The sequence below is a fragment of the Xenopus laevis genome, chromosome 1L (genome assembly GCF_017654675.1).
Source record: "Xenopus laevis strain J_2021 chromosome 1L, Xenopus_laevis_v10.1, whole genome shotgun sequence".
In the NCBI taxonomy this organism is placed as follows: domain Eukaryota; kingdom Metazoa; phylum Chordata; class Amphibia; order Anura; family Pipidae; genus Xenopus; species Xenopus laevis.
In genome coordinates this window covers 228,820,620-228,942,515 of record NC_054371.1, presented here as the reverse complement: position 1 = coordinate 228,942,515, position 121,896 = coordinate 228,820,620, and the positions used below count along the sequence as shown (strand labels likewise).

At 42.9% G+C, this 121,896-nt stretch overlaps 3 protein-coding genes across 7 annotated transcripts; 2 read left to right on the top strand and 1 right to left on the bottom strand.

Annotated features, from left to right (window-relative positions):
• The first annotated feature begins 3,074 nt into the window (after nt 1-3,074).
• Nucleotides 3,075-17,765, top strand: ubap1.L (ubiquitin associated protein 1 L homeolog). 3 transcript variants are annotated; one of them, XM_041581421.1, is made up of 7 exons: nt 3,075-3,270; nt 5,955-5,995; nt 7,759-7,883; nt 8,901-9,755; nt 13,411-13,617; nt 15,087-15,188; nt 16,792-17,753. In XM_041581421.1, the coding sequence occupies exons 2-7, from the start codon at nt 5,962-5,964 to the stop codon at nt 16,930-16,932; spliced, it is 1,464 nt and encodes a 487-aa protein (XP_041437355.1). In that variant the 5' UTR covers nt 3,075-3,270; nt 5,955-5,961; the 3' UTR covers nt 16,933-17,753.
• Nucleotides 17,766-21,398: 3,633 nt separating this feature from the next.
• kif24.L (kinesin family member 24 L homeolog) lies at nt 21,399-49,458 on the bottom strand. 3 transcript variants are annotated; one of them, XM_018267218.2, is made up of 14 exons: nt 49,308-49,458; nt 39,597-40,224; nt 37,884-38,073; nt 35,611-35,708; nt 33,345-33,560; nt 32,677-32,764; nt 31,933-32,054; nt 31,147-31,252; nt 30,929-31,000; nt 29,693-29,802; nt 26,489-28,621; nt 24,386-24,479; nt 23,056-23,231; nt 21,399-21,805 (listed from the first exon to the last, which is right to left on the bottom strand). In XM_018267218.2, the coding sequence occupies exons 2-13, from the start codon at nt 40,175-40,177 to the stop codon at nt 23,094-23,096; spliced, it is 3,948 nt and encodes a 1,315-aa protein (XP_018122707.1). In that variant the 5' UTR covers nt 40,178-40,224; nt 49,308-49,458; the 3' UTR covers nt 21,399-21,805; nt 23,056-23,093. The 3 variants fall into 3 exon arrangements, with proteins under 3 accessions (XP_018122707.1, XP_018122718.1, XP_018122728.1); XM_018267229.2 differs by lacking the exon at nt 21,399-21,805 and having other exon boundaries at nt 22,691-23,231; nt 39,597-40,201; nt 49,308-49,443; XM_018267239.2 differs by lacking the exon at nt 21,399-21,805 and having other exon boundaries at nt 22,691-23,231; nt 39,597-40,198; nt 49,308-49,434.
• A 107-nt stretch (nt 49,459-49,565) lies between these two features.
• On the top strand, nt 49,566-59,779 carry nudt2.S (nudix hydrolase 2 S homeolog). The gene is given in 3 exon segments (NM_001098713.1): nt 49,566-49,609; nt 57,352-57,503; nt 59,076-59,779. Coding segments are annotated over 2 exon segments (465 nt in total). The 5' UTR covers nt 49,566-49,609; nt 57,352-57,370; the 3' UTR covers nt 59,408-59,779.
• Nucleotides 59,780-121,896: the final 62,117 nt, after the last annotated feature.

The following is a 121,896-nucleotide window of genomic DNA, read 5'->3' as shown; positions in this document are numbered from 1 at the left end:
CCAGCAGGTGGCGCTGTTGTAACAAAATTCATTCACATTAACAGTACATGTATCGCTTAATATCTTGCAATTAAACAAAAAGAAATAATAATGTACATTGCAAAAGTGCCTAGAATAGCCCCCTCATCAATTTTACTTTCACTTATTTTAAAAGTTTACTTATCTTTTAAGTCCCACCCATGGTAGAACTGAGTATAATATTGAAACAAATAAATAGAAACCTGCTGGACTCTATCAATACAGCAGAACGTTTGCATCCTCTTAGCAATTGAGTAGAAGCGCCTGCAGGTACTGGGCTCTGGCTTCCCTGCTCAGCTGGTTGTTACAGTAAAAGCACAAAATTAAAATATAAATCATTTTCTAACACATTTTCTCAATTTTGAAATTGCATTTTATGCAACCGGTTAAATGTCACCTCATCATTTACAGTTGAATTGTGTATAAATAAGTGTATGAAATCCAGGGGGACGGCCCAAATGTTTGACAGCAAATGGAGGGCCTGAAACTAAATGTTTGAAGAGCACAGAGCCATGTCATACAAATAGTATATTCAGCCTGACTGTGACTTATTCTGCAGCCTTTTGTTACAGGTATCAGTTACAAGATTTCTATCACTGGACAATTCTGCATATGTTGCCACTATATAAATAATATATAGATATAAGATGCAAATAAATGACTGAACGTATGCACACCTACCAACATTTGAAAAAAAACTGGCAGTAAAATGTTTGACCACACCCACTTTTAAGCCACACCCAGATACAAAAAATACACCCTTTTTACATGATTGGAATGACAGACACTCTATAACACCCATATTTCATCACATATTGTGGACCCAATGGCAGACACAATGGTGGCCCCTAACCATTCCACACCCCCACCCCCTCTTCTCCAAGCAGCCATGCTTTATATAGTAATGTGAGTCTCCTCTAAAGACACCATGATGGGCTGGCAAGGACATTGGACATTTAAAGGAGAAGGAAAGGTTACAACTAAGTAAACTTTATCAGAATGGTCTATATAAATACACCAGTAAACTCTCAAAGTAATGCTGCTCTGAGTCCTCTGTCAAAAGAAACAGCACATTTCTTTCCTTCTATTGTGTACTCATGGGCTTCTGTATCAGACTTCCTGTTTTCAGCTTAAACCTCCAGGGCTTGGGCTTGAGCATGCTCAGTTTGCTTCTCTTCCCCCTCCCTCCTCCCCTCCCTGCTGTAATCTGAGCTCAGAGCTATGAGACAGTAGGGAGAGACTCAGGCAGGAAGTGATGTCACGACAAGCTAATATGGCAGCTGCTATCCTAAACAAACAGAGAGAGCTTCTAGAGCTGTTTACTCAGGTATGGTAAAACATCCTGCAGAATAAATATAGTGTTATAGCTTGCACTATTGTGGCTAATCTATTATAAATAAACTGCTTTGGTAGCTTTCCTTCTCCTTTAAATATTAAATAACAAGGTGCTTTGGCAATAAACAGGATTACTTGGCGTTGCCTTTGCCCAGCTCTCCTATAGACCGGCTGAACCTTGACTTCTCAACCCCACAGCCTGTTCTGTGCAACTGTCAGTCTTGCACAGTCACTGATCCTTTTCATCAGGCAGTCGCGTGAGCTGACATCATTAGGCAGAAGGAGAGTCTGGGAATAACAATTAACACGAGTCACTGTGACCCCCACCCCGCGTGTCTTTCTATAAAACCCTCTCGTTTCCTGTATTCGGGGACACACAGACACCACTTATACATAGCAAAGTATTCACATGAATATTTCAGTGGGGCTACTGCGTATTTAAAGGGTGAGTACGTTATATTCACAAGCTCAGAACAATAGAGGAGCGACTAAGCCTGCCCTACCTACGTGCCTACAGCTCAAACGCTGATCCAATAGACATTCATTGCACATTTCTACTGGTTTTATAGCGATGTGTAAACTGCGTCCGTCTGACCCTGCCTATTCCTGCCACTGTCAGTTCTGACTTCTGAAGGCAGCTGTTTTACAGACCGGGCCCAGACTGGCAATCTGTGAATTGTAGCAAATGGCAGAGGGGCTGCTATTAATTGCCATGGACACAGGCAACGTGGGACTGGGCTTGCAGCCTCAGGGGCCCCCCACACCATCCCCCGGGCCCCCAAGCCACAAAGTCCTCTCTGCACTCCCCGAAATGCATGTGTGTGCCTCAGAGATCAGAGAGGCAGTGCAGGGAGCGGGTCTGGACTGAGAATTAAAATAGGCCCTGGCATTTCTGGTACACAGTAGCCCAATCAGCCCACACAGAGGCCCAAAGAGCCCCCACCAGCCCACTAAATACTGACTTTCTATTGCACCTTATAGCAGCCCCTCTGGCATTTGCCAGAACCCACAGATTGCCAGTCCGGGCCTGGCAGGGAGCGGGTCTGTGCCGGCGGGGCCCAAAAGAGCCAGGACTAGGGTTGCCTACAAATTTACCGCCATCTATATTGCCAATAAATTTGTAATACCGGCAGCTGGGTGGCAACCCTAGCCAGGGCTCATCAGATCTATTATACAGAAATCAGTTATCCAGAAAGCTCTGAAATACAGCAATGCTCATTTAGAAAAACGATTTCTATATATGAGATTATAAATGAGATTATAAATGATTGTCCCTATCACATTCATTATGGACATCTTTATCTTTCTGTATGTTCTGACTGTGAGTTCAGTTCAATATTTAGTTCGTGTTATTTGAAACATGAGCCTGGTTTCTAGGGTAATCATTCCTTAGCAACCAGACAGCAGGTGCAATGTGAGCAGACAAGTGAGTTCATTGCAAATAATGACTCAACTGAGGCAACTGTGTGTCACTATAGAGATGTGTGTGGAACAGTAATGGAGATAATGTCAGGGAAAACTCCACTTTAATGAGGGGATTCTGGATAATTAGCAAAGAGCAAATGATAATTCAGGGGAAGGCCAGTGGGAATCACGTGAGCAGAATGATTGGGGTAAAGACACTGAGTATAATGTGACTGAGGAGATTAGTTGTAACGAGGAGGAACTGCTGCCCAAATGGGTCCCCTCAGCAGACAACAACACTCTGTCAAGGTAGAGCTGTTAGGCCCCGCCCAACTGAAATGACGCACTAGCGTCCTGTGTCAGCGTGAAGTAGGCGGAGCCGGAGACCCGGAAGCAAAGTGTTTGTACCCAGGCGTCTGTGAAGACTTAAGCTGAGGGCGGAAAACCCCCGCCACCGGCGAACCGAAGGAGACAGACGCTGCACAGGGGCCTTCGGAAAAGTTCTTACTCATTGTGAGTGTCGTTTATTTACTCCTGTCATCCGCTGGGACGTGTTTAGCCCCTCGCACCCCTCCCTGTAGTGGTGAATGGTTTGGCCCAGTGTCACTGGCTGCGGCTTCTTCCCATTCCCCTGGGATTAGTAACAGTGAGTTATTGTGAGGTGCCTCGAGCCTCCCAGCTGGGGAACGCTCTCACTGTCTTCTGGGAGTTCTAGTTCAGTTATTTGTCTCACCAGCAACTGGGACGTCACCATCATCATGTGTAGTCTGGTGAGCGGAGAGACGCAGCACTGGCGTCATTACTCAACAGCCAATCATATACTGCCTCCTGATATCACTGCTCCTGTCTGCCAGGAGCCTTAGATTGTAAGCTCACTGGGGCAGGGACTGGTGAGAATGTGATAGGGACCTTAGATTGTAAGCTCACTGGGACAGGGACTGGTGGGGATGTGATAGGGACCTTAGATTGTAAACTCACTGGGGCAGGGACTAGTGGGAATGTGATAGGGACCTTAGATTGTAAGCTCACTGGGGCAGGGACTGATGGGAATGTGATAGGGAGATTAGATTGTAAGCTCAGTGGGGCAGGAACTGATGGGAATGTGATAGGGACCTTAGATTGTAAGCTCACTGGGGCAGGGACTGATGAGAATGTGATAGGGACCTTAGATTGTAAACTCACTGGGGCAGGAACTGATGGGAATGTGATAGGGACCTTAGATTGTAAACTCACTGGGGCAGGGACTGATAGGAATGTGATAGGGACCTTAGATTGTAAGCTCACTGGGGCAGGGACTGGTGGGGATGTGATAGGGACCTTAGATTGTAAGCTCACTGGGGCAGGGACTGGTGGGGATGTGATAGGGGCCTCAGTGTGAGGGAGGGGTGTGTGGGTGCCATTGGGTGCTGGTATTTGGCTGTGCAGAAGGGAAGGTGCTGTTTGATTTGGCAGAGGCCTGTGAGGAAGGCGCCTGTACTTTATATATTGTCAGAGAAAGAAAGTGAAATGTCACTAGTGACTCCCAGTAAGAGCCGATAATTGGGAGGAGGAGTGTAGGTGCCAGTGAGAGGGAAGGTTACACCGGGGAGTAGTTACTGGGTGACTAGTTGTGTCTGTGATATAAAGAGGAATCAATAGGGGAGTGATCTGAGCCAGTTACAGGGAGAGGAGCCCTAAGGGCAGAGGTTATGGGGGGGGGGGTAGTTAGAAGACGTAGGATTGCTGGGGGGGGTATAGTGTGAGGGAAACCAGTATCTGAGGCTGGAGAGGTGAGGGGTGAGTGAGGCATCGGGTCTCTTGTGTTTAGTACATACGCCTGACAGACTCACAGTCAAGGGATTTTCATGTAGAATATGATGTCAGACGTCTCATGTTCTGCTTTACTTGCCCTTTACAACACACTTACTTCACTGGGGGCTGCAGATATCACTGGAAGAACTGAAATACAATAAAAAATCATTTGCAAATCTGACCCAGAATCAATTTTGGCCACTGGCAGTTGTGACTTGTTTCCCCAAAGACTCTCCCCCCGTGACGTGTATGTGACGCGCAGGACTTATTGTAGGTGTAACACGACTACTGTACTTATGGCTCGTACATAGGCTTGTTACCTGGCCACTGTTTTACTGGCTCATCCCAATGTTATTAATAGGGAATAAAGATAAATATATAGGAAGGTCAGTGATCCCAATGTTATTAATAGGGAATAAAGATAAATATATAGGAAGGTCAGTGATCCCAATGTTATTAATAGGGAATAAAGATAAATATATAGGAAGGTCAGTGATCCCAATGTTATTAATAGGGAATAAAGATAAATATATAGGAAGGTCAGTGATCCCAATGTTATTAATAGGGAATAAAGATAAATATATAGGAAGGTCAGTGATCCCAATGTTATTAATAGGGAATAAAGATAAATATATAGGAAGGTCAGTGATCCCAATGTTATTAATAGGGAATAAAGAGAAATATATAGGAAGGCCAGTGTTTTTTTCCAGAAAAGGTGGCAACCCTACTCGTAGCCCCAACAAACTGACAAGACATTAGTGAATCCCCCCCATACAATCTGTGTATATGTGACACATGTATGTGCTTTGTATTAATCTGGGGATTCTGATTGGTCCATCAGCTTCAGGGCCATTAAGGCCGTCACCTCCCAGTCCAGACTTTGACTCATTGGGCTCAGTCCAGGCCAACTGGCCTCACCCACTTCTTTCCTCCACTCCTTTAGCTGTTTGGTCTCTATTACAGGACTGTGTGAAACAGTTTAATAGAAACTTGTCAAACAGACTCGCTCTATTCTGTGACACGTGAGACTGAGGAGCAGCTGATCCATTGGGTCTCACTGTTTCACTTCTCACCCGAAATGCTGCTAAATTCACACTGTTCTCTCCCGGGAGTCCTTATCTGTGTGACTAGTCATTAGCTAAATGTCATGTTCCCTGGCAAGTCTGGACTGAGCTTCACACAGAGGCCCAAACAGAAACCCCAAAATAGTCGACGGCATCTTACAGCAGCCCCTCCGGCATTTGCCAGAACCTAGAGATTCTTGGCCAGAGCCCAGTGCCCGTAGCTACAGACTTTCCTTTTAGTGAATAAGAAGTACAAGAGGAGAAGTTGTGCTGGGAGGGGAGCGTCTGCATTACATGTTCTGTACCAGCCCAGTGATTATATTTTCTCTTTCTTTCTTCCAGACTCTAAATGGCTTCTAGGCAGTCGACTTCAGACTTGCCCGGTATGTATATTGCCACTTTCTGTGCCCAGTGACTCAGCTGTGGAGCCTTTGGACTGGTTTTGTTTGCCCACGTCTGGCAGCATTAATAGATTCCTGCATTAGCCGGGGAGATGCCAGGGACTGATAATTATGATCTATCCGGGCACATACACTCCTGGTGAAGATGAGTGCGCCGGTCTGGAATACCTTAAAAGACCAGTAACATCATATAATGGTTTTAAAACATTCGTTAGTATACATTGAAAAAAACCCCACCAAGATAAAAAACTTTAAAATCATAAAGTCTTTAATAAGAAATAAGTTACTGAAACTCTGCTTGTGCTTCTCTTCAGAAAAGGCGATATCGATCCATCGTGCGGCGCTCGATTTCTCCTCCCTGCCTTCCTTGTAGGAGATAGCCAGGGAGGAGAAATCGAGCGCCGAACGATGGATCATCGACCTGTTGCAAGCGGGGTTTCGGTAAGGTATTTCTTAATAAAGACTTTGTGATTTTAAAGTTTAATTTGTCTTGTGTTTTTTTTTTTTTCATTGTATACCAATGAATTTTTTTTTTTTTTTTAAATTTGATGTTACTGGTCATTTAAAGTGATAGTAAAAAACTACTTTTTAAAATATGAATATACATTAAAAGTTACCTATAGGTCATGTTGATTGTCTTTTGCTGAGAGGTTTGTTTATCTAAGTAATTGTCAGTTGAAATTCCTAAACCTGACTTTTGCCAACCTGACTGTCACATCTCAGCCTGGCAGTTAGAGATTCTATTGCTAACGGACTCCTGCTGCACAAATATGGCAGCCCCCTCATACAGGAACATGGGGCATCAGATGTATAATGTAAAAGCTTTCATCAAATACTTTATGGCAAAGTCATAACTGAGGGTCATTTTTCAACACTGGGCAAATTTGCCCATGGGCAGTAACCCATGGCAACCAATCCAATTGCTGCACTTATTGTTCTACTTGAAGCTGGCTTTAAAAAGCTAATCACTGATTGGTTACTATAGGTAACTGCCCATGGGCAAATTTGCCCAGTGTTGATAAATGAGCCCCAGTATCTCTTTAATGAGGTATTGATGCAATATTGACCTGGCTCAATTACGATTAGTCTTAATTTATCGGAGGGTTTGTTTGAAAATAAATATATATATCTATATGTGCTTTGTCTCTTGAGATTGCTGGGTAAGCATGAAACGCGTTAGGCTCCATGTGGGGTACTTGATGTGTATTTTAATATGATACAATAAATATAGTTTTATAACAGCATTAACATAGAGAAAAAACATTTGGGCCTTGTTACCCCACGACCTGAAGTCTGGGCAGTGCCCCCCGTCCCATCAAACAGTAAGGGCCTGTATTGGGTGTTAGTAAATGCCCCTGGGCAGATGTAGTGCCTTTTATTATAATAGGGGAGAAGTGGCTGTACTGCTGGATAAATATATTTTATAAATAACAAAATGTAATGTGCGGGTTCCATATACACAGGGGCCAGTGGAAGGGATGAACTTGATGAACTATTAAATGAACTCGGCACCTATATGAAATAACTTCACGGGATCCATGGGTGTCACACAGACTAAACACAAACTGGGGCACATTTATTATCATATTATCATAGCAACTTGTCAGATCTTGGCTTGTGTAGGGGAACTGTTCCAATCTAATCGCTGATTGGTTGCTATGGGTGACATCACTGGTGATGATTGTCTTCAGTGTTAAATACTCCCTGTAGGGGGAGCTGATGACTTTCTGCTTGTTACATTTTAGGACCCTTTAGTTATTTAGAAGACGTCCCCTTTAAGATCGGAGAGAAGTTCCGGGTGCCGGATAAAGTTGGGCTGCCGATTGGCTTCTGTGTGCCGGATATTTCCCAGCTTGTAAAGGAAACTCAGGTGGGTATTGTTTTCATTCAGACAGTAACAATTGTACTTTATGATTTACACTGTGAGTTTAACTTAAAATCTTCTATATGAGGTTTTGTGCTTCTGTACCAGCCCAAGGCAACCACAGCCCTTTAGCAGTAAAGATCTGTGTCTCCAAAGATGCCCCAGTAGCTCCCCATCTTCTTTTCTGCTGATGGGGCGCTGCCAATTGTGTAGAGAGATGGGGGGCCATTGGGTAGAGAGAGATGGGGGGCCATTGGGTAGAGAGAGATGGGGGGCCATTGGGTAGAGAGAGATGGGGGGCCATTGGGTAGAGAGATGGGGGGCCATTGGGTAGAGAGATGGGGGGCCATTGGGTAGAGAGATGGGGGGCCATTGGGTAGAGAGATGGGGGGCCATTGGGTAGAGAGATGGGGGGCCATTGGGTAGAGAGATGGGGGGCCATTGGGTAGAGAGATGGGGGGCCATTGGGTAGAGAGATGGGGGGCCATTGGGTAGAGAGATGGGGGGCCATTGGGTAGAGAGATGGGGGGCCATTGGGTAGAGAGATGGGGGGCCATTGGGTAGAGAGATGGGGGGCCATTGGGTAACGAGGTGGGGGGCCATTGGGTAACGAGGTGGGGGGCCATTGCGTAACGAGGTGGGGGGCCATTGCGTAGAGAGAAGGGGGGCCATTGCGTAGAGAGATGGGGGGGCCATTGCGTAGAGAGATGGGGGACCATTGCGTAGAGAGATGGGGGACCATTGCGTAGAGAGATGGGGGGGACTGGCCATTGCATTTTACAGATATTTACCATGATGGGGGGCAGAATGAAGGCTGTGAATGGGAAGGTGTGGGAAGTGTTGCAGAGTTGCTAAATCTTCATGTATCTGTACAATAATTACTGCAGGATCATCACACCCCCAGCTGATATATTTGGCCAGAGAGTTGCCGGGTTTAGTTGCAATTGGTCATAGACTTGTTCCCTTTATTACTGACAGTCCTCACTTTGCTTCTCACTAATGTGTTGCCCTGTCCGTGCGCAGTATGATTTCTTGCTGGAGAAGAAGAGCATCCGGTGGGCAGAAGAAATGAAAGAGATGAAGGAGGCGGAGCTGAAGGCCAGAGCAGTTCTTTCCCAGGATAATGTGGAAGCAGCAGCCGGCGGCAAGAACAAAAGTGCCACTTCGGCAATTAACTCCTTCCTTGCCACCCTGCAGCACAATAACATCCTCACCCCGACTCCAGCCAGCGACAATGCCATCAAGTATCCAGTCACGAGCCCCCCTGATCTCAAAGCAGACTTCAACCCTGCGGACTTTGAATGTGAAGAGGATCCGTTTAATAAACTGGAGTTAAAAACCATCGACGATAAAGAGGAACTAAAGAACATTCTGAATATTCACATCAGGCCCGTGCCAGCGAGTGATCTCTCCAACGAGGGATTTAACCCCTCAGACAAAGAGGAGGAGGTCTCTGCTCCCCTTAAAGCAGAAGACTTGGACCTTAAGCTCCTCCCCAAGCCCAATGGTTTGATCACTTTGCCACATCTAGAAAACTGTGAACTTATTCCCACGTCTTCCAAAGTGTCCCTCGCCCCTATCAGCACAGTCAGCAATATCAAGTCCCTCTCCTTCCCCAAATTAGACTCTGATGACGGGGAGCAGAACAGAGTGAAATTCACCGGCACTTCTTATCTACCCAACGGCACCTTCCTCCATTCCCTCTCTGCTGGCTCTCCCCATAAACCCAGTGAAATCAATGGACACCATATGCCTGGCCACTCTTCCTTACATGCTGACAGTTTGGCACAGACTGCCATGTCTCCCCCCTCAGCCACACAAATACTGCCAACGGGCACTGAGGAAAAACCACGGACGTCTCCAAATAATGACACGAAGGTAAGAACAAGTGGATTCTGTCATGATTTTATGGTGTCGTTTTTATTTCTAAATGACACTGCAAATAATTCACTGTACAATATAAAATTCTATTCCTGAGCGAGCAAGTGTATTTAGTTGTAATATTGGTGTGTAGGTGCATCTCAGGTCATTTTGCCTGGTCATGTGATTTCAGAAAGAGCCAGCACTTTAGGATGGAACTGCTTTCTGGCAGGCTGTTGTTTCTCCTGCGCAATGTAACTGAATGTGTCTCAGTGGGACCTGGATTTTACTATTGAGTGTTGTTCTTAGATCTACCAGGCAGCTGTTATCTTGTTAGGGAGCTGCTATCTGGTTACCTTCCCATTGTTCTGTCGTTAGGCTGCTGGGGGAGGGGGTGATATCACTCACTTGCAGTACAGCAGTAAAGAGTGATTGAAGTTTATCAGAGCACAAGTCACATGACTTGGGGCAGCTGGGAAATTGACAATATGTCTAGCCCCATGTCAGATTTCAAAATTGAATATAAAAAAATCTGTTTGCTCTTTTGAGAAATGGATTTCAGTGCAGAATTCGGCTGGAGCAGCACTATTAACTGATGTGTTTTGAGGAAAAAATGTTTTCCTATGATAGTATCCCTTTAAATTCCCCTCACTGGAGGCCCTACAACGTCCAAACTCCAGATGGGGGTGAGAATAGGGGTTTCTGAAGAATACTGAGCGCTGTGTCCCCCGGCTGGAGAATGGAGAAGGCCATATTGGGGGCACTGGGGCACATGCACGGGCACACCAAACCATTGCCCCAGGGCAGGTATTTTTTCATAAATAATAAAACAATATTTTGGTGATATGTGCCCTAAGTCTCCCATTTTATTTAAAGGAGAAAGTTAGGGAGGTACTTAAGAAACCAGCACCCCAAGGTTTTTCCTTGCGCATGAGGCATATTATCTTTTATTTGCTGCAAGTTTTTCTCTTTGTTTGGCTTAAAGGGGTGGTTCACCTTTATGTTAACTTTTAGTAGGTTATAGATTCTAAGCAATTTTTCAATTGGTCTTCATTATTTATTATTTTTTTAAATGTTTATTATCTTTCCTCTTCTTCTGACTCTTCCCAGCGAGTCACTGGCCCCATCTTAAAAAATGCTCTGTAAGGCTACAAATGTATTGTTATTGTTACTTTTTATTCCTCCTCTTTCTATTCCGGCCTCTCCTATTCATATTCCAGTCTCTTATTCAAATCAGTGCATGGTTGCTAGGGGAATTTGGACCCTAGCAACCAGATGGCTGAAATTGCAAACTGGAGAGCTGCTGAATAAAAAGCTAAATAACACAAAAACCACAAATAATAAAAAATGAAAACCAATTGTAAATTGTCTCAGAATATCCCTCTCTACATTATACTAAACATTAACGCGAAGACAAACAACCCCTTTAAGCAGAACATTTGCTTTCATCACGTTTCTCGAAAATGCCAAGGTCTATTGCTCTGTCTCTTGGGGATGTCTCCCAGCAGAAATAAAAAGGGTTCCGCAGCTTTATTATCTGCCTATGCACAATACACAGGCCAACATGGGGCATCAGCATAACAAATACCATTCTGTTCCTATAAAGGGTAACTAAACCCTGCATTAGATTTTATTTGTGGCAAGAAAGTTTTCTAGATGCTCTAGGGAGATCATTTTGAAAACGGGTGCAGATGGCGCCCCACAATGACGCATTACCTCTGTGCAGATGAGTATTTGATCTAAGCTGCATATTTTTTATGAAGAACAATAAAGCCTACATTTTAAACTTTTTACTAGCAATGCACCGAATCCACTATTTTTGATTCGGCCGAATCGTTCGCAAAAGATTCGACCGAACAGAATCCGAATCCTAATTTGCATAAGCAAATCAGGGGTGGGAAGGGGAAAACATTTTTTACTTCCTTGTTTTGTGACAAAAAGTCACGCGATTTCCCTCCCGCCCCTAAGATTCGGATTCGGTTCGGCCAGGCAGAAGGATTCGGCTGAATCCAAATCTTGCTGAAAAAGGCCGAATCCTGGATTCTGCGCATCTCTAATTTTTACAACTATGGTGTGTGACTGCTGGAATCTATATGAATTAGTGGATTGACTCGTCACATATGAGTTAACGCACCCAATTGACTTTCCAATACAAGCGAGTGTGCATTACGGATGTTACACTGATATATATATATATATAATGTAGCAAATGGACCCACACGCCTTGTATTGTGAATAAAACGTGTCTTTATTTCCAATGCAATTCAACCGTAAGAAAAGGCCCTAATGTGGGCCGGTCCATTTGCTACATTATAGGATAGATTTGACCTACGCACCCAAATTAGTTTATGATCAGGTAAGATCTATATATATATAATCTGAATCAGCAGATATTTTCATTTTCTGGTATTCTAGGCTGCCCCTATGTTGTGACCCTCCCCCTCAACTGATTTCGGATCTGACCCACCAGCCCTTTTAGCCTGGGGCAAAGCACTTGTGCCGAGTGGGGAGAACTGGGAGCCAAAAGGAGGAGGGTGGCCAATACCTGAAAGCTGACAATACACAAGTACTGCAGATACTCATAGCCTTAAAGGAGCAGTTACACAACAAATTCTTGTGGCATACTATTACTTAAAGGAGAAGGAAAGGCTAAAACTAAGTAAACTTTATCAGAAAGGTCTATAGAAATACACCAGTAACCCCTCAAAGTAATGCTGCTCTGAGTCCTCTATTAAAGGAGACATATTGTGTAAAAAATAAGAATGTACCAGTACATTATACTCATTTAGATATAGAAGAATTGTGCTTAAAAAAGTAGTGTTTCAGGCTGATTTATTGAATATTTCTGCAAAAACCCTAATAATCCCTCCCTTCTCTTCCTGCTCCCTGAATTCCCAGGCTGTGCACTCAGCTCACTGCGGAACCAATCAGCAGCTAGCAGGACCTGATAGGGAACTGAAGTCTGTCTGTGCTTGTGTGCCTGCAGGGCTGTGATTGGCTGTCCCCCTCCTACTGTGCTTCTGGCAGGGACACGCCCACTCCTCATTTGAAACACAGACAGGGACCAGAGAAGATCTATAGGGAGGTCCAATAAAGGGGCTATTTTTAAAGATAATATTAATTTTAGCACCATGTAAAAGCAACAGAATATTTCTCATAATTGCCTACAAAATCCTTTATAACTCCTTTAAAAGAAACAGCACATTTCTTTCCTTCTATTGTGTACTCATGGGCTTCTGTACCAGACTTCCTGTTTTCAGCTTAAACCTCCAGGGCTTGGGCTTGAGCATGCTCAGTTTGCTCCTCTCTCTCTCCCCCCATCCCTGCTGTAATCTGAGCCCAGAGCTATGAGTGAGCAGGGAGAGACTCTGTCAGGAAGTGATGTCACAGCAAGATAAAATGGCAACTCCTATCCTAAATAATCAGAGAGAGTTTCTAGAGCTGTTTACTCAGGTATGGTAAAACATTCTACAGAATAAATTATAGTTATATCTTGTACTATTGTGGTTAATCTATTGGCTAAAAAACGGCTTTGGTAGCTTTTCTTCTCCTTTAATGTCCTGTACATATCAGGATGTGTAACTCTCCTGTCATGATCATTATCCCCTTAAACCTTTTACAAGTTGATTCATGTGTCCGATATTCATTGCCGACGTCTTTCTGTCTCATTTACCAGCAGATAACAACTCCGCACGTGACCGTATTGAAAGTGCCCAACAGCATCGCGTGTAGCAAGCGTGTGGGGTCGCCGGGCTACGAGGAGCTGCTGCAGGCGCTTTCGGGCAGCGAGAGGCAGTGCGTGGAGACCATTGTGGGTATGGGATACTCATACGAGGGAGTAATGAGAGCGATGCAGAAGCAGGGACAGAACGTGGAGCAGGTATGGACTCAGTCCTCATTGATGGTTGGGATTTAGTTATTAGGGGTTTCAGCTCGTTGTTTACATTTCTCCATCAGTTACTGGTGATTTAGTCTACAGGACATTTCTTCCTGATCTATTTTTATTTCTAAATATAGGTGGAAGCCACCAAAATATCCCCATTATTGTAAGAGAACTAAACCCTAAAAATGAATATGGTTAAAAATGTCCTATTTTATATAGTGAACTTATTGCACGAGGCTAAAGTTTGAGCTTGTCAATAGCAGCAATGATCCAGGACTTCAAACTTGTCACAGGGGGTCACCATCTTGGAAAGTGTCTGTGACACTCACATGCTCAGTGGGCTCTGATTGGCTGTTGAGAAGCTAAGCTTAGGGCTCGTCACTAATTATCCAGCAGAAAATGAGCTTCCCTGGCTGTAATATAAGCTGATGCTACAGGTTTGCTGATTATTCAATTCTGATGCTAATTGCACTGGTTTCTGTGCTGCCATGTAGTAATTATGTGTATTAATTACTAATCAGCCTTATATTGTGACATTTCTATTCTATGTGTACTGTATATTGTGAGTGGCTCCCTAAGCTCAGTAAGTGACAGCAGCACAGAGCATGTGCAGTGAATCAGCAGAAAAGAAGATGGGGAGCTACTGGGGCATCTTTGGAGACACAGATCTTTACTGCTAAAGGGCTGTGGTTGCCTTGGGCTGGTACAGAAGCACAAAACATCATGTACAACATTTCTAGCTACTTCTTTAGTTAGACTTTAGTTCTCCTTTAATATCAATTGTGGTTGAGAAATTCCTCCAAGATGTCATTGCACCCAGCAGGTTCCAGCAAGAGTATGTAATAATCACAATTATGGGCCACAGACCAGTCAGTATCATTAGTAAAGCTGCTAAGTCATCCAAGCTGCTCACACAGGATAGAGACCTTTGTGGGTCCATTTTGTTAGACCCTCACCCGACCCATACCCAAGACCGGCAAGTTTCACCCACTAAACTGCTACCCAACCCTACCCCCAATAGCATAACTTATATAGACAGGCGCAGGAAAACGGAAGAAACCTTCTGGGACCACAGCGGAGGATGGGGGGGACCACAGGGGAGGGTGGGAGGGGCCACCGGGAGGGTGGGTGGGACCACAGGGGAGGGTGGGAGGGACCGGAGGGTGGAAGGGACCACAGGGGAGGGACCGGAGGGTGGAAGGGACCACAGGGGAGGGTACCCAGCCATGTAATCTGCAGACTGCCGACACGTTCAGAGAATCAGGGACTTTTTTCCTGGAACCCAAAAACTTTGTGGGTACCAGACCCAGTGCAGGACTCTAACACAGGGCATTAATGGCTTTTAAGTGGAGGTTAGGCTCACATTTGGTCCCAGCTATATCTCTGCTAACCCTTTGTACCACTTGTTCTCTGTGTGTTCTCTGTGTGTTCTATGTATGTTCTATGTGTGTTCTCTGTATGTACAGGTGCTGGAGTATCTGTTCATCCAGGCACAGCTCTGTGAGAAGGGATTTGATCCGGCCCTGGTGGAAGAAGCAATGGAAATGTATCAGTGTTCAGAGGAGAAGGTGAGTATTTGGGGCCAGTAAATAGCAGAGGAATTGCCCTCTCTCACTAGTATCTGCTTCTGTAGCTTCCACCTCTCTAAAAGCACAAGTAGAACCCACTATAAAGAGATGGTCTGTATAGGTGTCCCATTGATACCGTCTGAGCGGCCGTACACAATCTGCCTTTCTTCTTTTCTAATCACGGGGACACACAGCTCTAACACCTGGAATACTAACAAGTGAAAGGGGGGCTGCGGCTCCATACAGATCCCTGGCTGAAGCGAATCCTACACTTTATTAAAGGGGTGCTTCACCTTTAAATAAACTTTCAGTAAGATATAGAGTAGTCAATTCTAAGCAACTTTTCAATTGGTCTTCAACGATATTGCATAAAACAGCTCATATATGAAACGCTGCTTCATGTAAATAAACTATTTTCATAATAATATACTTTTTTAGTAGTATGTGCCATTGGGTAATCATAAATAGAAAACTGCCATTTTAAAAAAAATAAGGGCCTCCCCCTGGGATCGTAGGATTCACGGTGCACACAAACAAAGCATACGTTAGGTCACATGAGCCAATTAACAGACACAGTTGTGTCTTTTGCTTCCACACTTCTTCCTGTTACAGTTAGAGCTGCAGTATTTCTGGTCAGGTGATCTCTTCCTGTTACAGTTAAAGCTGCAGTATTTCTGGTCAGGTGATCTCTTCCTGTTACAGTTAGAGCTGCAGTATTTCTGGTCAGGTGATCTCTTCCTGTTACAGTTAGAGCTGCAGTATTTCTGGTCAGGTGATCTCGTCCTGTTACAGTTAGAGCTGCAGTATTTCTGGTCAGGTGATCTCTTCCTGTTACAGTTAGAGCTGTAGTATTTCTGGTCAGGTGATCTCTTCCTGTTACAGTTAGAGCTGTAGTATTTCTGGGCAGGTGATCTCGTCCTGTTACAGTTAGAGCTGCAGTATTTCTGGTCAGGTGATCTCTTCCTGTTACAGTTAGAGCTGCAGTATTTCTGGTCAGGTGATCTCTTCCTGTTACAGTTAGAGCTGCAGTATTTCTGGTCAGGTGATCTCTTCCTGTTACAGTTAGAGCTGCAGTATTTCTGGTCAGGTGATCTCTTCCTGTTACAGTTGGAGCTGTAGTATTTCTGGGCAGGTGATCTCGTCCTGTTACAGTTAGAGTTGCAGTATTTCTGGTCAGGTGATCTCTTCCTGTTACAGTTAGAGCTGCAGTATTTCTGGTCAGGTGATCTCTTCCTGTTACAGTTAGAGCTGCAGTATTTCTGGGCAGGTGATCTCTTCCTGTTACAGTTAGAGCTGCAGTATTTCTGGTCAGGTGATCTCTTCCTGTTACAGTTAGAGCTGCAGTATTTCTGGGCAGCACACAGACCATCACTAAATGGTGGATCAAGGCAAGAGATGTAAAAGGGCAAGATTTACTTAGATTCCAGTTTGATAAGATTTTTTAATATGCCAATTAATTTGATATAAACTATCTGTTGCTTAAGTATTCATTTTGGGGATATACTTTTCCTTTAATTGAAAGGGGAACAACCCTTTAACCGCCCCAGAAACCCCATTGGAGCAGGTTATTCTGACTGACCCTAATAATTTTCTTTTTTTGCAGACAACGGAATTCCTCCAGTTAATGAGCAAGTTCAAGGAGATGGGGTTTGAGCAGAAGGACATTAAAGAGGTTCTCTTGTTACATAACAACGACCAGGACAAAGCCCTGGAGGAGTTAATGGCCCGGGCCGGGGCCAGTTGAACCCCCAGGGGCAGAACATTCCACATTAGGGATATGAGGAATGCTATTGGATATTTACCTGGAAACCAGGTCTGTCTGAGCAAATCCACAAGCCCCGCCCATTGAGGAACATGAGCGTATGATACATAAACCCCTCCCAATGAAGCGCCAGCAGGAAAATTCATAGAAGTGCCCTTTTGTCTCCAAACTGTCAGGCTGGGCAGAGAGGGGGTTCATTTTTGGAACGTTTCCTGTTTTGCTTTGCAGTGGATTATAGGACACCACAAGCTGGAAGCCTCAAGGGCCTATCGAGTGAAGCTGCTTTTTGTGCTTGTGCCGGAACACTGGCCTCTCTGATGGGGCAATGGATTGTTCTTTAGGTATTAGTGCTACACTGGTTATATAGAGTCACACAGCTCTACCCTCCTCTTTATTTGCTTCCCAATATCCTGTTACTCAAGGGGGTAACATCATGGGCACTGGGAAAGCTTGGGGGGGGGGGCTTTTTGGAGCCTTTAAATATTTGCTAAGTTATTTGTTAAAGAGCTTTATCTGTTCTCTACATTATACCGACGCCCCTTTATTTAAGGAGATCTCCAAATAAATATGTATTGGCCTTTTGCCTAAACCTGTCCGGCCAATCACATTTGTCCAAGCACTTTTCTTTTTGCCACAGTGTTTTTACTATTTCTCCCTGTTACTCCGAGGGGGGTCTCTAATCTTGTATTCCATTGGATGGTTGTTTCCTCTAGTAGCAGAGAGTGTAATATGTTGTACATTGGTGTAAATCCCAATTCTTTTCATTTGCCTACGGCAGGTACTAATAAACCGCTTCAACTTTCTTTCTCTTGTAATTCCGCGGGAAGTGTCACAGGTGTATTTCATTGCTTCCCCAGTCCCTTGCTTTAAAGGAGAAGTCAACCCCTAAGTGCAAAAATCCCTCCTCCCCCCGGCCTACCTGCCCCCCCAGGCAAATGCCCCTAAATTGTTATTTACCCCTCCATTCAGGTGCTCTCCTGCTGAGTTCACAGCAGCCATGTTCTCCCGAGCGCTCTTCTTCCTGGATTCAGCAGCGTTTTCTGACGCGTGCGCAGTAGGAGGCATTTGCCGGAGCGGATCTACTGCGAATGCACCAAAAGGCACGGAGTTCCCAAAAAAAGAAATCGAAAACTTTGTGACTTTCAGGCACAAAACGCAGTTGGAGGCGTTTGCCGGTACGGAGCTACTACGTATGCGCCCGAAAGTCATGAAGTTTCCGATTTATATAAGATCGTGGTGGGTAGATGGGAATTCTTCTGGGATTGGGGCTACCAGGAGAAAATCTGGTAGTCCAGTCTCATATTGGTCTTGTGACCCACATCTAGAGCTGCAAAAAAGTAACCGCAACAAATGACGACATCCCTATTTATATGTTAGTAAGAGTCAAAACTGACAGTTTAGCCCTGTACATTTGCACAACTAGAATGCTTTGCTCTACGGGCCTAGTATAAGCCACACCCACACAGGTGCGACAGCAAATACAGGTATGGGATCCGTTATCCAGAAAGATCACCGCCTCCCGTAAACTCGGTTATCTGAATATTCCGAATTTTTAAAAATGATTTCCTTTTTCTGTGTAATAATAATAATAAACAGTATCTTGTACTTGATCCCAACTAAGATAATTAATTCTTATTGGAAGCAAAACCAGCCTATTGGGTTTATTTAATGATTTTCTAGTAGACTTAAGGCATGAAGATCCAAATTACAGAAAGGTCCCTTTATTAGGAAAGGCCCAAGTCCCGAGCATCCTGGATAACAGGTCCAATATTTATTTGACCTTGTGCTTAAAGGGGTTGTTCACATTTAAATTAACTGTCAGTATTATGTAGGGAGGGATATTCGGAGACAATTTGCAATTGGTTTTCATTTTTTATTATTTGTGGTTTTTTTACTTATTTAGCTTTTTATTCAGCAGCTCTCCAGTTTCAGCCATCTGGTTGCTAGGGTCCAAATTCCCCTAGCAACATGCAGGGATTTGAATAAGAGACAGGAATATGAATAGGAGAGGACTGAATAGAAAGATAAGGAATAAAAAGTAACAACAATACATTTGTAGCCTTACAGAGTATTTGTTTTTAGATGGGGTCAGTGACCCTCATTTGAAGGCTGGAAAGAGTTCTGAATAATTAGAAAACTATAAAAAATAAATTATTATTAACATGTATTTATAGAGCGCCAGCATATTGCATAATGAAGACCAATTGACTAGATGCTTAGCATTGGCCATTCTATTACATGCTAAAAGTTAATTTAAAGGAAAACTACCCCTTTAATGGGAAATAAATGCTGTCTCTGAGTATTTCTCTTAATATTCCATTTATTGGTCTGATAATGGTGCGTAAAGCTTGTGAGGAGGGAACATTCCCTGCAGAGTTGCATTGACACAACTACATGCTGCCATACTGCTTGTCCCAGCTGATAGACTGCCAAGGACAAAGAAACCCCGATGACCCGGACAGAGAGTGGCTCATCCAATACAATCATCATGGCAGCTCCCATTTACTCTTGAATGCAGGTTTGCAGAGGATGAGCCTTCTGTGCGGCAAATTAGCCGACTTCATATAAAATGGAAAAACAAAGAAATTCAGTTGCCATTGTTTAGGTGCATCTTGTCCTCCTCATACACGAGTCCCATGAAAGGCACAAATGTAACTAAAGGTTTAATTATCCTTTAAAGCAAGTAAATGTGACATTAATGAGGGGGCTATTCTAAACACTTTTGTAATGTACATTTATAATTTCTTTTAATTCCAAGATATTAAGGGATACATGTACTGTTAATATGAATGAATTGTGTTACAACAGCGCCACCTGCTGGTCATTTTCCCACCAGTCTGACCAGCAAGTAGTCAAGGAAGTTGTCAGGAGAAAGAAAGAGGCTGATGTTCTTCTGCTTAGGAATAAAATTAGAAACCTTTCTCACATCTTTCCTAAGCAGAAGAACATCAGCCTCTTTCTTTCTCCTGACAACTTCCTTGAAGTTTTACCTTATTTATTACTAAAATAACTCGAAAAAATGCGGATCGAGAATAAATTCGGATTGTTCGACTTTTTTAGACGAACGAACCCAAGTTTCTCGAGTTTGACGCCTGAAACGCTAGAATATTTTGGATTATCGCTGAAAACCCATCATAAATCATGAGAAATTGGGACAGGGACTTCTGCCATTTCCTTATACGTGAACTCGGCAGGTCTTGAGTATTTTTGGATTCTAACTTTTGAGCACCTATGGGGGATAAGAAATCTCGAAATATTTTAGTTTTTTTTTTTCCCATGAAAATAACCCCCTAGGACACTGGGCAACCGAGATGCAGCAAAGTAAAAGCTTTGAGTTAATTTACAGAAATTTCCATAAAATCCTTATATAGTAGACAGACAGGATTTATCTGTCACTGAATGTAAAGTTTGCTCTAGTTTGGAAAGTAGTGTCTTTTGTGATGTGTATAAGGCCGACCTCTCTATAAAACTCCCATATTGGCTATTGAGGTTTTATAGAGAGTTGGATCTTTCCAAACCACTTTAGTCTTATGCACAGATTAAATATGGTTCTTATAGATTACTTTATTTTATGAAATATGTCGTTTTTGGATATTTATAGAGACAAGAAGTGGAAAAAAGATGATGCCTTCAGATTGTTTACCCTTTAAGCACAGAGTATATTTAATTTATTTTAAGCCCTCCAATATTAGTCAGTTGGTATGTGATCAATTTCTCTGATGTATTTGCCCTTCTGTTTATAAATGTTTGTTAATAATGAGGGAGCCCAGGCGTTTCCCCTGTGATACTCACAACACAAATAGAGACGACATGCCCCAGGCTTATTCATCGGCCATGACTGGTGCATGAGTGGCGCCAACTGGGGGGGGGGGGGGGTCAGCTAGAGTGAGATATTGACCATAGTGATTTAAAAGCCCAGTGAGGGTGAGATTAGGGTCTGACACTGGAATTAATGATGGACCTCCAAAAGGTAGCTTCAACCAAAAATCTCTAAACTACTGCCTAGAGATCTACCTCTGCTTTTCTCCATCTCACCCCCCCTGCCCTTCTCCATCTCATTCTTGTTCCCCCCCTTGTACCTCCGCCCTTCTCCATCCCCCCACCTCTGCCCATCTCATTCCCCCTTTTCCATTTTTTTCCCCCTATACCTCCGCCCTTCTCCATCTTGTATCCCCCCCCTCCGCCCTTCTCCATCTTGTATCCCCCCTCTGCCTCCGCCCTTCTCCATCTCGTCCCCCCTCTACCTCTGCCCTTCTCCATCCCCCCCACCTCTGCCCATCTTGTACCCCCTCTACCTCCGCCCTTCTCCATCTCTTCCCCCCCCCCACCTCCATCTCATTCTCTCCTCTGCCTCTGCCCATCTCCATGTAACTGCCCCAGTGGCAGACAGAACAGTACAATGGGGAGTTTGTTTAGACCTTGTGTTTAGGAGACACTTTCCAAACCCAGACAGGAGATGACTTTTATTTGTATCAAATAAACACATTACTTGTCATCTGGATACTGTGATTGTTTATCAAACAGGGTGAATGCATTTGGAGGGGTGATATAAAGGGGGAAAAAAACTATTAAAAAAAAAACCATCAATAAATTAAGAGTATAAATAAAAGTCCAAATGATGACAGGTTGCCCTTATGTTACAGTGCAAGCCGGCACAGACACTTCTCCCATTAAAGCCACTTATTGTCCCTGAAATGTTTTGTCTGCCCAAAATAGATGCGACCAGAAATCTCCCGAGCAGTTGCTGAACTGAAACTCCCAGCATCCCCCAGCCAATTTTTGTTCCTTGGATTGGGTTCCAAATTTCCTGTGATGCTTCTGGCCCTCTCATTTAAAATGTATTGGGGCTCCAACCCTTTTAACAAAAAATGTAAAAAATAAATGCACTATTAACATCACGTTATTCTAATGAGCTGGTAAGAGAACAACACTGGCTGTGTGTAATTGTATCGCTGACACACCAACTGCCAAATCTCTCAGGCTTTTCTGCACAAAACTATTAGATTCACTCACTTACAGGTTAGAAAACAAAACAAAGATCTGATTGGTTGCTGGTGATATTTGTCTCTAATGTTAATAAACAGGCTCCAATCTGTGCAAAATGTGTAATTCATTTGACTTGAATCTGTTCTATGCACCTGCTAGTACTACATGTACCCAGAGGAACTACCATCGTTTATTTGCATCCTCTGTATACAGGCCACAGCAATAGCACACAGGGCAATAGAAACGGATTTGCAAATACCATTAAAGGAGAACTAAACCCTAAAAATTAATGTGGCTCAAAATGTCCTATTTTATATAGTGAACTTATTGCACGAGGCTAAAGTTTGAGCTTGTCAATAGCAGCAATGATCCAGGACTTCAAACTTGTCACAGGGGGTCACCATCTTGGAAAGTGTCTGTGACACTCACATGCTCAGTGGGCTCTGATTGGCTGTTGAGAAGCTAAGCTTAGGGCTCGTCACTAATTATCCAGCAGAAAATCACCTTCCCTGGCTGTAATATAAGCTGATGCTACAGGTTTGCTGATTATTCAATTCTGATGCTAATTGCACTGGTTTCTGTGCTGCCATGTAGTAATTATGTGTATTAATGACTAATCAGCCTTATATTGTGACATTTCTATTCTATGTGTACTGTATATTGTGAGTGGCTCCCTAAGCTCAGTAAGTGACAGCAGCACAGAGCATGTGCAGTGAATCAGCAGAAAAGAAGATGGGGAGCTACTGGGGCATCTTTGGAGACACAGATCTTTACTGCTAAAGGGCTGTGGTTGCCTTGGGCTGGTACAGAAGCACAAATCATCATGTACAACATTTCTAGCCTATTTCTTTAGTTAGGCTTTACTTCTCCTTTAAAGTTTACAGAGGGGCAATTGTGAGGATTCTTGGAGATCACACAGGCAGTAAAATAGTCTCTATTGCACCATGTGCCAGACAGTTCCTACAGGGGGATACGTCTGCAGCCGTAGATTTATGGGATCTGTATAAAGAAACTGTTGCACAACTCATGGCTGGGGCTGACGGGAGTTTTCAGCTCAGGGACAGCTGCTCGGCTGGGTTTTATATCCCCGACTGATCAAACCTATTATAGAAGATTTACCCTGCAGTTTGGCTTCTCTGATGGAAATAAGACCATTTTCAGGCAAAGGCTTTGTCCCTGGGCTCCTCGGCCATTGAATACGCCAGGAATAAGTGCAGCTGAGCCTGCATACTCTGGATACATTTAGACTTGACACTTAGTATTTCATCCAGTTTGCTCACGTATTCTTTGAAATCCTATAAAACAGGAAGAAACAGAAGAGGATTCATTGATGACGGAACTGACTACAAGTAACATCTTGTGCTTTACAAACACTGCTACAGTTTCTATGAATCAGCTGCTGTGAAGTCCTGGGGGGCAATAGGGCATGGGCCGGAGCAGATAAAGCTAAAGAAAAAAACAAAAACAGCTATGATTGATACGGGGTGTAAATGGCCATAGTTAATTATAAGTGGTCGTACTCAGTACACTCCCCTCTACAGCAGAATGGAAGCTCCAGAAAATCTCCGTATTAAAGGGGTTGTTCACCTTTAAATTAACTTTTAGTATGATGTAAAGAGTGAGAGATATATTTGTGGTTATTGAGTTATTTAGCTTTTTATTCAGCAGCTCTCCAGTTTGCAATTCCAGCCATCTGGTTGCTAGGGTCCAAATTCCCCTAGCAACCATGCATTGATTTGAATAAGAGACTGGAATATGAATAGGAGAGGCCTGAATAGAAAGATGAGGAATAAAAAGTAACAATAACAATACATTTGTAGCCTTACAGAGCATTGGTTTTTTTTTTAGATGGGGTCAGTGACCCCTAATTGAAAGCTGGAATATGAATAGGAGAGGCCTGAATAGAAAGATAGGTCATAAGAAAGTAGGGATGCACCGAATCCACTATTTTGGATCCCTACTCAAAAGGTTCAGCCGAATACCAAACTGAATCCTAATTTGCATATGCATTTGCATTTACTTCCTTGTTTTGTGACGGTCACACGATTTCCCTCCCCGACCCTAATTTGTATATGCAAATTAGGATTCTAATCCGAATCCTGCTGAAAAAGGCCGAATCCCGAACCGAATCCTGGATTTGGCGTATCCCTATAAGAAAGTAGCAATAACCATACATTTGTAGCCTTACAGAGTATTTGTTTCTTTAGATGGGGTCAGTGACCCCCATTTGAAATCTGCAAAGAGTCAGAAAAAGACAAATAATTAAAAAAAAAAAAAAAAACAATAAAAAAGACCAATTGACTTAATAAATTTAATTTCATTCCCTTGATAGCAAAGACAGCACAGGCGATGTCATGATATTTCTAATAATGGAATATAAAGTAACTTGAAGAATATGGATTGTGATGCTGCGGGAAAATACAGACGAGAGATTTTAATTGGTACTTACAGAAGCGTTTATCTGACTCAGTAGCACCTCCTCCCTGGAACACAAATCCGCTATTTCATTCAGCTGCTCCCGATGGGCTTGGATAACCAATTGCCTGAAGAAATAGACATTAGTTAATAAATTCTTTTTTTTTTTTTTTTTCTTTTCTTAGTTTAAGTGGAACATAGTTAAAAAAGAAAATCTCAGTTTGCCATTAACATTAATTTTCTATTTATACCAGGTTCTGAGATATTGGCATTTTGAGCCAATGGGCTGTTATTAAAAGTCTAAATTTCTCAAAATCTCAGAATCAACTAAAACATAACATGAATGTAAAATGCAAAAGTGCTCAGAGAAGAACCCTGACTATTCTTTAGGTCAATTTGGTTTTTTGGGGGTTTACATTCGGTCATGATTTTTATGGTATAGATTTTATTACTAAATTACACTGTACATTGCAAAAAAAAAAAAAATTATATATATATATATATATATATATATATAATACAATACAATACACAAAAGCCATGAATATCTTGTAAATGATATCCTTATAAACGGTGAGTTCTGATGTCATCAGTTATAAACGGTGAGTTCTGATGTCATTTCAGTCACATGACTCATTGAAATTTGTGTATTATAATAAATAAAGTACCCCCAGTTGTAAAATATGAGGATATTAGAAGTTACCTCGGAGTTCCATGACCTGTATAAAAAAACTCGGCCTTCGGCCTCGTGTTTTTATATGGTCATAAAACTCCTCGTTAACTTATAATATCCATATATTTTACAAGAGGGGGTACTTTATTCACTATATATATATATATATATACATATATATATACATATACATATATGTGTATATATATATATATATGTGTATATATATATATATATATATATATATGTGTATATATATATATATATGTGTGTATATATATATATATATGTGTATATATATATATGTGTATATATATATATATATATATATATATATATATATATATATGTGTATATATATATATATATATATATATATATATATATATATATGTATATATGTATATGTATATGTATATGTATATGTATATGTATATGTATATGTATATGTATATGTATATGTATATGTATATGTATATGTATATGTATATGTATATGTATATGTATATGTATATATATATATATATATATATATATATATATATATATATATATATATATATATATATATATATATATATATATATATTACCAGTTAATATTTTATTCTTAAACCAAGAAATGCGTTTTTTTAAGTTGTAATATCTGTGCCATCTCAGGTCATTGTGTCTGATCCTGAGCTTTCAGAAAGAGTCAGCACTGCACAATGGAACTGCTCTCAGATAAGCTATGGTTTCTTCTACACCTCCCATAACTGGAGGAGTCACAGTTGGACATGGATTTCTACTCCAATATCTACCATTAGGTGAGAGGGAGCAGTTGTTATCTGGTTACCTACTTATTGCTCTATTTATAGGCGGCTGGCAGGAAGGGAGGGGGGTGATATCACTCAAACTTGCAGCACAGTAGTAAAGAGAGACTGAAGTTGATCAGAGTACAAGTCACATGACTGAGGGCACTGGAGAGACTCAGACCATGTCAAACCCCATGACAAATTTGAAAAATCTTTTTGCACTTTTACAAAAAAACGGATTTCAGTGCAGGATTCTGCTGGACGGGTGCTTTTAACTGATGCATTTTTTTTAAAACAATTACAGAAAACAGTGGCACAATGGGGTTATTTTGGGCACCTACAACTTTCAGCAGCTGAAGAGGTGGATCCTCCGCTGACTTCTATGTCACCTGCATGAAGGCCCTTAGGAATGTGATTGTCAGGGGATTGTGGCTTGGAAAGAAGAATATTCAGCCAACTGCTATAAAAGTAAATGGGCAGAGAGTAGACCAGAATCATCCAGAAAGCCTGATTGTCAGTTCCCTAAATACAAGATGGGGTCTACTTGTCCCCAACCATTTACTATTCTTTTTGTGTTACAATGTCCATCTGAATCAGTAAAGGAAAAACTCCTAGAAACCTATTGTACGCTAGATGTTTACTAGAGACTACAACTCCTATGAAATACTTACTGAGCTCTTTCCTGGGCTCTTGGCTTTTGGCCATGACCTTCTGTGGGACTTGTCTGGCTGCTTAAAGTGGTTGAGTTTTTAGGGCCTTTTGGTGTGTCCGTGTGTACGCAGTTAGGTGGTGGTTCTTTTTTGATGCCTCCTTGGTCACAGAGACACTGAAGGAGTTTGGCTTTCAGACACACCAGTTCATCGTCTCTTAAAGGTAACCGGAATGTTTCCTTAAAGCTTGGGGACTCCCTGTTACCGTTTAAAGGCAAGTCATTAGAATCTGTTGTATTCTTGTCAGACAGACTCTCATTCTCAGTTTTGTTCACATTTCCAACATCTTTCATAGCATCAGTGGTCTCCTCTGTATCTGCATCATACAACTGGCTGCCAGATTGTCCACTAGACTTTAGCAAAATATCTAAGGAAGTATCTGTTAAATCAGAGGTCTCATTTTGCTTTCCCCTGGGTGATAGATTTGCATTTCCGGAGACTTTAACACACCATCTAGAAGAAGAGGGACAATACGAGTGAGAACCGGACCCTGGAAACCACCCTTTATCTCCACAAGGAGTATTTATGGCCTTATTATATTGGATACATTTGTTGGCCATCCCTGATTTATGACCACATGGATCATCACTGGGTAATTTGCCTTTATTTGGTTGTGCATCTGCTGACCAGCCTTCATTAAGGCTCAAACTCTTTGCAATATCTGCTGATTTATCAGATAATTCTCGAGGCACCAAACAGGGATCAGACCCAAAGGACCAATTATCTTGCAGAAGAGAAACAGTGAGTGGTGCCATGACACCAGAGACTGAATCTGATGATATGCTGATGCATCCTTCGCTAGAGTCTTTTGCTTTGATGTGTACAGAATGTTCTTTTAAGGATGTGGAATTGTTTAGAGAGAGACCTATCGCTTTATCAAGACTAAGGTTGTGCTGGGAATTGTTTTGTTTGCCCAAAGGGGTTCCCAGATCCTCCTGAGAAGAATATGGCTTTTCTGGAGAATCAATGGTTATATTTAGAATACCATTAGAATCCATTTGTGGGCTCCAGCTAGTTGCCTCTGTGTGTTTTCTCTCCTGTGTATAACTAGAGTTGATTCCATGTCTCCAGCCAACACCTTGGTCAAACAGCTGGGAGTCTTTATCATTAAAGTGTAAGCCTTTTTTCACTTCCGAGGACTTGTCTAATTCTGGCGAATCTTGATGGAGATAAAATGAAATTCTTTCCCCGAATTCAACTTTATTTCTTCCTTTTTTATGGTTTGAAGAATAGGAAAATGAATCTTCACTAAAATCACTGTCATCGAGATCTTCTAGAGGCGACATTTGTGACTGAGAGCAAGAGGAATGACCATGGCCAACGTTGGAGGTCACTTTTATTGCTTGGGCCTTATACTGAGCAAAGATCTTTTCTAATGGCTGGTACTGCAGTTTCTGTTGGAAAATCGGTGGCTGTTGAAACTGCTTGTGGTAAGAACGCAGGTGCTGCTCTCTTTCTTTCTGTTGTGGGTGCATGCCTGCCCAAGCTAATTTAACATTCCCAATTGGTCTGGGACCTTCATCTTGAAGCCCATCGGACAATGTTCTGTAATCGTCATCTGAAAACAATGAAGGCCGCGGGACAATTTCCTTTTGCACGGGCTGAACTGCTTGTATTATCTGGACTTTTGGAGGTTTCTGGATGCCAATGTTTTCCCGCTTTATATTCTTCGTGTCACATGCTGTCTCTATCTTACTGATAGGATGGCTTTGGAAGACAGGGTATAAACCATCTGTTAGCTTCCCATTCCGCTTCTTAACAATGGCTCCAGATCTTAAGGTTCCTTTAACTGGTGTAGTATGATTGAGCCCTGCATCTCTTGTGTTTTCCTTCACTGTGCTGGTCTTGCTACAATTTTTTGGAGTGGATGAGAGGGGAATAATGGTGGGGTGGAAGACAGATGGGCAGGATTTCGATTTTGCTTGGTGCGAGGCAGCGATATGCTGCTGTCCCAGTTTCACCTTCTTTGGAGAGATTTTGTCTCCAGACCCAGCAGGTGCATTCTGTACACGCTTTGGAGAGACACATGCAGCTGGTCGGCCATGGGCAGATTGAGATGTGGTGCATTTCATTCCTCTTTTTAGTTCTTTCACCCTAATATAATACATGTGACATAAGCAAATTAGAACACTATACAGAGTCAACATTAAAATTTAATTTGTATTTAAAACTGCTTAGATCTATGCATAATTATATCATTTTCATCAGAGATACAATTAGCGAGAGAGAGAGAGAGAGAGAGAGAGAGAGAGAGAGAGAGAGAGAGAGAGAGAGAGAGAGAGAGAGAGAGAGAGAGAGAGAGAGAGAGAGAGAGAGAGAGAGAGAGAGAGAGAGAGAGAGAGAGAGAGACCAAAACATGAAAGTGGAGAGACACACACTGCTATTTCGGGAGATTAGTTGCCATGGACAGATCGATTCTTCTTCGGGCGACTAATCTCCCCGAACCGCCTTCCCACCGGTGATTAGAATGTAAATCGCCGGCGGGATGGTACTCAGAACGTTCCATTCTCCGAAGTTGCCTAACGAGGTTTTTACATTCTAGCCGGCGGAAAGGCAGTTCGGTGAGATTAGTCGCCCGAAGAAGAAGCAATTTGTCGCTGGATGACTAATCTCCCGAAACAGCAGCATGTGTCTCTGCCCTAAGATATGGCCCTCCACTTTTAATGAGGTTGGTTACATGACTGTGGGATAGAACGCTAACATACAATGGTCCATTTTACAGCATTTTACATATATTTTAAAGGGGGACTATCACAAAAATGAAAATGTAATATAAAGCTTTATCACTTGCATCATTTATGAAATAATCAAGTTTATCTTCACTATTCCTCTCTCAGCATCTGTTTCTCTTCATTCTGTCTTCATGCAGCCCCCCTATAAGATATATTGGATCTAACTGTCAGTGAATATCTGACACCCAACTGCTGCATGAAGAGAGAATGAAGAGAAACAGATGCTGAGAGAGGAATAGTGAAGATAAACGTGACTATTTCAGAAACTGTACAGAATATTTAACGGATTGTATTTAGAAAGTTTCTTGTTTCAGTATGCTGAAGCTTATATTTCATTTTTGCGATAGTTCCCCTTTAAAGATAAAAGTGCATCAACACATGAGAAGCATGAACAGTATGGCAAGTCTGGTTCTCCATATGAGCTTGTACATACCTGTCTGCATAACGCAATGTGTTGAGAGTGTGCTCTGTAGCTATGTGACTGGGAGACACATTAGCGATCATACAGGTCTTAGAGTTTCCGATAAAAGAGTCCTTTAATACCTATAGAAAATAAACTGCCATCAAGTTTCAGTGCTAGAGCTTTAATCCGCATAACTAGGAGTACCTAAATAGATTTTAAATTGTTTTATACAAGCTACAGCCACAATTAGCACTCCCACCAGCCACCTTAAAGGAAAAGTTAAACCTAGCACTAATATTTAGCATGATGTAGACTAGGCTGTCCAAACAGAAGTCAGATTTAACCCTCCCAAATGATTTTTTTATGTCTCATGGGGTTCAACAGTTTATTTCATAAAACATCACAATACTGCATAGGTGCATACGTCATCAGACCACTACATGTGTGGATAGAAAGAATGATCTTGACATTCAGAGGAAGGCTACAGAATGAGTCACAACCTTACATAGCAAAAGCTTTCAAACGGGCTTTCAGATCAAGGCTCATGGCAGCCTGCATAAGGGACGTCATAAAAATCGAGCACGGAAAGAAAAACGGCAAAGTTGATTATTCTGTAGACGCAAAGTTGCATTTAGGCTAACTTCCCCTTTAAAGGGATTTGGTCATGATTTTTATGATGTAGTTTTTCTCTATAAATTACTCTGTTTACATTGCAAATAATTCCAACCCAACAAGTGTATTTTTTGTTTTAATATTGGTGTGTAGGTGCATCTCAGGTCATTTTGCCTGGTCATGTGCTTTCAGAAAGAGCCAGCACTTTAGGATGGAACTGCTTTCTGGCAGGCTGTTGTTTCTCCTACTCAATGTAACTGTGGGACCTGGATTTTACTAGAATGGTGTTCTTAGATCTACCAGGCAGCTGTTATTTTGCGTTAGGGAGCTGCTATCTGGTTACCTTCAGATTGTTCTGTTAGGCTGCTGGGGGGAAAGAGAGGGGGGGTGATATCACTCCAACTTGCAGTACAGCAGTAAAGAGTGACTGAAGTTTATCAGAGCACAAGTCACATAACTGGGGGCACCTGGGAAACTGGTAATATGTCTAGCCCCATGTCAGATTTCAAAATTAAATATAAAAAAAAATCTGTTTGCTCTTTTGAGAAACAGATTTCAGTGCAGATTTTGAAATTTTTTTTTTCCCATGTCAGTATCCCTTTAAACTGTGGCTCCATTGAGGATAACACATAGCACAGGTAGATCAGTACTTACCTGAGTCAGTTTACTCTGTCGGAAAGGAGTATGAGCTTGTTCCTGATCCAGGGCCCGGATGCATTCTTTCAGCTAAAGAGCAATGGGAAATATAAAGCAGTAACAATAGTGTCATTAATAATCAGCTTATGACTGGGAGCATTTAAAGAAGAATGTGTAGAACATAGTCAGGAAAGCACCAATAAACATCATCATTATCAGAGAAGTTAAGAACTCACTGCAAGTAGACTTTGGTTGATTTCTGCACCTTCCAGTTTGGTTTGTTTATCAGATTCTCTGGCATCCGAGGCTCTCTCACTACCAGCCAGGTCAATAAAGGATATTCTAGTGGCACGGAAACAAAAGGGTACAGTGGTGACTTTATTTGTGTTTAATTAGTGGCCTGTTATCTCTTTAGGGTTACCCTTGCACTTATCCACACTGCACTTTGGGTCACTATATGGGGGAATCAGGACTTCAGGTTATCTATACAGATTTATGCAATGATTGGTACAGTATGTTCTGTATGGCTGTTTTGTGTGCTGAAGGGTCCATAGCAGATCTACGTAGAGGTTATTCCTAGCGATGGTAGATAGTGCCTGTTGGATGTGAGGCAACTATGTCTAATGTTTCTGGATGCTTTGTCCTTTCGGTTTTCTTTCAGGCTCAACAGACGTTTTGTGAATTACCCCAGTATGAAAATGCAACTTGTATTTGAAAATGGCCACAAGTCAGTTGACATGCCAAAACGGTGTGGCTTTTTCACTATTGCTACCAACATGTCATGGAGGTTTTTTTGGGAAGGGGGGGCTGTGACTAAACATCCCAAAATCCATTTGTACTATATGCCTAAGCCCTAAGGGATAGATAAAATGGTGATCTGTATTGGTTACTATTTTGATCAGAGGGAAGACAATGACATTGTCATGGTTTGCTATGGTCTCAACCAGTATTTGTGGATGTTCTCGCAATCACGATGTAAGGAAAAGGCAGCCACCATATACATGATCCAATTAAATTCTCACCGTCCAAGCTTTCGGTTCTTGGAATTCTTCATTTGAATCTGAATTACGGCATGAGAGCGAGAAGAGTCAGAGTTCACCCCCGAGGCACCAGTACTGCGCTCTCTTGAGCCTTTCAGAATCATCTGCGTATAAAGAGGAAACATGCACCATGAACGAGTATAGGAGGAAAGCTGCTTTGATGTATTTGTTGCATATTACAACATTATATTTTTAAACAGCAGGGCTGAAGTAAGGGAAGTGGAGCACCTGATATGCCCCCATTAAGGGTATGTGTGGAAATCACATAACATCCAAATGTTGTCAACAATAGAGGGCTGCAGGATGGACATTGCAGATTAATATATCAAAAATATCTAACACTTTTTTAGACCTGTACACCTACCAACACCCACATTTGCTTCTTTGCAACTTGTCCAAGATCAGCATTTTCTACAGGTACCCAGCCTGCTTCCTCCAAATATATCTGTACCTAAAGCCTACCAGACAGCAGGGCTCCTGCTACAACTTGTACAGGTATTCTCCTATGTATGGGTCAACCGGAGCATCCAACTTCTTTTTTCGATTGACAAGGTTATTAAAAACCTGCTGTAAGGGAAGAGAACTCCCATTTGTAGCTTTTTTTTTTAACAAAATTATCTTGATATTCAGCAAAAGCACAGTAGCACCAACGATTCTGCTCAGGCAGCCTTCTAACTTTGCAATATCTTTGCACTGATCACCTTGTTATATAGAACAAACACTTACCTCTAATAATAATTCTACACTACGGACTTGAACTTCACGAAGGCCAACAATCTGCACAACATGTTTGCCATCTTCTCTTGCATACAATCTGTGGGAAAATGTAATTTTAGAAAAATGCTATAACATTTTTTGTTTCCCTTTAACAACCAAAAATACAGCTAAAGAGTTCAGCTGTACTACAGGTTTTGATTTAGATACATTGTTCATATTTTGTGTGTTCCCTTCACATGAAACATACACAGAATTTTAATCATCTATATGGTAACTCCTTTTATTCTGTACTTTTTCTGGTAACTCCTTTTTTTATGTATGTGCTAGCACAGTCCATTCCTATGTTTCAGGTGGAAGCACAAAAGGGTAAAAGCAGGGTGAAGCGTTTTATTCCTCATGCATGGTTAGACCTTCCTTCAACAGTGATTCTTTAGACTCCAAGGAGAGGAAAGGAACACATACTCTATGTGCCTGGTGTAAAATGAGGCATATAGTATCTTCAGTTATAACCATATTTATTGACCATGCTTTCTACATAGCTGTAGATTGGCACTTAAAAAAGAAAAGAAATATCTTTTATGTAATGTCACTGGCCCTTTAATAGCAATAGCTTGAATTTGTTACATTGAATTTATGGAATGCCCTAAACAACGGACATCTGCAAATGTTGCCATTACCTTTTCCTGTCATTTAGCAAGTCGTAAAGCTGCCCACAATAGATTTCATAGAAACTGATCCACACATTGCAGTCACTTTTAAGCTGAACCGTTTCCAGTTGCTGAAAGATGTCTTTTGCTGCCAGGGCATAGAGACCAGGGTTCTTCTGGGTTCCAATCATGGTGTGGGTTTTCCCAGCTCCGGTTTGTCCGTATGCAAAACAGGTGGCATTTCCTCTGCAAAAAAGGTATAAAAAAAATAAAAAAAGTAGAACATTCACACTTAAGGCCCCCATACACGGGCCGATAAAAGCTGCCGACTCATTAGACCGTGTGTGGGGCCATCTGTTGGGCTTTTTCGATCGATATCCAGCCTAAAGTTGACCAGCTCTCGATCAGGCAGGTTAAAAAATCCCGTTGCATCTCGCGTGTATGCAGTCCTGCGATCCGACTGCCCATATAGGATGCATTATGATTCAATCGTTGGGCCCTAGGGCCCATGATCGGATCAGCCCGATATCATCCATTTCAATGTGGGTGATATCAATGGCCACCTTAAGGGGTTATTTACTAAATTCCAAATTTATGTCATATTTTATTGAAGAAAAAAAAAAACCCCAACCAAACTCCCATGCTTGATTTGACCTTATTTATTTATAAAATAACCTGAATTAATAAGATTGCAAAAAAACTTGATAAAATCGAGTGAAAACTCAAATTGCTTTAAGTTTTTGCCAAAATGGTCAGATTTTTGGGCTAAACCAAGCACAGACTACAAGAACATAAAACTGGCATAGTGACCTCTGTGGTGTTTATACAAATGGCCTGTAGATGTCACTGTGCTCAGACATACTGTGCATACTTCCTGGACAGCTTAAAAGTGAAAGTAAAAGTTATTGTTGTGTAATGGCTGCATGACTCTGCTAATAAACCACTGTTATACTCTACTCTACTCATCCTCGGCTACCCAAAAATATAATTGGCGACAGGATGTCTCTTCTACCTCTGCAGCAGCCTGCACCTTTTCTTCCAAACCCTGGTGAGCCTACCAAACCTTTTACTGCTTGGATCCGTATGTTTGAAAACTATATTATTGCTGCTGACCAAGGGGAGATTTCTGCTGCTAGAAAGCTTTACTTATTCACTGCCTGGGAGCAGAGGGACAGCGTATATTCTATACATTACCATTACCCGATGAGACTTATGAAACTGCACTTACTGCTGTAAAGAACTTTTTCATGCCAAGAGTAAATGTGGTTGCTGAAAGATATAAATTCTGTCAACGTGGACAATGTAATGGCGAATCCACAGAACAATTTGTAGCAGCTTTGAGAGAGCTGGTTGTTACCTGTGAGTTTGGGAATCTAACAGGTGAAATGCTAAGAGACCAAATAGTGGAAAAAACAAACTCACCACTCCTTAGAGAGAGACTGCTCCTAGAGCAAGATTTAACCCTTGCAAAGGTTATTACAGTTGCTAGCCAAATTGAAACAGCAGTGGCAGAGGCTAAAACTCTCAGTCAGGGAACTGCTGGGAATGTACAGACTGTGAATTCAGCACTGTGGCCTAATAATGCACAGTCACAGGCAAAATACAGTGCTAAGGAAAGGGATTCACCTACACTGCAAAACCATACAGCAAATACAAATAGAAAAGGTGGCCACACGGGCAGAGAAAAGCTGCTGACAGACAAAGTCAGTGTATGGGGCCCTCTGATTGGCTTCTGTGATCAATATTTGGCCAAAAATCTGCCAGATTTCAATCAGGCAGGCTTAAAATTCCCATTAGATTGGGAAAATCCACCTCTTAAGGTGGCCATAGACGCAAAGATCCGCTCGTTTGGTAACATCGCTAAACGAGCAGATTTTCCCCGATATGCCATTAACGAGCATGGCTATATCGGGGATAATCTGATTGTTCGGCCATATGGCCAAACAATCCGATTACGATGTGCCATGGGCTCCGGCGGGATCGGTCGGGTCAAAATCAAACCTGACCGATCGACCGATCTCAGCCTGACTAAAGATGTCGGCACACGACACACACGATCAGAAAATCGTACGAATCCTCGATTCATACGATAGGATCTGTGTGTCTATGGCCACCTTTAAGTATTGGGTTTGTCACTCTGCTCTTGTAGGCAATGACCTATAATGAAATCCCAACAGCCAGAGGGATAAGTGTACAGAATATATATATATATATATATATTAAAATATATGGAAGTAGGTCTGTCATTCAACTATAGAAAATGCACAAGCAAGATAAAAATAATTCATGCCCCTACCCGTTAAACACGTGCTGAATGAGTGGGTAGGCAGTCCTTATATAGACGTCCTGATTGGTGAATGTTTCGCTAAAGACTTCGTCAAAATAAAATACGTGCTGCAAAAGTAAATGTCACACATGGGCAAAATCAGAATGCAAACAAAGGACATGTGAAATGGGAAAAAGAACAGAACACGCATACACAAAAAAAAAAAAATCACTCCCCAAAATAGGTTTATGTAGAGACAGGTAAATAAAGCACTGAATACTGCGGCTGCATTTTGCACTGCATCCCAGTGCTGCATTTTGCACTGCGTCCCAGTGCTGCATTTTGCACTGCGTCCCAGTGCTGCATTTTGCACTGCGTCCCAGTGCTGCATTTTGCACTGCGTCCCAGTGCTGCATTTTGCACTGCGTCCCAGTGATGCATTTTGCACTGCGTCCCAGTGATGCATTTGATGAAAAGGAACAGACCAGTTCCAGCCTGGTCACATGATGCTGCGTGTGCATGAGACTGTATTAGAGTATGGCTCTGCTTCAATTTAGGGGAAATTGTGCATAGGAGAAAGAGGCTACTCATATTATATATAAAAATATTTATATTTAGCAATAGATTTTCCATAGGGGCCATACCTGCTTTTGAGAACCCAGAGTATTTGGAACTATTTTTATTCCTGTACCTGAAGGGAATTAAATCTGTAATTTTGGTTTCCCTGCCCAATGAAAATACCAAAGGCTGGTTCTGTGGCTTTTCTCTCTCATCTCTACTATTATATTATTATATGTAAGCAGGGACACAGAAAACACAGGGGAATTGGAAGTGTTCTCAAGTACAGGTATGGAATCTGTTATCTAAAAACCCATTATCCATAAAATCCTGAATTACGGGAAGGCTTTCTATCAGACTCCATTATAAGCAAATAATTTTAAATGATTTCCTTGTACTTGATCCCAACTAAGATATAATTAATCCTTATTGGGGGCAAAACAGTCCTATTGGGGTTATTTAATGTTTAAATAATTTTTTAGTAAATTTAAATGTATGGTGATCCGAATTACGGAAAGCCCCCTTATTGAGAAAACCACAGGTCCCGAGCATTCTGCATAACAGGTCCCATACCTGTACCTGATACAGATACTGCACCTGGGCCTACATGCATAACAGGACTGTGGCATGGGGATGGAATAATATCATCACCTATTAAAGGGGTGGTTCACCTTCAAGTTAACTTTTGGTTAGGGATGCACCGAATCCACTTTTTTGAATTCGGTTGAACCCTTTATGAAAGATTCGGCCGAATACTGAACCCGAACCATAGTTTACATATGCAAATTAGGGGTGGGAAGGGGAAAATTTTTTTACTTCCTTGTTTCGTGATAAAAAGTCACGCGATTTCCCTCCCCTAATTTACATATGCAGATTAGGATTCGGTTCGGCCAGGCAGAAGGTTTCGGCTGAATCGTGCTGAAAAAGGCCAAATCCTGGCCGAATCTTCGATTTGGTGCATCCCTACTTTTGGTATGATATAGAATGACCACGTCTAAGCAACTTTTCAATTGGTCTTCACTATTTCTTTTTTATAGATTTAGCATGAATTACCTTCTTCATCTGACTCTCTCCAGCTTTCAAATGGGGGTCACAAACAAATGCTCTGTATTGCCATTTTTTCTTACTCATCTTTCTATTCAGGCCTCTCCTATTCATGTTCCAGTCTCTTATTCAAATCAATGCATTGTTACTGGGGGAATTTGGACCCTAGCAACCAGATGGCTGAAACTGCAAACTGGAGAGCTGCTGAATAAAAAGCTAAATGACTAAAAAAACACAAATAATAATACAAAATTAAAACCAATTGCAAATGTTCCCAGAATATCCCTCTCTACATCATACTAAGAGTTAATTTAAAGGTGAATAACCCCTTTAATGTGTTATTTATAGTATGACACATAGCAGGTTGCTTTTGGTTGATGACTTTGCACCCCCTAACCTGGACATTTTTCTGTAGACGCTCATGGCCATTGCAATGGTTTGTTGGAGAGGGGAAAACCAACTTGGAGTGATTTACTTTTGCTTTGACAATATAGAGGCAACATATAACGTATGATTTCAAGAGTTTAGTAAGCTGCATTTTTTTTTTAAGCTTGTAAAAAAAAACTTAAATAAATCCCACCTAACTCCAGAATATGCAGTCCTGATGATGTCACTGCAGAAATATCAAACCTTGTCAGTTAAAATGTGCCACTATCCAAACATATCACGATACTCATATAATGACACTGCTTATATTGTACCTGAAGAAGATATTCTTTAAGGTTGACGGCTTCCTTTCTCTCATATATTGTTATAGATTCTTTATCTTCTGTTGAGACAACATTAACTTCCCCTCGACGCTCTTCACGGGAACTCAGAGGACGTTTGCGGACGCACACGCGAATTCGGTCGGTTTCTGTCCAAGGTCCCTTTTTCTCTGTAGGTTCCAGCCTGTAGGATAAAGAGACACGTGTTCCATCAAAAACAATAAAGTACAGCGACTTTCCAAAACTAGGCTATGCTACTTGCCTTTAATTGCCTTCAGCTCATTTTCCTTTCAACAGAATTTTCTGCACTTACCGTACATTAAATTATACAGGTATAGGACCCGTAATCAAGAATGCTTGGGACCTTGGGGTTTTCCGGATAACAGATCTTTCTGTAGTTTGGAGCTTTTTAACTTAAAGGGATACTGTCATGGGGAAAAAAGTTTTTTTCCAAATGCATCAGTTAATAGTGCTGCTCCAGCAGGTGGCTGCACTGAAATCCATTTCTCAAAAGAGCAAACAGAATTTTTTATATTTTATTTTGAAATCTGACATATTGTCAGTTTCCGAGCTGCCCCCAGTCATGTGACGTGTGCTCTGATAAATTTGCAGTACACTTAAGAGTTTGAGTAATATCAACCCCCCCCCCCGAGCAGCAGAACAATTGGAAGGTAACCAGATAACAGCTCCCTGGTAAATATAAGAACAGATAAAGTCCAAAAAAATCCTCTATAGTCATGCTGTATCCCACAAGTTAAATGGGAGGGTTTGTTTGAAAATGTATATATATCATATGTAAAAGGGGCGTGTTTGCTCTCGGAGATGGCCTATGACTAAGTGCTGGGTAAGCATGAAACGCGTTAGGCTCCATGTGGGGTAATGTTGTATTTTAGATGTTTCAATAAATATACTTTTAATACAGCATGACTATAGAGGATTTTTTGGACTTTATATGTATTAACTCTGTTTGGTCACTAGAGGTCTCTGTCATGCTTTTTGTAATTAAGATTTTTTCAGACCCTATAGCCAATATATCCTTTTTGACCAGATATAAGAACAGCACTCAATAGTAAAAATCCAGGTCCCACTGAGACACAGTTACATTGAGTAGGAGAAACAACAGCCTGTCAGAAAGCAGTGCCATCCTAAAGTGCTGGCTCTTTCTGAAATCACATGACCAGGCAAAATGAGCTGAGATGCACCTACACACCAATATTACAACTACAGTAAATACACTTGTTGGTTCAGGAATTAAATTTTATATTGTAGAGTGAATCATTTGCAATATAAAAAGCGTAGTTTATAAATAAAAACTACATCATTAAAATCATGACAGAATCCCGTTAAGTCTATTAAAAAAATATAAAATAAACCCTATAGGCTGGGTTTGCTTTCATTCAGAATTAATTATTTCTTAGTTGGAATCAAGTACAAGGTACTGCTTTATTATTACAGTGAAAAAGGAATTTTTAAAAAATTTGGATTATTTAATTATAATGGAGTCTATGGGAGACGTTTTTTAGTTAATTCTGAGCTTTCTGGATAACGGATCCGATACCTGTACAGTAAAGGACAATGAGCTAAGCAATTTGTCTGCCCCCCCCCATTCGTCTAATTCAGAACTAATTAACACTTGACTAGATTGAGGACTCCACAAGTTAACATGGATATAAACATCCCAAGATCTGACCACCAGTTGTCTCTCACCTTGTGCAAGTCTGAGGAACGCCATAGTTGTAGCCCAAAACATGAGCTACTCTGTGGATAACGGGGATGTCCCCATCACTGAGGTCTGGTGCTGATCCTCTGTGTAGAGGTGTTTTAGTGTTCTGTTTCTTTGCACTGCCCGTGGGGCCAGCCTCTGTGCCACTGCTATTGATATTTCTACAGTAACGTGGATCTGCAGGAGAGGCCATACTAACAGAGTCCCCAGGGTTATTCACAGAATGCTTATGAGAAAAGTCATGCAAGTGAGACTGTGCCTCTATGGAGGCATCAAACTGTAGCTGTCTCCTAGCACCTGATCCATCGTATGGGAGCTGGGGGTAGACACAACCAGGCTGTAGTGGGGTCCTCTCTTTCTTCTCTTCTTGCGCCACACTCTGTATGACCTGGATGAGCTGAAAAAGACGCTTGCGATCCTCCATCCTTTCAACCCCCAGCCTGGAGTAATCCTTCATGGTGATCTGCGCAAGCTCGTCTATTTTTTGGAGGCCAACAGCTGCAAAATGGGGATAGTACTGCTGCAGATCTGCCTCACAAAGGCACTCAAAGAGGCACAAGGGCATTTTCTTTTCTTTTTATAAAATCTACTTGTTACTTCAGCAGGAATATCCTGAAAAAAAGAGATAATGATACAACTAGAACATAGTGCCAATGTGTGTTGTATGAAGCAGGTGAAAGTGGAAACACTATACCAGAGCTAGCCAAAATTTAAGAGCCTCAAAGCAGGTGCTTATTTTTGAATTCAAGGCTTGGAGGCAAGTTTTTGTTGCATTAAAACCAGGTGTCCTGCCAAATAGAGTCTCCTGTAGGCTACCAGTCCACATAGGGGCAACCAACAAGCCAATCACCAGTTTCAATTTTTTCATGCTTTGAATGTGACTCATGAGTAAAAATGGTTGGGGACCTCTGACTTAAGGTATAAAGATCCAAGTTACGGAAAGATTAATTATCCAGGAAACCAAAGGTCCCATATGGCTCCTCTGCCTCGCCACTCTGCCAATCCCTGCACTGGCTTCCATTACCTTTCAGAATAATATTCAAACTAATGACCCGGACATTCAATGCACTTCATAACTCTGCCTCAACCTACATCTCTGAACTCATCTCAAAATACTCACCCAACCGCTTACTACTCTCCTCTACTGACCTGCTCCTCAACTCTTCTCTCATTATCTCTGCACAAACTCGCATTCTAAACTTTGCAATATGTTGGCGCTCTAAAAATACATGTTAATAATAATAATAATAAGGCCCCGAGCATTCTGGATAACAGGTCCAATACTTGTATACATATTGTGGAGTTCTAAGAGGAAATAATGTACACCGGGAAACCAAAGGTCCCAAGCATTCTGGATAACAGATACCATACTTGTATAGATGTTATGGGTATGGTTAAAGGGATACTGTCATGGGGAAAAAAAATTTTTTCAAAATGAATCAGTTAATCGTGCTGCTCCAGCAGAATTCTGCACTGAAATCCATTTCTCAAAAGAGCAAAAATCTGACACGGGGCTAGACATATTGTCAATTTCCCAGCTGCCCCAAGTCATGTGACTTGTGCTCTGATAAACTTCAATCACTCTTTACTGCTGTACTGCAAGTTGGAGTGATATCACCCCCTCCTTTCCCCCCCCAGCAGCATAACAACAGAACAATGGGAAGGTAACCAGATAGCAGCTCCCTAACACAAGATAACAGCTGCCTGGTAGATCTAAGAACAACACTTAATAGTAAAAACCTATGTCCCACTGAGACACATTCAGTTACATTGAGAAGGGAAAAACAGCAGCCTGCCAGAAAGCATTTCTCTCCTAAAGTGCAGGCACAAGTCACATGACCAGGGGCAGCTGGGAAATTGACAAAATGTCTAGCCCCATGTCAGATTTCAAAATTGAATATAAAAAAATCTGTTTGCTCTTTTTAGAAATTGATTTCAGTGCAGAATTCTGCTGGAGTAGCACTATTAACTGATGTGTTTTAAAAAAAAAACATATTCTCCGATGACAGTATCCCTTTAAGTTCCAAGGGGAAGTAATGTACACAAGTAGTTCTAAATAAAGAATATACATACATGTGTATAGGTCTGGACTGGGATTCAAAATATGCCCTGGCATTTTAAGGAGACCCACACATCCCAGCACAGATTCAATAAATAGTGGCTGTCTATGGCATTTTACGGCAGCCCCCTGCTGAGGTCTATTTGAAGCAGAAAATTGTAGCTAATGAATCCTAATTTTTCCCTCTAAGTCGGAACTGCTTTTGTTATAAGTGCTCCAGTCGTGCATGCCTTTTAAAATCCATCGGATTGGACATGGAGTGTGGTTTGGATGAGGTACCTGCATAGTACTAGGTCAACCAGAAACAATTATGGAGTTAATCCAGTATATACCCACATACTGAAATAATTTATTACCCTATTAAATGCAATTAATAACATTGATTTTAACAAAATATAATGAAAAACACAATTAAATAAACAGGCCAGTCAGTTTAGGAACATGTCAGTTATCAGAGAAAGCACCAACCACACTACATTACCCAAAATAACCCTTCCCATATCTTACCAATTACAATCTAAAAATGACTGAAAGATCATGCTAAGACCTAAGAGCATCCCATCTGCTCTGCCCCATCTACTGGCACCTTGCCTAGCGCTGACTACTTAGTGGTTAAACAAGGAGCCTGTTACTGAGCTGCATTTGCTCTAAATGTGGGTGTGCACCATCTGTTCTCATTAAGTAGAATTTCATTACTATTTGTACAGAGGGGGCCTAGGGGATATAGACTTGAGCCACAGGCTTATCCCTACAAACTCCTCTTCTCAAATAGAAGTTACTAACTTTGTACATGTAAATCTCTCTCTCTCTATAAATCTATTGCTCTCTATCTCTCTCTATATCTAAATATCTATATATAAATCTCTCTATCTCTCTATGGGGCAAATTCCCTAAGCGAGAGGTAACGTTCAGTAAAATCCGCATCTTACTGAATTTGTGGAGTTATGTCCCTTCGCCATTTCGAAAATTCACCTGGTGATAGACTACAAGTACGAATGATCGCTAGCATGCGTCTCTTTCACTAGCGAAGTTACGCCTGCGTCCGTTAGGGAATTGTCACAGTACCGAAATTACATCACTCTGACGAATTTTCGCTAGCGTTAGTCACTTCGCCCCTTAAGGAACCTGCCCCTATATCCCTCTACGTCTATCCCTCTACGTCTATCCCTCTACGTCTATCCCTCTACGTCTATCCCTCTACGTCTATCCCTCTACGTCTATCCCTCTACGTCTATCCCTCTACGTCTATCCCTCTACGTCTATCCCTCTACGTCTATCCCTCTACGTCTATCCCTCTCTATATATAACATACATAAATCATTCCTCCCAACTGTTCCGTTTTTCGCAGGACAGTCCTGATTTGGACAGTTCTGCCCTCAGTCCCGGGTTTGTTACTGAAATGCAGGCCCAGACTGGCAATCTGTGGGTTCTGGTAAATGCCAGCGGGGCTGCTGGAAGTTGCCATAAACAGTCTTTATTTATTGGGCTGGTGGAGGGCTGCTTGCGCCTCTGTGCACTTGGAATGCTAGGGCCTATTGTGAATCTCAGTCCGGACCTGCTGGAATGTCTCGACTTTCTCTTTGATCTCCTGCACTGAACAGCCAGAAAAAGATACAAAGTTTCTAACTTAGTTGGCTTTTGGAAGAGAGACCAGAATAGATACTTTTCTAACAATATAAGATAAGCAGGTCTCTTGGGAGAACTTACAGCTTAAAGGGCAATTTGCCTTCATTAGCAAAACTGTAATAACACATAAAAACCACAGAAATGTGTTCAAACTTTTTATAACCTGACAAATTTTGTAAAATGGACGTGGTAATTAGGGGGTGTGGCCACAAAAATGGACGTGGTCAACAAATTCACGTGGCAAATCTTTTTGTCCCACTTTCTATTTCCAAAATGTTGGGAGGTATGATAAATTACTTTTATATGCATAGATCTATCCCACTGGTTTGCAGTCATTTTTGGCTCAAGTCTGAGCTCCAATATCCCTCATTTGTTCAATAAAAACAACTGTACTATTGCCTTACACATTTAATAAGCATTTAGTCTGTGCTCATCCCACACAGTATCATAGCTGTGGAACCACTGGTTGATTTAATTGTATCCAGCAAGTTAAACTGAGCTGAACAATAAATTATAAAATAATTGAACATGGGTTACAAAATAAAAATGGGACCTGAGGGTCCTGCACACAAGAGCTTTCAATCTAAACCCCAGCTAAACAAGCAGACTAAAGATTCATGAATAGTCCTAAATACAAGAGGAATGCTCTATACACCCCATATGTAATGGGCATACGTTACTATTTGGGAGAGAATAGTTGAAAGATCTTCCTTTGTTCAGGGAACGGAGCCTTAGATGGTTGGTTGACCTTAACATTTGCATTAACTCTACTAATAAGTCATATTTAGACCCGTATCAGTTCATGTGTGCTGCACTTGCCTCAATAATATTGAATTTCCATTTTAGTGCAAAGGCTAATTTTACATTTCCATTTATAGGACACTGCACACAGCAAGTGATGGAGCGCAGTTGTTATGGACAGCTGCCCCGTGCAGCAGCTGTATGACTCCCACCATGTCTCATACAAGGTCAAGAACGCAGAGATAGGCCATCTAGCAAGGAATTATATTCACATCTAGATATGTGTATGGATAATCCCCTAAACCCATAGCAGTGACCCACTCTCAGTGCTTCTATTAATCAACCACCCTCCACTACTGTATAGAGCGCTGGTAAGGCCCCATCTAGAATATGCCCTACAGTTTTGGTCTCCATCACTCAAACAGGACATTATTGTATTAGAGAGGGGACAGAGAAGGGCAACTAAGCTGGTAAAGGGAAAATCTTAGCTATGAGGAAAGACTGGCCAAATTGGGGATGTTCACTCTGGAGAAGAGGCGCTTAAGGGGAGATATGATAACTATGTATAAATATATAAGGGGATCATATAATAATCTCTCTCATGATTTATTTACCAGTAGGTCTTACCAGCTGACACGAGGTCACCCATTCCGATTAGAAGAAAAGAGGTTCCAGCTAAATATTGGGAAGGGGTTTGTTACAGTGAGAGCTGTGAAGATGTGGAATTCTCTCCCTGAATCAGGAGTACAGGCTGATACATTAGATAGGTACAAGGAAGGGTCGGATGCTTTATTCACCAGTAGCTCCTCCCAGCAGACAGGAGGGAGCCAATGAGATTAGAGGAGGGAAAGGGGTGTTACAGGTAGAGCTGGGAAGTGAATCAGTGGTACAGGCTGATACATTAGATAGGTACAAGGAAGGGTCGGATGCTTTATTCACCAGTAGCTCCTCCCAGCAGACAGGAGGGAGCCAATGAGATAAGAGGAGGGAAAGGGGTGTTACAGGGAGAGCTGGGAAGTGAATCAGTGGTACAGGCTGATACATTAGATAGGTACAAGGAAGGGTCGGATGCTTTATTCACCAGTAGCTCCTCCCAGCTGACAGGAGGGAGCCAATGAGATTAGAGGAGGGAAAGGGGTGTTACAGGGAGAGCTGGGAAGTGAATCAGTGGTACAGGCTGATACATTAGATAGGTACAAGGAAGGGTCGGATGCTTTATTCACCAGTAGCTCCTCCCAGCTGACAGGAGGGAGCCAATGAGATTAGAGGAGGGAAAGGGGTGTTACAAGGAGAGCTGGGAAGTGAATCAGGGGTACAGACTGATACATTAGATAGGTATAAGAAGGTGTTGGATGGTGTTTAGCAAGTGAGGGAATACAGGGATATGGGAGAGAGCTCATAGTACAAGTTGATCCAGGGACTGGTCCCATTGTCATTTTGGAGTCAGGAAGGAATTTTTTCCCCCTCTGAGGCAAATTGGGGAGGCTTCAAATGGGCTTTTTCGCCTTCCTCTGGATCAACTGGCAGTTAGGCAGGTTATATAGAGTTTAAAAGATTAAACTTTTTTCAACCTAACTTACTATGTTACTAAAAACCAACTTCTGTATAAATATTAAAGGGGGCTCCAGTAATAGGTTTTCTAAAATGAAGGTTCAGTGCAGCAATTTCTTACATTTAAGGCAAGTACGGTGAGGTAGTAGATGTTGGGGTCCCAGGCTCAACGCCAGGTAGGGCACGTTTTGCAATTTGTCTTTGTGGGTTTTCTTGGGGTACTGGTATGGGATCTGTTATCCAGAAACCTGTTATCCAGAAAGCTCTTAAGGAAAGGCCGTCGCCCACAGACTCCATTTTATCCAAATAATTTACATTTTTAAACATGATTTCCTTTTTCTGTGTAATAATAAAACAGTTGCTTGTACTTGATCCCGACTGAAATATAATTAATCCTTATTGGAAGCAAAACCAGCCTATTGGGTTTATTTAATGTCTATATGATTTTCTAGTAGACTTAATGTATGACGATTCAAATTATGGAAAGATCAGTTATCTGGAAAACCACAGGTTCCGAGCATTCTGGATAACAGGTCCCATGCCTGTACTACAATTTTCTCCCAATGACACACAATACTTGTAAAGGCACATAGGGCATTTTGACAGCAGCACTAATCATTTGTAAAACAGACATTGGTCATGTCTTACCTTAAAGGGGTGGTTCACCTTTAAGTTAACTTTTAGTATGTTATAGAATGACCAATTCTAAGCAACTTTTCTATTGGTCTTCATTATCTAGTTTTTATAGTTTTTTCACGATTTCCCTTTATATTCCGACTTTCCAGCTTTCAAATGGGGGTCACTGACCTCATCTAAAAAACAAAGGCTACAAATGTATTGTTATTGCTTTTTATTACTCATAATATAATAAATATAAATATATATAAATATATATATATATATATATATATATATATATATATATATATATATATATATATATATATTTTTTTTTTTTTTATATATTACATATTATGTTCCCGAAACTGGAGGTTTGCGGTTTGGCTGGTGGGAAGCATATCAACTCCCCCCTCCTATACACTGACCTCTTCCCCATGATAATCCTTTGCCTTAGGATTCTTCTATCAGCATGAAATGTTAAACCTGCCATTTGTTGAAAGGCTGACTCCATCTGCTCCGGTTACACTTGTGTCAGTGCGGGGAGTAGAGTAAGGAATCTGCCCTTCCGCACAAAAGCCACAGAACAGAAGATCTCAACCTGTACCTGGGAATTGTGGGTAGCACTACAGAAAGAACACTGTTGGTCTTAAAGATGAAGTGGGTATGGGAAAGGTTATCCAGAAACCCGTTATCCAGAAAGTTCCAAATTACGGAAAGGCTCTCTCCTATAGACTCCATTTTTCTCAAATAATTAAAATATTCTAAAATGATTTCCTCTCTGTAATAATAAAACAGTCGCTTGTACTTGATCCCAACTAAGATATAATTAATCCTTATTGGAAGTAAAACCAGCCTATTGGCTTTATTTAATGTTTACATGATCTTTTAGTAGAATTAAGGTATGAAGATCCAAATTATGGAAAGATCTGGGAATACCCCAGGTCCCAAGCATTCTGGATAACAGGTCCCATATCTGTAGTATAGGATTTGTCACCAATGGACTTGGGGTGCCACTGCCCAGAGAGCCTGGCAAGGTCAGACTGAAAAGCATAAACATCTTTCCACTTGAGGTTATTGTCATGTGAAGTGAGGACTTTACTCTGTAGACATAACGCAACGAACTTTAGTCATGTCTATGGCCTACCAATAAGGTTGACCTACCAACAAGGCTGCAGGGAGTTGTAGAGCTATGACACTGACAAGGGAGCACTTACACTTCAAAATTTAATCTAGAACCTACTAATAAACGCTCCAAATCAACAATGACAAATCTTGTCTGACCCCTTCTGCTATGGTTTTTATTGGCTGGAGACAAGACTGAAAATTGGTGTATGAAGTCTGGGTGTAGAGTTTGTACAACTGTCATAAGTTAGTTCTGGAATTTTAGGTTCTACCTGCACTACATTTCCCAATGTGCCTCTGACATAGTACAACTTTCTTCTATCAGGTATATCAATGTTTTTTGCAATATGCTTCTCCTCGCAATATGTTTGTAGCATATCTGGCTCAGCAGACAAAGGTTCAGTCTCACCATAACTGCCCATAGCCACTACTTACTGAGGGATTTGCCCCACAACTTAGAAACTTCTACCCGGGGGCAAACACTCACATCAGAATGCAAGAACAAACTACTGGAACAGATACAAAAGTGACACAATGCTGCAACTTCTGCAAGTGAAACAATTCCCTGAGCAACATGTGGAGAATGACAATTACCTGCTCAGCCCACATCACTTTTGCACCCGGATACTGGGAAGTCTGCAGTGACCTGTATACTGTATTGTGCCTGGGATTGCCCAGTGGGCTGTATCTGGGCTGTATCTGGGGCTGTATCTGGGGCTGTATCTGGGCACACAAGTGACTGGGGGCAAATGCCATTAGTGACCAGTGTGGATCACAGAACATTTGTCTGACACATCCCCATTATTATTATTATATTATTATTTTATTAAACAGGGTGCTACAATTTACATGCAGCTCATGAAGAGCAGCCACTAAGCAGCGCACACGTTCTCCCCCAGTTACACTGGAATTCTGGGGAAATCACAACATTTTGTATCAGAACTTTGTACTTAGGGGTCAAGTGGTAAATGAGCCCAACCTTCCTCTCTATCTCTTGTACATGCTCCAGTCTTACCCACCCCCAAAACTCTCACAAGATTCCCTGTCCCCCCAAACATATAGAAATCTGCACCTCAGTCACACCTTCCATGCCCCCTACAACTCCCAGGAGCTCCCCACAACTCCCAAGGCACCCACAACTCCCGGGGCCCCCCACAACTCCCAGGGGCCCCCCACAACTCCCAGGGCATCCCCACAACTCCCAGGGCATCCCCACAACTCCCAGGGCATCCCCACAACTCCCAGGGCATCCCCACAACTCCCAGGGCATCCCCACAACTCCCAGGGCCACCCCCACAACTCCCAGGGCCACCCCCACAACTCCCAGGGCCACCCCCACAACTCCCAGGGCCACCCCCAACTCCCATGGCACCCCACAACTCCCAGGGCCACCCCCAACTCCCAGGGCCACCCCCAACTCCCAGGGGCCCCACACAACTCCCAGGGGCCCCACACAACTCCCAGGGGCCCCACACAACTCCCAGGGGCCCCACACAACTCCCAGGGGCCCCACACAACTCCCAGGGGCCCCACACAACTTCCAGGGGCCCCACACAACTTCCAGGGGCCCCACACAACTCCCAGGGGCCCCACACAACTCCCAGGGGCCCCACACAACTCCCAGGGCCACCCCCAACTCCCATGGCACCCCACAGCTCCCAGGAGCCCCCCACAACTCCTAGGGCTGCCAGGCCCCCCCACAACTCCCAGGGGCCCCACACAACTCCCAAGGGCCCCACACAACTCCCAGGGGCCCCACACAACTCCCAAGGCCCCCCCACAACTCCCAGAGGCCCCACACAACTCCCCCCCCCCCTTACAGCTCAGTTCCCTCTCATTTCTCACGTGTCGTTACTTTAGTTTAGTTTAATATGTGACAAGCACCCCTCCCCCCGGCTGTTACCCGGTTTCCCCTGTCCCAGTCTCCACTAGTTGTGACCCAGTTCTCTTCACCCTGCGATCAGGTTCCCCTTACCCTGCGTCCACCGACCGGGTCTCCCTCAGTTCTGTCCCCGCTGAGCCCGTTCCCGCTTTCACATGCCGCTGTCCCGCCGCTTCTCTCTCCCCTCACTTCTCTCTACTTCCCCAGTCAGAGAACAGCTGGGGCGGTCACCATAGCAACGCCGCGCAGGCCGTTTAAACACTAGAATGCAGGAAGTGGCGAGGACACAGGCACGTGACTAAAAAGTAGGCGGGAGGAAGGGCGTGAGCGTTTCACTGCTAAGGAGACGTTCTCTTCGCTGCACCACGTGACGAGCAGAGGCGCCGTCTGTCACAGTGAGTTTCCATGAATGGGGATTTGTGGGATTCATGGGGCGGGAGGATGTAATTAGTGGCCGTATAATGACATGATATTGGGCAGAGGGATGTTACCCGCCATGTTCTCCCGCCATCTCAGCTGCAGATATTACCTCAAATAATAATATTACCTGAAATATTACCTGAGAACAAGTCATGTGTCATTTCTGCTGCTCAGAGCTCGGAGCTGAGGCGGTGACATTTATGTTTGTTCTGTTTTTGTACTGAGTTTCGTGCAAACAAGCGGCAGAACGAGAAGAGAAAAGGGAAAATCATATCCTACTTACCGACTTTTTCCTTTCCTGGACTGTGACATGACAGTTGGTTATTCCTCAGTCACCAGCTGCTCACTGTCATGTGGAGGAACAGGAAGGAGATCTTCTTAATCCCTTTTGTATAGTCCAGTACTCACAGGGATCATACAGAACTGACAGGGAACATACAGAACTGACAGGGAACATACAGAACTGACAGGGAACATACAGAACTGACAGGGAACATACAGAACTCACAGGGAACATACAGAACTGACAGGGAACATACAGAACTGACAGGGAACATACAGAACTGACAGGGAACATACAGAACTGACAGGGATCATACAGAACTGACAGGGATCATACAGAACTGACAGGGAACATACAGAACTGACAGGGAACATACAGAACTGACAGGGATCATACAGAACTGACAGGGAACATACAGAACTGACAGGGATCATACAGAACTGACAGGGATCATACAGAACTGACAGGGAACATACAGAACTGACAGGGAACATACAGAACTGACAGGGATCATACAGAACTGACAGGGAACATACAGAACTGACAGGGAACATACAGAACTGACAGGGAACATACAGAACTGACAGGGATCATACAGAACTGACAGGGAACATACAGAACTGACAGGGATCATACAGAACTGACAGGGATCATACAGAACTGACAGGGAACATACAGAACTGACAGGGAACATACAGAACTGACAGGGAACATACAGAACTGACAGGGATCATACAGAACTGACAGGGAACATACAGAACTGACAGGGATCATACAGAACTGACAGGGATCATACAGAAACTGACAGGGAACATACAGAACTGACAGGGAACATACAGAACTGACAGGGAACATACAGAACTGACAGGGATCATACAGAACTGACAGGGATCATACAGAACTGACAGGGGACATACAGAACTGACAGGGATCATACAGAACTGACAGGGAACATACAGAACTGACAGGGAACATACAGAACTGACAGGGAACATACAGAACTGACAGGAATCATACAGAACTGACAGGGAACATACAGAACTGACAGGGATCATACAGAACTGACAGGGGACATACAGAACTGACAGGGATCATACAGAACTGACAGGGAACATACAGAACTGACAGGGATCATACAGAACTGACAGGGAACATACAGAACTGACAGGGAACATACAGAACTGACAGGAATCATACAGAACTGACAGGGAACATACAGAACTGACAGGGATCATACAGAACTGACAGGGATCATACAGAACTGACAGGGAACATACAGAACTGACAGGGAACATACAGAACTGACAGGGAACATACAGAACTGACAGGGATCATACAGAACTGACAGGGATCATACAGAACTGACAGGGGACATACAGAACTGACAGGGATCATACAGAACTGACAGGGAACATACAGAACTGACAGGGAACATACAGAACTGACAGGGAACATACAGAACTGACAGGAATCATACAGAACTGACAGGGAACATACAGAACTGACAGGGATCATACAGAACTGACAGGGACATACAGAACTGACAGGGATCATACAGAACTGACAGGGAACATACAGAACTGACAGGGATCATACAGAACTGACAGGGAACATACAGAACTGACAGGGAACATACAGAACTGACAGGAATCATACAGAACTGACAGGGAACATACAGAACTGACAGGGATCATACAGAACTGACAGGGATCATACAGAACTGACAGGGAACATACAGAACTGACAGGGAACATACAGAACTGACAGGGAACATACAGAACTGACAGGGAACATACAGAACTGACAGGGATCATACAGAACTGACAGGGAACATACAGAACTGACAGGGAACATACAGAACTGACAGGGAACATACAGAACTCACAGGGAACATACAGAACTGACAGGGAACATACAGAACTGACAGGGAACATACAGAACTCACAGGGAACATACAGAACTGACAGGGAACATACAGAACTGACAGGGAACATACAGAACTGACAGGGAACATACAGAACTGACAGGGAACATACAGAACTGACAGGGATCATACAGAACTGACAGGGATCATACAGAACTGACAGGGAACATACAGAACTGACAGGGATCATACAGAACTGACAGGGAACATACAGAACTGACAGGGAACATACAGAACTGACAGGGAACATACAGAACTGACAGGGATCATACAGAACTGACAGGGAACATACAGAACTGACAGGGATCATACAGAACTGACAGGGAACATACAGAACTGACAGGGAACATACAGAACTGACAGGGAACATACAGAACTGACAGGGATCATACAGAACTGACAGGGATCATACAGAACTGACAGGGGACATACAGAACTGACAGGGATCATACAGAACTGACAGGGAACATACAGAACTGACAGGGAACATACAGAACTGACAGGAATCATACAGAACTGACAGGGAACATACAGAACTGACAGGGATCATACAGAACTGACAGGGGACATACAGAACTGACAGGGATCATACAGAACTGACAGGGAACATACAGAACTGACAGGGATCATACAGAACTGACAGGGAACATACAGAACTGACAGGGAACATACAGAACTGACAGGAATCATACAGAACTGACAGGGAACATACAGAACTGACAGGGAACATACAGATCTGACAGGGATCATACAGAACTGACAGGGAACATACAGAACTGACAGGGAACATACAGAACTGACAGGGAACATACAGAACTGACAGGGAACATACAGAACTGACAGGGATCATACAGAACTGACAGGGAACATACAGAACTGACAGGGATCATACAGAACTGACAGGGGACATACAGAACTGACAGGGATCATACAGAACTGACAGGGAACATACAGAACTGACAGGGATCATACAGAACTGACAGGGAACATACAGAACTGACAGGGAACATACAGAACTGACAGGAATCATACAGAACTGACAGGGATCATACAGAACTGACAGGGAACATACAGAACTGACAGGGATCATACAAAACTGACAGGGAACATACAGAACTGGCAGGGAACATACAGAACTGACAGGGGACATACAAAACTGACAGGGAACATACAGAACTGACAGGGGACATACAAAACTGACAGGGAACATACAGAACTGACAGGGATCATACAGAACTGACAGGGATCATACAGAACTGACAGGGAACATACAGAACTGACAGGGGACATACAGAACTGACAGGAATCATACAGAACTGACAGGGAACATACAGAACTGACAGGGAACATACAGAACTGACAGGAATCATACAGAACTGACAGGGATCATACAGAACTGACAGGGATCATACAAAACTGACAGGGAACATACAGAACTGGCAGGGAACATACAGAACTGACAGGGATCATACAGAACTGACAGGGATCATACAGAACTGACAGGGAACATACAGAACTGACAGGGAACATACAGAACTGACAGGAATCATACAGAACTGACAGGGAACATACAGAACTGACAGGGATCATACAGAACTGACAGGGATCATACAGAACTGACAGGGAACATACAGAACTGACAGGGATCATACAAAACTGACAGGGAACATACAGAACTGACAGGGATCATACAGAACTGACAGGGAACATACAGAACTGACAGGGAACATACAGAACTGACAGGGAACATACAGAACTGACAGGGAACATACAGAACTGACAGGGAACATACAGAACTGACAGGGAACATACAGAACTGACAGGGGACATACAAAACTGACAGGGAACATACAGAACTGACAGGGAACATACAAACATACATAACCATTATTTTGGAAATAGAAAGAGGGACAAAAAGGTTTGCCAGTTGCCACACTCACAGTTTTGCTAATAAAGGTGAAAGGCCCTTTAAGCTGTGAGTCTAAACTCTCCCAAGGGACCTGCTTATCTTAAATTGTTACAATTGTTTCTTTGCTTATCTTATATTGTTACAAAAGTGTCTACGTAGCTATTCTGGGCTCTCTGCCAAAAGCCAATTAAGTTTTAGAAACTTTTTGTCTTTTTTCTGGCTGTTCAGTGCAGGAGATCAAAAAGAGAAAGTTGGGACATTTCAGTAACAATCCGGGACTGCGTGCTGAGCTGTCAAAATCTTGGCTGTCTTGCAAAAAACGGGACAGTTGGGAGGTATGAGGTAGTGCCCCCATAGTGGCTGAAATGGACCCAGAGTAAACTTTTCTTCTTTCTCCCAGAGATCTGCCGTTTCCATGTCAGTTCTGAGGCAGAACATTCCAGGACCTCAAAAGTGCGTGGGTGAAGAGCGGAGGAGTGAGACCCCTGGCACCCACAATCAGGGCCACCATCAGAAATCACAGGCCCCATACAACAAAGTTTTCTGGTGTGGGGTCCGGCTACTTATAAAAGTGCAGCACATGCGGGGCCCCCCTTTAGGTTCAGTCCTGGTATCAGGGCCGTCATCAGGGGGGGGGAGTGTTGTCCCGGGCCCAGAGGGTTTTAGGTCTTAAGGGGGGCCAGGCTGTGCTGCGCTTTTTTAGCCGGGCCCCCGCTGTCACAGATGACTGTATTTTGTCCATTCTCATCCCTGATTGGTCACAAAAGTTTAAGTCCCGATTGAGCTGCTCAGGGATTGGATAGCTTTCCCCTCCAGCTCGTCCAATCCCCATGCGGCTTGACTTAAAATTCTGTGACTGTGAATAAGGGAAGAGATTGCTGTTACTGACAAAAGATGCAGCCACTTGTGCTCCCCCCTTCCTTCTGAAGTTGGCAGCTCATTGACAGCAGGGGGGGGGGCATGGCCACCAACTTTTTTCTTTAACGTGTGGGGGTCCTTGCCACCAATATTTTTTAATGGGGGGCCCTGACCCCCAAAAATTTTTTAATTAACATGTGGGGGCCCTAGCCACCAGTGTTTTTTTATGGGGTGCCCTGACCACCAATGTTTTTATTTTTTATTAATGTATGGGGGGCCCTGACCACCAATGTTCTTTTTTTACTGTGGGGGGGGCGGACCAGTGGGTGGGGCTTGTGTCGGGTTGGCGAGGCCCAGGGGGCCCAGGAAATTTTGACGTATGGGGCCCTGTGATTTCTGATGGCGGTCCTGCCTGGTATGACTAAAGCCCCCTGTGCCCCCCTGATGGCGGCCCTGCCTACAGTTACCCATAAACTTTCCCTTATTCTGAATTTCGTTCCAGTGTTTTATGTCAAGACAATATTTCAATTTAGGGACAACGTATGGGCTTATTTAAGAGAATCTAATGGCTACCAACATCTTTCATTTTTAAGCTCTTTTTTACGGTGGCAGTTCCTGCAGCCATCAGATCCTCTCCTCCCAATCTGACCAAGAATGAAAGTGTTTTTCTTCAGACTAGGGCCAGGTGATATGAAAGAATCCTTGGCAGAAAGGCTCCTATGGGCATGAAACATGGAGAGTTGGCCTTGGATTTAGCTGCCAGCGGCTGTGCATTGATATCATGCTGATCCTTATACTCTGGCCTTGGGGGTAACACATCCTTCTCAGAAGAGCAGCTCTGGACTGAGAATCAAAATAGGCCCTGGCATTTCAGGTACCCAGAGGCCCCAACAGGCCACACAGAGGCCCAAACAGCCCACTAAACAGTGAGTGTCTATGGCATCTTACAGTAGCCCCTCTGGCATTTGCAGGGCCTGCAGAAGAGTAATAGGAACAAGATCTCGTGTTTAGTGAAATTGTTAAACAAGGCCCTAACAGCAATAGATGTATAGACCCTGCACCCTCACTCAACTGGCAGTTAGACAGGTTAAAATAGATTTCAAAGGTTGAACTTGATGGACGTGTGTCTTTTTTTTCAACCTAACTTACTATGAATTGCTAAACTGCATACCTTTCAAGTGACCTGCTTTTGTCAGGATATCCCTGATTATAGGCCCCCAGATAGCCCCTTAAAAGAATAATTTTTTGCTGGCCACCGCAGACTCGTGAGATAGGACCACTGCAATCCCCATACTATATCAAAAATGGCTGCCTGGAGGGGGGATGTGGATTGCAGTGGAATGCTTTATAGGCCACCACTGTCTGTTATGAAATGCTTTGGGCACCATCATGTGTCTGTTGTTATGTTTATAGGGGTATGTTTTTGTTAACTTGGCATGGTATTTTTAGAGTCTGGCTACACAGCCACAGAATTGCATTTTCTTTCATTAGGCCAAATACATCGGGGTAGAGTTACCCTTTAACATGCGGAGTAAAGGCGATGTACATAGGAACAGTAGAAAGCAGTGAGAAGAGGCACTTAAAGGAAATGTTCAGTGTAAAAATAAAAACTGGGTAAATAAATAGGCTGTGGAAAATAAAAAATGTTTATAATATAGTTAGTTAGCCAAAAATGTAATGTATAAAGGCTGGAGTGACTGGATGTGTAACATAATAGCCAGAACACTACTTCCTGCTTTTCAGTTCTCTGGGTTTCCACTGATTGGTTATCAGGCAGTAACCAATCAGAGACTTGAGGAGGGGCCACATGGGTCATACCCGTTGCTTTTGAATCTGAGCTGAATGCTGAGGATCAATTACAAACTCACTGAACAGAAATGTCCCATGTGGCCCCCCTTATAGTCACTGACTAAAGGTGGCCATACATGGATAGATCCGCTCGTTTGGCGATGTCGCCAAACGAGCGGATCTCCCTCCGATATGCCCACCTTGAGGTGGGCAATATCGGGCAGATCCGATCGTGGGCCCTAGGGTCCAACGATCGGATCCTAGCATTCGCAAATGGTCGGTCGGATCGCGGGACCGCATCAACGAACAGATGCGCCCGCGATCCGACGGGATTTTTAATCCCATCCGATCGAGATCTGACCGACTTTCGGACAGATCTCGATCGGGGAAGCCCGTCGGGGGCCCCCATACACGGGCCAATAAACTGCCGACTTGGTCTGTCGGCAGCTTTTATCGGCCCGTGTATGGCCACCTTAACTCAGAGTTAGAGAGCTGAAAAGCAGGACGTTGGATTCTGGCTGTTTTATTAGAGATCTGTTCACTCCAGCCTTTATATATTACATCTTTGGCTAACTAACTATATTAGAATCATTTTTTATTTTGCACAGCCTGTCTATTTACACAGTTTTTATTTTCACACTGAACTATTCCTTTAAAACCATTCCCTTATGTTGGCTCAGTTAGACATACCAGCATGCCGGCTTATGGTTGGCTGAGGCTGTATGCATTATAGACTTGGAGTAGTCACTGATCATAGCCAGGAGCTAGGGGGAAAACAAAGTCCAATCACTACAAACAACCAATCAGCATTTAATTGTGAAATATCTCCCTGGTTGCTGTGATTTACTGGGCAAATATTGCATTTAATTACATATGAGGGGCATTTAATTGTGCCTGTATAGAGCCCTATATCTGTAGCTGCTTAAACATCCCATGTGATTATATTCCTGTTTAGCAAGAGCAGCAGCAGCAGCATGGCTTTACGGGCTTGTGGTCTGATAATATTCCGGAGATGCAAGGCGGGAATCTCAGCTGCTGCCACAGATGCTATTGAGTTCCTCCTCCTACAGACTTCCTACGGGGAACACCACTGGACACCCCCAAAAGGTATTAGGTTTAAGTTAGAGATAAAAGCAAAAATGAATATATGATACCAGGAGAGAACCAACTGACCCAGCTCCCACCCAGTACCATTACATGGGCATTTGAATGTCTTAAAGGGGAACAATAAAAATCTGTTTGCTGCAGGAAAAAAATAATTGTGAAACTTCAATTTTCATCTCCTCATTTTACATTTTTGTGGTCCCACCTATATAATATGCATAATACATTTCCTGGATTTTACTCCATTACTTTTTGTCTGGTCCTCTGAAAAATCGTTAAAGGGATACTGTCAACGGAAAACATGTTTTTTTCAAAACACATCAGTTAATAGTGCTACTCCAGCAGAATTCTGCACTGAAATCCATTTCTTTCAATTTTGAAATCTGACATGGGGCTAGACATTGTGTCAATTTCCCAGCTGCCCCTGGTCATGTGACTTGTGCCTGCACTTTAGGAGAGAAATGCTTTCTGGCAGGCTGCTGTTTTTCCTTCTCAATGTAACTGAATGTGTCTCAGTGGGACATGGGTTTTTACTATTGAGTGTTGTTCTTAGACCTACCAGGCAGCTGTTATCTTGTGTTAGGGAGCTGCTATCTGGTTACCTTCCCATTGTTCTGTTGTTTGGCTGCTGGGGGGAAAAGGGAGGGGGGTGATATCACTCCAACTTGCAGTACAGCGGTAAAGAGTGATTGAAGTTTATCAGAGCACAAGTCACACGATTTGGGGCAGCTGGGAAGTTGACAAAATGTCTAGCCCCATGTCAGATTTCAAAATTGAATATAAAAAAATCTGTTTGCTCTTTTGAGAAATGGATTTCAGTGCAGAATTCTGCTGGAGCAGCACTATTAACTGATTCATTTTGAAAAAATTTTTTTTTCCCAATGACAGTATCCCTTTAAATGGAGGTTCTACTGTAGATTGAGAGAGATCATGTTTATACATATTAAATTTCCCCTTATATTTATGGTATACATTGTAAAACCCCACCACATTTGCTGGAAGGCTGTATCTTTATGACCTTTTCCTGTGCCCTTTCCAGTTTCCCATTTGCCAGTTCTGTTTATATATTAAGTAAATTTAGGGATTGGACACCTTTAAATTTGAGGGATTAAACACCTTTACATTTACTTTTAACATGATGTAGAGAGTTATATTCTGAAACAATTTGCTGCTGGTTTTCATTTCTTATTATTTGTGTTTTTACAGTTATTTAGCTTTTTATTCAGCAGCTCTCCGGGTTGTAGTTTCAGCGATCCGGTTGGTAGGGTCCAAATTACCAAATTATTATTTGAATAAAAGACTGGCATATGAATAGAAGAGGCCTGAATAGAACAGGAGTAATAAAATAGCAATAACAATACTTTTGTAGACGTACAGAGCATTTGTTTTTTAGATGGGGTCAGTGACCCCCATTTGAAAGCTGGAAAGAGTTAGAAGAAGAAGGCAAATAATTCAAAAACTATAAAAAAGAAAAAATGAAGACTAATTGAAAAATTGCTTAGAATTAGCAATTCTATAACATACTAAAAGTTAACTTAAAGGTGAACCACCCCTTTAATCCTGCTAAATTTTCAGGCCATGTGGACCCTGGAGAGGATGATATGAGCACTGCCCTGAGAGAGACAGAGGAAGAGGCCGGCCTGGACTCCAGCCACATCAGCCTGGTGAAAGGGTTCCACAAAGAACTGAATTACAATGTCCGAAACAGGCCAAAAACGGTTATATACTGGCTGGCGGAGCTGAAGGACTACACCACTCCAGTGAGGCTCTCCAATGAGCACCAGGACTACCGCTGGCTCCAACTGGAAGAGGCCTGTAAATACTCTGGTTACCAAGATATGAAAAACACCCTGAAAGAGGCGCATCAGTTCCTGCTCAACCAGGAAGTGGAACCAAGACAGCAGTAAAGAGATGCTATCCTCCCCTGAAAATGTTTCAAGTGGACATTTATGTCAACAATAAAGACACTGAGGCATCAAAGTACTAGAAGCTGCCATGTTTTAATTAAATAGCATTATGGGGCAGCCAGGTATAATCATTTTAATCACTGTGTGAAAATTATTGAACCCTTTTGGTCTCCCCCCAGCCTGCTGCAAGGGCTTTTGGGAAGAGTGGTGGGACTCGAGCATCTCTTGAAAGGGTCAAACCCATTCATGGAGTACATGAAATACCATATTTGTGTAAAACAATTTGCCTTGAATTTATTGCTTAATCAGGAATTGTCAAAAAAAAATTTGCTTGAAAGAAAACAGTGAAAATAAATGGTACTTTATACTAAATAAGTGTTTACTCTCCTAAACGATTTAAAGATGGCCATTCATGGGCCAATGACATACGGTATTGGACTGATCACCCACAGGCCAGGTGGATGGATATTGTACACATACACACCCACCTTTATATTGTTCTGTGGCTGATTGGAATAGAAGCACATGAGGAGCCACAGATGCGCCTCCACCCTACACCCTTTCAGCCGACTGAAATATTTTCAGGGAAGATACTCTGCCAGAATAGCATAATTATAGGTCAGAAAGCTGAATTGCTAATGTGCGTTATTAAGGGGGTTGTTGCCAATTCTCCAGAGATGCCGCTGATTAATGTATCAACTAAATGTTGAAAACAACCCCAACCTTGTCAGTCTCCCCTCATAATTTAACTCTTCCCTCCCTCTAACCAGTTTAGTTGCACTTAGTCTCTGCACTCTCTCCAGCTCATTTATATCCCTCTTAAGGACTGGAGTCCAAAACTGCCCCCATACTCCAGATGAGGCCTCACCAGGGACCTATAAAGAGACACAATTAGGTTTCATCCCTTGAGTTAATGCCCTTTTTTATACAAGAACTTTATTTGCTTTAGTAGCCACAGAATGACACCGCCCAGAATTAGACAACTTGCTATCTACAAAAAACCCAAGATTCTTCTCATTTAAAGGAGAATTCAAGCCCAGTAAGGATCTACTGCGCATGCGCCTGAAAGTCACGAAGTATCCGAAAAAAGAAATCGGAAACTTCATGACTTTTGAGGGCAGTAGATCCTTCCAAGTAAATCCCTCTACTGCGCATGCGCCACCAAATGCCGGCGAATACAGGAAGAAGAGCGCATGGGCGAACACGGCTGCCGTGAACTCAACAGGAGAGGAACTGCACGGAGGGGTCAGTAACAAGTTAGGGGCATTTGCCCAGGGGGGGTAGGTCGGAGGGGGAGGGATTTTAGCGCCTTTAAGGAAACTCCCAAAACACCGCCATTTAGTGTATAACTTGCATTTATATTATTTTTGCCAAAGTGCATAACCTGCATTTATCAACATTGAACCTCATTTTCCAGTTTGCTGCCCAGTTTTCCAGTTTAGACAAATCACTGTGCAAAGTGGCAGCATCCTGCATGGAACCTATAGTTCTGCACAATTTAGTCTCATCTGCAAAAATAGAAACAGCACTTTCAATGGCCACCTCCAGGTCATTAATAAACAAGTTGAAAAGCAAGGGACCTAGTACAGAGCCCTGCGGTACTCCACTAACAACACTGGTCCAATTAGAAAATGTTCCATTTACCACCACTCTTTGTAGTCTATCTTTTAGCCAGTTCTCTATCCAGGTACAAATACTATGTTCCAGGCCAACATTCCTTCATTTTACCAGTAACCTTTTGTGTGGCACTGTATCAAATGCTTTAGCAAAGTCTAAGTAAATCACATCCACTGCCATCCCAGAATCAAGGTCTCTACTTACCTTCTCATAAAAAGAAATGAAGTTAGTCTGGCAAGATCTATTACGCATAAAACCATGTCCTCCAGTGGATTCTAGTTAGAAGGGGTGCAGACATGGAATTAATAGAAATATAAGCAGTCTGTACAGCCCTACCATAGCAATATCAGATTATTTACTCATACCCTAGGCTTGAGTAAGCTTATGTATAAAATGCTTTTTAGACCTCAGGAAGGAGAGTGGTCTTTATAGGAGATGCCAATTAGAACACTAACCCTACTTCTACTCATCCTTCAAGGTAAAGAACCTTCACAATCAGTCTACTGGCTGGCAGAGCTGAAGGACAACACCAATTAGCACCAGGAATGACGAATGGACTCCAACTGGAAGCGACCTGTAAATATGCCCCCAAAGAGAATCTAGACAGTTACTGCTTCCAGTATGATCACACCCCAGTCATATGTTATGGATCTCTAAATACATATAGAATATTTTAGGGGGGTAGCAACTAGTGATATGCGGGTCAACAAGAAGTCAGCCTGACTTTATCCTAACCTGCCCGCACCCAACCCGACATAGCATGCCATTGGTATTTAGACTGTTCATCCATGACATAACTGAATGGGGTGGAGTGAGTCTATAAATACCCACTGCTGGAGGCAAAAGTGGGACATAGTAACATAACTCCCAACATTTTGGAAATAGAAAGAGGGAGAAAAATATTTGCTGCACAGAGCGAGGCGAAAATTGTTTGACCACGCCAATTTTGTGGCCACACCACCTAATTACCATGTTCATTTTACACGATTAGGCAGAGTTATGGAAGTTTGAACACATTTCTGTGGTTTCTCTGTGTTATTACAATTTTGCTAATGAAGGTGAATTGCCCTTTAAGCTGCAAGTTGCAGTTTCCCCGAGACCTGCTTATCTTAAATTGTTACAATTGTTTCTTTGCTTATCTTAAATTGTTACAAAGTAACAATTTATACCTGGCATGTATTCTGGGCTCTCTTCCAAAGGCCTATTAAGTTGCGGGCTGAGCTGTCAACATCGGGACTGTCCCACAAAAAACGGGACAGTTGGAGGTAAGTAGTAAGATAGAAGAATTTGGCCTGAACCCACCCCACACAGAGTTTCACCACAACCCACTTGCCACTAGTAGTGATACACTGGCCATTTTGTAGTATTTTCTTTTTGGAGTGTCAGTTATATAATACAGATATGGGATCTTTTATCTTTAAAGCCGTTATTCAGAAAGCTCCAAATTATGGAAAGGCCATCACCCATAGACTCCATTTTATCCAAATAATCCAATCCAATTCTCTGTAATAATAAAACAGTAGCTTGTACTTGATCCCAACTAAGGATGTGAAGATCTAAATTATGGAAAGATCCCTTATCTATGAAATCCCAGGATTCTAAATAATAGGTCCCATACCTGTATAAGCATCTGCAGAATAATAAAACAGAATAAAAGAGATTTTTTTTAAAAAAATTACCGGAATATGGAATGTTGATCATTGCTCATGTATAATATCCATTGATCTTGATTGGGGTGCCTTTATGGGGATTTGGATTTGTTCCCTGGATGCCCACAGCCTATGATTACATTCCGTATTCTGGTAATTTTAATTGGGGGGGAGGGGTTGTTTGTTTGATAAATTCATAAAAAGAAATGTGGAGGGAGAGTAGTCTGAATTGGGTTGGGGCAGTTCCCTCTCAGCCATTGAGCTTGAATGTGCCAGCTGTGGGCAGTGCCAAGCCTGATGCCTTTGCATCTACAGGAGCTCAACCCAGGAGCACTCACTGCATCTTTTGCACTCACTGGCCAATCAGAGCCAAGCTTTCTGAGTACCCACTCACTTCATCCAAGTGATGCCCTGTGAGAGCAGCAAGGGGCTCTAATCTCAGACCTTCCCTGAGTCACACTCACTGAGTGACCCCCAGCACTCTGTCTGTAGCCTCAGCACTGAGCTTCCCTCCACATCTATCCACTCCCCCAATAACCTTCTATATATATCCCCAATATTCAGGGGGAGCCCTACATAGGGAGACTTTGTCACTCACCCACAATTCTTCTGCCACTTTCCTTCTGAACAATTCTAATTAAAATCGCACATTACAAATGATTAATATCAGGACATTTCCCAAATATCCCATCATTTGCCCCAAACAAACCTTTCTTTCATCTAGCCAGCCAAACATTTGCATATGAGGAAAAACAGGTTGTGATTGGTGGAATCTATTGATGGATTGGAGGTTCCTAGTCCTGATTGGGTAGAAGCCTCTCTGCAGTCTCCAGACCCAGGCACATGGGGGCGGGGCTTAGGGATATTATATGGGAAGTGGCAGTGAATGTCAATATGACCTGAGTCTCTTCTGTTGTTTTTTAGTGAAAGTTGATAATTCTAGAACTAGATTTGGAATATTTGGTTTAGGCTTGGGAATTGGCCCCAATACTAAGTCATTCAGTCACTGTAAGGGCCGGGTCCTAGCGAGGGACAGGCAGTACCAAGTAGCAGTCGTGCAGGTTTTATTTAGACATAAAAGGTTGAACTCAATGGATGAGACTTTTTCAGCCTATGCTATTATGTATGTAGTTGCAGTGATACATTTTGAGGGATATGTGTATAAGACGCCGGGAGATTGCTAAGGTCCCTTACCTCCCGGCGCGTCTCTCCTAGAGTGGCGGTGCGCAGGCACAAACTTCCGAGTTCTCAGCTCTGCTGACGCTGGCGTTTGGCGTCTGTGTCATGATGCTGAGCGTCATGATGTCACTGAGGGGTGCCGGATTTGAATTTTTGGCACCAAATCATCTTTAAAAGGCTAATCCACCATTTTGGGAATGCCCAAGCTGGCTTCAGTTAATCTGTTCCTGCTCAAGCATTTTTCCTGTCTTTTGACTTCTGCCTGATCTTTTGACTACGAAGAAACACTGGGGATGAGCAGGAGATACAATAGATTTTTAAACCTCCCGTGAACCAATCCCCATTGCTACAGTTCCAATGATGAAAATATGAGCGAATAAAAGGGGAGACGGGGTGACGAACGACAGTGGGCCTAGGGGTGTAAATCCAGCTGTGTAAATCCAGCCCTATCGCCGATTGCCTTGAACTCTTCGCCTGACCCTTACTACGCCTCTTCTTTATCCCTGCCGGTACCTCGATTTTGGACTTGTCACGCACTTCCTTGTTGGCTTCCGCAGCAGAAAGCCCAGGCCCCCAAAAGGACATCGGAGAACACCTGTGCATCCAAAGGTACCTCTCATTATACAAAATTCCTAATAACGAGATTGTTACAATGTGTCTGTTACAAGACAGGGCCCAAGGCTTACAGGCCATTCCCATTCAGTTTAAAAGTGGGGTGAGTTCTATCATTTGTCCCTCTTTGAAGACCAGGGACACCATCAGTAATCATGGAGCCCAATGCTTCTAGGTTAGGCTCATTTATCAGTCCACTGGCCATGTGTGTGCCTTTGGTGATTTGTTCTGCCAACAAGTAAAATGGACCCCCATTTGGGGGGGGTATGCTAAATTATACTAGAACTTCACCAGTCTTCTACCTAACCCTCACTCACTCCTTCTAAATGTAAGTCTTTCCATCAGATCTGGACTGAGAGTCAAAATAAGCCCTACCATTCCAGGTACACAGAGACAGACATCTTACAGCAGCCCCTCTGGAATTTGTCAGAACCCACAGATTGCCAGTCCAGGCCTACTTTCCATCTCCCTGGGCAATTTTTAGGGTTTGTTGTTGGAGCATCTTCTGTAGAACTGTAGTCATTGGGGTACTGTAGTCACAGGCCCAGTAGAAGAGTCCCCTCTTGGGTAGCCCTTTAAATAGGACAACAAAATCCTAGCAAATGCCAGTGCAGCAGTTTGTTACCACTATTGGCATTTACACATACTTTGTGGGTCACGAGTAGGTTTGGGCCAAACTCTGCCATCTGCCCACACCTTACTATGTCCCATTTCTCGCCTTGACAAAGCTTCTAAGCGAAACGCGCGTCGGCGTTCTCTTGAAAATTTGATCTCCTTTAGATAACAATCTGATTCTGAAGCGATTCCTACATCAGGGGAATATATTGGATATTCTGATTTTTCGGTTGAGATTCCTTGCTTTACTTTACCACCTCTCAGATCTTCCTTCCATTCTAAGGGGCCGTCAGTTTGTGGCTTTTTAGGGCTAGATAGCCTCTTTTAACGTTTAGGGTAAATTAAAATACAAGGTCACAGCTCCGGTTACCCTGTCCTGCCTTATCTTTGTGGTGTCCCAGGCTTTAGAAACGAAATAGGTAGTCAGTTTTTGGGACAACTCCACCCTCTATATTTTTCAATTTTCTCTTGATCTTAATCCTGGAATATGACCGAACTAGTTTTTTAACCTATATATATATAAGAAATCTTTTCTTCTGGCCATTTTTTTTTTTTTTTTTTTTTTTACCAAATCCTTTTTTAACCATTTAATCAATTACCAAGCCTCATTTTTTAGCCTATTTATTGCACTGCACTTTATTGGTGTAATTTATTGCATAACCATTTCGCCTAATCTATTTTGATTAACTACACTTTATATATCAACTAATTAATGAATTTATCTATTAAGGGGTGTTTTTGGAATCTACTGGTGGGGTAAAAGAAATGTGGAGGGAGAGTTGTCTGAATTGGGTTGGGGCAGTTCCCTCTCAGCCATTGAGCTTGAATGTGCCAGCTGTGGGCAGTGCCAAGCCTGATGCCTTTGCATCTACAGGAGCTCAACCCAGGAGCACTCACTGCATCTTTTGCACGCACTGGCCAATCAGAGCCAAGCTTTCTGAGTACCCACTCACTTCATCCAAGTGATGCCCTGTGAGAGCAGCAAGGGGCTCTAATGTCAGACCTTCCCTGAGTCACACTCACTGAGTGACCCCCAGCACTCTGTCTGTAGCCTCAGCACTGAGCTTCCCTCCACATCTATCCACTCCCCCAATAACCTTCTATATATATCCCCAATATTCAGGGGGAGCCCTACATAGGGAGACTTTGTCACTTACCCAAAATTCTTCTGACACTTTCCTTCTGAACAATTCTAATTAAAATCACAGAATAGAAATGAGTAATATCAGGAAATTTCCCAAATATCCCATCATTTGCCCCAAACAAACTTTCTGTTCATCTAGCCAGCCAAACATTTGCATATGAGGAACAACAGGTTGTGATTGGTGGAATCTATTCGTGGATTGGAGGTTCCTAGTCCTGATTGGATAAAAGCCTCTGATTAAGGGGTGTTCCCAAAACGTGTTAGGTGATTATTACACAGCAGCCACTTGTTTTTTAATGTTATAATAAACAGTGTTTTTTACTTCACGAGGCAGTGTGCCTTCAATTTTTCTTTTTTTTTCGTCTTTGTACTTCCATACAGTATCTAGGGATTCATATAACCAGAAAATAACAATTTACCCCACTTCCGTTCTCTACACAGATTGATCAGAAAACATTTTTCCAGATCAACCAGCACAACCTAACTGCCATCTCCTCCCTGTATATAATCCATTTTACACTGGTTTCCCTAATACTTCTGCCTTCTGTCTGCTCCCCCAGGACCCAGTTTGAAACCTCTGGCATTTGTCAGAACCCACAGATTGCCAGTCCAGACCAGTTTTCCGTCTCCATGTGCAATTTATAGGGTTTGTTGCTGTGGAACTGTCATCATTGGGAACTGCAGTCAAAGGCCCAGTAGAAGAGTTCCCTCTTGGGTAGCCCTTTATAAAAGACAACTGAATCCTAGCAAATGCCAGCGAAGGAGCATGTTACCACTATTGGCATTTACACATACTTTGTGGGTCACGAGTAGGTTTGGGCCAAACTCTGCCATCTGCCCACACCTTACTATGTCCCATTTCTGCCTCCAGCAGTGGATATTTATACATTCTCTCCTGCTTAGTCCATTTCCGGGCTCCAGAGATGGGCAGGTATATAAATACAGATAGTGTGCCAGGGAAGGGAAGAGAAGTACCAATTTTTTACTGACACTTAAGTATTGAGAGGGATTGGAAGTGAACTCAGAATCTTTGAGGTCTAAGCATTTAAGTACAGAAGCAGAGAGTTTATCGATGGCTTCAGAAGACAGTTTTGCACCCCAGAATTATCTCTTCACCGTTGCTGCCGGACTGGAGATTTGCCAGCTATGTGCAGTGAGTGGAGTGATGTGTGGGAGTATGGTGCTTAAAGGAACTCAGGAGGAAGACTATGAAAGTCAACCAGAATTATGATAATTTTGGCACAAGATTTGAAAGGGCAAAGAAAACATTTGGTACAAGTATTCAATTTCAAAAAATGGACACGAACCAGAGCCAAAATGGGATGCAGGGAATGAGGCAGAATTGATGCAAACTGGTACCTGGGGGAGCAGACAGAAGGCAGAAGTGTTAGGGAAACCAGTTTAAAATGGATTATATACAGGGAGGAGACACCAGTTAGGTTGTGCTGGTTATACTCATGTTACCCGGGGCAGGATTCATTGAGCTCTGGCATAGTGCCAAGAGACTGGCGAATTGCTAATGTGGGGCCTCTATTCAAAAAAGGATCCTGTTCTCAGCCTCAAAACTATAGGCCAGTTAGTCTGGCGTCAGTGGTAGGAAAGCTTTTCGAAGGATAAATAAAGGATAAGATACTGGACTTCATAGCAAATCATAATACTATGAGTTTGTGCCAGCATGGTTTTATGTGTAATAGATCTTGCCAGACTAACTTCATTTCTTTTTATGAGAAGGTAAGTAGAGACCTTGATTCTGGGATGGCAGTGGATGTGATTTACTTAGACTTTGCTAAAGCATTTGATACAGTGCCACACAGAAGGTTACTGGTTAAATTAAGGAATGTTGGCCTGGAACATTGTATTTGTACCTGGATAGAGAACTGGCTAAAAGATAGACTACAAAGAGTGGTGGTAAATGGAACATTTTCTAATTGGACCAGTGTTGTTAGTGGAGTAGCGCAGGGCTCTGTACTAGGTCCCTTGCTTTTCAACTTGTTTATTAATGACCTGGAGGTGGCCATTGAAAGTACTGTTTCTATTTGTGCAGATGAGACTAAATTGTGCAGAACTATAGGTTCCATGCAGGATGCTGCCACTTTGCACAGTGATTTGTCTAAATTGGAAAACTGGGCAGCAAACTGGAAAATGAGGTTCAATGTTGATAAATGCAGGTTATGCACTTTGGCAAAAATAATATAAATGCAAGTTATACACTAAATGGCAGTGTGTTGGGAGTTTCCTTAAATGAGAAGGATCTTGGGGTCTTTGTAGATAACACGTTGTCTAATTCTGGGCAGTGTCATTCTGTGGCTACTAAAGCAAATAAAGTTCTTGTATAAAAAAGGGCATTAACTCAAGGGATGAAACATCATTGTGTCTCTTTATAGGTCCCTGGTGAGGCCTCATCTGGAGTATGGGGGCAGTTTTGGACTCCAGTCCTTAAGAGGGATATAAATGAGCTGGAGAGAGTGCAGAGACTAAGTGCAACTAAACTGGTTAGAGGGAGGGAAGAGTTAAATTATGAGGGTAGACTGTCAAGGTTGGGGTTGTTTTCTCTGGAAAAAAGGCGCTTGTGAGGGGACATGATTAGACTTTACAAGTACATTAGAGGACATTATAGACAAATAGCAGGGGACCTTTTTACCCATAAAGAGAATCACGTACCAGAGGCCTCCCCTTCAGACTAGAGGAAAAGAAGTTTCATTTAAAGGAACAGAGTAGGGGGTTCATCACAGTGAGGACAGTGAGGTTGGGGAATGCACTGCCGGGTGATGATTCAGTTAATGACTATAAGAGGGACTTGGATGATTTCTTGGACAGACATAATACAAAGGCTATTGTGATACTAAACTCTATAGTTAGTATAGATATGGGTATATAGAATTTATGTGACAGTAGAGAGGGGTGTGTGTATGGGGCTGGGTTTTCATTTGGAGGGGTTGGACTTGATGGACTTTGTTTTTTTTCAACCCAATTTAACTATGTAACTATGTAACGGACAAATCCGGTTCATTATTAATAAATACAAGGTTATTCACCAGTAGAACAAACATAAATGTGACTCCAAAGCTATGAAAGTTGTGGTAAATCTGGAAAAATGTTTCATGATCAATCTGTGTAGAGGAAGGAAGTGAGGTAAATTGTTATTATCTGGTTATATGAATCCCTAGATACTGTATGGAAGTACAATACCAAAAAAGGGAAAAATTTAAGGCACACTGCCTCATAAATTAAAAACCAATGTTTATTATAACATTTAAAAACAAGTGGCTGCTGAGGAACATCCCTTAATCATAGGTTATGGACTGCAGAATCTTCTACCGAATCAGGACTAGGAACCTCCAATACAGCTGATCATAATAGAATAAGCACCAATCGCAACCAGTTGTTCCTCATATGCAAATAATTGGCTGGCTAGATGAAAGGAAGACTTGTTTGGGGCAAATGATGGGATATTAGGAGAATTTCCTGATATTAATCATTTCTCATATGTGATTTTAATTAGAATTGTTCAGAAGGAAAGTGGCAGATGAATTGCGGGTGTGTGACAAAGTCTCCCTATGTAGGGCTCCCCCTGAATATTGGGGATATATATAGAAGGTTATTGGGTTGTGGATAGATGTGGAGGGAAGCTCAGTGCTGAGGCTACAGACAGAGTGCTGGGGGGTCACTCAGTGAGTGTGACTCAGGGAAGGTCTGAGATTAGAGCCCCTTGCTGCTCTCACAGGGCATCACTTGGATGAAGTGAGTGGGTACTCAGAAAGCTTGGCTCTGATTGGCCAGTGAGTGCAAAAGATGCAGTGAGTGCTCCTGGGTTGAGCTCCTGTAGATGCAAAGGCATCAGGCTTGGCACTGCCCACAGCTGGCACATTCAAGCTCAATGGCTGAGAGGGAACTGCCCCAACCCAATTCAGACTACTCTCCCTCCACATTTCTTTTTGTGAATTGGTCATTTTAATAAGGAATGTACATACTGCATCACAACCATTTAATCAAACTCCCAACTCCCAACAGCGCCAGGGGCGAGGTTAACAGCCTGATGTGAGCAGTCACTTGTAAAGAGCTCCTGTGCCCAAACTCCTAAATATCCTGATTTACCCGGATGATCCTTGGATCCCTGCACAGGATTGGACGTAAGAGCCACTAAGGCATACAATACCCTGTATCTCATTTTTTTGTCATCTGGGCCGTATGATTATCTAATGTACCCAGGGGTATAATATGCATGTTGGACCTAACTGGGTACGCTGTCAATGAGTATCTGGACAAAGGAGGGAGGGCACCGTATGGAGCTGTTCAAGTTGCTTCTCTTTTAGCTCAGTTTAAGTTTACTGTTTTGGCCACCCCGGAGTGACCCCTCACTTAAGGTTATGGGAAACATTCTACCTACGGTTGGGGAAATGGGTAGAAAGGGAGGGTTAGGCAAATGCTTACTGTTTGTTTTTGAAAATGTTTCTATCTATGCTCAGGACATGTTCAGGAAAGGTAAAGTCAATAACAATGCAGATACACAAGTTCAGTCCCCCTTGAGACAAAAGCCACCATGACTTTAAACCTGATTAGTTGGAATGTGAGGGGTATGAACCATCCCATTAAAAGAAGGCTGGTAATGGACTACCTGAGGCGAAGGGGTGTGGCCATTGCACTCTTGCAAGAAACGCACCTGTCAGGTAGCAAAATACTTGCTCTAAAGAAACCCTGGGTAGGCTGGCACTTCCATGCAACATATAGCACACACTCCTCAGGAGTAGCGATTCTGGCGGCCAAACATATCCCCTTCCAATTACTGGAGATTCAATCAGATGCCAAGGGGAGATGTCTTTTTATGCATGCTAGTGTTTTCCATCATGAATATATAGTTGCTAATATATACATCCCACCTCCTTATAAACCCACTTGTGTCAGACAACTAACTCAATTTATGGCCCAGCACCTCATGCATGGGTTATAGCAGCTGGGGACTTTAATACCTTGCTTGACACTGAGCTAGATAGGCTACGGATTCACCCACATGGAGGGCTAGATGCACACTCTAATTTATCTGAATTGGTAAAAGGTGTGGGGCTCACTGAAGTATGGAGACATTTACACCCGCATTTACAAGGCAATACTCTTGTTTTTCAGCTTCACACTTAGTACTGTCCAGAATTGACTTTGCTTTTGTGAATGATATCTCTCCTGCATGTATTACAAGGGCGAAATACCTTCCTAGAGGTATAACAGATCACTCTCCTTTAGAGCTTACCCTTACATTGGATAAGCCGCAGCTGCAGAACAGGTGGGCACTGAACCCAGTTTGGTTAAATATTCTGGATAACGATAAAGAGCACGAGGGGTTGTTATAGGAATTTTTTCAAATCAATGCTAGTACTACGGACCTGAATGTTTTATGGGATTCCTTCAAAGCATATTTAAGGGGTCAGCTAAATAGTGAGATAATAAGGTACAAAAAAATATTTTGTTGTACATACTGAAACCCAACTTGCCAACTCCCCCTCCCCTCTGCACTACACCCACTTAAAACAAATACAGGACAAATACTCACAACATATGTGGGAAAAGTCACAACATAATCACCTGTTTGCAAAAGCCAAGGTACTAGAGCAAGGGGAGAGAGCAGGTAGAATGTTAGCACTCCTTACGAGAGAACAGACTCCCCCCCCCCAGTAATTACAAAGATTAAGAAAAATGCAACAGAGTTGACTTCAGAGCCAGAAGAAATGAAGCGACTGATGGCAAGTTATTATGCTACCCTTTATAGCTCTAAATTAACTGATGGGGGCTCGGCTGTGGATGAGTTCCTAAAAAGCTTAAGATTTCCAACTCTGGCAGAGGAATTTAGGGAACACTTAGACCAACAGCTGCTGAAATTGTGGAGGCAATAGAATTGTTCCCAGTGGGTAAAGCGCCAGGTGCAGACGGGTTTCCCATAGAGATTTACAAGAGGCACGCGGCTACTTTGGCACCTCTCCTTCAAAGAACATATGAGTTTGCCCTGCAAAAAAAGTCGCTCCCAGCGTCCATGTATGAGGCCACAATTATACTCCTTCCTAAACAGGGCAAAGACTTAACGAGCCCAGACTCATACAGGCCTATATCTCTTCTCACGGCTGACGTTAAAGCGCTGGCTAAGGTTTTGGCCAGACGGCTAGCGCAGGTAATCACACATATGGTCACTGAAGAGCAAACAGGGTTTATCCCAGGGAAAACGACAGCTCATAATGTTAGAAGACTCATGTTAAATCTCACTATAGATCATGTTAACTCGGGCCAGAGAGCAATTGCAGCCATAAATGTGGCAAAAGCATTTGACACGGTGGAGTGGGCATATTTATGGAAAGTACTTTGGTATTGGCCCATACTTTACTTCGATTAGGGCTCTTACTCACGAGCGCTTGTAGCTGCGCTCCCCTGTGTTCCGTTTTTCTGCGTTCAGCCACAGGGGAGCGCAGGAATAGACGCATTACATTTTTTCTAATGGGGCTGTACTCACACAAGCGTGTAGGTGCCGAACGCAGGAAAAATGCAGCATGTTGCGTCTCAACCTGCGTTCGGCACCTACACGCGCCTGTGTGAGTACAGCCCCATTGGAAAAAATGTAATTAGGGGGATTGGTGGGCATGGGTGCAGTCTAAACCACATAAATAAACACCAGAACCCACAGGGTACCTCTCATTATACAAGTTTCCTAATAACGAGATTGTTACAATGTGCCAGTTACAAGACAGGGCCCAAGGCTTGCAGGCCATTCCCATTCAGTTTAAAAGTGGGGTGAGTTCTATCATTTGAACCTCTTTGAAGACCAGGGACACCATCAGTAATCATGGAGCCCAATGCTTCTATGATAGGCCCAATTATCAGTCCACTGGTCACCCATGTGCCTTTGAGTGATTTGTTCTTCCAGCAAGTCCAATAGACCCCAATTTGGGGGGGGTATGCCAAATTATACCAGAAGTTTACCAGTGTTCTGCTTAACCCTCACTCGCTCATTCAAAAGCCCTGAGCTCTTCTAAATGTAAGTCTTTCCATCAGGTCTGGACTGAGAGTCAAAATAAGCCCTACCATTCCAGGTACATGAAGACAGGCCCCTCTGGCATTTGTTAGAACCCACAGATTGCCAGTCCAGGCCTGCTTTCCATCTCCCTGGGAAATTTTTTAGGGTTTGTTGTTGGAGCATCTTCTGTAGAACTGTCATCATTGGGGTACTGCAGTCACAGGAGCAGTAGAAGAGTCTCCTCTTGGGTAGCTCTTTAAAAAAGACAATAAATTCCTAGCAAATGCCAGTGCAGCAGACACTGAGTTGGGAGTTTGATGAAATGGTTGTGATGCAGTATGTACATTCCTTATTAAAATGACCAATTCATAAAAAGAAATGTGGAGGGAGAGTTGTCTGAATTGGGTTGGGGCAGTTCCCTCTCAGCCATTGAGCTTGAATGTGCCAGCTGTGGGCAGTGCCAAGCCTGATGCCTTTGCATCTACAGGAGCTCAACCCAGGAGCACTCACTGCATCTTTTGCACTCATTGGCCAATCAGAGCCAAGCTTTCTGAGTACCCACTCACTTCATCCAAGTGATGCCCTGTGAGAGCAGCAAGGGGCTCTAATCTCAGACCTTCCCTGAGTCACACTCACTGAGTGACCCCCAGCACTCTGTCTGTAGCCTCAGCACTGAGCTTCCCTCCACATCTATCCACTCCCCCAATAACCTTCTATATATATCCCCAATATTCAGGGGGAGCCCTACATAGGGAGACTTTGTCACTCACCCACAATTCTTCTGCCACTTTCCTTCTGAACAATTCTAATTAAAATCACACATTACAAATGATTAATATCAGGAAATTTCCCAAATATCCCATCATTTGCCCCAAACAAACCTTCCTTTCCTCTAGCCAGCCAAACATTTGCATATGAGGAACGACAGGTTGTGATTGGTGGAATCTATTGGTGGATTGGAGTTTCCTTGTCCTGATTTGGTAGGACATTTGCAGTGCATAGCCTATGATTAAGGAGAGTTCCCAAAACATGTTGGGCGATTATTACACAGCACCCGCTGGTTTTTTAATGTTTAAATAAACAGTGGTTTTTACTTCACGAGGCAGTGTGCCTTCAATTTTCCTTTTTTTGTCTTTGTACTTCCATACAGTATCTAGGGATTCATATAACCAGATAATAACAATTTATCCCACTACACAGATTGATCAGAAAACATTTTTCCAGATCAACCAGCACAACCTAACTGCCATCTCCTCCCTGTATATAATCCATTTAACACTGGTTTTCCTAATACTTCTGCCTTTTGTCTGCTCCCCCAGGTCCCAGTATGAAACCTCTGGCATTTGTCAGAACCCACAGATTGCCAGTCCAGACCAGTTTCCCGTCTCCATGTGCAATTTATAGGGTTTGTTGCTGTGGAACTGTCATCATTGGGAACTGCAGTCAAAGGCCCAGTAGAAGAGTCCCCTCTTGGGTAGCCCTTTAAATAGGACAATAAAATCCTAGCAAATGCCAATGCCAGCAGTTTGTTACCACTATTGGCATTTACACATACTTTGTGGGTCACGAGTAGGTTTGGGCCAAACTCTGCCATCTGCCCACGCCTTACTATGTCCCATTTCTGCCTCCAGCAGTGGATATTTATAGAGTCTCTCCTTTTTAGTCCATTTCTGGGCTCCAGAGATGGGCAGGTATATAAATACAGATAGTGTGCCAGGGAAGGGAAGAGAAGTTCCAATTTTTTATGACACTTAAGGATTGAGAGGGATTGGAAGTGACCTCAGAATCCTGGAGGTCTACACATTTAAGTACAGAAGCAGAGAGTTTATCGATGGCTTCAGAAGACAGTGTTGCACCCCAGAATTATCTCTTCACCGTTGCTGCCGGACTGGAGATTTGCCAGCTATGTGCAGTGAGTGGAGTGATGTGTGGGAGTATGGTGCTTAAAGGAACTCAGGAGGAAGACTATGAAAGTCAACCAGAAGTGTGATCATTTTGGCACAAGATTTGAAAGACCAAGGGCAAAGAAAACATTTGGTACAAGTATTCAATTTCAAAAAATGGACACGAACCAGATCCAAAATAGGATGGAGGGAATGAGGCAGAATTGATGCAAACTGGTACCTGGGGGAGCAGACAGAAGGCAGAAGTGTTAGGGAAACCAGTGTAAAATTGATTATATCAGAAAATCAGGTCTGCACACTCACAAAAAGTCATTTGACTCAGGTGGTACAATAGAAAATGTTTTACTAATTAGAAGAACAATTTGACAGTAACATAATTTTTACAAAGACAAAACACTCCACATGATAATAATATACATACCACCCTTTGGTACAAAGAAGGCAAACAAGAAGCTACAAGAAGCGGATACACCTGCCAAAATGAGAACAGCCCCAACGTTTCGGCAAACAGCCTTTGTCAAGGGGATTCTGATGTGTGAAGGGATCACCGATTAAATAAATACCCTCTTCAATTATGCGTCTATTTGCGATTTCCGCGCGCTACCCGAGCTTCCGGATCTGTGACGTCACAAGCGCCTACGTCACTTCCGCGGATGACTCATCCAGCGTAGTGACGCGGCTCCCTACACGTACATTGCCTCAGGTTGAAGTAGAGCGAGAAGAGTGGGTGAACGCATGGGCGCATTAAACCTATGCAACAAAGTATGCTCTAGCAATCACGCCGTATCCTAGCAACCCCAGCGTTCCCACACGAAATGGGAGATCGGACATTGAACCTATTATTATAACCGCATATTAACCCCACTAAAATAATACAATAAATTTAAAGTGACAATCCATTAACCACATTGTAGCAATGTGACTACAGAATAAATACACTAAAGTGACTGTGCTAGCAAATATATAAATTTATACAGGGAAATAAGTTAATGGTCAAATTAAAGTGCACTTGCATAATATCCCATATATAGGCTATTAAATAAATAACGATATATTAATACAAAAAATATATACATTTTAAAGTTTATCCAAGGAACAGTGTAAGCGTGATGTCCAGTGAGGGTTAATCACCAACGTGATACATCTTCATAAAATCCATTTCAAATATTGATGTGAAGACCATCCTGCCAATTTAAAAAACGAGCGTGCCACTTATAGACAGGGTTAAATTGCACAAATTCAGATTCATCGGCAATGTCCTATAAAATCTGAAAGAATAACGGTATTTATAGGAGAAGGAAAGCTACGGAGGCATTTTATTGCCAATAGATTAACTGCAATAGTGCAAGCTAGAATGCTATATTTATTCTGTAGAATGTTTTACCATACCTGAGTAAAAAGCTCTAGAAACTCTCTGTTTGTTTAGGACAGGAGCTGCAGTATTAATGTGGTGTGACATCACTTCCTGCCTGAGTCTCTCCCTGCTCTGGGCTCAGATTACAGTAGAGAAGGGAGGGGTGGGGGGAGAGGAGCAAACTGAGCATGCTCACGCCCAGGGCAATGAGGTTTAAGCTGAAGGCAGGAAGTCTGATACAGAAGCCCATGAGTACACAATAGAAGGAAAGAAATGCAGTGTTTCTTTTGACAGGGGACTCAGAGCAACATTACTTGGGGGGTTAACTGGTATATTTAGATGGACCTTACTGATAAGGCTTACTTAGTTTTAACCTTTCCTTCTCCTTTTTAAAGAATTAAAAACTCAAGTATACAAAAAATATAATACACATACATCAGAACACACAATAAAACCCATTTTATACACAGACTGAGGTCACGGATAGCAAACCACTATCCAAACAAAATTAGAAAAATAGGGAATGTTCCCTATCCTCATTAAGACCATTAGGAGAGAGGCAATTCAATTTGTATATCCATTTCAATTCCCTTTGTTTGAGAAGTAATTCCCTTTCTCCACCTCGTTTAGGTCACTGTAGTGTATTTATTCTGTAGTCACATTGCTACAATGTGGTTAATGGATTGTCACGATAAGAGATTTTTTATTATGAACACATTCCTGTGTTGGATAACCAATTGCACTGTCACTTTAAATTTATTGTATTATTTTAGTGGGGTTAATATGCGGTTATAATAATAGGTTCAATGTCCGATCTCCCATGTGGTGTGGGAACGCTGGGGTTGCTAGGATACGGCGTGATTGCTAGAGCATACTTTGTTGTATAGGTTTAATGCGCCCATGCGTTCCACCCACTCTTCTCGCTCTACTTCAACCTGAGGCAATGTACGTGTAGGGAGCCGCGTCACTACGCTGAATGAGTCATCCGCGGAAGTGACGTAGGCGCTTGTGACGTCACAGATCCAGAAGCTCGGGTAGCGCGTGGAAATCGCAAATAGACGCATAATTGAAGAGGGTATTTATTTAATCGGTGATCCCTTTACACATCAGAATCCCCTTGACAAAGGCTGTTTGCCGAAACGTTGGGGCTGTTCTCATTTTGGCAGGTGTATCCGCTTCTTGTAGCTTCTTGTTTGCCTTCTTTGTACCAAAGGGTGGTATGTATATTATTATCATGTGGAGTGTTTTGTCTTTGTAAAAATTATGTTACTGTCAAATTGTTCTTCTAATTAGTAAAACATTTTCTATTGTACCACCTGAGTCAAATGACTTTTTGTGAGTGTGCAGACCTGATTTTCTGATATGTTACATTTGGTTGCTCTGTAGGGGCGACTTTAGGGGGTTTTTTTTGCACCTCCTATTACATATTTGTTCTTTTATTGCTTTAAATGAGAGTGCCCTCCGCTTATCTGTATTTTCGTAAAATTGATTATATACAGGGAGGAGACACCAGTTAGGTTGTGCTGGTTATACTCATGTTACCCGGGGCAACTGACAAATCCGGTTCAGTGTTGATAAATACAAGGTTATTCACCAGTAGAATGAACATAAATGTGACTCCAAAGCTATGAAAGTTGTGGTAAATCTGGAAAAATGTTTCATGATCAATCTGTGTAGAGAAAGGAAGTGGCGTAAATTGTTATTATCTGGTTATATGAATCCCTAGATACTGTATGGAAGTACAATACCAAAAAAGGTAAAATTGAAGGCACACTGCCTCATAAAGTAGAAACCACTGTTTATTATAACATTAAAAAACAAGTGACTGTTGTGTAATGATCCATAATGCATTTCAGGAACATCCCCAATCATAAGCTATATACTGCGGAGGCTTCTACCCAATCAGGACTAGGAACCTCCAATACAGCTGATCATAATAGTTTAAGCACCAATCACAACAAGTTGTTCCTCATATGCAAATATTTGGCTGGTTAGATGAAAGGAAGGTTTGTTTGGGGCGAATGATGGGATAATTGGAAACTTTCCTGATATTATTCATTCCTTATATGCGATTTTAATTAGAATTGTTCAGAAGGAAAGTGGCAGAAGAATTGTGGGTGAGTGACAAAGTCTCCCTATGTAGGGCTCCCCCTGAATATTGGGGATATATATAGAAGGTTATTGGGGGAGTGGATAGATGTGGAGGGAAGCTCAGTGCTGAGGCTACAGACAGAGTGCTGGGGTCACTCAGTGAGTGTGACTCAGGGAAGGTCTGAGATTAGAGCCCCTTGCTGCTCTCACAGGGCATCACTTGGATGAAGTGAGTGGGTACTCAGAAAGCTTGGCTCTGATTGGCCAGTGAGTGCAAAAGATGCAATGAGTGCTCCTGGGTTGAGCTCCTGTAGATGCAAAGGCATCAGGCTTGGCACTGCCCACAGCTGGCACATTCAAGCTCAATGGCTGAGAGGGAACTGCCCCAACCCAATTCAGACTACTCTCCCTCCACATTTCTTTTTATTAATTGGTCATTTTAATAAGGAATGTACATACTGCATCACAACTTAGTGACTCAGAGCTGGGACCCCTTTTAGCATATATAGCCACAAGTGAGAGAAAATATGAATATTATTAAACAGGAAACCCCCATATCCGGGAATGAGAGGAAAAGGCAATACTATTTCATCCCATCACATTTGTTCATTTATCAATTTCTTCTTCAGCAAATGGTTTAATTTACTGTTTAATGTGGCCTCTTGGCACTTTTACCCCCCCCCCCCCGACAGTCATGTCCGATTCTGCCCTGAAATAAGATTCTCTTTTGGATGAATAGGAATCATTTCCCTTTCTATTCAGTATAATCTGTGTAGGAGACGTCTATTCACTGTAAGTCAAGTGTCAGCTCAGTGTCTGTTGGGCAGTTGCAGATTAGTTTGCAGTCCTGGTGCCAGGGGATTGGTGGGCATGGGTGCAGTTAGTAAGAATGTCTAAACCACATAAAGGCCTAGAAAAAACCAATACTAGACCAAAAAAAATGGGTTGGAGAATCTTTATTCTGGAATTTACATTTATAGCCCTTTAATCAGAGTATCAGAGCTGAACTCACACCATCAACCATAACAATTATTATCTGAGCCAGTGTCTTCCTCTCATAAATACCAGAGCCTGAGCTGCAATTACTATTTGATAACAGCTACTCTGTGCCCAGTTAACACCTTAATTTATGCTTTGGAACTAGATTTGGAATATTTGGTTTAGAATTGGGAATTGGCCCCAATACTAAGTCATTCAGAGTCACTGTAAGGGCCGGGTCCTAGCGAGGGACAGTCAGTACCAAGTAGCAGTCGTGCAGGTTTTATTTAGACATAAAAGGTTGAACTCAATGGATGAGACTTTTTCAGCCTATGCTATTATGTATGTAGTTGCGGTGATACATTTTGAGGGATATGTGTATAAAACGCCGGGAGATTGCTAAGGTCCCTTACCTCCCGGCGCGTCTCTCCTAGAGTGGCGGTGCGCAGGCACACACTTCCGAGTTCTCAGCTCTGCTGACGCTGGCGTTTGGCGTCTGTGTCATGATGCTGAGCGTCATGATGTCACTGAGGGGTGCCGGATTTGAATTTTTGGCACCAAATCATCTTTAAAAGGCTAATCCACCATTTTGGGAATGCCCAAGCTGGCTTCAGTTTATCTGTTCCTGCTCAAGCATTTTTCCTGTCTTTTGACTTCTGCCTGATCTTTTGACTACGAAGAAACACTGGGGATGAGCAGGAGATACAATAGATTTTTAAACCTCCCGTGAACCAATCCCCATTGCTACAGTTCCAATGATGAAAATATGAGCGAATAAAAGGGGAGACGGGGTGACGAACAACAGTGGGCCTAGGGGTGCTCACTGTGTAAATCCAGCCCTATCGCCGATTGCCTTGAACTCTTCGCCTGACCCTTACTACGCCTCTTCTTTATCCCTGCCGGTACCTCGATTTTGGACTTGTCACGCACTTCCTTGTTGGCTTCCACAGCAGAAAGCCCAGGCCCCCAAAAGGACATCGGAGAACACCTGTGCATCCAAAGGTACCTCTCATTATACAAAATTCCTAATAACGAGATTGTTACAATATGCCTGTTACAAGACAGGACCCAAGACTTGCAGGCCATTCCCATTCAGTTTAAAAGTGGGGTGGGTTCTATGATTTGTCCCTCTTTACACCATCAGTAATCATGGAGCCCAATGCTTATAGGTTAGGCTCATTTATCAGTCCACTGGTCACCTGTGTGCCTTGGGTGATTTGTTCTGCCAGCAATTAAAATGGACCCCCATTTGGGGGGGGGGTATGCTAAATTATACTAGAACTTCACCAGTCTTCTACCTAACCCTCACTCACTCCTTCTAAATGTAAGTCTTTCCATCAGATCTGGACTGAGAGTAGAAATAAGCCCTACCATTTCAGGTACACAGAGACAGACATCTTACAGCAGCCCCTCTGGCATTTCTCAGAACCCACAGATTGCCAGTCCAGGCCTACTTTCCATCTCCCTGGGCAATTTTTAGGGTTTGCTGTTGGAGCATCTTCTGTAGAACTGTCATCATTGGGGTACTGCAGTCAAAGGCCCAGTAGAAGAGTCCCCTCTTAGGTAGCCCTTTAAAAAAGACAACAAAATCCTAGCAAATGCCAGTGCAGCAGTTTGTTACTACTATTGGCATTTACACATACTTTGTGGGTCACGAGTAGGTTTTGGCCAAACTCTGCCATCTGCCCACACCTTACTATGTCCCATTTCTGCCTCCAGCAGTGGATATTTATAGATTCTCTCCTGCTTAGTCCATTTCCGGGCTCCAAAGATGGGCAGGTATATAAATACAGATAGTGTGCCAGGGAAGGGAAGAGAAGTACCAATTTTTATGACACTTAAGGATTGAGAGGGATTGGAAGTGACCTCAGAATTTTGGAGGTCTTAAGGGAACTCAGGAGGAAGATTATGAAAGCCAACCAGAATTGGGATAATTTGGGCACAAAATGTGAAAGACCAATGACAAAAAAAGACATTGGCACAAGATTTAAATTTAAAAAAGTGGACACGAACCAAAATGGAATGGAGAGAACGAGGCAGAATGATTTACTGTTTTATAATATTCATATTTTATCTGTTGCTTGTGGCTAAGGGGTCCCAGCTCTGAGACACTGGGGCTCATTTATCAACACTGGGCAAATTTGCCCATGGGCAGTTACCTATAGCAACCAATCTGTGATTAGCTTTTTGAAACCAGCTGCAAGTAGAACAATGAATGTAGCAATCTGATTGGTTGCCATGGATTACTGCCCATGGGCAAATTTGCCCAGTGTTGATAAATGAGCCCCACTGAGTTGGGAGTTTGATGAAATGGTTGTGATGCAGTTTGTGCATTCCTTATTAAAATGACCAATTCATAAAAAGAAATGTGGAGGGAGAGTAGTCTGAATTAGGTTGGGGCAGTTCCCTCTCAGCCATTGAGCTTGAATGTGCCAGCTGTGGGCAGTGCCAAGCCTGATGCCTTTGCATCTACAGGAGCTCAACCCAGGAGCACTCACTGCATCTTTTGCACTCACTGGCCAATCAGAGCCAAGCTTTCTGAGTACCCACTCACTTCATCCAAGTGATGCCCTGTGAGAGCAGCAAGGGGCTCTAATCTCAGACCTTCCCTGAGTCACACTCACTGAGTGACCCCCAGCACTCTGTCTGTAGCCTCAGCACTGAGCTTCCCTCCACATCTATCCACTCCCCCAATAACCTTCTATATATATCCCCAATATTCAGGGGGAGCCCTACATAGGGAGACTTTGTCACTTACCCACAATTCTTCTGCCACTTTCCTTCTGAACAATTCTAATTGAAATCACAGAATAGAAATGAGTAATATCAGGAAATTTCCCTAATATCCCATCATTTGCCCCAAACAAACTTTCTGTTCATCTAGCAGCCAGCCAAACATTTGCATATGAGGAACAACAGGTTGTGATTGGTGGAATCTATTGGTGGATTGGAGGTTCCTAGTCCTGATTGGATAAAAGCCTCTGATTAAGGGGTGTTCCCAAAACGTGTTAGGTGATTATTACACAGCAGCCACTTGTTTTTTAATGTTATAATAAACAGTGTTTTTTACTTCACGAGGCAGTGTGCCTTCAATTTTTCTTTTTTTTTTCGTCTTTGTACTTCCATACAGTATCTAGGGATTCATATAACCAGAAAATAACAATTTACCCCACTTCCGTTCTCTACACAGATTGATCAGAAAACATTTTTCCAGATCAACCAGCACAACCTAACTGCCATCTCCTCCCTGTATATAATCCATTTTACACTGGTTTCCCTAATACTTCTGCCTTTTGTCTGCTCCCCCAGGTCCCAGTTTGAAACCTCTGGCATTTGTCAGAACCCACAGATTGCCAGTCCAGACCAGTTTCCCGTCTCCATGTGCAATTTATAGGGTTTGTTGCTGTGGAACTGTCATCATTGGGAACTGCAGTCAAAGGCCCAGTAGAAGAGTTCCCTCTTGGGTAGCCCTTTATAAAAGACAACTGAATCCTAGCAAATGCCAGTGACGCAGCAGTTTGTTACCACTATTGGCATTTACACATACTTTGTGGGTCACGAGTAGGTTTGGGCCAAACTCTGCCATCTGCCCACGCCTTACTATGTCCCATTTCTGCCTCCAGCAGTGGATATTTATAGATTCTCTCCTGCTTAGTCCATTTCCGGGCTCCAGAGATGGGCAGGTATATAAATACAGATAGTGTGCCAGGGAAGGGAAGAGAAGTACCAATTTTTTACTGACACTTAAGTATTGAGAGGGATTGGAAGTGAACTCAGAATCTTTGAGGTCTAAGCATTTAAGTACAGAAGGAGAGAGTTTATCGATGGCTTCAGAAGACAGTTTTGCACCCCAGAATTATCTCTTCACCGTTGCTGCCGGACTGGAGATTTGCCAGCTATGTGCAGTGAGTGGAGTGATGTGTGGGAGTATGGTGCTTAAAGGAACTCAGGAGGAAGACTATGAAAGTCAACCAGAATTATGATAATTTTGGCACAAGATTTGAAAGGGCAAAGAAAACATTTGGTACAAGTATTCAATTTCAAAAAATGGACACGAACCAGAGCCAAAATGGGATGCAGGGAATGAGTCAGAATTGATGCAAACTGGTACCTGGGGGAGCAGACAGAAGGCAGAAGTGTTAGGGAAACCAGTTTAAAATGGATTATATACAGGGAGGAGACACCAGTTAGGTTGTGCTGGTTATACTCATGTTACCCGGAGCAGGATTCATTGAGCTCTGGCATAGTGCCGAGAGACTGGCGAATTGCTAATGTGGGGCCTCTATTCAAAAAAGGATCCCGTTCTCAGCCTCAAAACTATAGGCCAGTTAGTCTGGCGTCAGTGGTAGGAAAGCTTTTCGAAAGGTTAATAAAGGATAAGATACTGGACTTCATAGCAAATCATAATACTATGAGTTTGTGCCAGCATGGTTTTATGCGTAATAGATCTTGCCAGACTAACATAATTTATTTTTATGAGAAGGTAAGTAGAGACCTTGATTCTGGGATGGCAGTGGATGTGATTTACTTAGACTTTGCTAAAGCATTTGATACAGTGCCACACAGAAGGTTACTGGTTAAATGAAGGAATGTTGGCCTGGAACATAGTATTTGTACCTGGATAGAGAACTGGCTAAAAGATAGACTACAAAGAGTGGTGGTAAATGGAACATTTTCTAATTGGACCAGTGTTGTTAGTGGAGTACCGCAGGGCTCTGTACTAGGTCCCTTGCTTTTCAACTTGTTTATTAATGACCTGGAGGTGGCCATTGAAAGTACTGTTTCTATTTGTGCAGATGAGACTAAATTGTGCAGAACTATAGGTTCCATGCAGGATGCTGCCACTTTGCACAGTGATTTGTCTAAACTGGAAAACTGGGCAGCAAACTGGAAAATGAGGTTCAATGTTGATAAATGCAGGTTATGCACTTTGGCAAAAATCATATAAATGCAAGTTATACACTAAATGGCAGTGTGTTGGGAGTTTCCTTAAATGAGAAGGATCTTGGGGTTTAGAGGGAGGGAAGAGTTAAATTATGAGGGGAGTCTGACAAGGTTGGGGTTGTTTTCTCTGGAAAAAAGGCGCTTGTGAGGGGACATGATTAGACTTTACAAGTACATTAGAGGACATTATAGACAAATAGCAGGGGACCTTTTTACCCATAAAGAGAATCACATACCAGAGGCCTCCCCTTCAGACTAGAGGAAAAGAAGTTTCATTTAAAGGAACAGAGTAGGGGGTTCATCACAGTGAGGACAGTGAGGTTGGGGAATGCACTGCCGGGTGATGTTGTGATGCTGATTCAGTTAATGACTATAAGAGGGACTTGGATGATTTCTTGGACAGACATAATACAAAGGCTATTGTGATACTAAACTCTATAGTTAGTATAGATATGGGGATATAGAATTTATGTGACAGTAGGGAGGGGTGTATGTATGGGGCTGGGTTTTCATTTGGAGGGGTTGGACTTGATGGACTTTGTTTTTTTTCAACCCAATTTAACTATGTAACTATGTAACGGACAAATCCGGTTCATTATTAATAAATACAAGGTTATTCACCAGTAGAACAAACATAAATGTGACTCCAAAGCTATGAAAGTTGTGGTAAATATGGAAAAATGTTTCATGATCAATCTGTGTAGAGGAAGGAAGTGAGGTAAATTGGTATTATCTGGTTATATGAATCCCTAGATACTGTATGGAAGTACAATACCAAAAAAGGAAAAATTGAAGGCACACTGCCTCATAAATTAAAAACCAATGTTTATTATAACATTGAAAAACAAGTGGCTGCTGAGGAACATCCCTTAATCATAGGTTATGGACTGCAGAATCTTCTACCCAATCAGGACTAGGAACCTCCAATACAGCTTATCATAATAGAATAAGCACCAATCACAACCAATTATTCCTCATATGCAAATGTTTGGCTGGCTAGATGAAAGGAAGGCTTGTTTGGGGCAAATGATGGGATATTGGGAGAATTTCCTGATATTAATCATTTCTCAAATGTGATTTTAATTAGAATTGTTCTGAAGGAAAGTTGCAGAAGAATTGTGGGTGAATGACAAAGTCTCCCTATGTAGGGCTCCCCCTGAATATTGGGGATATATATAGAAGGTTATTGGGGGAGTGGATAGATGTGGAGGGAAGCTCAGTGCTGAGGCTACAGACAGAGTGCTGGGGGTCACTCAGTGAGTGTGACTCAGGGAAGGTCTGAGATTAGAGCCCCTTGCTGCTCTCACAGGGCATCACTTGGATGAAGTGAGTGGGTACTCAGAAAGCTTGGCTCTGATTGGCCAGTGAATGCAAAAGATGCAGTGAGTGCTCCTGGGTTGAGCTCCTGTAGATGCAAAGGCATCAGGCTTGGCACTGCCCACAGCTGGCACATTCAAGCTCAATGGCTGAGAAGGAACTGCCCCAACCCAATTTAGACTACTCTCCCTCCACATTTCTTTTTATTAATTGGTCATTTTAATAAGGAATGTACATACTGCATCACAACCATTTCATCAAACTCCCAACTCAGTGTCTCAGAGCTGGGACCCCTTATTAACATGTATTTATAGAGCGACAACATATTTTGCAGCGTTTAGCCACAAGCGAAAGAAAATATGAATATTATTAAACAGGAAACCCCCATATCCGGGAACGAGAGAGAGAAAAGGGCAATACTATTTCATATCAGCAACATCCGATGGCACACAGGACTACAGGAATTCTTCCAAAAATTCTTTATTTACGGATTGCAAATGCAACGTTTCGGGGAAAAGAAATTTCATAAATTAAAATGCCATCGGATGTTGCTGATCTGTATCCTGTTGTGAGGTGGCCGAGCCTCTACCCTTGTGCACCAGGCGTCTCTTCTCTTCCATAGGGTGTGCGTGGTCCTGCACTGCTTCAATACTATTTCATCCCATCACATTTGTTCATTTATCAATTTCTTCTTCAGCAAATGGTTTAATTTACTGTTTAATGTGGCCTCTCTAAACCACCTAAATAAACACTGGAACCCACAGGGTTCACTTGTGTATTCAAAGGTACCTCTCATTATACAAGGTTCCTAATAACGAGATTGTTACTATGTGCCTGTTACAAGACAGGGCCCAAGACTTACAGGCCATTCCCATTCAGTTTAATAGTGGGGTGAGTTCTATCATTTGTCCCTCTTTGAAGACCAGGGACACCACCAGTAATCATGGAGCCCAATGCTTCTATGTTAGGCTCATTTATCAGTCCACTGGTCACCCGTGTGCCTTGAGTGATTTGTTCTGCCAGCAAGTAAAATGGACCCCAATTTGGGGGGGGGGAATGCCAAATTATACCAGAACTTCACCAGTGTTCTACTAAACCCCCACTCACTCATTCAAAAGCCCTGAGCCCTTCTAAATGTAAGTTTTTCCATCAGATCTGGACTGAGAGTCAAAATAAGCCCTACCATTCCAGGTACACAGAGACAGACATCTTACAGCAGTCCCTCTGGCATTTGTCAGAACCCACAGATTGCCAGTCCAGGCCTGCTTTCCATCTCCCTGGGCAATTTTTAGGGTTTGTTGTTGGAGCATCTTCTGTAGAACTGTCATCACTGGGAACTGAAGTCAAAGGCCCAGTAGAAGAGTCCCCTCTTGGGTAGCCCTTTAAATAGGACAATAAAATACTAACAAATGCCAGTGCAGTAGTTTGTTACCACTATTGGCATTTACACATACTTTGTGGGTCACGAGTAGGTTTGGGCCAAACTCTGCCATCTGCCCACACCTTACTATGTCCCATTTCTGCCTCCAGCAGTGGATATTTATACATTCTCTCCTGCTTAGTCCTTTGCCGTGGCTCCAAAGATGGGCAGGTATATAAATACTGAATGCGCCAGGGAAGGGAAGAGAAGTACCAAGTTTTTTATGACACTTAAGGATTGAGAGGGATTGGAAGTGACCTCAGAATCTTAATGGAACTCAGGAGGAAGACTATGAAAGCCAACAAGAATTGTGATAATTTTGGCAAAAAAATTGAAAGACCAAGAAAAAAATTGGCACAAATTTTGAATTTAAAAAAGTGAACACAAACCGGAGCCAAAATGTGATGGAGGGAATGAGGCAGAATGGATTCATATTTTCTGTTTTTCTTGTGGCTAAGGGGTCCCAGCTCTGAGACACTGAGTTGAGAGTTTGATGAAATGGTTGTGATGCAGTATGTACATTCCTAATAAAAATGACCAATTAATAAAAAGAAATGTGGAGGGAGAGTAGTCTGAATTGGGTTGGGGCAGTTCCCTCTCAGCCATTGAGCTTGAATGTGCCAGCTGTGGGCAGTGCCAAGCCTGATGCCTTTGCATCTACAGGAGCTCAACCCAGGAGCACTCACTGCATCTTTTGCACTCACTGGCCAATCAGAGCCAAGCTTTCTGAGTACCCACTCACTTCATCCAAGTGATGCCCTGTGAGAGCAGCAAGGGGCTCTAATCTCAGACCTTCCCTGAGTCACACTCACTGAGTGACCCCCAGCACTCTGTCTGTAGCCTCAGCACTGAGCTTCCCTCCACATCTATCCACTCCCCCAATAACCTTCTATATATATCCCCAATATTCAGGGGGAGCCCTACATAGGGAGACTTTGTCACTCACCCACAATTCTTCTGCCACTTTCCTTCTGAACAATTCTAATTAAAATCACACATTACAAACGATTAATATCAGGAAATTTCCCAAATATCCCATCATTGGCCCCAAACAAACCTTCTGTTCATCTAGCCAGCCAAACATTTGCATATGAGGAACAACTGTTGGAATCTATTGGTGGATTGGAGGTAAAAAAGCCGCCTCTTGTAACTTTAAGAGCCGAACTTCCTGGTTTAAACCCAGAAATTTGGCTCTGGTAGTGCAAAGAGCACTATTGCGCTCAATGCACTAGCGAAACTGCCCCCTTAAACCGGCTCCAACGCAAATTTTTAAGTGCGGAGCGGGAGAGGAGGGGGGTGGCATCTGGGCTGCTCCCTCAGGCGGCAGCAGCCCCAGAATCGGCGCTGCCTGGGGGAGCAGACAGAAGGCAGAAGTATTAGGGAAACCAGTGTAAAATGGATTATATACAGGGAGGAGACACCAGTTAGGTTGTGCTGGTTATACTCATGTTACCCCGGGGCAATGGACAAATCCGGTTCATTATTAATAAATACAAGGTTATTCACCAGTAGAACAAACATAAATATGACTCCAAAGTAGTGGTAAATCTGGAAAAATTTTCATGATCAATCTGTGTAGAGGAAGGAAGTGGGGTAAATTGGTATTATCTGGTTATACGAATCCCTAGATACTGTATGGAAGTACAAAACTAAAAAAGGAAAAAATGAAGGCACACTGCCTCATGAATTAAAAACGAATGCTTATAATAACATTAAAAAACAAGTGACTGCTGAGGAACACCCCTTAATCATAGGTTATGGACTGCAGAATCTTCTACCCAATCAGGACAAGGAACCTCCAATACAGCTGATCATAATAGAATAAGCACCAATCACAACCAGTTGTTCCTCATATGCAAATAATTGGCTGGCTTGATAAAAGGAAGGTTTGTTTGGGGCAAATGATGGGATATTAGGAGAATTTCCTGATATAAATCATTTTGCATATGTGATTTTAATTAGAATTGTTCAGAAGGAAAGTGGCAGAAGAATTGTGGGTGAGTGACAAAGTTTCCCTATGTAGGGCTCCCCCTGAATATTGGGGATATATATAGAAGGTTATTGGGGGAGTGGATAGATGTGGAGGGAAGCTCAGTGCTGAGGCTACAGACAGAGTGCTGGGGGTCACTCAGTGAGTGTGACTCAGGGAAGGTCTGAGATTAGAGCCCCTTGCTGCTCTCACAGGGCATCACTTGGATGAAGTGAGTGGGTACTCAGAAAGCTTGGCTCTGATTGGCCAGTGAGTGCAAAAGATGCAGTGAGTGCTCCTGGGTTGAGCTCCTGTAGATGCAAAGGCATCAGGCTTGGCACTGCCCACAGCTGGCACATTCAAGCTCAATGGCTGAGAGGGAACTGCCCCAACCCAATTCAGACTACTCTCCCTCCACATTTCTTTTTATGAATTGGTCATTTTAATAAGGAATGTACATACTGCATCACAACCATTCATCAAACTCTCAACTCAGTGTCTCAGAGCTGGGACCCCTTATTAACATGTATTTATAGAGCGCCAGGGGCGTGGTTAACAGCCTGATGTGAGCAGTCGCTTGTAAAGAGCTCCTGTGCCCAAACTCCTAAATATCCTGATTTACCTGGTTGATCTGCAAATCCCAGGTGCAGTGGAGCACCCCTGGCACCAGCTACCTCCCAGACACCTGATGGGCCAGAACCAAGCTCAAAAACGGCCTCAGAGGCGGAGCGAAGTTGGGAAAGTTCGCCAGAGAGGAAAGCGCAAGATGGCGCCTCTCCCTCTAGCCTCCAGCCGGAGATGGCAGAACCCACACTCTCTGACGTGTTGGCGGAGATCCGCTCCACAAGAGAAACCTGTGCTTCCCTGATTACGGCCACAACAGAGTAGATCAAGGTAGATCTTTCCATTATTAAACACAATATGCAGAAAATCAGGGAAAGGGCCAAAATGGCAGAGCAGCGGATTAGCACGCTAGAAGATACATGCTTGCCATTACCTAACTCGATACAACAGCTACAGCAGTCACTGAAACAGGCCCAGCATAAAGCAGATGATATGGAGAATAGGCTCCATCAAAACAACTTGAGATTTGTGGGCTTTCCCATTGTGGGAAAGCCATTGAGAGGGCCCACAGTATCCCTACCAAACGCGGGCCTCCCGGGACACCTGTGAGACCATTGATTGTGCGCCTGCTGAATGCAAGAGATCGGGACAAATTTTTAAGGTTGGCTAGAGAAAAAGGCAGCATTACATTTTTAAGCTGGCAATGTGTCCATAAATGCGGACTTTTCAGCGGAAATACAAAAACAGGAGGCTCAATTCGCAAACAGCAAGAGGCAATTAAGGGCGCTCAATTTACAGTACTCCATGATGTACCCAGCACGTATGAGGATCTCCGTTGATGGAACTACCAACTTCTTCACCTCTCCACGAGACCTTAATGATTGGCTTGACCACAGTGGGCGTAGGGGAGATCCAGAGCACCCGAATCCGCAGTAACAGGTCCCGGTGTTTGTTTGTTTTGTTTTTTACTTTTTCTTGCTGGCACTCTCTCCTCGTCTTGACCCAGTATCATTCGGAAGTAACGGCCCCACAAAACTGATGACTCTTGTGCCTATATTATTACTGTACAAAAATAGGGTTTTTTTTATTTATTTTTTGCTTGACCCTATACCTTTCTTAAAAATCCCTGCTATGAGTTAGTCCTTGGATCCCTGCACAGGATTGGACGTAAGAGCCACTAAGGCATACAATAACCTGTTTCTCATTTATTTGTCATCTGGGCCGTATGATTATCTAATGTACCCAGGGGTATAATATGCATGTTGGACCTAACTGGGTACGCTGTCAATGAGTATCTGGACAAAGGAGGGAGGGCACCGTATGGAGCTGTTCAAGTTGCTTCTCTTTTAGCTCAGTTTAAGTTTACTATTTTGGCCACCCCGGAGTGACCCCTCACTTAAGGTTATGGGAAACATTCTACCTACGGTTGGGGAAATGGGTAGAAAGGGAGGGTTAGGCAAATGCTTACTGTTTGTTTTTGAAAATGTTTCTATCTATGCTCAGGACATTTTCAGGAAAGGTAAAGTCAATAACAATGCAGATACACAAGTTCAGTCCCCCTTGAGACAAAAGCCACCATGACTTTAAACCTGATTAGTTGGAATGTGAGGGGTATGAACCATCCCATTAAAAGAAGGCTGGTAATGGATTACCTGAGGTGAAGGGGTGTGGCCATTGCACTCTTGCAAGAAACGCACCTGTCAGGTAGCAAAATACTTGCTCTAAAGAAACCCTGGGTAGGCTGGCACTTCCATGCAACATATAGCACACACTCCTCAGGAGTAGCGATTCTGGCGGCCAAACATATCCCCTTCCAATTACTGGAGATTCAATCAGATGCCAAGGGGAGATGTCTTTTTATGCATGCTAGTGTTTTCCATCATGAATATATAGTTGCTAATATATACATCCCACCTCCATATAAACCCACTTGTGTCAGACAACTAACTCAATTTATGGCCCAGCACCCCCATGCACGGGTTATAGCAGCTGGGGACTTTAATACCTTGCTTGACACGAGCTAGATAGGCTACGGATTCGCCCACATGGAGGGCTAGATGCACACTCTAATTTATCTGAATTGGTAAAAGGTGTGGGGCTCACTGAAGTATGGAGACATTTACACCCGCTTGATAGGCAATACTCTTGTTTTTCAGCTTCACACTTAGTACTGTCCAGAATTGACTTTGCTTTTGTGAATGATATCTCTCCTGCATGTATTACAAGGGCGGAAAACTTCCTAGAGGTATAACAGATCACTCTCCTTTAGAGCTTACCCTTACATTGGATAAGCCGCAGCTGCAGAACAGGTGGGCACTGAACCCAGTTTGGTTAAATATTCTGGATAACGATAAAGAGCACGAGGGGTTGTTATAGGAATTTTTTCAAATCAATGCTAGTACTATGGACCTGAATGTTTTATGGGATTCCTTCAAAGCATATTTAAGGGGTCAGCTAAATAGTGAGATAATAAGGTACAAAAAAATATTTTGTTGTACATACTGAAACCCAACTTGCCAACTCCCCCTCCCCTCTGCACTACACCCACTTAAAACAAATACAGGACAAATACTCACAACATATGTGGGAAAAGTCACAACATAATCACCTGTTTGCAACAGCCAAGGTACTAGAGCAAGGGGAGAGAGCAGGTAGAATGTTAGCACTCCTTACGAGAGAACAGACTCCCCCCCCCCCCCCAGTAATTACAAAGATTAAGAAAAATGCAACAGAGTTGACTTCAGACCCAGAAGAAATGAAGCGACTGATGGCAAGTTATTATGCTACCCTTTATAGCTCTAAATTAACTGATGGGGGCTCGACTGTGGATGAGTTCCTAAAAAGCTGAAGATTTCCAACTCTGGCAGAGGAATTTAGGGAACACTTAGACCAACCACTAACAGCTGCTGAAATTGTGGAGGCAATAGAATTGTTCCCAGTGGGTAAAGCGCCAGGTGCAGACGGGTTTCCCATAGAGATTTACAAGAGGCACGCGGCTACTTTGGCACCTCTCCTTCAAAGAACATATGAGTTTGCCCTGCAAAAAAAGTCGCTCCCAGCGTCCATGTATGAGGCCACAATTATACTCCTTCCTAAACAGGGCAAAGACTTAACGGGCCCAGACTCATACAGGCCTATATCTCTTCTCACGGCTGACGTTAAAGTGCTGGCTAAGGTTTTGGCCAGACGGCTAGCGCAGGTAATCACGCATATGGTCACTGAAGAGCAAACAGGGTTTATCCCAGGGAAAACGACAGCTCATAATGTTAGAAGACTCATGCTTAATCTCACTATAGATCATGTTAACTCGGGCCAGAGAGAAATTGCAGCCTTGAATGTGGCAAAAGCATTTGGGTTCAGCCGCAGGGGAGCGCAGGAATAGACACATTACATTTTTTCCAATGGGGCTGCCGAACGCAGGAAAAATGCAGCATGTTGCGTCTCAACCTGCGTTCGGCACCTACACGCACCTGTGTGAGTACAGCCCCATTGGAAAAAATGTAATTAGGGGGATTGGTGGGCATGGGTGCAGTCTAAACCACATAAATAAACACTGGAACCCACAGGGTACCTCTCATTATACAAGTTTCCTAATAACGAGGTTGTTACAATGTGCCAGTTACAAGACAGGGCCCAAGGCTTGCAGGCCATTCCCATTCAGTTTAAAAGTGGGGTGAGTTCTATCATTTGAACCTCTTTGAAGACCAGGGACACCATCAGTAATCATGGAGCCCAATGCTTCTATGATAGGCCCAATTATCAGTCCACTGGTCACCCATGTGCCTTTGAGTGATTTGTTCTTCCAGCAAGTCCAATAGACCCCAATTTGGGGGGGGTATGCCAAATTATACCAGAAGTTTACCAGTGTTCTGCTTAACCCTCACTCGCTCATTCAAAAGCCCTGAGCTCTTCTAAATGTAAGTCTTTTCCACCAGGTCTGGACTGAGAGTCAAAATAAGCCCTACCATTCCAGGTACATGAAGACAGGCCCCTCTGGAATTTGTTAGAACCCACAGATTGCCAGTCCAGGCCTGCTTTCCATCTCCCTGGGAAATTTTTTAGGGTTTGTTGTTGGAGCATCTTCTGTAGAACTGTCATCATTGGGGTACTGCAGTCACAGGCCCAGTAGAAGAGTCTCCTCTTGGGTAGCCCTTTAAAAAAGACAATAAATTCCTAGCAAATGCCAGTGCAGCAGACACTGAGTTGGGAGTTTGATGAAATGGTTGTGATACAGTATGTACATTCCTTATTAAAATGACCAATTCCAAAAAGAAATGTGGAGGGAGAGTTGTCTGAATTGGGTTGGGGCAGTTCCCTCTCAGCCATTGAGCTTGAATGTGCCAGCTGTGGGCAGTGCCAAGCCTGATGCCTTTGCATCTACAGGAGCTCAACCCAGGAGCACTCACTGTATCTTTTGCACTCACTGGCCAATCAAAGCCAAGCTTTCTGAGTACCCACTCACTTCATCCAAGTGATGCCCTGTGAGAGCAGCAAGGGGCTCTAATCTCAGACCTTCCCTGAGTCACACTCACTGAGTGACCCCCAGCACTCTGTCTGTAGCCTCAGCACTGAGCTTCCCTCCACATCTATCAACTCCCCCAATAACCTTCTATATATATCCCCAATATTCAGGGGGAGCCCTACATAGGGAGACTTTGTCACTCACCCACAATTCTTCTGCCACTTTCCTTCTGAACAATTCTAATTAAAATCACACATTACAAATGATTAATATCAGGAAATTTCCCAAATATCCCATCATTTGCCCCAAACAAACCTTCCTTTCCTCTAGCCAGCCAAATATTTGCATATGAGGAACGACAGGTTGTGATTGGTGGAATCTATTGGTGGATTGGAGTTTCCTTGTCCTGATTTGGTAGAACATTTGCAGTGCATAGCCTATGATTAAGGAGAGTTCCCAAAACATGTTGGGCGATTATTACACAGCACCCGCTGGTTTTTTAATGTTTAAATAAACAGTGGTTTTTACTTCACGAGGCAGTGTGCCTTCAATTTTCCTTTTTTTGTCTTTGTACTTCCATACAGTATCTAGGGATTCATATAACCAGATAATAACAATTATCCCACTACACAGATTGATCAGAAAACATTTTTCCAGATCAACCAGCACAACCTAACTGCCATCTCCTCCCTGTATATAATCCATTTAACACTGGTTTTCCTAATACTTCTGCCTTTTGTCTGCTCCCCCAGGTACCAGTATGAAACCTCTGGCATTTGTCAGAACCCACAGATTGCCAGTCCAGACCAGTTTCCCGTCTCCATGTGCAATTTATAGGGTTTGTTGCTGTGGAACTGTCATCATTGGGAACTGCAGTCAAAGGCCCAGTAGAAGAGTCCCCTCTTGGGTAGCCCTTTAAATAGGACAATAAAATCCTAGCAAATGCCAATGCAGCAGTTTGTTACCACTATTGGCATTTACACATACTTTGTGGGTCACGAGTAGGTTTGGGCCAAACTCTGCCATCTGCCCACGCCTTACTATGTCCCATTTCTGCCTCCAGCAGTGGATATTTATAGAGTCTCTCCTTTTTAGTCCATTTCTGGGCTCCAGAGATGGGCAGGTATATAAATACAGATAGTGTGCCAGGGAAGGGAAGAGAAGTTCCAATTTTTTATGACACTTAAGGATTGAGAGGGATTGGAAGTGACCTCAGAATCCTGGAGGTCTACACATTTAAGTACAGAAGCAGAGAGTTTATCGATGGCTTCAGAAGACAGTGTTGCACCCCAGAATTATCTCTTCACCGTTGCTGCCGGACTGGAGATTTGCCAGTTATGTGCAGTGAGTGGAGTGATGTGTGGGAGTATGGTGCTTAAAGGAACTCAGGAGGAAGACTATGAAAGTCAACCAGAAGTGTGATCATTTTGGCACAAGATTTGAAAGACCAAGGGCAAAGAAAACATTTGGTACAAGTATTCAATTTCAAAAAATGGACACGAACCAGATCCAAAATAGGATGGAGGGAATGAGGCAGAATTGATGCAAACTGGTACCTGGGGGAGCAGACAGAAGGCAGAAGTGTTAGGGAAACCAGTGTAAAATTGATTATATCAGAAAATCAGGTCTGCACACTCACAAAAAGTCATTTGACTCAGGTGGTACAATAGAAAATGTTTTACTAATTAGAAGAACAATTTGACAGTAACATAATTTTTACAAAGACAAAACACTCCACATGATAATAATATACATACCACCCTTTGGTACAAAGAAGGCAAACAAGAAGCTACAAGAAGCGGATACACCTGCCAAAATGAGAACAGCCCCAACGTTTCGGCAAACAGCCTTTGTCAAGGGGATTCTGATGTGTGAAGGGATCACCGATTAAATAAATACCATCTTCAATTATGCGTCTATTTGCGATTTCCGCGCGCTACCCGAGCTTCCGGATCTGTGACGTCACAAGCGCCTACGTCACTTCCGCGGATGACTCATCCAGCGTAGTGACGCGGCTCCCTACACGTACATTGCCTCAGGTTGAAGTAGAGCGAGAAGAGTGGGTGAACGCATGGGCGCATTAAACCTATGCAACAAAGTATGCTCTAGCAATCACGCCGTATCCTAGCAACCCCAGCGTTCCCACACGAAATGGGAGATCGGACATTGAACCTATTATTATAACCGCATATTAACCCCACTAAAATAATACAATAAATTTAAAGTGACAATCCATTAACCACATTGTAGCAATGTGACTACAGAATAAATACACTAAAGTGACTGTGCTAGCAAATATATAAATTTATACAGGGAAATAAGTTAATGGTCAAATTAAAGTGCACTTGCATAATATCCCATATATAGGCTATTAAATAAATAACGATATATTAATACAAAAAATATATACATTTTAAAGTTTATCCAAGGAACAGTGTAAGCGTGATGTCCAGTGAGGGTTAATCACCAACGTGATACATCTTCATAAAATCCATTTCAAATATTGATGTGAAGACCATCCTGCCAATTTAAAAAACGAGCGTGCCACTTATAGACAGGGTTAAATTGCACAAATTCAGATTCATCGGCAATGTCCTATAAAATCTGAAAGAATAACGGTATTTATAGGAGAAGGAAAGCTACGGAGGCATTTTATTGCCAATAGATTAACTGCAATAGTGCAAGCTAGAATGCTATATTTATTCTGTAGAATGTTTTACCATACCTGAGTAAAAAGCTCTAGAAACTCTCTGTTTGTTTAGGACAGGAGCTGCAGTATTAATGTGGTGTGACATCACTTCCTGCCTGAGTCTCTCCCTGCTCTGGGCTCAGATTACAGTAGAGAAGGGAGGGGTGGGGGGAGAGGAGCAAACTGAGCATGCTCACGCCCAGGGCAATGAGGTTTAAGCTGAAGGCAGGAAGTCTGATACAGAAGCCCATGAGTACACAATAGAAGGAAAGAAATGCAGTGTTTCTTTTGACAGGGGACTCAGAGCAACATTACTTGGGGGGTTAACTGGTATATTTAGATGGACCTTACTGATAAGGCTTACTTAGTTTTAACCTTTCCTTCTCCTTTTTAAAGAATTAAAAACTCAAGTATACAAAAAATATAATACACATACATCAGAACACACAATAAAACCCATTTTATACACAGACTGAGGTCACGGATAGCAAACCACTATCCAAACAAAATTAGAAAAATAGGGAATGTTCCCTATCCTCATTAAGACCATTAGGAGAGAGGCAATTCAATTTGTATATCCATTTCAATTCCCTTTGTTTGAGAAGTAATTCCCTGTCTCCACCTCGTTTAGGTCACTGCAGTGTATTTATTCTGTAGTCACATTGCTACAATGTGGTTAATGGATTGTCACGATAAGAGATTTTTTATTATGAACACATTCCTGTGTTGGATAACCAATTGCACTGTCACTTTAAATTTATTGTATTATTTTAGTGGGGTTAATATGCGGTTATAATAATAGGTTCAATGTCCGATCTCCCATGTGGTGTGGGAACGCTGGTGTTGCTAGGATACGGCGTGATTGCTAGAGCATACTTTGTTGCATAGGTTTAATGCGCCCATGCGTTCCACCCACTCTTCTCGCGCTACTTCAACCTGAGGCAATGTACGTGTAGGGAGCCGCGTCACTACGCTGAATGAGTCATCCGCGGAAGTGACGTAGGTGCTTGTGACATCACAGATCCAGAACCTCGGGTAGCGCAAATAGACGCATAATTGAAGATGGTATTTATTTAATCGGTGATCCCTTTACACATCAGAATCCCCTTGACAAAGGCTGTTTGCCGAAACGTTGGGGCTGTTCTCATTTTGGCAGGTGTATCCGCTTCTTGTAGCTTCTTGTTTGCCTTCTTTGTACCAAAGGGTGGTATGTATATTATTATCATGTGGAGAGTTTTGTCTTTGTAAAAATTATGTAACTGTCAAATTGTTCTTCTAATTAGTAAAACATTTTCTATTGTACCACCTGAGTCAAATGACTTTTTGTGAGTGTGCAGACCTGATTTTCTGATATGTTACATTTGGTTGCTCTGTAGGGGCGACTTTAGGGGGTTTTTTTTGGACCTCCTATTACATATTTGTTCTTTTATTGCTTTAAATGAGAGTGCCCTCCGCTTATCTGTATTTTCGTAAAATTGATTATATACAGGGAGGAGATGCCAGTTAGGTTGTGCTGGTTATACTCATGTTACCCGGGGCAACTGACAAATTCGGTTCATTATTAATAAATACAAGGTTATTCACCAGTAGAATGAACATAAATGTGACTCCAAAGCTATGAAAGTTGTGGTAAATCTGGAAAAATGTTTCATGATCAATCTGTGTAGAGAAAGGAAGTGGCGTAAATTGGTATTATCTGGTTATATGAATCCCTAGATACTGTATGGAAGTACAATACCAAAAAAGGTAAAATTGAAGGCACACTGCCTCATAAAGTAGAAACTACTGTTTATTATAACATTAAAAAACAAGTGGCTGCTGTGTAATGATCCATAATGCATTTCAGGAACATCCCCAATCATAAGCTATATACTGCGGAGGCTTCTACCCAATCAGGACTAGGAACCTCCAATACAGCTGATCATAATAGAATAAGCACCAATCACAACAAGTTGTTCCTCATATGCAAATATTTGGCTGGTTAGATGAAAGGAAGGTTTGTTTGGGGCGAATGATGGGATAATTGGAAACTTTCCTGATATTATTCATTCCTTATATGCGATTTTAATAACAATTGTTCAGAAGGAAAGTGGCAGAAGAATTGTGGGTGAGTGACAAAGTCTCCCTATGTAGGGCTCCCCCTGAATATTGGGGATATATATAGAAGGTTATTGGGGGAGTGGATAGATGTGGAGGGAAGCTCAGTGCTGAGGCTACAGACAGAGTGCTGGGGATCACTCAGTGAGTGTGACTCAGGGAAGGTCTGAGATTAGAGCCCCTTGCTGCTCTCACAGGGCATCACTTGGATGAAGTGAGTGGGTACTCAGAAAGCTTGGCTCTGATTGGCCAGTGAGTGCAAAAGATACAGTGAGTGCTCCTGGGTTGAGCTCCTGTAGATGCAAAGGCATCAGGCTTGGCACTGCCCACAGCTGGCACATTCAAGCTCAATGGCTGAGAGGGAACTGCCCCAACCCAATTCAGACTACTCTCCCTCCACATTTCTTTTTATGAATTGGTCATTTTAATAAGGAATGTACATACTGCATCACAACTTAGTGACTCAGAGCTGGGACCCCTTTTAGCATATATAGCCACAAGTGAGAGAAAATATGAATATTATTAAACAGGAAACCCCCATATCCGGGAATGAGAGGAAAAGGCAATACTATTTCATCCCATCACATTTGTTCATTTATCAATTTCTTCTTCAGCAAATGGTTTAATTTACTGTTTAATGTGGCCTCTTGGCACTTTTACCCCCCCCCCCCCCCGACAGTCATGTCCGATTCTGCCCTGAAATAAGATTCTCTTTTGGATGAATAGGAATCATTTCCCTTTCTATTCAGTATAATCTGTGTAGGAGACGTCTATTCACTGTAAGTCAAGTGTCAGCTCAGTGTCTGTTGGGCAGTTGCAGATTAGTTTGCAGTCCTGGTGCCAGGGGATTGGTGGGCATGGGTGCAGTTAGTAAGAATGTCTAAACCACATAAAGGCCTAGAAAAAACCAATACTAGACCAAAAAAAATGGGTTGGAGAATCTTTATTCTGGAATTTACATTTATAGCCCTTTAATCAGAGTATAAGAGATGAACTCACACCATCAAACATAACAATTATTATCTGAGCCAGTGTCTCCCTCTCATAAATACCAGAGCCTGAGCTGCAATTACTATTTGATAACAGCTACTCTGTGCCCAGTTAACACCTTAATTTATGCTTTGGAACTAGATTTGGAATATTTGGTTTAGGCTTGGGAATTGGCCCCAATACTAAGTCATTCAGAGTCACTGTAAGGGCCGGGTCCTAGCGAGGGACAGGCAGTACCAAGTAGCAGTCGTGCAGGTTTTATTTAGACATAAAAGGTTGATCTGGACGGATGAGACTTTTTCAGCCTATGCTATTATGTATGTAGTTGCGGTGATACATTTTGAGGGATATGTGCATAAGACGCCGGGAGATTGCTAAGGTCCCTTACCTCCCGGCGCGTCTCTCCTAGAGTGGCGGTGCGCAGGCACACACTTCCGAGTTCTCAGCTCTGCTGACGCTGGCGTTTGACGTCTGTGTCATGATGCTGAGCGTCATGATGTCACTGAGGGGTGCCGGATTTGAATTTTTGGCACCAAATCATCTTTAAAAGGCTAATCCACCATTTTGGGAATGCCCAAGCTGGCTTCAGTTAATCTGTTCCTGCTCAAGCATTTTTCCTGTCTTTTGACTTCTGCCTGATCTTTTGACTACGAAGAAACACTGGGGATGAGCAGGAGATACAATAGAATTTTAAATCTCCCGTGCACCAATCCCCATTGCTACAATTCCAATGATGGAAATGTGAGCAAATAAAAGGGGAGACGGGGTGACAAACAACAGTGGGTCTAGGGGTGCTCACTGTGTAAATCCAGCCCTATCGCCGCTTGCCTTGAACTCTTCGCCTGACCCTTACTACGCCTCTTCTTTATCCCTGCCGGTACCTCGATTTCGGACTTGTCACGCACTTCCTTGTTGGCTTCCGCAGCAGAAAGCCCAGGCCCCCAAAAGGACATCGGAGAACACCTGTGCATCCAAAGGTACCTCTCATTATACAAGGTTCCTAATAACGAGACTGTTACAATGTGCCTGTTACAAGACAGGACCCAAGACTTACAGGCCATTCCCATTCAGTTTAAAAGTGGGGTGAGTTCTATCATTTGTCCCTCTTTACACCATCAGTAATCATGGAGCCCAATGCTTATAGTTTAGGCTCATTTATCAGTCCACTGGTCACCTGTGTGCCTTGGGTGATTTGTTCTGCCAGCAATTAAAATGGACCCCCATTTGGAGGGGGGGGTATGCTAAATTATACTAGAACTTCACCAGTGTTCTACCTAATCCTCACTCACTCCTTCTAAATGTAAGTCTTTCCATCAGATCTGGACTGAGAGTAGAAATAAGCCCTACCATTTCAGGTACACAGAGACAGACATCTTACAGCAGCCCCTCTGGGATTTGTCAGAACCCACAGATTGCCAGTCCAGGCCTACTTTCCATCTCCCTGGGCAATTTTTAGGGTTTGTTGTTGGAGCATCTTCTGTAGAACTGTCATCATTGGGGTACTGTAGTCACAGGCCCAGTAGAAGAGTCCCCTCTTGGGTAGCCCTTTAAATAGGACAATAAAATCCTAGCAAATGCCAGTGCAGCAGTTTGTTACCACTATTGGCATTTACACATACTTTGTGGGTCACGAGTAGGTTTGGGCCAAACTCTGCCATCTGCCCACACCTTACTATGTCCCATTTCTGCCTCCAGCAGTGGATATTTATACATTCTCTCCTGCTTAGTCCTTTTCCATGGTTGCAAAGATGGGAAGGTATATAAATACAGATATTGTGCCAGGGAAGGGAAGAGAAGTACCAATTTTTTATGACACTTAAGGATTGAGAGGGATTGGAAGTGACCTCAGAATTTTGGAGGTCTTAAGGGAACTCAGGAGGAAGATTATGAAAGCCAACCAGAATTGGGATAATTTGGGCACAAAATGTGAAAGACCAATGACAAAAAAAGACATTGGCACAAGATTTAAATTTAAAAAAGTGGACACGAACCAAAATGGAATGGAGAGAACGAGGCAGAATGATTTACTGTTTTATAATATTCATATTTTATCTGTTGCTTGTGGCTAAGGGGTCCCAGCTCTGAGACACTGAGTTGGGAGTTTGATGAAATGGTTGTGATGCAGTATGTACATTCCTTATTAAAATGACCAATTCATAAAAAGAAATGTGGAGGGAGAGTAGTCTGAATTGGGTTGGGGCAGTTCCCTCTCAGCCATTGAGCTTGAATGTGCCAGCTGTGGGCAGTGCCAAGCCTGATGCCTTTGCATCTACAGGAGCTCAACCCGGGAGCACTCACTGCATCTTTTGCACTCACTGGCCAATCAGAGCCAAGCTTTCTGAGTACCCACTCACTTCATCCAAGTGATGCCCTGTGAGAGCAGCAAGGGGCTCTAATCTCAGACCTTCCCTGAGTCACACTCACTGAGTGACCCCCAGCACTCTGTCTGGAGCCTCAGCACTGAGCTTCCCTCCACATCTATCCACTCCCCCAATAACCTTCTATATATATCCCCAATATTCAGGGGGAGCCCTACATATGGAGACTTTGTCATTCACCCACAATTCTTCTACCACTTTCCTTCTGAACAATTCTAATTGAAATCACAGAATAGAAATGAGTAATATCAGGAAATTTCCCAAATATCCCATCATTTGCCCCAAACAAACTTTCTGTTCATCTAGCCAGCCAAACATTTGCATATGAGGAACAACAGGTTGTGATTGGTGGAATCTATTCGTGGATTGGAGGTTCCTAGTCCTGATTGGATAAAAGCCTCTGATTAAGGGGTGTTCCCAAAACGCGTTACGTGATTATTACACAGCAGCCACTTGTTTTTTAATGTTATAATAAACAGTGTTTTTTACTTCACGAGGCAGTGTGCCTTCAATTTTTCTTTTTTTTTCGTCTTTGTACTTCCATACAGTATCTAGGGATTCATATAACCAGAAAATAACAATTTACCCCACTTCCGTTCTCTACACAGATTGATCAGAAAACATTTTTCCAGATCAACCAGCACAACGCAACTGGCATCTCCTCCCTGTATATAATCCATTTTACACTGGTTTCCCTAATACTTCTGCCTTTTGTCTGCTCCCCCAGGTACCAGTATGAAACCTCTGGCATTTGTCAGAACCCACAGATTGCCAGTCCAGACCAGTTTCCCGTCTCCATGTGCAATTTATAGGGTTTGTTGCTGTAGAACTGTCATCATTGGGAACTGCAGTCAAAGGCCCAGTAGAAGAGTTCCCTCTTGGGTAGCCCTTTATAAAAGACAACTGAATCCTAGCAAATGCCAATGCAGCAGTTTGTTACCACTATTGGCATTTACACATACTTTGTGGGTCACGAGTAGGTTTGGGCCAAACTCTGCCATCTGCCCACACCTTACTATGTCCCATTTCTGCCTCCAGCAGTGGATATTTATACATTCTCTCCTGCTTAGTCCTTTGCCGTGGCTCCAAAGATGGGGAGGTATATAAATACAGATAGTGTGCCAGGGAAGGGAAGTACCAATTTTTTATAACACTTTTGAGAGGGATTGGAAGTGACCTCAGAATCTTAATGGAACTCAGGAGGAAGACTATGAAAGCCAACAAGAATTGTGATAATTTTGGCAAAAAAATTGAAAGACCAAGAAAAAAATTGGCACAAATTTTGAATTTAAAAAAGTGAACACAAACCGGAGACAAAATGTGATGGAGGGAATGAGGCAGAATGGATTCATATTTTCTGTTTTTCTTGTGGCTAAGGGGTCCCAGCTCTGAGACACTGAGTTGGGAGTTTGATGAAATTGTTGTGATGCAGTATGTACATTCCTTATTAAAATGACCAATTCACAAAAAGAAATGTGGAGGGAGAGTAGTCTGAATTGGGTTGGGGCAGTTCCCTCTCAGCCATTGAGCTTGAATGTGCCAGCTGTGGGCAGTGCCAAGCCTGATGCCTTTGCATCTACAGGAGCTCAACCCAGGAGCACTCACTGCATCTTTTGCACTCACTGGCCAATCAGAGCCAAGCTTTCTGAGTACCCACTCACTTCATCCAAGTGATGCCCTGTGAGAGCAGCAAGGGGCTCTAATCTCAGACCTTCCCTGAGTCACACTCACTGAGTGACCCCCAGCACTCTGTCTGTAGCCTCAGCACTGAGCTTCCCTCCACATCTATCCACTCCCCCAATAACCTTCTATATATATCCCCAATATTCAGGGGGAGCCCTACATAGGGAGACTGTAACTAACCCACAATTCTTCTGCCACTTTCCTTCTGAACAATTCTAATTAAAATCACATATTACAAATGATTAATATCAGGAAATTTCCCAAATATCCCATCATTGGCCCCAAACAAACCTTCTGTTCATCTAGCCAGCCAAACATTTGCATATGAGGAACAACTGTTGGAATCTATTGGTGGAATGGAGGTAAAAAAGCCGCCTCTTGTAACTTTAAGAGCCGAACTTCCTGGTTTTAACCCAGAAATTTGGCTCTGGTAGTGCAAAGAGCACTATTGCGCTCAATGCACTAGCGAAACTGCCCCCTTAAACCCGAGGTGCGGAGCGGGAGAGGAGGGGGTTGGCATCTGGGCTGCTGCCTCAGGCGGCAGCAGCCCCAGAATCGGCGCTGCCTGGGGGAGCAGACAGAAGGCAGAAGTATTAGGGAAACCAGTGTAAAATTGATTATATACAGGGAGGAGACACCAGTTAGGTTGTGCTGGTTATAATCATGTTACCCCTGGGCAATGGACAAATCTGGTTCATTATTAATAAATACAAGGTTATTCACCAGTAGAACAAACATAAATGTGACTCCAAAGTTATTAAAGCAGTGGTAAATCTGGAAAAATTTTCATGATCAATCTGTGTAGAGGAAGGAAGTGGGGTAAATTGGTATTATCTGGTTATATGAATCCCTAGATACTGTATGGAAGTACAATACCAAAAAAGGAAAAAATGAAGGCACACTGCCTCATGAATTAAAAACCAATGTTTATTATAACATTAAAAAACAAGTGGCTGTTGAGGAACATCCCTTAATCATAGGCTATGGACTGCAGAATCTTCTACCCAATCAGGACTAGGAACCTCCAATACAGCTGATCATAATAGAATAAGCACCAATCACAACCAGTCGTTCCTCATATGCAAATAATTGGCTGGCTAGATGAAAGGAAGGTTTGTTTGGGGCAAATGATGGGATATTAGGAGAATTTCCTGATATTAATAATTTCGCATATGTGATTTTAATTAGAATTGTTCAGAAGGAAAGTGGCAGAATAATTGTGGGTGAGTGACAAAGTCTCCCTATGTAGGGCTCCCCCTGAATATTGGGGATATATATAGAAGGTTATTGGGGTTGTGGATAGATGTGGAGGGAAGCTCAGTGCTGAGGCTACAGACAGAGTGCTGGGGGTCACTCAGTGAGTGTGACTCAGGGAAGGTCTGAGATTAGAGCTCCTTGCTGCTCTCACAGGGCATCACTTGAATGAAGTGAGTGGGTACTCAGAAAGCTTGGCTCTGATTGGCCAGTGAGTGCAAAAGATGCAGTGAGTGCTCCTGGGTTGAGCGCCTGTAGATGCAAAGGCATCAGGCTTGGCACTGCCCACAGCTGGCACATTCAAGCTCAATGGCTGAGAGGGAACTGCCCCAACCCAATTCAGACTACTCTCCCTCCACATTTCTTTTTATTAATTGGTCATTTTAATAAGGAATGTACATACTGCATCACAAAAATTTCATCAAACTCCCAACTCAGTGTCTCAGAGCTGGGACCCCTTATTAACATGTATTTATAGAGCGACAACATATTTTGCAGCATTTAGCCACAAGCGAAAGAAAATATGAATATTATTAAACAGGAAACCCCCATATCCGGGAACGAGAGAGAGAAAAGGGCAATACTATTTCATATCAGCAACATCCGAGGGCACACAGGACTACAGGAATTCTTCCGAAAAATTCTTTATTTACGGATTGCAAATGCAACGTTTCGGGGAAAAGAAATTTCATAAATTAAAATGCCATCGGATGTTGCTGATCTGTATCCTGTTGTGAGGTGGCCGAGCCTCTACCCTTGTGCACCAGGCGTCTCTTCTCTTCCATAGGGTGTGCGTGGTCCTGCACTGCTTCAATACTATTTCATCCCATCACATTTGTTCATTTATCAATTTCTTCTTCAGCAAATGGTTTAATTTACTGTTTAATGTGGCCTCTCTAAACCACCTAAATAAACACTGGAACCCACAGGGTTCACTTGTGTATTCAAAGGTACCTCTCATTATACAAGGTTCCTAATAACGAGATTGTTACAATGTGCCTGTTACAAGACAGGACCCAAGACTTGCAGGCCATTCCCATTCAGTTTAAAAGTGGGTGAGTTCTATCATTTGTCCCTCTTTGAAGACCAGGGACACCACCAGTAATCATGGAGCCCAATGCTTCTAGGTTAGGCTCATTTATCAGTCCACTGGTCACCCGTGTGCCTTGAGTGATTTGTTCTGCCAGCAAGTAAAATGGACCCCAATTTGGGGGGGGGGAATGCCAAATTATACCAGAACTTCACCAGTGTTCTACTTAACCCCCACTCACTCATTCAAAAGCCCTGAGCTCTTCTAAATGTAAGTCTTTCCATCAGGTCTGGACTGAGAGTCAAAATAAGCCCTACCATTCCAGGTACACAGAGACAGACATCTTACAGCAGTCCCTCTGGCATTTGTCAGAACCCACAGATTGCCAGTCCAGGCCTGCTTTCCATCTCCCTAGACAATTTTTTAGGGTTTGTTGTTGGAGCATCTTCTGTAGAACTGTCATCACTGGGAACTGAAGTCAAAGGCCCAGTAGAAGAGTCCCCTCTTGGGTAGCCCTTTAAATAGGACAATAAAATACTAACAAATGCCAGTGCAGCAGTTTGTTACCACTATTGGCATTTACACATACTTTGTGGGTCACGAGTAGGTTTGGGCCAAACTCTGCCATTTGCCCACACCTTACTATGTCCCATTTCTGCCTCAGCAGTGGATATTTATAGATTCTCTCCTGCTTAGTCCTTTGCCGTGTCTCCAAAGATGGGCAGGTATATAAATACTGAATGCGCCAGGGAAGGGAAGAGAAGTACCAAGTTTTTTATGACACTTAAGGATTGAGAGGGATTGGAAGTGACCTCAGAATCTTAATGGAACTCAGGAGGAAGACTATGAAAGCCAACAAGAATTGTGATAATTTTGGCAAAAAAATTGAAAGACCAAGAAAAAAATTGGCACAAATTTTGAATTTAAAAAAGTGAACACAAACCGGAGCCAAAATGTGATGGAGGGAATGAGGCAGAATGGATTCATATTTTCTGTTTTTCTTGTGGCTAAGGGGTCCCAGCTCTGAGACACTGAGTTGAGAGTTTGATGAAATGGTTGTGATGCTGTATGTGCATTCCTAATAAAAATGACCAATTAATAAAAAGAAATGTGGAGGGAGAGTAGTCTGAATTGGGTTGGGGCAGTTCCCTCTCAGCCATTGAGCTTGAATGTGCCAGCTGTGGGCAGTGCCAAGCCTGATGCCTTTGCATCTACAGGAGCTCAACCCAGGAGCACTCACTGCATCTTTTGCACTCACTGGCCAATCAGAGCCAAGCTTTCTGAGTACCCACTCACTTCATCCAAGTGATGCCCCTGTGAGAGCAGCAAGGGGCTCTAATCTCAGACCTTCCCTGAGTCACACTCACTGAGTGACCCCCAGCACTCTGTCTGTAGCCTCAGCACTGAGCTTCCCTCCCACATCTATCCACTCCCCCAATAACCTTCTATATATATCCCCAATATTCAGGGGGAGCCCTACATAGGGAGACTTTGTCACTCACCCACAATTCTTCTGCCACTTTCCTTCTGAACAATTCTAATTAAAATCACACATTACAAACGATTAATATCAGGAAATTTCCCAAATATCCCATCATTGGCCCCAAACAAACCTTCTGTTCATCTAGCCAGCCAAACATTTGCATATGAGGAACGACTGTTGGAATCTATTGGTGGAATGGAGGTAAAAAAGCCGCCTCTTGTAACTTTAAGAGCCGAACTTCCTGGTTTTAACCCAGAAATTTGGCTCTGGTAGTGCAAAGAGCACTATTGCGCTCAATGCACTAGCGAAACTGCCCCCTTAAACCGGCTCCAACGCAAATTTTTAAGTGCGGAGCGAGAGAGGAGGGGGTTGGCATCTGGGCTGCTCCCTCAGGCGGCAGCAGCCCCAGAATCGATGCTGCCTGGGGGAGCAGACAGAAGGCAGAAGTATTAGGGAAACCAGTGTAAAATTGATTATATACAGGGAGGAGACACCAGTTAGGTTGTGCTGGTTATAATCATGTTACCCCAGGGCAATGGACAAATCCGGTTCATTATTAATAAATACAAGGTTATTCACCAGTAGAACAAACATAAATATGACTCCAAAGTAGTGGTAAATCTGGAAAAATTTTCATGATCAATCTGTGTAGAGGAAGGAAGTGGGGTAAATTGGTATTATCTGGTTATACGAATCCCTAGATACTGTATGGAAGTACAAAACTAAAAAAGGAAAAAATGAAGGCACACTGCCTCATGAATTAAAAACTAATGCTTATAATAACATTAAAAAACAAGTGGCTGCTGAGGAACATCCCTTAATCATAGGCTATGGACTGCAGAATCTTCTACCCAATCAGGACAAGGAACCTCCAATACAGCTGATCATAATAGAATAAGCACCAATCACAACCAGTTGTTCCTCATATGCAAATAATTGGCTGGCTTGATAAAAGGAAGGTTTGTTTGGGGCAAATGATGGGATATTAGGAGAATTTCCTGATATTAATCATTTTGCATATGTGATTTTAATTAGAATTGTTCAAAAGGAAAGTGGCAGAAGAATTGTGGGTGAGTGACAAAGTTTCCCTATGTAGGGCTCCCCCTGAATATTGGGGATATATATAGAAGGTTATTGGGGGAGTGGATAGATGTGGAGGGAAGCTCAGTGCTGAGGCTACAGACAGAGTGCTGGGGGTCACTCAGTGAGTGTGACTCAGGGAAGGTCTGAGATTAGAGCCCCTTGCTGCTCTCGAAGGGCATCACTTGGATGAAGTGAGTGGGTACTCAGAAAACTTGGCTCTGATTGGCCAGTGAGTGCAAAAGATGCAGTGAGTGCTCCTGTAGATGCAAAGGCATCAGGCTTGGCACTGCCCACAGCTGGCACATTCAAGCTCAATGGCTGAGAGGGAACTGCCCCAACCCAATTCAGACTACTCTCCCTCCACATTTCTTTTTATGAATTGGTCATTTTAATAAGGAATGTACATACTGCATCACAACCATTTCATTAAACTCGTAACTCTGTGTCTCAGAGCTGGGACCCATTATTAACATGTATTTATAGAGCGCCAGGGGCGTGGTTAACCTGATGTGAGCAGTCGCTTGTAAAGAGCTCCTGTGCCCAAACTCCTAAATATCCTGATTTACCTGGTTGATCTGCAAATCCCAGGTGCAGTGGAGCACCCCTGGCACCAGCTACCCCCAGACACCTGATGGGCCAGAACCAAGCTCAAAAACGGCCTCAGAGGCGGAGCGAAGTTGGGAAAGTTGCCAGAGAGGAAAGGTCAGCGCAAGATGGCGCCTCTCCCTCTAGCCTCCAGCCGGAGATGGCAGAACCCACACTCTCTGACGTGTTGGCGGAGATCCGCTCCACAAGAGAAACCTGTGCTTCCCTGATTACGGCCACAACAGAGTAGATCAAGGTAGATCTTTCCATTATTAAACACAATATGCAGAAAATCAGGGAAAGGGCCAAAATGGCAGAGCAGCGGATTAGCATGCTAGAAGATACATGCTTGCCATTACCTAACTCGATACAACAGCTACAGCAGTCCCTGAAACAGGCCCAGCATAAAGCAGATGATATGGAGAATAGGCTCCATCAAAACAACTTGAGATTTGTGGGCTTTCCCATTGTGGGAAAGCCATTGAGAGGGCCCACAGGATCCCTACCAAACGCGGGCCTCCCGGGACACCTGTGAGACCATTGATTGTGCGCCTGCTGAATGCAAGAGATCGGGACAAATTTTTAAGGTTGGCTAGAGAAAAAGGCAGCATTACATTTTTAAGCTGGCAATGTGTCCATAAATGCGGACTTTTCAGCGGAAATACAAAAACAGGGGGCTCAATTCGCAGACAGCAAGAGGCGATTGAGGGAATCAATTTACAGTACTCCATGATGTACCCAGCACGTATGAGGATCTCCGTTGATGGAACTACCAACTTCTTCACCTCTCCACGAGACCTTAATGATTGGCTTGACCACAGTGGGCGTAGGGGAGATCCAGAGCACCCGAATCCGCAGTAACAGGTCCCGGTGTTTGTTTGTTTTGTTTTTTACTTTTTCTTGCTGGCACTCTCTCCTCGTCTTGACCCAGTATCATTCGGAAGTAACGGCCCCACAAAACTGATGACTCTTGTGCCTCTATTATTACTGTACAAAAATAGGTTTTTTTTTATTTATTTTTTGCTTGACCCTATACCTTTCTTAAAAATCCCTGCTATGAGTTAGTCCTTGGATCCCTGCACAGGATTGGACGTAAGAGCCACTAAGGCATACAATAACCTGTTTCTCATTTATTTGTCATCTGGGCCGTATGATTATCTAATGTACCCAGGGGTATAATATGCATGTTGGACCTAACTGGGTACGCTGTCAATGAATATCTGGACAAAGGAGGGAGGGCACCGTATGGAGCTGTTCAAGTTGCTTCTCTTTTAGCTCAGTTTAAGTTTACTGTTTTGGCCACCCCGGAGTGACCCCTCACTTAAGGTTATGGGAAACATTCTACCTACGGTTGGGGAAATGGGTAGAAAGGGAGGGTTAGGGAAATGCTTACTGTTTGTTTTTGAAAATGTTTCTATCTATGCTCAGGACATGTTCAGGAAAGGTAAAGTCAATAACAATGCAGATACACAAGTTCAGTCCCCCTTGAGACAAAAGCCACCATGACTTTAAACCTGATTAGTTGGAATGTGAAGGGTATGAACCATCCCATTAAAAGAAGGCTGGTAATGGACTACCTGAGGTGAAGGGGTGTGGCCATTGCACTCTTGCAAGAAACGCACCTGTCAGGTAGCAAAATACTTGCTCTAAAGAAACCCTGGGTAGGCTGGCACTTCCATGCAACATATAGCACACACTCCTCAGGAGTAGCGATTCTGGCGGCCAAACATATCCCCTTCCAATTACTGGAGATTCAATCAGATGCCAAGGGGAGATATCTTTTTATGCATGCTAGTGTTTTCCATCATGAATATATAGTTGCTAATATATACATCCCACCTCCTTATAAACCCACTTGTGTCAGACAACTAACTCAATTTATGGCCCAGCACCCCCATGCACGGGTTATAGCAGCTGGGGACTTTAATACCTTGCTTGACACTGAGCTAGATAGGCTACGGATTCACCCACATGGAGGGCTAGATGCACACTCTAATTTATCTGAATTGGTAAAAGGTGTGGGGCTCACTGAAGTATGGAGACATTTACACCCGCTTGATAGGCAATACTCTTGTTTTTCAGCTTCACACTTAGTACTGTCCAGAATTGACTTTGCTTTTGTGAATGATATCTCTCCTGCATGTATTACAAGGGCGGAAAACTTCCTAGAGGTATAACAGATCACTCTCCTTTAGAGCTTACCCTTACATTGGATAAGCCGCAGCTGTAGAACAGGTGGGCACTGAACCCAGTTTGGTTAAAAATTCAGGATAAAAATTCAGGATAACGATAAAGAGCACGAGGGGTTGTTATAGGAATTTTTTCAAATCAATGCTAGTACTACGGACCTGAATGTTTTATGGGATTCCTTCAAAGCATATGTAAGGGGTCAGCTAAATAGTTCCCAGTGGGTAAAGCACCAAGTGCATACAGGTTGCCCATAGAGATTTAAAAGAGGCACGTGGCTACTTTGGCACCTCTCCTTCAAAGAACATATGAGTTTGCCCTGCAAAAAAAGTCACTCCCAGAGTCCATGTATGAGGCCACAATTATACTACTTGCTAAACAGGGCAAAGACTTAACGGGCCCAGACTCATACAGGCCTATATCTCTTCTCACGGCTGACGTTAAAGTACTGGCTAAGGTTTTGGCCAGACGGCTAGCGCAGGTAATCAAAGCATATGGTCACTGAAGAGCAAACAGGGTTTATCCCAGGGAAAACGACAGCTAATAATGTTAGAAGACTCATGTTAAATCTCACTATAGATCATGTTAACTCGGGCCAGAGAGAAATTGCAGCCTTGAATGTGGCAAAAGCATTTGACACGGTGGAGTGGGCATATTTATGGAAAGTACTGAAGGCCTTTGGTATTGGCCCATACTTTACTTCGCTTTCTCAAATTCTGTACGAAGCCCCAATTGCTTCCTTGAGAGTTAACTCCTCCCAGACCAGCAGATTTGAACTAACCAGAGGCACCCGTCAGGGGTGTCCTCTGTAGCCCATGCTCTTTGCCCTAGCAATCAAACCACAGGGGCTTGCAATTAGGCAAAACCCACACATCAGGGGGCTCCGAACGGGTAAACGAGAGGAAAAAGTAAAAAAATATGCAGATGACACATTAGTGTACTTAGGGGACACCCTGGGTTCACTCGAGGCACTACTGGTCCTTACTAAAGAATTTGGAGAAGTCTCAGGTCTACAAACAAACCAGGCTAAGTCCTCCTTATTCCTGATTGACTTGAAAACTATAAATTTCCCACAACAATCTCTTTACAGAAAGCCTCTCACATATCTGGGAGTCAAGGTGGCCTTACCAGTATCAGCATTTTATATGCATAACATTGCCCCTCTGCTACAATGGTCTTGTGATAAATTTCAAGTCTGGAAACAACTTCCATTGGGCCCAACAGGGCGTATACAGCTCATTAAAATGGTGATAGCCGTAAAAATTTAGTATATGTTATGGCAGGCACCTATTAAAATACAAAAGCCCTTTTTTACTGAGCTAACACAGATCTTTAGGCAGTTTATATGGGGTAAGGATCAAGGATCAAGGAGGAAGCCCACAAGGGAGTCAAGGTCGCGGTGTCCAAAAGGGGTAAACCAGAAGATTTATCAGAGTCCAGGCAAGGGTTCAAGGGCAGGCAGAATAATCAGCAAAGCCCAGGCAAGAGGTCGGCAACAAACAGGAACAAGATTAGTCTCAAAATAGCAGACAGGAAACCCAGGAAACACACAGAAACAAATCCTATACTTGGGCGCCATTCTGGCGTCTTGGTAGGGCTTTTATATTTGAATTTGGCGCCATAGTGACGTCATCGGCGTCCTTGCGTCGACGCGCTGACGTCATCGCGCCAGCGCCGCTACCCACGTGGTGGCCATGGGCGCCGCCATTTTGGGAGCGACGCCGGCAGGGGAGGACGCGCCGCCCGGAGCTCCTGGTACTGCTCCGGGCGGCGATCGTGACAATTGCAACCCTTCACAGGCCAAAAGAATTAGGGGGAATGGCCCTACCGGATATGCAGCTTTATTATCTGGCATCACAGCTACAAGTATAGACCCTTAGACATTCAGATAAAGAGGAGGCACTATACCAGCTTTGGCAGGAGGCACTGCAGACAGACCTACCTCCAATACATGCTTTAGAGCAGTGGTCCCCAACCAGTAGCTTGTGAGTAACATGTCACTCTCCAACCCCTTGAATGTTTCTCTCAGCGGCCTCAAAGCAGGAGCTTATTTTTGAATTCCAGGCTTGGAGGCAAGTTTTGGTTGTATAAAAACCAGGTGCATTGCCAAACAGAGTCTCAATGTAGGTTGACAATCCACATAGGGGCTACCAAATGGCCAATCACAGTTCTTATTTGGCACCCCAAGAACATTTTTCATGCTTGTGTTGCTCCCCAACTCCTTTTTCTTCTGAATGTTGCTCACAGGTTCTAAAGGTTGGGGATCCCTGCTTTAGAGACTACAAGCCCAGGGTGTTCTAAACCCATTAATAACCCAAAACTAATTTCCTAGAGGTACATTCTCACCTTGGCAAACCATACTATTAAAGCCGAGAATCTAGGCCCACTTACACCACTTTGGTGTAATAAAAAGCTTGCCCCACTTGATGAGCTAACCCCACCTAAATCCTGGTTGGAAGCTGGCATTTATATCCTAGGGCAGGTATGGACCAATCAGGGTATAGCCTCCTTCGCCCACTTAAAAGAGACCTACTCCGTACCTAACTCACAATGGTTTACCTACTATAAAATTCAGAAAGCGGCGCAACGATCCCTCAATTTTAGAAACACTCAGTTGTCTGTATCCTCAGTGGTAGAAGTGTTCAAGCAGGAACAAACTGGTCACAAAATACCAATGTTTTATAGAGCCCTCATGACACCCATAATATAAAGATCCCCATTGAAAGTCAGAGATGGGAAACTGATATTGAATAGATAACAGATGACCAATGGGATCAAGTGCTTCTAACCCCCCTATTGATCTCTCCCATATATAAATATAGACTATTGTAACTATATTTTATCCATAGGGCTTACTACACAAGAACTCTTCTACACAAACTTAACCCGGAGATTTCCCCCATGTGTTTAAGATGTAACCAGGAAGAGGGGACGTTATTACATACCTTCTGGTCATGTAGCAAAATAAAACCATACTGGCTAGCAATACAAGAGAGAATTACTAAAGTGTTGGGGGTTCAGATCCCGCTGGATTCAAATGGTACCTTATGGGGATGGATCCTCCCAACCAGCTAACTCGCCCAGCCAAAAAAGTCATGCTTAAACTGTTGTTCCAGGCCCGTAGACTTATTGCACAACACTGGAAGGAAAGGATCCCACCTACTTACCCGGAATGGGAAAAATCGATTCAGGAAACACAGGCAGTAGAACATTTGATTGCTAGGAAAAATGGTACAGTCAGACAACACCTTTCTGTCTGGCAGCTATGGATACTGGAAAGTGTTTAGACTTAAATATGTGTATGCCATTGTAAGATTTATGGATGTATATGATCATTTTATGCTTTTTTACACTGATTGTAAACAGCTGAACTGTTCTTTTGTGATGCCATTGTTGTACCTGCAATTGTTGTACAAATAAAACTTACCTGGACAAAAAAAAACTTTATAGAGCGCCAACATATTTCGCAGCACTTAGCCACAAGTGAGAGAAAATATGAATATTGTTAAACAGGAAACCCCCATATTCAGGAATGAGAGAGAGGAAAGGGCAATACTATTTCATCCCATCACATTTGTTCATTTATCAATTTCTTCTTCAGCAAATGGTTTAATTTACTGTTTAATGTGGCCTCTTGGCACTTTCACCCCCCCCCCCCCGACAGTCATGTCCGATTCTGCCCTGAAATAAGATTCTCCTTTGGATGATGAATTAAAGAAGTCATTTTTACTTTCTATTCAGTATAATCTGTGTAGGAGACGTCTATTCACTGTAAGTCAAGTGTCAGCTCAGTGTCTGTTGGGCAGTTGCAGATTAGTTTGCAGTCCTGGTGCCAGGGGATTGGTGGGCATGGGTGCAGTTAGTAAGAATGTCTAAACCACATAAATAAACACCAGTGCATTCAAAGGTACCTCTCATTATACAAGGTTCCTAATAACGAGATAAGTGGAGTGAGTTCTATCATTGAACCTCTTTGAAGACCAGGGACACCATCAGTAATCATGGAGCCCAATGCTTCTATGATAGGCTCAATTATCAGTCCACTGGTCACCCGTGTTCTGCTTAACCCTCACTCGTTCATTCAAAAGCCCTGAGCCCTTCTAAATGTAAGTCTTTCCATCAGGTCTGGACTGAGAGTCAAAATAAGCCCTACCATTTCAGGTACAAGAAGACAGGCCCCTCTGGCATTTCTCAGAACCCACAGATTGCCAGTCCAGGCCTGCTTTCCATCTCCCTAGGAAATTTTTTAGGGTTTGTTGTTGGAGCATCTTCTGTAGAACTGTCATCATTGGGGTACTGCAGTCACAGGCCCAGTAGAAGAGTCCCCTCTTGGGTAGCCCTTTAAATAGGACAATAAAATCCTAGCAAATGCCAGTGCAGCAGACACAGAGTTGGGAGTTTGATGAAATGGTTGTGATGCAGTATGTACATTCCTTATTAAAATGACCAATTCATAAAAAGAAATGTGGAGGGAGAGTAGTCTGAATTGGGTTGGGGCAGTTCCCTCTCAGCCATTGAGCTTGAATGTGCCAGCTGTGGGCAGTGCCAAGCCTGATGCCTTTGCATCTACAGGAGCTCAACCCAGGAGCACTCACTGCATCTTTTGCACTCACTGGCCAATCAGAGCCAAGCTTTCTGAGTACCCACTCACTTCATCCAAGTGATGCCCTGTGAGAGCAGCAAGGGGCTCTAATCTCAGAGCTTCCCTGAGTCACACTCACTGAGTGACCCCCAGCACTCTGTCTGTAGCCTCAGCACTGAGCTTCCCTCCACATCTATCCACTCCCCCAATAACCTTCTATATATATCCCCAATATTCAGGGGGAGCCCTACATAGGGAGACTTTGTCATTCACCCACAATTCTTCTGCCACTTTCCTTCTGAACAATTCTAATTAAAATCACAGATTAGAAATTATTAATATCAGGAAATTTCCCAAATATCCCATCATTTGCCCCAAACAAGCCTTCCTTTCCTCTAGCCAGCCAAATATTTGCATATGAGGAACAACTGATTGTGATTGGTGCTTATTCTATTATGATCAGCTGTATTGGAGGTTCCTAGTCCTGATTAGGTAGAAGATTCTGCAGTCTGCGGTGTGCAGTCGCTCAATTCCGAGTTCTTGGCTCTGCTGACGCTGGTGTTTGAAGTCTGTGTCATGATGCTGAGCGTCATGATGTCACTGAGGGGTGCCGGATTAGAATTTTTGGCACCAAATCATCTTTAAAAGGCTAATCCAACATTTTGGGAATGCCCAAGCTGGCTTCAGTTTATCTGTTCCTGCTCAAGCGTTTTCCTGTCTTTTGATATTCTGGTTTTGACTTCTGCCTGATCTTTGACTATGAATATCGCTGCCTGCCTTGAACTCTTCACCTGACCCTTACTACGCCTCTTCTTTATCCCTGCCGGTACCATGATTTCGGACTTGTCACGCACTTCCTTGTTGCCTTCTGCAGCAGAAAGCCTCCAAAGGTACCTCTCACTATACAAGATTGTTACAATGTGCCTGTTACAAGACAGGACCCAAGACTTGCAGGACATTCCCATTCAGTTTAAAAGTGGGGTGAGTTCTATCATTTGTCCCTCTTTGAAGACCAGGGACACCACCAGTAATCATGGAGCCCAATGCTTCAAGGTTAGGCCCAATTATCAGTTCACTGGTCACCTGTGTGCCATGAGTGATTTGCATACCTCCCAACTGTCCCTTTTTCGGAGGGACAGTCCCTCTTTTGACAGCTCAACCCTCAGTCCCTCATTTGTACTGGAAAGTCCCTCTTTTCTCTGCACTGAACAGCCAGAAAAAGAAACAAAGTTTCTCACTTAATTGGCTTTAAGCAGAGAGCCCAGAACAGCTAACAGGTGCAAATAAGATACTTTGTAACAATTTTGAGACACAAAAACACAGTTTAGATAAGGAGAAATATTTTCAAACTTTCATAACCTGCCAAATTTTGTAAAACAAACATGGTAATTAGGGGGTGTGGCTACATGCGGGAAAAACATTTTTTGTCCCTCTTTTTACTTCCAAAATGTTAGGAGGTATGGATTTGTTCCGCCAGCAAGTACAATGGACCCCAATATGGGGGGGGGGGGGAATGCCAAATTAAACCAGAACTTCACCAGTGTTCTTAACCCTCATTCACTCATTCAAAAGCCCTGAGCCCTTCTAAATGTAAGTTTTTCCATTAGATCTGGACTGAGAGTCAAAATAAGCCCTACCATTTCAGGTACACAGAGACAGACATCTTACAGCAGCCCCTCTGGCATTTGTCAGAACCCACAGATTGCCAGTCCATCTCCCTGGGCAATTTTTAGGGTTTGTTGTTGGAGCATCTTCTGTAGAACTGTCATCATTGGGGTACTGCAGTCACAGGCCCAGTAGAAGAGTCCCCTCTTGGGTAGGCCTTTAAAAAAGACAAAAAAAATCCTATCAAATGCCAGTGCAGCAGTTTGTTACCACTATTGGCATTTACACATACTTTGTGGGTCACGAGTAGGTTTGGGCCAAACTCTGCCATCTGCCCACACCTTACTATGTCCCATTTCTGCCTCCAGCAGTGGATATTTATACATTATCTCCTGCTTAGTCCATTTCCGGGCTCCAAAGATGGGCAGGTATATAAATACTGATAGTGTGCCAGGGAAGGGAAGAGAAGTACCATTTTTTTATGACACTTAAGGATTGAGAGGGATTGGAAGTGACCTCAGAATCTTGGAGGTCTTAAGGGAACTCAGGAGGAAGACTATGAAAGCCAACCAGAATTTTGATAATTTTGGCACAAGGACAAAGAAAAAAATTGGCACAAGTTTTAAATTTAAAAAAGTGAACATGAACCAGAGTCAAAATGGGATGGAGGAAATGAGGGAGAATAGTTTCCTGTTTAATAATATTCATATTTTCTCTCGCTTGTGGCTAAGTGCTGCAAAATATGTTGGCGCTCTATAAATACATGTTAATAAGGGGTCCCAGCTCTGAGACACTGAGTTGAGAGTTTGATGAAATGGTTGTGATGCAGTATGTACATTCCTTATTAAAATGACCAATTCATAAAAAGAAATGTGGAGGGAGAGTAGTCTGAATTGGGTTGGGGCAGTTCCCTCTCAGCCATTGAGCTTGAATGTGCCAGCTGTGGGCAGTGCCAAGCCTGATGCCTTTGCATCTACAGGAGCTCAACCCAGGAGCACTCACTGCATCTTTTGCACTCACTGGCCAATCAGAGCCAAGCTTTCTGAGTACCCACTCACTTCATCCAAGTGATGCCCTGTGAGAGCAGCAAGGGGCTCTAATCTCAGACCTTCCCTGAGTCACACTCACTGAGTGACCCCCAGCACTCTGTCTGTAGCCTCAGCACTGAGCTTCCCTCCACATCTATCCACTCCCCCAATAACCTTCTATATATATCACCCAATATTCAGGGGGAGCCCTACATAGGGAGACTTTGTCACTCACCCACAATTCTTCTGCCACTTTCCTTCTCAACAATTCTAATTAAAATCACACATTACAAATGATTAATATCAGGAAATTTTCCAAATATCCCATCATTTGCCCCAAAAAAACCTTCCTTTCATCTAGCCAGCCAAATATTTGCATATGAGGAACAACTGGTTTTGATTGGTGCTTATTCTATTGTGATCGGCTGTATTGGAGGTTCCTTGTCCTGATTGGGTAGAAGCCTCTGCAGTGCATAGCCTATGATTAAGGGGTGTTCCCGAAACACGTTAGGAATCATTACACAGCAGCCACTTGTTTTTCAATGTTATAATAAACAGTGGTTTTTAATTTATGATTATCACAACTTTCATAGCTTTGGAGTCACATTTATGTTCATTCTAAAGGTGAATAACCTTGTATTTATCAACACTGAACCGGATTTGTCCGTTGCCCCAGGTAACATGAGTATAACCAGCACAACCTAACTGGTGTCTCCTCCCTGTATATAATCCATTTTACACTGGTTTCCCTAATACTTCTGCCTTCTGTCTGCTCCCCCAGGTACCAGTTTGCATCTATTCTGACTCATTCCCTCAATCCCGTTTTGGCTCTGGTTCATGTCTTTTTTTCTTTTAAATTTAATACTTGTGCCAAATGTTTTCTTTTCCCTTGGTCTTTCAAATCTTGTGCCAAAATGATCACAATTTGAACTGCCCCAACCCAATTCAGACTACTCTCCCTCCACATTTCTTTTTATGAATTGGTCATTTTAATAAGGAATGTACATACTGCATCACAACCATTTCATCAAACTCCCAACTCAGTGTCTCAGAGCTGGGACCCCTTATTAACATGTATTTATAGAGCGCCAACATATTTCACAGCGTTTAGCCACAAGCAAGAGAAAATATGAATATTATTAAACAGGAAACCCCCATATCCGGGAATGAGAGAGAGAAAAGGGCAATACTATTTCATCCCATCACATTTGTTCATTTATCAATTTCTTCTTCAGTAAATGGTTTAATTTACTGTTTAATGTGACCTCTTGGCACTTTCACCCCCCCCCCGACAGTCATGTCTGATTCTGCCCTGAAATAAGATTCTCCTTTGGATGATGAATTATAGAAGTCATTTCACTTTCTATTCAGTATAATCTGTGTATGAGACTTCCATTCAATTTAAGACAAGTGTCAGCTCAGTGTCTGTTGGGCAGTTGCAGATTAGTTTGCAGTCCTGGTGCCAGGGGATTGGTGGGCATGGGTGCAGTTAGTAAGAATGTCTAAACCACATAAAGGCCTAGAAATAACCGATACTAGACCAAAAGAAATGGGTTGGAGAATCTTAATTCTTGTATTTAAATGTATAGCCCTTTAATCAGCTACACTGTTAAATTATGATTTGGAACTAGATTTGGAATATTTGGCTTAGGCTTAGGTTTACGAATTGGCCCCAATACTAAGTCATTCAGAGTCACTGTAAGGGCCGGGTCCTAGCGAGGGACAGTCAGTACCAAGTAGCAGTCGTGCAGGTTTTATTTAGACATAAAAGGTTGAACTCTATGGATGAGACTTTTTCAGCCTCTGCTATTATGTATGTAGTTGCGGTGATACATTTTGAGGGATATGTGCCTGTTACAAGACAGGACCCAAGACTTGCAGGCCATTCCCATTCAGTTTAACAGTGGGGTGAGTTCTATCATTTGTCCCTCTTTGAAGACCAGGGACACCATCAGTAATCATGGAGCCCAATGCTTCTAGGTTAGGCTCATTTATCAGTCCACTGGTCACCCGTGTGCCTTGGGTGATTTATTCTGCCAGCAATTAAAATGGACCCCTATATTGGGGGGGTGGTATGTCAAATTATACCAGAACGTCACCAGTGTTCTACCTAACCCTCACTCACTCATTCAAAAGCCCTGAGCCCTTCTAAATGTAAGTCTTTCCATCAGATCTGGACTGAGAGTCAAAATAAGCCCTACCATTTCAGGTACACAGAGACAGACATCTTACAGCAGCCCCTCTGGCATTTGTCAGAACCCACAGATTGCCAGTCCAGGCCTGCTTTCCATCTCCCTGGGCAATTTTTAGGGTTTGTTGTTGGAGCATCTTCTGTAGAACTGTCATCATTGGGGTACTGCAGTCACAGGCCCAGTAGAAGAGTCCCAAGAAGGTAGTCCTGTAAATGACAATAAAATCCTAGCAAATGCCAGTAAAGCAGTTTGTTACCACTATTAACATCCACACATCATAAAGTAGAATACAGTAATAATGACTGGTGGTCATCCCCAGAGGTTGACAAACCAGTATCTAAAGCCTAGAAACTTCTGCTCGAGACCATTCCCCATAACCCAATACCCTTCTGTTTGGCATGGGAAAAAGAATTGAATTTTTTCCTGAGAATATTTTAAGTAAAATATTTAAACCCCTGCATAATTAAGTGATCTATAAATTGACCACAACGTGGCATTACTCACCAGTTAAACTAAACAGAATGTGGCCTAATAGCTCCAGTGAATGTTGGAGATGTAACACATCTGAAGGGACACATACTCACATTTGGCCTATACAGGGGCCAGAATCTACAAGGACGGGGCCCACCAGGAATTTTCCCAGTGTCCTGGTGAGCCAGTCCAACTCTATACCTAATGACCCATGGGAGATACGATCCTGCAAACTAAAAGCTTTGTGGTCATTTTTTTTTACATTTTAGCAATTTTACTAAAAATTTAAAAAACTTTAGGAAAGAATTGCAGCTTTGGGAGACACAGGTCTTTCCAAATCAG

Bases quoted from the DNA above. Each gene is read 5' to 3' on its own strand.
- kif24.L (XM_018267218.2), bottom strand. From the start codon at position 40,177: ATGCCCTTGTGCCTCTTTGAGTGCCTTTGTGAGGCAGATCTGCAGCAG. The intron at 31,253-31,932 runs GTGAGAATTTAA...CCGTGCCACTAG, and splicing joins AAGAACCGAAAGCTTGGACG to AATATCCTTTATTGACCTGG. The intron at 29,803-30,928 runs GTAAGTACTGAT...TATTTTCTATAG, and splicing joins GACAGAGTAAACTGACTCAG to GTATTAAAGGACTCTTTTAT.
- ubap1.L (XM_041581421.1), top strand. From the start codon at position 5,962: ATGGCTTCTAGGCAGTCGACTTCAGACTTGCCCG. The intron at 5,996-7,758 runs GTATGTATATTG...GTTACATTTTAG, and splicing joins GTCGACTTCAGACTTGCCCG to GACCCTTTAGTTATTTAGAA. The intron at 13,618-15,086 runs GTATGGACTCAG...CTGTATGTACAG, and splicing joins AGGGACAGAACGTGGAGCAG to GTGCTGGAGTATCTGTTCAT.